Below are 144,179 nucleotides of genomic sequence, written 5' to 3'. Positions count from 1 at the left end.
AGCATTTGTATGTAACATCCCTAAAACACAATACTGTTGCTCAAGGTAGACATGAGTATCATCATGGCCAGAGAACAAACTGAACTGCAAGGGGCTCAGGGTCACTTGGCCAGTCTGAGATCACACAACCTTAGTTATTTCAATGGCACTGTGCTGCCTCTGCTGACATCGGCCCTCACTTAGGCCCAGGGAAATGGGCAAAAACATTAAGACTCAACAAAAATTTACTATCCATGGTCAAACAAGGAAAGAGACACAATCTCAAGTTAAAAACTTCAAAGGTTGGAAAACAAGGGAGACAGACAAAGTGTGGCATCCCTTCACCCCTACAACATAACTGGTGAGTTTACAATGTAAAAAGAAAATCTAGTTAGAGCTCTTGAACTTAAGAGCAGTGGATAGATCAGGTGGTTTTACCTTTCTGAACCTCTGGTGGTGGGGGGCATAAATGGGGCCATTCTCAGAATTTGGGGTCTTTCACTGGACAGAAGGATATATACCCCAGAGGAAGGTAATTCTTATATGAGACATTAAGCAAAATGAACATAGTGTCAGCTGGCTCTTCCTCTAACGTTATCTGTCCTTTGTACATAGGAGTGCATGAACTATAATTTTCACCCCTCTCCAACATAGGAAGATAAGGAAGACAAACAACTCAAACAGAAAAAGGAAAGGGGCCTAGCCAAAGTCATGCCTTGACAAAACACTCTCACCAGGCATATACAAGACAAAAAGAAATGGTACTTATGAGTGGACTACAACAACAGCAACAAAAACAAACTGAAAAGTCAGAAGACATCTGTCACAGCTTGTGTCTAGATGTCCACAAAGCTTCATGCAGTCACAGGTGGGGCTTTTTGAAGGTGGCTGGACCTAGAGTGTCTGATGCTGGGGTTAAGTCTGTGATGCTGGGATCAAGGGTGTGTGGTTGCTAAATCAGTGCACTGATTGTTTTGGCATAGTTCTGGAAGTAGATAATGTGAAGGCCGATCCTAGGTGCAGGTACTACCTGTCCTAAGGGCACATAGCCTGGATAAAATATAAAGGACAGAAAGAGGGCTGCTGGGGTCACTTGTCACTTGTTGCTTGCTGCTTCACTACTTTGTTGCTTTGCTGCCTTCTGCCCACAATGAACTGTCTCTCCTCTGCAAAGCACCTCTGCCTTGTGCTACCCTGCCTTGGAGCCAGCCAAATATGGACTGAAACCTCTACAAACTGAGATAAATAAACCTTTCCTCCTAAACCTTGGTTGTTGGGTATTTTGTCTCACCAATGAGAAGTAACTAAGACAACATCTTAACATGGAAAAACGTAATCTGAGGAATAAAATCAAAGTGCTTATATTTTACACTGTAGAAATATTTAAAATGAATTTAAACTTAAGCTTTTAAAATAACTTAAGGATTAAATGATAAAAAATGAAGTGAGATGTTTGTTGATGTAAGGGAAATTTTTAAGATAGAAATAATATTATCACAGAACAAAATATAAGTGAAAAAGAAACTGAGGGAAAGCACAGTTTTAGTGGAAAATCAAGGTGTCCATATTGAGCAAAGACTCAAGACAATCCCAGCAAACAGAAGAAAAATATAACTTTAGAAAATTAATTGGATTATATTAAGCATGGAGGAAAGACAATTGAACCTATTGCTAATTTACATAATTGATTTCCTTGAAGTAGAAAATTCAACAAAGGGGCTAGAAAAAGTCTGCATAGAGGAAATTTTCTCTGAAATGAAAGATTCATAGTTGGATTGATTTGAAACTTCAAAACCCTGAGAAGGGGTTTTAAATATGGAAAACATCCATCAAAATGGGGCAAAGCTTAGGAGAAGTGGTACAGATGTCAGGAGACAATCATAGCCTGGGCTCAGCCTGCCACCCCGGACTCCTGGAACCGTCTTCCTGTGAGGCTTGATGAAAAGCAGTCCTTGAACATCCAGGCCGGAGTAGGAGACAAAATACAACTTGGATTTGACAATCAGCAGACACACAGAGAAAGAGGGAGACAGTAGTTCCAACTATTAAGGCCTTCCCTACCTGTTTCATGGAATTCATCACTCTTTCAGTTGCTCATGACTGTAAACTCAACCCACAAAGGCGTAAGTAAAAGTATAAATTTATTGACCCACAGGGCCAACTCTGGAAGCGTTTGGGCCTCAGGTCCAGTTGGCTTCAGGTGTTCACACTACATCACTGTCACTCAGGTCCCTTTCCTCTGTGCAGACTCTATTCTCAGGCAGTTTCCCTTCGTGATGGAGAGATGGAGGATTCCTGCTGGTAGTACAGGCTTACAGTGTTGCAATTCTAAGTCTAACACACAGATAAAACCTTTATTCCCACATATAAAACATCTGGAACCAAATCTCTTCAGATCTGATTGGCTCATGTGCCCATCACTGAAAAAACCCCATGGCTGGAGGCTGGGGATTTAACTCAGTGGTTTCACCACCTGCTGCACAAGCTCAAGGACCTGAGTTTGATCCCCAGTACCAAAAAAAAACCATGGCTGGAGGGTTATTCTTCTAGTTAGCTAAGGCCAAATCCTGGTCCTGAAGAGAGCAGGGTCAGCTCTCCATGGGATATAAGAAAGTGAAACTAATGAGTTACCTAAAGAATACTGAAGTGTTAAAAGAAGGGGATAGGGAATTCAGGAAAGCAAAAATAGCATGAGTCTACTACATGGAAAAATTGGACACACTCACACACCCTCATGGGTACTTTCTCACAAAGCAATAGCATGTAAGAAGTGTACATTAATATGATGCAAACCAGCAACCCAAGCCTCAAGGGAAAGACTGAAAAAGGAGCCATCACTCCAGTGGAGAGATTCAGACACCTAAGCTTCCACGTGCCCTGACCACCCCACCACTGCCACTGTCATCATTAACAGAGTGAACAGAATCTTTTGTCACAGGTGTGTTGCAAGAGACACCATGCCAATGGGATGAACTGAAGATAGTTCTTTCCTTTTGAATATTCACCCAATAAAATAGGCATGGCATGGAAGACCTCGCATAAACAGTGGAGGTTAGATATAAAGGAATGGTACTAAAATGAGAATTGGCATCTACAGAGCCCTAAAAATTGATCTGCACACTGCACCTGTAATCATGCCATGCCTAGCAAGTGCTGGGAAGCACTATACATCACAGGGTATACACTGACCTTAGGGAGCGAGACATCAGCTTTGCCAAACCCATCTCTTTCTAAAACTATTTTTATTAATGGACATTAGTGATACATAATAACTATAGTCATCTTGGTCATTTTTACTCTCCTTCCCCCATGCCTCCCTTCCTTCTCCCTCATTCCCTAGATCCCCTCCCTAGACCCACACATTATAGAGAGGAAACTGAACCCCAGAGAGGATAAGTAACATAACCAAGGTCTTGAAACCACTCAGTGGCTAGAAGCAGATGGCTGTCATCCGAGTGTCTACCTTCTGGAGTTGTGGAAAGAAAAAAATACACACAGTTAGAGGTCACAGACCTGGGTTCCAGGCTGTAAGAAGCCCGCCCACCTCCACCCTCAGAGAAGGGAACCAGGTGAGTCATACTGCCTCTGCTGACCTCTGCTCTATGAGCCGAGAGTTCCAGGATGAGTCCCCGACAGGTTACGTGTTATAGCTGCTCTGGGCTCAGTGCCTTGAACACACGCATCACACAATGGAAGGCGGATGCCATCCTGCAATCTATCAGTGGACCACCCCGGCACCCCCACCCCATCTCTCCACCTGCAGGAGCCCCTCCCCTCCAGCTCCTTCCCTCTCGAATCCCACAGATAACCAAACCAACTCCTTGGGAAGTGGCATCCTGTGGGGTTTGTGGCTCCCGATTGGAAGAGTTACCTTGCTGGTCTGTTGCTCACAGACACTTTTCTGCTTTGTGTTAAAAGTAAAAAATGAGCAAGAACGATGATAAAGGGAAGCCAGAGAGAGTGTTCAGGTCTGGGCTAGAAAACCCACTAAGTGGCCATGCGAGGATCACAGCAGACCCTCGGCTCTTGCCTGCAGGAAAATACACCAGACTTAAAGGAGGCCAGCCCTTTCGGTACCCTTTTACCACTCATTATCCATTTACCATGAGGCCATTCAGACTGGGCAAGAGCAAGCTGCCCAGAAGCAGAGGCACATGGTGCCAGGCCAGATGGGTGCCAATCTGCTGAATCCTAACCGCAGCCCTGCAGGATGCTGGGAGGAACTAACAGGATCAGAAAGTTGTTACAGAATGTGTCTTTAGAGGATGTATCCTAGCACCTCAAAAGTATCACATCAACCTTTCTCCCCAAACTTGCTCATTTTTTTTGTCCAGTACACAGGAGCTGGCATTTTTTCCTAGGTCATTCCCAAGACAGAGAGAAATATAGCTCTTGAAGAAGCAGGAAAAGGACATAAAGAGGTTAAACCCCACTCGTGTGTAGGAAGGAAAAAAACTCAACAAAGTCTTAGGGGAAGCAGTGAACATTAGGTGAGCGATAGGAGCTCAAAGGAGATGTGAAGGTCATGGAACCAACAATACTATGCTGACTAAGACTTTCCCAGGCGAGCACATGAGTACCTTGTCCCCCGTGACCCATCCCAACACACTGACATCACAGCAGAGTGGAAGGAGAGAGCTCTGAAATGGAAACTGAGGAAAGAACACTCAACACCCAGCTCTTCTTTTTGCTGTTTATTGTCGGTACATGTTTGCAGTACGTGCATTTTACAATCATCTTGGGGGGTGTATATAACACAGCTACTTTCTTCTTTTTACACCCACCACCCTCCTCCTCTAATTCCCCTATCCTAATTTGCATTCCTGTTGGTATTATTCACCTCGGTTAGATCTGGAAGGTCCTCCAAAGGCTCACGTGCTGAAATCTTGGTCGGCAATACAGTGATATTTGGAGGCTGGACTTTTGGAAGGTGACTTGGCCCTAACTTCATCAGTGGATCAATCTGGGGGTGGCTTCATATTTCGATGGCATTATCGGAAGGTGACAGAAACAGGAGATGAGGCCTAGTGGAAGGGAGTGCGTCATAGGCCTGGAAGCTTCAGGACTGTCTGTATGTTGTTCTCACGCCTTCCCCCCAGACCTCTTTCTCTCTCTCCTGACTGTGAGTAGCTTTCCTCCAACATGTCCTCCTATCATGTTGTTTTCACCTCACCATAGTGTTTCTGCCTTGACACTTACCAAAAGGCAATGCAACCAGGTGACCACTGACTGAACCTTCTGAAACCATGAGACAAAATAAACTTTTCTTCTGTTAAATTGATGTTTTCAGCTCACAGTGATGCACAGTTCATGCATTGGACAACTTCCTTTACTGCCTAGTGTGGTGATTTCTTAGTATAATACCACTTCTTATGGTTAAAATGACAGACGCCAGTGAAGAAAAGCAGCATGGAGTAGCACTGGTTCGGAGCACGTGAAGCAGTCTGGTCTTGGCACACTTGGACAGGCCTTTTGGACTGGGCCAAATATCAGTTTTCTGAAACACGGTTTGTTGGCCTCCACTGACCTTCTGTACAATAGATTCCTTTCCCCAAACTACCCAGAGACTGAGCCCACACTTACTCCCTTTCTCATCAGTCACATTAACTTCTGCTGGCATCAATCACAACTCCCGACTAACAGGTGATATAATTTCCAGCCCCGACTTGCTGTTTAAAACTATAAATACAACTGCCATTTGTAAAACCTCAGAGCATATTGTCAAGACTGTGTGAATCTGCGTTTCTCCAGGTTGCAGTGCTAATTAGCCCCCAAATAAATGTAATCTTATTTGTTCTTGACTAGTTTGATTCTATTCTCGGTCAACATAGATTTGGGAGAATGCTTTATTAATTGCAAGACATTGCCCAAGTTGCAGTTATTTCCTGTCCCTTTCCCGTCTGTTTGCATCCTGTTGGTAGAGCTCCTCCAGGCTGCGCTATCTCTGCTTTTGCTGCAGGCTCTGTGGGGGGAGGGGCTGCATTTACTTTTGCATAATGGATGCCATACAGAATTTTTTAATGAATGTGTGGAAATGCAGGCGCAGGCACTCCCAGATCTCAGTCTTCTCCCTGCCACTCCCAGGAGCACAGTCCTGTGACTGTGTCCGCTCAACCCTGGCTGCTCTGGGCCAATCCTAAGGCACCGATTGGACAGAGCTATGCCAGGCTGGAGTATAGCAGCAAGTCTTTGCTCTGATGCCATCTGTTTGGTGACTGAAGCCAGCACTAAACTTAGCCTTGGTGACTTATGGACACAGGGTCTCACAAGTCACCTCAGCAAGCCACCTGGCTACAGCCCTTTCTCATCCCCTCACCACACCATGCCTGGGGAATACAGCCTGCTCAGGCCTCCCCAAGCTTGCTGGACCAGTCCGTGGCAGGCGTGCAGGGCTGGAGGGAAGAGTTTCAGGCCCGCAGCCCCATGGGGGTAACCCCTTCTGCCAACTCCTGGTCCACTGAGCCACCAGTCAGCACTCCCTTAAGGAGGAACCTCTCCTTAAGGAGTGGAGGTGTTGGCGCAGCCTTGCAGGGCCAGTGGAGGGGCCTCACCTGGACTAGGGTGGAAATGCTAACAAGCAGCATTTGTGTTTGGGCTGGGCTTCAGTTCAGCAGCTGCCTGTCTTCTCCGGGCCGCTCAGTACCTGCAAGGTGTCACAAAGAGGAGCCCTGCATCTTTCAGTCTCCAATCAAAGGTGTCTGCCCATTTCATTCTGTTTTGGTTCCCTGCAGTGGTGTGGAAGTCACTGCTTTATTATCTGGGACCCCTCAGAAAGAGGCGGGAAGAGCAGTCTGTCCAGGTGCAAGCAGTTGGGTGTCATCAGAGGGGAATTCACAATAATGAAACCAAGTAAAAGAGTTTGGCTGATTTTTATTGTACTGGGAGCCAACAGTCCCAAAACCATCAGCGATGAAGTCATCTTTCCCTCTGGGGGAGTGGCTTTTGGTCCCCTGCTCTGCCTTCACGTGCCAAGGAGCCACATTTCCCATCACTTGTGCTTCCGTGACTACATTCATCTGACCAGTTATTAATACAGTGAGCATTTACAGTTTGCAATAGCTAAAGCTTGGAAACAGCCCAAATGCTGGTCAACTGGAGAGTGGATAGAGAAGATGTGGGGTTTTTTTATAAAATGGGGTACTACTCAGCCATAAAGAATGAGACGCTAGAGTCATTTATAGCTAAGTGGATGCACATTGAGGCTATACTCTTAAGTGAAATAAATAGGACACACATGTGTAAATACCAAATAGTTTCTCTGGTGTGAAAAACTAAAAGAGTAAATAAGGTTCAAATGGTATAATTGATAATGTGAAATAGGAAGTAAAGGTCTAAAGGAGTAGGGGAAGCAGGAGGGATAGGGGAAAGGAAAGAAGGGGAAAAATATGAGAAAAGTAAAAACATGGAAACAAAGTCTTTGTAAATAGGGGGTAGAGGTGGTGAGGGGAGAGCAGGGGAATGGGGAAAAAATAAGAACTGAGATACATCATGTAAAGGTACAAGATCCCAACGATGAATGTAACTGTATTGTATACCTAAAATGTACCAATAAACTTAATGAAAAAATACAGTGAGCATTTCTGCAGCATCAACTATGAGAAAGCCACTGTACTGGAAGCCTCAGCTTGGTCTCATGGGCACTGCTAGCCACCACCCTCCCCCTCGCTGCTTTGTAGTAAATTCTGCAAGTCGTCAAACTGGCTGCATGTGTGCTTCTGTGAGGTTGAGGGAGTGAGTGAGAAAATCACAGTAGAGAAAAGGAAAGTGATATTGACAGCAATGGTCACAGCTGCTTGAGCACCTGCCATTCCTTCCTGTCAAGTACCCCGCACCAAGCTGGCAGCCCCCCACAGACAGCGCCTCCTCTCTCCCTCCAGACCCTAGGCCCAGCTGGGCCCCCCAGGAAGCAGGCAACATGGTGATCTCTGTCTCCCTGGACAAGCCCTGATGGTCACTTTACTTTCTTTATCATCATCTTCCCACTCCAGATGCTATGTGAACTTTATCTCTTCAAAAAAATTGAATGTTGTATGAAAGTGTTTAATCTCAACAGAGGCCAAAGTTGCTCATCTGAAGAAAGGAGAAGCAAGCCCTCCCTTTACAGAGTACAGCAGTGTCGTGGCTATGTCCAGATGTCCCCCAAAGCCTCACGTGGTCATAGGTGGGGCTTTTTCAGAGTGGCTGGATCGAGAGTGTGTGATGCTGGGATTGATTCATAGTGCAATTCTAGGCTCAAGGGCACTAGGATGAAGGGTGTGAGAGCTGCCTTCCCTAAGTAGCCTGGATAAGACATAAGGGACAGAAAGAGCTGTGGTCATCCCTTGTTGCTTTGCTACCTTCTGCCCACCATGAACTGTTTCTCCTCTGCAATGCTCCTCTGCAGTGCCACCCAGCTGTGGAGCCAGCCGATTATGGACTGAAACTCTACAAACTGTGAGCCAAATAAACCTTTCCCCCTTTAACTTTGGGTGTCAGAGATTTTGTCTCAGCAATGAGAAAGGTAACTAAGGTGAGCAGATAAGGCTAAGGGTGGTGTACAGCAAGCATTGAAGAAAGGCTGATATTCCTGAGCCTCCCTCTCAACTTCCTGTTGTCTTCTTCCTCCCCAGAAAGCTCTGGGAGGTCTTCTTGGTGGTCTATAAACTCATGTCCAAGAGCTGCCATGTGGTTAAGATCCTTCACATTTTTCCTGTCACTCACCCACCTTCCTTCTGTATCTCATTTTCTTCAGTTCTCCATAAGCACCTTTGCCTTAGGTACTTATCTCTTTCGGAACCAGAGGATACATTTCTCTTTCCAAGTCCTTACACCTGCTGCCCAACCTGCTGCAGAGCAGCTCGCCTCCCTCTACTCCTGTGTCACTTCCTCATGGTTTTGGTGCTGGGGTACTGAGTTTCCTGATCCCTCTACTGAGCACAGGCTTGAGGTGACAAGAGGAAAATGATCTGCATCTGGGACCCTTGGTCTCACTCACTCCTCATGTCTCCCTTCCTATAGCTTGACTCACTTTTCCCAGAATTAACTTGCTCCTAGCAACTCTCTCCCACCCCCTCAGCTTATCCACATCATGGAATAAAACAAAGACAACAGCTTAAAATACAGTCTCCCCCAGAAGAGATTCAGAATCCTAACCCTAAACAGAGAATTTCACACATCACCCAGGGTGGAAATAGGAGGTACAGAGGGGAGACAGAGGCCTGCTCAAATCCCAGGGTGCTCTCCACCTATGCCCACCATGCCATCTGGTTCCTCTGCCTGACTCTGAGACATGGGCACCAGTGGGTCTTGCATCCTGGCTCCTCTTCTCTTTCTCCACCCAGACTCTTCCCTCCATCTTTCTTCTCTTCCTGCTACTTGGTGTTCTAATTGCTCCCTGGGGGATCATTTGTCTTGCTCATCAGTATTCAATTAGAGCAGACCTCAGCAGCCCATCTTCTTTGCTGCTCCCTCCTTCCCCACCAGGAAGCAATATATACCCACCATTCCCAGCCCTGAATCCCCATTAACTTCACAAAGGCAACTGAATAAATAAATCTCTAAAGGGGGAAAGAAAGAGGAGAAAGTGCCCATTCAGAGCTAATGAAGGTCACCTCCCAGCCAGACCACCCACTTCCATTTTTATGAAATGGAGCCCAGCCCTGGGGAAGTAGCTTCCTCCTCTAACAAGAATCCTGTGTATGTCTGATTGTCACTGTGTACGCCCTGGGTCCATGACAGGAACACAGCATATCACATAGCTTTGTTAACTGCTTAGTTTAATTTGGTCTTCATATAGTGCCTCTCTGGAGTTAGACAAGGCCAGTGCTGATGATCTGGAAGATGATGACTCTCCATGTTGGTGTGGAACTGTGAAGTTAGCCTGTCACTCTGAGGGTAGCACATAGTACAGTGTAATAATCACGTCAAAGATGAGGAAATCATTTTGCTGAAGATTGGAGATGAATGGGGAGCTGGCTCTACTCGTTCGGATTGGAATTTTTATTAATTGACAACTCTTCTCAGAAAGGAGGTATATACACTTCTAGAAACGTCTGGTTTTATGTCAAGGAGATACAGGAGCCCATGGTATAGATGAAACATTTTTTCCTAGATGGTCAATTTTATCTTATAAGTAATTTGAGAGCCCCCTGCAGACAAGCAGGTCGGGCCATGCCCTACCGAGGTCCCCAGTCTTACAGAATATGCCGAATCAGCCCACTGCAGACAGGCAGGTCTGTACACACCCTACCGAGGTCCTGAGTTGCACAGCAGATGCCAAATCACCCCACTGCAGACTGGCAGCCACCTGGTTCCACAATACAAAGATGCAGAGGACAACAGATCACCAGACCAAGGTACTGAGTCCCACTGCTCCCGGCCCAGAGGCAGGGGCTTCTGAGCCACCATCCCACTGCACCTGGTCCAGAAGAAGGGCCTTCCCAGTCACCATCCCTCTCGCTACTCCCAGCCCACAGGAAAGGGCTTTTGGGTCACCATCTCTACCACTGCTCCTGGCCCCTGTCCCACCTCACCCAGCTCAGAGGAGGTAATCCGTGCAGGCACTAACAGCCACCTGCCCCAGTCGAAATGAGAAAACACATAAATAAGTCTCAAAACCAGACTTCCAGATCACCTACAGCAACCCCAAAGGGAAATGAGATGGAACACTCTGATACCCAACCACCTGGACCCACTGAACTGGCAACAAAAGGGGATCTGGAAAAAATGAAATCAGAAATAATTTCTCAGATAACAGGAGAAATTGTGCTCCTAGTGCAAGACATGATTAATAAATCTAGAGAGGAGCTAAGGAACATGATGGAATCCCAACATAAGAAACAAATGGAATCCATAAAACAGATGCAAATAGATTTCCAGGACATGAAAAACTCCATTGAAAGTCTACACAGCAGAATGAGCCAATGTGAGGACAGAATTTCAGATATAGAAGATAAGATTGCAATTAGTGACCAGGAAAAGAAAAATTGCTTCAAAATTATAAGGGAACATGAGAAATCAATCCAGCAGCTGCTAGATGATGCAAAGAAGAATAACATAAGATTGATTGGGCTCAATGAAAAACAGGAGAGTGTGGAGATGACATAAAAAATCTCTTCACAGAAATAATGGCAGAAAACTTCCCAAGCAGGGGAAAAGAGCTTGACATACAGATAAGTGAGGCATATAGGACTCCAAATAACCTTAATCAAAAAAAACTACACATAGGCATATAATTGTTAAGATTCCAGAAACTCAACAGAAGAACAAAGTTCTCCAAGCAGTCAGAGAAAAGAAACAAATCACATACAAAGGAAAGCCCATCAGAATCACAGCAGACTTCTCAACACAAACCATCAAGGCAAGAAGAGCTTGGAGTGACATATTCCAAGCCCTAAAAGAAAACAGCCTCCAACCCAGATCGATGTGCTCTGCAAAACTATCTTTCAAAATGGATGGAGAAATAAGATACTTTCATGACAAAAAGCACCTTAGGGACTTCGTGAATACCAAACCAGCACTCCAAAGAATTTTACACAGTATCCTAGGAACAGACATTGAGGATCACAACCCCACGAAGCAAAGCAGAATGAACCCATCTGGCATGACAAGAAATTAAATGTAAAGGGGGAGAACCCAACAAAAAGAAAAAGTCATGGTAATGGCAAGTCAATACGTTTCAGTTATAACCATCAATGTTAATGGTCTCAATTCACCAATCAAAAGAAATAGACTGGCAGAATGGGTCAAGAAGCAAAATCCAACAATATGCTGCATACAAGAAACACACTTAATTCAAAAGGAAACTCATAGACTGAAAGTTAAAGGGTGGAAAACAATACTCCACGTGACAGGAACCCGAAAAAAGCAGGAGTAGCTATCTTCTTGGCAGATCAAATAGATTTCAAACCAACACTGATTAAGAGAGATGAAGAAGGACACTACATCCTTGTAAAGGTAACAATCCAAGAGGAAGAGAGGATAATCATAAATATCTATGCACCAAACACTAGTGCACCCAACTATATAAAGCAAATACTAACGGACTTGAAAAGTCATATATGCACTAATACAATTGTAGTGGGGGACCTCAACACCCCACTGTCACAAATAGATAGATCAACTAGACAAAAAATAAGTAATGAAATACTAGAACTCAATTGAACTCTTGAACAAATGAACTTAACAGATGTTTACAGAGTCTTCCACCCCACAAAATCAGAATACACATTCTTCTCAGCTACACATGGGTCATTCTCCAAAATAGACCACATACTCACACACAGAACATGTTTAAGTAAGTGCAAAGGAATTGAAGTTATCCCCTGTATATTATCAGACCATAGTGCGATGAAATTGGAGATCCATAGCAAAAGAAACTCAAAAAATTTCATAAACACGTGGAAATTGAACAACTCATTTCTGAATAACCAATGGGTCACAGAGGAAATTAAAGAAGAAATCAGACAGTTCCTTCAATTAAATGACAATGGCAATACAACATATTGGAATCTATGGGACACAATGAAAGCAGTCTTACAAGGGAAATTCATAGCAGTGAATACGCATATTAAGAAAACAGAATGAGCCCAATTAAACAACCTGATGGTGAACCTCAAGCATCTAGAAAAAGAAGAGCAGGACAACCCCAAAGCTCATACAAGGGAGGAAATTATAAAGATCAGAGGAGAAATCAATGCAATGGAGACTAAGAGAATGATACAAAAAATCAATGAAGCCAAGAATTGGTTCTTCGAAAGAATCAACAAAATTGACAAACCTTCAGCCAACCTTGTCAGAAAAAGGAAAGAAAAAGCCCAAATCCATGTAATTAGGAATGAAAAGGGTGAAACTACAACAGACACAGCAGAAATCCAGAGGATCATCAATACCTACTTCCAGAACCTATACGCCAATAAGTTGGACAACACAGAAGAAATGGACAGATTCCTAGATACATATGAATTATCAAAGTTGAACGAAGAAGACCAAAAAATTCTGAACAACCCAATATCAACCAATGAAATTGAAAATGTAATTAAAAACCTATCAACTAAGAAAAGCCTGGGCCCTGATGGCTTCACTGCTGAATTCTACAAGATATTTAGAGAGGAACTGCTGCCACTCCTGTTTAAACTCTTCAATGAAATTGAAAGGGAAGCAATACTCCCAAATTCATTCTTGGAAGCAAGCATCACCTTGATCCCCAAAGCAGAGAAAGACCCAACTGAAAAAGAGAACTATAGGCCAAGCTCACTAATGAACATAGATGCAAAAATCCTTAATAAGATAATGGCAAACAGAATGCAGAAGATCATCAAGAAGATCATACACCCTGATCAACTGGGATTCATCCCAGGGATGCAGGGATGGCTCAATATATGCAAATCAATCAATGTAATACACTACAGCAATAGAGCCAAGGACAAAAACCACATGATTATCTCCATAGATGCAGAAAAAGCATTTGACAAAATCCAACATGCATTTATGATAAAAACCCTGCAAAACAATGGAATAGACGGTCTCTACCTCAAACTAATAGAAGCCATCTATGAAAAACCAACAGCCAATATCATACTAAATGGTCCAAAACTGAAATCCTTCACACTCAAATCAGGAACAAGACAAGGATGTCCACTATCACCACTCCTGTTCAATATAGTTCTGGAAATATTAGCCATGGCAATTAGACAAGAGAAAGAAATAAAAGGAATAAAGATAGGAAATGAAGGAGTCAAATTGTCATTATTTGCAGATGACATGATACTCTATATAGAAGACCCCAAGAACTCCACCAAAAGTCTTCTAGACTTAATAACCAAATTCAGTAAAGTAGCTGGCTACAAGGTTAACACACAAAAATCAATAGCTTTCCTCTACACCAATGACAGACTCATTGAGAGAGAAATAGGGCAAATAATTCCTTTCACAATAGTATCCAAAAAACTGAAATACCTAGGAATCAACCTAACGAAAGAAATCAATGACCTCTTCTGTGAAAACTATGGCGCTCTGAAAAGAGAGATTGAAGATGATATCAGAAAATGGACACACTTACCCTGCTCCTGGGTAGGAAGGATTAATAGAGTGAAAATGGCCATACTTCCAAAACTGCTCTATAGATTTAATGCAATTCCAATTGAGATCCCAGCAGCATACTTCATAGACCTTGAGAAAACAATCCAAAAATTCATTTAGAACAAGAAGAGACCCAGAATAGCAAAAGCAATTCTAGGTAACAGAGACATGGCAGGGGGTATCACAATCCCCAACCTGCAACTCTACTACAAAGCTACTGTGATAAAAACAGCATGGTACTGGCAAAGAAACAGACCTGAGGACCAGTGGAACAGATTAGAAGATGCAGAAACAACTCCAGACACCCTCAGCCATCTCATCTTTGATAAAGGAGCCAAACACCCTCACTGGAGGATAGATAGACTTTTTAATAAATGGTGCTGGAAAAATTGGGCTTCAACTTGCAAAAGATTAAAAGTAGACCTATATCTCTCACCATGCACTAAACTAAAATCAAAATGGATTAAAGATCTAAATATTAAAATAGAAACTCTGAACCAGTTGGAACAGAGGTTAGGTAGAACCCTTGAAGACATCGGTGTAGGAAAAGATTTTATGAACAAAACCTCAGTTGCCCATGAACTAGCACAAAAATCAACAAGTGGGATCTCTTCTTATTAAAAGGCTTCTGCGCAGCAAGAGAAATCACCAGCAGTGTGAAGAGATAACCCACAATGTGGGAAAAAATCTTCACCTGCTCTTCCTCAGACAAAGGTCTACTATCTCGAATCTATAAAGAACTTAAAAAGATCAGACCTCCCAAATTTAAAGACCCAATCCAAAAATGGGCATCTGAAATAAACAGACATTTCTCAGACAAAGAAGTAGAAATAGCAAAGAAATACATGAAAAAAATATTCAACATCACTGGTCATTTGAGAGATGCAAATGAAAACAACACTGAGATTCCACTTCACTCCAGAAAGAATGGCTGCTATCATGAAATCAACCAATAACAAATGCTGGCAGGACTGTGGGGAAAGAGGAACACTGCTCCACCACTGGTGGGAGTGTAGACAGGTGCAAGCACTGTGGAAATCAGTATGGAGATACATCAAAGAACTAGGACTGGAAGTCTCATTTGACCCTGCTATTCCACTGCTGGGGATCTTCCCCAAAGAATTAAAAGAATCATACCACAGTGATATATGTGCACCCATGTTCCTAGCAGCACAGTTTGTAATAGCTAAAACTTGGAAACAGCCCAAATGCCCATCAACTGGAGACTGGATAAAGAAAATATGGTTTTTTTAATAAAATGGAGTACTACTCAGCCATAAAAATGAGAAATTAGAGACATTTATAGCTAAGTGGATGCACATTGAGGCGATACTCTTAAGTGAAATATATAAGACACACATGTGTAAACACTGAATAGTTTCTCTGGTGTGAGAAACTGAAAGTGTAAATAAGGACTAAATGTATAATAGGTCATGTGAAATAGGAAGAAAAGGGGCAAAGGGCAAGGAAGTGGGAGGGCTAGGGGAAAGGATAGAAGGGAATGGGATTAATAGGAGAAAATGGAAAAATAGGAACAAAATCTTTGTAAATAGGGAGGAATGGAGGGGTTGAAGGGAGGGCAGGGGAAGGGTGAAAAATAAGAATCAGGAGAGACTATGTAAAGGTGCAAATTTCCAATGATGAATGTCATTATATTGTATACCTAAAATGTACCAATGATTAGAATGAATAATCGAAAATGTAAAATAGGAAGAAATGGTCCAAAGGGGTAGGGCTAGTGGGAGGGGCAGGGGAAAGGAAAGAAGAAAAAGGAAAAATGATGAGAAATGGAAAAAATGGAAATAAAGTCTTTGTAAATAGGGAAGGGTGGAGGGTGTGAAGGGAGGGCTAGGAATGGGGGAAAAATAAGAACCAAGATGCATTATGTAAAGGTACAATTCCCAATGAGAAATGTAATTGTGTTGTATACCTACAATGTACCAATAAAAGAATTTAAGAAAAAAAATAAGTAATTTGAGATAATTTAATATTAATAATATTAACATCATTACATGATAGTTATAGTATATAATATATACATATATATTATGAAATAAAAAACATTCACATTCTCTTTTGTGATGAAATAGAAGACATTAAAGTAATATCTGGCTGTTTTCTCTGCAGCGCTGATCCCCCAGTGCTTCATCCCTGACTGAGGGATGACCCTGGACATCGAGGAGAGGCTCTGCCCAGGCCGTCCCTGGGTTGATCAGCTAGAATTACTCTAAACCCTAAAGCCCCTCATTGATGAATTACCAATGGACATGGGTATCATGCACACTGGATGCTTACTCCAAGCAGCACTAGCCTAATTAGGCTGTTCCTTGGCCAACTGTTGTTCCTTTAATGTCATGGTCATGCAGCCCACCTTCCATATCACCTTGATCCATCACCTGAAGTTGGGCCCTCTCTCTAGACCAAGCCACTCCCTCTTCTTACCTGGACTGCTGCAACAGATACCTAATTTCTCTTCCTGGTTCACCCTTGCTCTCTTCCCTCCACTTTCCATACATTAACAAGAGGGAGCTTGCTAAATGTAAATCAGTGCTTTCGTTCCTAAAAACACCCCGTGCAGGGATTTCAAAAACAATCCAGGCATCTTAATGTAGCCTCCAAGACCCTATGTGACCTGACCTCCCCTTCCAAACTGCCCTACTGACTTTTCCTCCACTCACTAAGCTCCACTTGGGCTCCCTCTGGGGCTCCAAGTACACCAGTGCCTCCTGTTCCAGCCTTTTCAATTCTTCCCTCTCTGCCCTCCTCCTACCCTCTTACCCTCTGGCTGTGCCCGTTGTCACTCCTCTTTCCTGCTTCTGAAGAGTCTTCCCAGGTCACTCAGTCTAAAGTAAGTGCTCCCCACACTGTTTTCTCTCATGGAATTGTCCTAGCAGGACTTACCACAAGTTGTAATTGTGGAGCTATTATAATTAACTGTTGCTGTTGGAGTTGTATAGTGAATGAGCCCTTCTTCTAGTTTACAAGCTCCTTAAGGACAGAGATCATGTCTGTTGTCATGACTTAATTTAATAGTTAATACTATTCTCATCCCTCAGTCAGGGAAGAATGACAGCATAGTCCTGCTCAGCACTGAATAAGCAACCATTAGCCTAGGAATTTCCACTTAGAGGTGCTCAAGGATTTTGCTGTATGAATGAATGAGTGAATGAATGAATGGGTGAATGAGTGAATGAATCAATGAGCGATGAATGAATGGTTGAATGAATGGGTGAATGAGTGAGTGAATGAGTGATTAGTGAGTGAGTGAACGAGTGAATGAATGAATGAACCATCTGTGAGTGACATTTTAGATGGCATGGATATAGCCAGTGAAACATCAGTCCTTATGTTTCACTCATATTAAATATAATTAAGAGTTGAAGAAAGCAATGAATGGATATTTTTCTTATTTAACAGATATTTTGATTGTCTGAATCACCTTGTGAAACAGAAATATTCAGTTTTGAGTTCACATTTTAAGGAAATATCATATAAAAATGAAGATCATGGGCCGGGGATTTAGCCCAGTGGTTTTGCCACATGCTGCGCAAGCGCAAGGGCCCAAGTTCAATCTCCGGTACCAAAAAAATAAATAAAATAAAAATGAAGATCATGAGCTTTGGCGCCAGCCCAATTTGAGGTCCAGCTCTGGCTCTGTCACTGACTAGCCATGTGATCCAAGCATTAACTTCCCTATGCATGAAGTGGGAACAATAATAGTACCTAAGGTATATAGTTATTTTAACCATCAAATAAGATACTATGCATTAACTAATTGGCCACACCTCTGGCCTTTAGAATATAGTCAATAAAGATCCACTATTCTTATTTTTCTTAGTAGTAGAAAGGCTCAGAGCAGTGCCTGGCTTTTCAGCCACTGTGCTAGATACTTCTAACTGCTCCCTCCCTGGTTATCTATTTTCCCTTTTTGATGATAGAAATAACATCATGGCTCTGTTTCTTCCTCACACACCCAAGGTAGCTGAGCACTACCCAGTTATGGACTCTAGTCCTCCAGATTTTGCAGATAGAAGTCAACTCTGACATCAGCTCTTTAAAAGAATGTAAGAAAAAGAGACCTGTGCAGTGTCCATGTCACTGGGTTCAAGGCAACTGCTGCCCCTGCTTCTTTTCTGCAACAAGAACTTGGTCAACATCCAGTCCTTATCACGCAGGCAAGGACAGCTCCTTAGAGAACAGCAGAGCCGAAGCATGAAAGGAATCTAGGTCCCTGCGTGACCTCCAGGGGCAAAGCTGCCCAGCCAGCATGACCTGCTCAATCGCTGCACTGGTAGGGAATAAAGAAAGCTCTTCTATCTTATTTAAGAGATTGTATTTTCAGGCTGTCTTGTTATAGCAAATGGCCTGCTCTATATATGGCTTCTTATTAGGAGAGTTGGAATGGAAGCTGAAAATATCAGTATTGGGATTCACAGTACTTTTGACCTAGTTTTGTCTCACACTGTGGTGCCAAGGAATGTGACGTGGAAGATAGTGATTGTTCTCTTGACGTCAGCCTTAGATGCTAAAGCTATCCATCAACTTCCATACCTCCTCCTGTATCTGTCAACCAGACACCTGCCCCTGATCTGCAGGAGAACCATCCACATCACTCTGATTCCTGAACCTCAATTTCTACATCTTTAGGAATGGGTTATAGTACTCTTGCTGACCTCAGATTCACAGAAACCGGGATGTACCATCACTGAGGAATTCTGGTGACGATTTCCACACCATTCCTCTCCCTGGTCCCGAAGGTCTCACTGTCACTATGGGCCCTGCAGGGCTGGAGATGCCCTTCCAGCCGAAGGAAAGAGCAGACACTTGCCTTCCCATGCCACGGCCACCTGCGCTTTGCACTTTACGCTCTCCCAGCTATGGAAGCTCCTTCTAATGAGGGTGCCACCCAGAGCTCAGAGGGCTGAGCTTTTGAGATGGCTCGTGGAATAATTTTCCAAGTGAGAGACATTTCCCAGAGAAGACATGGAGCAGAAGCAAAAGAGAGCAACAGAAAAAGCTTAAACTCTGGAATCACACAACCTGAAATCTGGCCCCAGCTCTGAAACTGGGCCACTTTCTGATCACTGTCCAGGCCCTTGCTCTCTCCAAACCCCACTCTGAAAAGTTTCTGATAAGATCTGGCCATTGAGAAGTTCCTAGCTCTGTAATTCTGTGAGTCTAGGCACTGTGGAAGAAAAGACAGGAAGTACAGGTAAAGAGAATAGCATGGAACTCCAACAAATGGGGATTCATTCATTCATTAGATCACTTATTCATTCTTCCTTTTCCCTTTTCCCCTTTCTTTAGCAAGACATCACCAAGCTCTACTAAATGGGAGGCACTTGGGGAAGAGAAATAAGGGACTGATCACTTTCCTAGGGACTGCCGAGGGCCAGGGACCACACTCTGCAGGGCATCAATGAAGCCAGTGACTGTCCACTGTGTGATTAATTGAGAACAGTGCAGGAAGCCAGACAACAGCCTGAGAGCTGGACTCACAGGCTGCGTTCACTTCTCCCTGTTTTTCAACATGACGCTGAACCACTGGTAGCAGAAATAAGGGTAATATGGAAAATCTCCAATGTTTACAAACAAATGATGAATACAAACTCAGCACACTGAATTGCAAAGGCCACAGAATTTCCATGGCAGAACCAAAAGAGATAAAACAATAACATGCACGGGATGGGGCTGCACTAGAAATTTGGGCTGTTGCCCGTGATCTGTCACCAACTCCAGTGCAACTCTGACTGAGGCACTTTCCATCTCGGAGCCCCAGTTTCCTGTTCTTTAAAGCCGAGGCTGTAGCGGGTTGTCTCCAAGGACTCTTCTAGGTCTGTTACATGAGTATGGCCTGATATTGTCCCATAAGGTAGTGTTCCTTCTGATAAAATAAAAATTCCCCAAAGCTAAATTTAACACCTCAGTTTCCTTTGCATGGCTGATTAAATTAGTGAAAACCAAGCAGGCCTTCAATGGAAAGTCTGGGAAATTGCTGGATATTTTGAAAGGATCTCTGAGGTTATTGCACAGTTGCCCTTGGCTAGGAGCTCCAATCCTCTAGAGTTTCCTTGGATTGTCCTAAAGCCTGGAGAAATTCAGCTATGTAGATAATAAGCTTGAGCATTTCCTTAACAGAAATACTTCTCAACTAAGGACTATTTTATCACTTGATGGAAAGGAAATGGATTTATTATTTGACTCATTTTTTTATATTTCACAATCACTTTTTTAATTGCATAAGGCTACAGAAGCAAATCTGGAAAAAGTCTTTAAGTTCAGCAATATCTGCTGGTTATTCAAAGTGTTTTGGAGATTTCCTAGGAGAATCTCACAATGCTCTTGGAGAATTCATTCCAGGGTGGTTTGTGTATGTGTGTGTGTGTACAAATGTGTTTGTGCATGTGCATAAACAAAGGAAGTGAGGTGGATCTCTCTTTCTTCGAAATCCTCTGAGATGATGAATGTGCCAAGTGGGCCACAGGACCAGCATTAGAGACCCTCAACATTTTGCCCTAACTCTCCCCTGCCCAGTCCCAGGTTGGTGTGGAAGGAAGAAAGAGTCTCAGAGTTTAAAGGCCAAGCAGGCACGATACAAAGAAGAAGAGGTGAATCTGGGTTAATTCATTCCTCAGGACTGAAACTGGGGCTGCAGAGCTGTTAACAGTTACAGGAAACCTGCCAGGCCCCACATACTGTGATAAGTACCCCATAAATATTTTTTTTTGTTAATCCAAAACACACGTTATACCCATGCACAATTTTTCACTTTTGGTGTACTCACCTCTGTTTCATAAATAAGGAAACCAAAGATTAGATGCATTTGCTCATTTGCTTAACTAGAAAAACTGAAACTGAAACTTTATTGATTCTGCAGCCTGAGCTTCTCCACCAGAACAAAGATTCCCAAATGATCTATTGCACCATGAATGCTTCTGTCACACGTGAGTTTGGTAAAACCATAGAAATCACTGTATGCAGCATACAGAAGTATACAAGAGCTTCCTTGGTCCATGTAAGAAAGAGGCAAGAAATAAAGGTTGGATACAATACCTATTTTTATCACACATGGATGGCCTGCTCTTACCTGGGGGATTTAAAATTGGGAGCATAGATTTTAGTCCTGCTTCTCCAGCCCTATACTTCTGAGAAAAACAGATCCTGACTTCTTTTCAAAAGATATGGCAGACTATCCTTGAGAAAATCAAAACAAGGTGCTTTGTCAGTAAATATACACCGAATAAATGAATTACCATAATCCACTCATCAATTAATGTTGCCTCATTCATCAACAGTATTGTCCAATTTTCTTTACAGGACCAGCTGTCATCAACTCTGGAGAGCTCACGCAGGGTCAAGATAATTATCCCCACATCCTGGAGGAGAAGTAGCAGCACTGTCCTGCTCTCTTGAAGAATTGCACCCTCAGAAACTGGGAACTAGAATCAAAATGAGCTATTGACTAAATAAGAAATGAGTGGATTGACCCATATTTAGATATTGAAATTGAACAGATCTAGAAGAGAATGTTTTCCAAAGTAGAAGTTAAAACGTAAGTCAAATCAGTCTTCTTTCCAAATTTTTCTCAAGGTGGAAATTCTGCAATAGGTTGTCCATGGCCCATTGAGCCAAGCAGAGCCATCTTACAACACAGGAAGCATTTGCTGAATATTCTAAGGAAGCACCTTCCCCTTAAAATAATCTCATCCCCATTGGCCTCTTACAATACTTGGCATGGCACCATTCATTTCTTCAGGCTAGTAATTTTTTTTCTGGAATAAGGGCAGTTGGCATGCCAAGAACTAAAGCAGGGCAGTTCTGATAAGACTGACAAACATTAGCAGGCCAGAATACAAAATGCTGTCTGAGGCTAAATATGACATCACGACACCCTATCAGCCAGGTGAGAGTTTGGCTGCGCAGAGTCCAGTGGACAATCAAGAAAGTGTAGACTGGAGAATTAGGTGTGTGTATATGCATGTTTGCATATGTGTGAGTGTGCACACATACGTGTGTGCATGTGTATGCATGCAGGGAAGGTGCGTCTTTTTTCAGAGAAGTTTCCCAGTCAGGCTGCCCAACCAAGCTTGTAAAAGGGCCAATTATCTTTTGCTATGTTCCTCTCATCTATTTCACCTCATATTTCCTCTTCTCCCAACTGTACACAGAATTTCTTCAAAGCGAATTAGGTAGATCTCAGAATCCCTGGGTAAGGTGGTAAACTGGCCTCAAGTGCAGGCAACCACAAATGACATCTGACCACGCAAAGCCCAGAACAGAACTGGAAGTCAAGAATTTTGTTTCTGTTCCAGCTCTGCCAACAGTAGGTGAATAGGTTTAATTCATCTCCACTTCTGTCGTTGGATGTTTGCTCTCTCCACTCCCTGGGAGCATCTCAGTTCACTGCTTCCCCTAGGACTTGCATGGGACCAAGGCAAAATGCTCTTTAGCCACAGGAAACCAAGGATATGTACAGTGAGCGCGTGTGCGCGCGCACGTGCATGGGTGTGTGTGTGTGTTTCCATGCACCCTTAGGGTGGAAGTAGAGAAGACAAGCTCAATCTCATTCCTTCCTTCACACAGTAGACAAACACTTGTACAGCACCTACTGAGCCTCACGCTAAACTAGACAGTTACACCTTAAAACAACAACTCTGTGAACTTACTAAAAATACAAGCACATAAATTAGAGGGTCTCACAAGGGAATCTGGGGTAAGGACATGGGTAAAGGAATATTACAATAGATGAGGTAAAATGGGAGTGATAATCCCAGAAGACAGTCTGGAAATGTAGTTTGAAGTGGAAGAGAAGGAAAAGGTCACCCCGGGCATAATTTGGCTCCAACATCAATTTTCCCTCCAGGCAAAGTTGGCTAAGCAAAAAGCAGAGCCCTTGCTCTTCCCCTATAAATGGGCTGGGACCTTTCCCCAAAGCACTATTATGCATTCAAACATACTCTTACTATATTTATGTGGGAAAGAAAGAAAATAATTCACAGCCTCCCCAGTTCTTTTTCTTGCTGCTCTCCATTTGTCTTTGCTGCTGGCATATTATTTCACTGGAGAGGAATGTCCTATTTTTAAGGGATGGGAGGCAGTATGTGGGGTGGAGGTTATACTAATACATTTTTACATGGAAAAAAGGAGACCTTCTCTTGTTTCTTCATGGTCAAGCAATATCAAATCACAAACTGAAACTCACTGTCATTGCAGAGTGACGTGAAGACATTTAGGAGGAAAAAAACAAAGACTGTCTTCGGGTTGCGGCTTGACATGTGTCTAGATGGTCAAGTGGACGGCAGAGCCTAGAATGCCCTGTCATTTTATTAATGTCCTCGACTCTGGGAATGTCCCAGATCTCTTCCTGGATCCCTCTTTTCCCCAGAATGGGATCCCTAGGTCCAACCTCTCCCCAGAAAACGTCAGTGCAAGAGTTCCTCTGTCATTTGATATAAACGTATTGATTATATCCTATGTTCCAAGAAGTTCCACATACTAAGAATTTAAAGAATTTCAAAGATGAGTGAGATTTTTTGCCTGCTTCGAGTGTATTAGTTTGCCATGACTACCTAATGAAATAGCACAGGCAGGATAGCTTAGACAATAAAAATTCAATTCTGGAGAGTAGAAAGGGGAGATTCCAGCATCAGCTGGTGGAGCCTCTTCTGAGGCCTCTCTCAGTGGCTTGCGAGAGCCACCTTCTCACTGCGTCCCCACATGGCCTTTCTTCTGTGTGGCCTTCATCCCTGGGGTCTTCTGTGTGTCCAAATTGCCTCTTCTTGTATAGACCCCAGGCAGATTGAATTAGGACCCACTCTAGGGGCCTCATTTTAACTTAACTGTCTCTTTAAAATCTTACAATCCGGACTCCTGGGGGTTAGGACTTTGACATATGAATCGGGAAGGGGCCACACTGCAGCCTATAGCATCAGAGCAGCTTCTGGTAACTCATAAGAAAGCATGCGTCTTAGACAGGAAATGTAGGTTGTGTCCAGAGGGCAAGAGGCTGGGCAGGAGCCCAACAGTGTGTGGTTCCCTCTAGGCTTAGAGAAGGGGGCTATTTGGACTTCATGACCTCTGCTCTTTAAAGCAAATCCCTATAGGAAGAAGTGTGAAAAATGGGCCAGAGTTGGCAGGGACTTAGATAGGGGTCATGAGGGTCCACAAAGGTGGGAGTAGAGGTTGCCCTCACTCAAAGCATGGGGTCTCCTGAAATGACTCTAGGCCAGTGATGGTGAAACTTTTAGAGACTGAGTGCCCAAACAGCAGCCCCAAACCCACTTATTTATCACAAAGTGCCAACACTACAATTAAACTTGAATACTGAGGTTTTAGTTCAGAAAAAACAATTCACACACTAACATCTTTTGTCCTAAAGAAAAACAAATAACACTGTGCCATAGATTTGCCACCACTGCTCTGGGCAATGTTCTTCTGATCTCTCAGAACAGACAAATGCCAATCAGGCCAGAGTTAGGGGAAGCAGACTGGCAAAAGAAGATAAAGCCGTTTTTATATAGGCCTACTGGCACAGTGTCATTAGTTTTCCCTGTACTTGAACTAAAACCATGCAGAAGGAAGAAAGGAATGACGTCTGAGGCCCCTGAAATCTGTGTGGGGAATCTATGCTCATGCTAGGAGTTGGATAATTAGATTACTTCTTGGAAAAGTGAGATGTAGTTCCTCTTTCCCATTACAGTTTTCTTGGGAGATAAATGCTAGCTCTTCAGTGTGTCCAATTCCAAATGTCAAGGCCTCGTCCTGAGAAAGAGTTCAGATGGATCTCAATCTGGTAGATCAGAGTCTGCTATGCCATGAGAATAACAAAACTTGTTTTCTGTGAATGCCAGAGCAGCTAATTTGCCTGTTCTAAGAAGGCCGTAAGATTTGATTTCCTTCTTATAGTCTCTCATTCCTTCACTCGGCATCTGTCAAGTCCAGAGAAGTTCCTGTGGGTTGGTAGGAACCAGGCAGATAGCACAGATGAGATAAAGCGCCACATAACAAACACCCGCATTGGAACCATGAACCAAGGATCTCAGAGGAAGAGCCCAACCTGGGTGAGATCGTGTCCTTGGGCAGAGGACACCACGATATCTATGGAGTGATGATTGACCAAGACACTGAGGCCAAATAAATACTTTGCTGACCTGGTCCAGGCATCTGGAGCTTTAACCCAATCACTAGAGTAATCACCTGATATGAAAAGTCAGAAGCAGCAGGCAGTTCACTAATCACTCAAACACATTCTGTCTATCACATACCATTTATTATAGGGGCCAGATAGACACATACAAAGCAACAAGAAGAGGAAAATGAGAAGAGTACTGGAGGTAGCATCTGCTGATTATTAGACAGTATGTTGGGAATTTGACACACAGGTAAGCGTGATTATCTCTACTGTAGAGGTCAAGGAAATGAAATCATATGAGTTTCTCAAGCTCACAGGGACATGGAGGAGTGAGACATCGCAATTCCAAGGCCACGGCCAATTTGTCTCTCCTTTGTGCTATGGCAGAAGCATGGGGTTATGTTTTGTAAGGAGAGGAAGTAGGGGGGAGAAGTGAAGTGAAGCCATGAAGCAAAGCAGTGCCTTGGGTATCTGAGTGGGAGCACCCTGCCCTGCAGGGCCCACAACCCCACACAGAACTACATCTCCCACCTGCTCCATTTGCACTCTACCTGGGTCAGCATCAAGACTGCTGTAAACACATATATCCAGTACATACCTGTGTTACTACCTTGTAGGCAATGGCACATGCTAGAATTACCAAAGTGATCATCCATTTAAAAGCACAGTTGAGCACCTCTTGTATCATCATGAATGTTCTCAGCAAATAGATATTACGTCAGTTGTTATTGTCTGTAGAGTAGGGTGACATTTGGGGTTTTTGACATCAAAGTAGGATCCTCCCTTTGGAATGTCTTATGACTCAAAGGACTAAAGAAACGGTGTGGCTCCCTGTGGTTAACACCCATCAGATTCATAGCAAGTGCCAGAAAGTGTGGGCAGAACGCTGTCCACTGTCTTCCCTGAGCTACACAGCAGCTCTCAAAGTGGGATCACTGCCAATCAAGTGAGTAGTTCAAGGCTGCTCAGCTGTTTCTCAGCACTTTATTACCTCACTTAGTCCGCATACAAGCCCACAAAGTACACACTGTTATTATCATCACCTTCTGCATTTTCTGGGTGAGAAAATGGAAGCATAGACAAGTCCACAGTCACACAGCTGGGAAGGCCTTGGGTTGGCTCAGCCTGAACCTGGATGTGACCCGCAGAGCCCAGCTCCCAACCTGCCTCCCTGACCTGAGAGGCCTTCCTCTTGCCTTCCTCCTCAGCCGCAGTCTTCCGACTATGTCTTCCTCCCTCCCTCCTGAGTTTGGGGAGAACTCCACCTTGCACCCCACGTATCCTCTGAGTAAGAAAGCATCTTGCTCCCAAAAGCTCTTTTGAGCTGCTGCTAAGATGCCTTGAAAAGGAACTCTTCAATAAATCGGGCAAATTTCAGTGCAGTTTATCATTCTAAGGGGCTGGTGCTCTGGACATAATCACGAACGAGATAAACTATCCAGCAGAGAGAAGAGGAGATTCCTTGTACTCAAAGCCAAAAGACATCAAGATGAAACTCTACACTGGACTCAAGCAGACCCTTTTACTAAGTGCTTGTGAGAGTTGGCCTGGGAATCTCCCACCAAGTCTACCTCCCACACTTCCAACGTCCTACTGCTTCACCTTTCCCTGGGCCTGGCTCCCTTTCAGTGGACTCGGAAGTTCTTCCCATGTAGCTCTGAGCAAGTACCTCCCACCTTGGATCTTCTGGGCTCCCATTCATTCCCCTGGGAACCGCTCCCTGTCAAGCCCGACTACGCCACTCCCAGCCTGGCAGAGCTGCCATGTGAATCTAAACAGACTTGAAGTTTTTGTGTTTTTCTTTCATTTTTAATTTGATATTTCTAGTTGTCACCCAGCATTACAAATCTCGAAATTCTTCTGAATGTTATTTCTATCATTCATTAGATTCACATGGCATAGAGTGGAGTAATTCACGTGTCAGGAAAGCATGAACACTTGCTTGCTTCTAAGTCACTGATGAAACGTGTGCAACGTGGACACAGCTCTCTGTAAATGTCTCTTGGGACCTGACTATAGACCGATGTCAGCCTGCAGCCAGTCTCTGATGGCTATTTCAGCATCAGGGCTCTACTTCCAGAGAAATTTCCTAGACCCCAGAGATGGCCCCTTCCAGACTAAGAGCTTAAAGCCATGAAATTAATCATCTATTCTAGAATAAAGATACGAATTATAATACCTGTATTTTTTCCTCATCATGAATATTCTCAGGATATTTAATAATACTCTGGAATACTTAATAATATTTAATATAGTATTCTACATATTCAATTTAATCTACACTCTCCCAAAGCCAACTTTCTTTCCTGTTTTGAAAATAAAAGCATTTGTTTGTTTGCAGTATCTAATCCATTTTTCATGATATTTCAAAGATTATAAACAATTATCTAAAATCATAAAGCCAGTTCAGTTCACTTAATATGCTGATAGGTGGAGTCAGATGGTTTGAATTTAAAGAGTAGCTGAATGTCCTCATATCCCTTTGCCTCTGGAGGCTTCAAGTAGTCAAATCTGTGATTTATTTATTGCCCCTCAGAGACCCACAGGAGAATCTCCCTCCCTCGTTATTTGTTTATTGAGAAGAACACAAAGCTCCACTTAATCTACTCAGGACCACACAATGAGGATTGGGAGAGACACCTCCCACGGTCACCTGGCACCAGCATCTTGACAACACATGTCCCTAACACACTCATTATGTCTAGATGTCCCCCAAAGGTGCATGAGGTCATGGTCGGGGCTTCTCAGAGGAGGCTGGATTAGGGTGTGTGATGCTGGGATCAAGGGCGATTATTAAATCAGTCCACCGATTGGTTTGGCATAGTTCAGGGTGTGGATTATAGGAAGGCCCTCCCCAGGTGTGAGTGTCCTCGGGGCATGCAGCCTGGATAGAATATAAGGGCCAGAAAGAGGGCAGCTGCCTTTATTTGCTGCTTTGCTACTTCGCTGCTTGCTGCCTTGCTGTCTTCTGGCTTTTGCCTGCCATGAACTGTTTCTCCTCTGCCATGCCACCCTGCCCTGGAGCCAACCAATTGTGAACTGAAACCTCTACAAACTGTGAGCCTAATAAACCTCTCCTCCTTCAGTTTTGGTTGCCAACTATTTGTCTCAGCAATGAGAAAAGTAATTAAGACATCTCAGAACTTGAAACGGATTGACAAATATAAAATGATTGTAAAATGTCAGAACCGGGAGGCAATTACTAGCGCCCCCTCCTCATTTGTCTTAGAGAATCTCACAGAAGGAAGGTGGCTCACTGAGCGTCATGTAGGGGATCCCTGATACAGACAAGTCTATACCTCTCCCTCCTGACCCCTCACCCCCCTTTCCACTACCCTGAATTATCTTTTCTAAGCCCCAAGTGCCCATTTAGAGGAAAGAGTTATCAATGGTGAAACTGATTCTGCCTGAACCATAATAAGACTTTAAATAATTTTCTTTAAGGGTCCTATAAGGAAAGAACTTGAATCAAAGCAAACCCAACTCTTGGAGATTCTGCTTAGAATGCTCCGATCCTCTCCTTCCTGTCACTCCTTCTGTTCATCACCTTCCTCACTGCAGTAATAACTGCAGCTCAGGAAGCATTTCGCATTGCAGTTTCTAAGCTAGTGTTGTATTTCAACATTTGAGCGCCAGTGCTATTCACACTGCTCTTACAAGACAGGCCTTATTGTTGCTATTGTCATTTCTACTGTCTAGATGTGGAATGCGAGGCTCAGAAAAGTTCAGTAATTGTTTTAAACACTGAGACTAGTACCCAAAAGACACTATGGAGAATTTACATTCTTAACACTTAGGCAAAACTCTCATCCTGTTCCCATGTGGTTTCTAAGGGTGGATCAGCCATACTTGTCTCCAGCGTCATCCTCTTAACACAGGTCTTCTGGAGACATCTTTGCATTAGCTGAACAATGCTTCCAGGTCCCACGAGGAACACACTACAAAGGTCCTCTGGAGGCCTAATTTCCTTCTTCCCCTCACAGGATGGGGCCACCTGCCCAGGGTGTGCTGCACAGCAACTGTGTGTGCTGGAGACACCGCACCTGAGATGGCTTCTTCCCTCTTTCAACCCCTACTGAAGCGACTGCACCCTAGGACCAGGCAGAGCCCATGACGGGATGGTGCCTGTGTTCCAGGCACAGTGCCTAAGGCTGCACACTTGTGACTCATCAACTATTTATCACAGCAATCCATTTCACGGGGGAAACAGTGCAGAGAAGTTACGTGTCATTAATTAAATATCTTGCCCAAGTTATCCAGCTAGAGAGTAGCTAAAAAAAAGTTGAGATTCAAAGAAGTTTGTTTGCTTTTACAACCCTTGTTTCTCTCCCTCTTTCCACCTCCTCCTCTCTGTACCTGTGCTCTCTTCTTTTTACCTCATCTCACCTCTCCTCTCCTCTCTCCTCTCCTCTCCACCTCCTCTTCTCTCTCTTTCCTTTTTAAATCATCCTATGTTCTCTCACATCTATGATCTCACTTTAGAATAAAGGTCATTCAAGAGCAGTTGCTAAAGATCTCAGGATATATTGCACCTAGCTTTCCTGGAGTGAATAAAGACTAGATTTTGAAACTCGAGACATGTTACATTTTGTAAATCCTCCCCTTTTGCTTCCTAGCTTTGTAAAGTTAGAGGAATAGAGGGAATTTGGGAGAAACAAGAACTTTTTCTAAAAATTTGTACACTTCGTGTAAATTTTCAAATATTTTGATATCATTTTGTTCACAATGTCTTTCTAAATATCTTTCTTCAATTTCTTTAGAATCTAGGATTTCCTTTTTAATTCCTAATATTGTTAATTTGTGCCTTTTATATTTTCATTTATTAGCTTTTCCAAGACCAATTATGTTTGATGTCAGTTATATTAGTCATTTATAAAGTCATTTAAAAGAAGCAACTTTAAAGTTTGCTAATTCTTCTCTAGTTTCTTTTTTCTTTCATTAATTTCTGTTATACTTTATTACTTCTATATACTTTGCATTCAATTGATTCTTCATTTTATAACTTCTTCACATGGTGTTTGGTTAACTGATTTATAACTTTTATTCTTTTATAATATATCCACTGAACTCGATATATTTTCCTTTCATTGTGGCTTTAGTTGTGCTTCTTTTGTTGTGTTATATCTCATTACCATTCAGCTAAAATATTTCATTTACTTTGTAGTTCTATAAATTATGAGTTATATAAAATATACAAACACACAGAAGTTATCTTATTGTTTTAGATTTCCTAACTTGACTGTAGTAAAAAGAAAATATTTTCTCCCTTTAAGTCAACATTAAATTACAGGACTTTCAGGTATAAAGAAAAGTTTAAAGTATGTTACAAGGAACAGTCATATCCCCATAGACCAGATGCTATAAATTTTGTCATAATTGATCATTTATCTCTCCATCTATCCCTCTGTTCACCCATCAGTTTTTCTTATTTTCAGTGCATTTCAAAATATGTTGAGGACATCAGGACACTTTTCAATATTTAAGCAAGTATTTGATTAACTAGAGCTCAGTAACATGTTTTTAATAGACACAAAATCTACTTATTAATTGAACAAGCTTCAGATGTGTACAGACTGCCTTGACAAGTGTGAGCGCTATGCACCACAGAACTCTGCCACTCGGGGAAGTTTCCTACTTCCTCTTTCCAGGATCTCTCATTCCTTCCACTGCAGAGGTCACAGCTATAAGAAGCTTTTTCCCAGTAAGTCAGCTTTGCCTATATCAAACTGTTAGAATGGAGTCACCTAAAATATGTGATTTTGCTTGAGGCTTCTTGAACTCAACATAATATTTTTGAAACTCTTTCACATTATGATACATACTCTTACTTTTCTCCTTTTAATTGCCAGCATGTAATGCATTATGAAAATATACCACAGCCTGTTTACTCATTGTCCTTTTGAAGGATACCTAAGGTACTTTTAATCCTTTGATTTGTTCCTGATCGTAAGGAGAATGCATGATATTTTGCCAGTAAACAAAATATCAATTTTAGATTCCTTTAACAGACTGTGGAAGGTCCTCTTGGTTCTTAGTTTGTTCTGTGTGTATTGCATTTGTTATCAGTAACTATTGAATATTGTCATTTTTATCAGAATCTATTGAAAAGATACTACAATTTTCTTCTTTATCCCATCAAAAAGATGAACTGCATTGATGGATTTTCAAATGTTAACCAACCATGCATTGCTGGAATAAACCCTATTCAATCATAAAATATGCTATTTTTATATATTGCTCGATTCTATTCCTTACTATTTTGTCAAGAATTTTGGGATGTCTATTAGTAAAAGATATTGGTCTGTTATTTTCTTTCTTTTCCTCTTCCTTTTATTCATTCTTTATTTTGGAAGAAGTAATGTCTTTGTCAGGATTTGGCATTGGGATGATACACATACAGGAGCATGAGAAGTGTATGGAACTGATGCTGTTTCTTCCTTAAACTTTGATAGAATTTATCAGTGAAACTATGTCTTTCTATTGTTTTGTTGATAAAAATGTTTTGAAAAATAATTTTTGTAATAGATAAAGGCTGTTGGATTTTCGTTATGGTCATATGTTTGCTTTGATGAGTTGCCTTTGTCATATAATTGATCCATTTCATCTCAATTGTGAAATTCCCCATGTAAAGTGGTTTGTGAGTGTCTACTTCTCCTTTAACATCTGTAGGACCTCAGTGATAATCCTCCTTTTGTCCTTGAGTTTCTTCTTTTTCATTTTTCTAAATACATCTCAACTAGAAAGTTACCAATTTTGTTCATCTTTCCAAAGAACACACTTTGTATCTGTTACTTTCTATTTACTTGATTTTTTTCTTTATTTCATGGTTTCTGCTTGCTTTGGAGTTATTTTGCTTCCTGCTTTCTAAATTTCTAAAGTGGGACCTCAGATTAGTGATCTTTTGAGGTCTTTCTTTTTTTGCATACACACACGGACGCTGTAGCTTTCCTGCGAAGCAGTTTCAGCGCCAGCCCCAGGATCGGCACCCCTCACAGTCTATTCTGAGTCAGAACTATTTCTCGTGTTATTTCCTGTTTGAAGTAGTCTCAAAGTGTGTTGTTTAATATCTAATTGCTTTGCAATTTCTAGATATCTTATTTTTATTGATTTCTGGTTTAACTATTATTCTAGTCAGAGAATATATTCGGTGATTTCATTCTTTAAACTGATTACAGTTTGCTTTATGACCCACCACCTGGGCTATCTTGATAAACATGTGTCTTTGATAAGAATGTGTACTCTGCATTTATTGAGCATCGTGTTCTTCAATCAGCAATTAAATTGAGGTGGTCCATAAGGGTCATCTTTGACTTTACTGGCATTTAGATTATTTTTTTCTACGAATTTTCTAAAAAGAAGTATTAAAATCTAAAATTTGACTGGGAATTGTCTATTTCTCTGTTGAAAAGTTTTTTCTGGCCCACATGATGTCTGCTGTGGTATGCTCCCAAGCTAAAAAATAAAATATGGGAAACTCACCCCCAGTGTCCTTTTTTCTGCAGAATCTGCCTGCTTTTGTTCTGTATCTCATCTGACACCAGTACATAGCTTTGATCTGAAGGAAAGTTGGTCTGGAAGAGTGTGTAGTAAGTGGAAATTTCAGATGATTCCAAAAAAATATTTTCCCTAGCTTTCCCAGGTAGTCTTGATGGAAGAACTGGAATATTACAAATTAGCCTTATAGCCAACAGTAAACCCCTGCCCCACCCTGTGCCACCTTTTTGGGTACTGTCATAGAATCCAGAGCCTTCTCACTGAGCCACATCCCCAGCCCTTTTTCTTTCTTTTATTTTGAGACAGGTCTCACAGAGTTGCTAAGTTACCCAGGCTCAGCCTCCCAAGTAGCTAGGATTACAGACATGTACCACCTTCCCAAGCTAATAAATGTATTTTTACCAGAAGTTCTGTATTGTCATAAATAGAATCAATACATTAAAACAAATATAATATAATTATTACAATTTTAAATGTTTATCCATACACCACCAAAAATAATTGTACATAATATCAATGATACAGACATTACATTTTGAGAAAGTATATTCTTGCTGAAGTGACTAGATCATGGATATGTGATATCTCATGTTGGGAAGGCATCTGGACTAATGAACCACCCAGCCTATGCTGAAACACTCACACAGCACTATGGCAAGGTGGCATTTTGTGCAAGTTCATCCAGCAATGGAGTAAATGGATGTGGAGGTAAATGATTCTATTATTGGAAATTGTGTTTTGGAAACATCATCCTTGTCTTGATTGAAAACCTGCATCCCTTAGACACCCCCCCCCATCACTGCTAGTTCTACCCCTTGCAGTCTTGCAGATCAGCTACATTTTTATGTATATCATGACCCTGTAGATACCTGGGTCTTTTCTGCTCTCCGTCTTGGATGCTTTTAGACTGAGATCCATACTGCTAATGACAGAGATTGGTATTAGTTCCTCTATGAAGAAGGAATAACAAGGTAGATAGAAAGGCTAAGAACCTGACTCCAGGTTTTACTGATACTTTATTATGGGGAAGAAATTTAAAAAGGAATTAATTATGGAGAAGAAATTAAATGTTCTGTCAAAGAAATATTTCTTTAGCAAAAATGGATCTCTCTACCATCTTTAATATGAAGAAAAGAAGTAGAATGAACAAGAAAGACATAAGAGAAGACTTATTCAGGTAGAAACCTTCCAAGATCATCTGTTACTGAAAAACAAATTGAGATCATCTCATTACAGGAAGCCCCCTTTACCCAAGGGTTTGCCTTCCTCAGTTGTAGTTAACCTTGGTCAACTACAAGTGGAAAGTCTTACATGGAAAATTCTGGAAATAAACAACTCACAAGTTTTAAATAGCTTTTATTAGAGTATTTTTCTATAATTGCTCACTTATATTAGTTATTGTTGACCTCTTACTGTAACCAATTTAAAGTTAAGGTTTATTATAAGTATATATGTATAGGTAAAACTGTAAATACATAGGACTTGTTACTATCTGTGGTTTCAGGCATCTATTGGGGATCTTAGAATGTATCCCTGAGAATAAAGAGGGACTACGGTGACTCTCTGTCTTCAGAAACCACCAATAATCCTATGTCATCGGAAATAGCATGGTAGGCATTGCCCTTTTAAAGATGTCTTTTAACCTCCCCTGAGTTTAAAACTCTTCTAATTCCTACTCAGACCTTGCCACCTTCATGATAAGTTAATTTCCTCATTTAACCAGTAGTTCAAAATGAGAACAAAATGAAGGAATAAGTGAAACACGTAAAGAGAAAGGGGAAAGAAGAAATGATCGGGAAAGAATGCAGCCACACTCGCAGAAGGATGTGTGTCTCGAGTTGGTACGGACAGGGAGGATGAGGAGCATACTCCTGGGAATCAGGAGCGTGACTACCACCCTCTCCTCGGCGAGTCTGATTTCCAGTGCACTCCCTCAGGTCTCTTCTCTTTCCAGAGTCATAAAGGCTTCCTCTGTAGAATGAGGGACTTGCTCAGGGGAATCCCAGGTATCTCTCAACTCTGAAAGAACTGAAGTCACTCACTGGCCCTGCAAGGCAGCCAGTCTCCGTTTTCCAGTCCAGGATATGGGATGGGCATGGTGTTTTGTCCTGTGATTCCCGATATGACTCCATTCTCATCTAACCACAGACTGCTAACGCTGGGCAAAATCCATTGCTTTTGGTTTATTAATCCGTATGTGTTGTATACTCCTTTTATTTGCTTTATTTTTAAGGTGCCCATAGAGATAATCCTTGAAATGATTTGCAAAGTTATTCCTTTCTATTCATTCTATAAGAGCTGATTTCTAACTTTAGAACTTGTGGTTGGAAACTTTTGGTGAAAGACAGTTTCAATAGTGGAAAAAGAACCAGTGGATTCTTTTGTCCTTTTGGGGAGGCAGCGGAGTGGGTGCAGTGAAAACCCTGTGCCCCATGGTTCCTCTCTGGGCAGCAGCTCTAGATCTTAAAGCCCATTCACAGGTTGTAAATGCTGCCTTCCCACCAGGTCTGAGGGCCAAGCAAAATGCAGGTTCAAGCCTGTGCTGCAAGAGGGACAGACATTTGGATGAGTGGCCTCGTGGAATTCAAATGAAGCACATGGAACATTACACCAAGTGCTGCCCACCATGTTCTCATCTAACATTCTGTGTTTTGAGTGGCCATTAGAGTTATTACTTATTAGCCTCAAGAGTCAACGTTTTTCCTGTGTATCTTGATTCTGAAAATTACTAGTCATTTTTAATTTAAAGGCCTTTTTAACCTCTGGTGCAAAGCCAATGACCTGCTCCCTTAGACAGAATTTCTAGTACCCTGACACCTGGTGACTTTGTCTGGCCAGCTTGTGGGAGCTCTTACACCCCGGGCTGTCAGGAGTGTGATGCACTCTATCCCCTGCATACAAACCAGCTGAGAGGTGAGAGGTGTTGAAGCCAATTCCTCTTCCATGTACCACCTCAGTGTCCTGGTGTGAGCTATATCCACCTACATTCATTGCACCTAATATCACAAAGAGGAGAAGAAAATGAACTGCTGAGAGCTGTGTGTGTACCTGTAGAGATAAAGATACAGGTATAAGTCTAGTTATAGGTGAATGTATAAATATACATATAGATATGTACATATGCTGGTACATGTCTATGTGTGCTAGTTTATATACTTATGGTTAAACTAGGTATACATATGTACCTATAAAAAGTACTTAAAGCAGTCCTTAGAGTGTAACACCAAGATTATTAAGTACATGACACCCAGTAAGTACTCAATCACTCTTACTTATTATTATTATTTATCACCTATAAAGAGAATTTCCACCTGCCAACATTCCTTCCCGCACTGAAGCTTATGGCTTTGCAGAGCTCCAGGACTGGTACTTGGTCACTTGAGCATTATTTGCATTCTGACCAGGCCTGAGGACAGCCTGCTCTCAGAGAGGGACAGAAGCAGGGCCCTCAGTGAATGGACTGGTAAATATAGCCAAACAGCAGGTGAGCCGGCTGCATGGGGCGTGTCTGTGTTACGTGTTTGTGTGCACTGGGGATAGTACTGGCATGTGGGCTTATTTTAACTTGAACTTGGTTTGCCTCACCCCCTAGAACTAATACTGCTTTACTCAGGATACAGGAGCCTTAAAGTGAAAGACGCAGGGACCAATACTCCTTCCTTGGTTTTTGTGAACCTCTGGATTGGAGAGAATATACTCAAGGAGACATGGAGAACAGATGAAATGCCCTTGCTACCCACCCCACCCCAGCCACTTTGGCTGCCCTGTCAGTGAATGAGGAGGACTGGTCTTGGGGGTAAGAAGGCAGATGAAGAGACCTTTGAGGGATCCCCGGCCTCGGATTCCAAGAAGACGTGTTCAGGAGTGGAGTGCTCGGAGGGAGTTTCCGAATGTGTTACTCCCATGCTTGGCTCCACTGGGAGAGCCCGGGAGAGGAGTGCGGAGGCCTAGGGTCCCAACCTGCACCTTGAAGCTGCTATAACCCTCTTCCCAGACACCCCCTGCCTCTTACTCCTGTAAGAGGGAGCAGCTTTAAAACCACCCAAAGTGAGCCCTGAAAGGACCACGGCGCCCAGTGGAAGGAGTTGTGTGATGGGAAGCAGCTTCCCCTTCATGGACATATTGTGTTCTTAAGACAGGCTTCACTCCACACTGACTGCCCCAGTGGTGATGGAGATCAGCTTGGGAACCAGCAGGGAGACCTGTTGAGCTTTATCCGTAGAAGACTGGGGGCCAAAGTCCCAAGAGACAACTTCAAATGCCATAAACCTGAATGTTGACAGCCCCAAGATCAAAATCTGAACTATGTCTTTTGGAAACATAATTAGCTCCACACCAAAGTCGCTTGGCTGTGTCTTATAACCAGTGGGAGATCTCACTCAGAGATGTCCTTTGGGGATACTGCAGGTGGAGGGGAGCAGATAATACAAACCTTCCCGTTATTACTGGGATGCTTCATTATCTATATTCCTTATTACAAAACAGAATGATGCTAAGTGTCTTCACACACTGTTAAAACCAAGGGACTGGGAAGTTCCACTCTCTCCCCTACCTCATAAAGCAGGGACAAACTGGCTCTCCTACCTGTCTCCCAGCCTCTCACCCAGAGATAATTCTCTGGATTGTATTGTTCTCAAGAATTACTGCTCTCGAAGCATGACTTTAAGCCTTAAACTCCACTTAACCTTCCTTTTTCCTCCTAAGCATTTAAGCTCCCCTTTAGCATTTAGCCAGTAAAGAAAGCCACAGTGCAAAGACCACCACCAAGGGTTTTGGAAAACTGCCCTTGATTCTCAATTCCACCTCAAAAGGCTACCAGATCGGCTCCGCAGTTCAGAGAGTTTACGTGATCAAAAAGCATTTGTATGTTTTGAAGTATCCAGGTTGATCCCGCGTTTTCTTTTCATCTTGACACTCGGTGATGTCTAAACACAACTTCGAGGGCCTGAGCTCAGCTGGCTGGCAAGTGGACACAGCTTTGCCGATGACCGGAAGGGCTGGCTCCTCTCAGCCTTTCTGAAAGCAAATGTGTACCATGACTGCTGCTCTGGTGAGGAGGATTGCCTAAGAGTACTTTACTGCCCAAAGATGGAATTAACGGCAACGCCGTATCTATGTCAAACGCACATAATAAAACTTTATGGTTCCTTCCCATGAAATATTTTGTTTATGTCACATGGGTCTAATGCACTGGGTTTTTTCTTTTTCTTACTTCTCCTCCCCCACCTCTTTCTCCCTTCTTTGTCTCCTGAGGCCTATTCCCTTTGGAAATGCATTAGTTACCTAGGAAACCTTAATGTCATTTTTTTTATGAGTAGAATTTGGTGCAACATAGAGTTAATTTATAGGATGGTTAGAAATTCATGTCCTGACTGGTGAAACAGGACACTTTATTATGACTTCTATATCCACCTGTGTGGTAAGAACACGTACCTTCACTCTGTCATTACCAGTAATTTCTTGAAACATAATTATGAATATGCATTCTACTTCACAAAATGAGTCGACTCATTGTTGCTTAACGCAATTCATTATATTGTTCAATGTAAGCCCTAGAACATAATTAGCAGTAACAACAAACTATAATATACCAAGCACTCTGTTAGCAGCGGTAGGATATGGTGAAATTTCCTTTTAAATGATGAAGTGACTCTGCCCAAGAAGCCGGGAACAAATAAGATGAAATGCTCAAATCCTTCAACTATGTCTTTCATGTTTTTGAGGTCCACATTAGGAAATTAAATAAATTCTAAATACACCCACTACTTCATTCTGTCAGTTTCTTGCAGTCTGTCCAGAAGGGAGAATTTATACCTGTGAAATTACAGCCCTAAAATGACACCATGCAGATGCATGGGCTAGAGCAGAGTCAAGCTTCCATCCAAAGACAGAGGTCACCACCATGGGGGTGGCAGTGACTTTGGTGTAAGGACTATCGGGCTGGGAGCTCAGGCTTCCACCAGGCACCACCTAATGCTGAAAGATGGAGCTAATTAGTTTATTTAGACTTCGTAGTACTCCTAGAAGACTAGCATTCTCACATGTCCCAGATGGGTTCTGACCAGTTAAGGAACCCATCCAAAGATGCACAGCTACTAGGTGGAGAGGCAGCATGGAACTAGGTTTTGTGTGACTCTTCCAGGGAATTGCAGCGTCTGATCTGCTACTGTAGTTTGTTTTGTTTCCTATTACCCAGAGAACAGTCATGAAAAGGCTGGGGGCCCTGTTTCTTCAATTATTAAATGCAGGGTGGAGACACAGGGGTTGATAGAATTTCACCTTTAACATCCCTGCCCTGTTTGCAGCAATCAAGGATGGTCCTTGGAAAACTGTGCTCTTTTCTTAGCATGAAAACAAAAATAGAAAAGAAGTGAGCTTGCTGAATAAACAACTCACTCCATTTCCATGGACAACTGCTCCCACCTTTGGAAAGGGAGAGAATGCCTTACACCTGGTTGCAGGGCATTTGGGAGGAGTTGCCAGTTGGCACAATGGCCTGGTCAGTAGTTTGGTAGTTGCTATTATTAGTAATGGACAGGCATGTATTTTCCGGGGTTGTGAAGCCAAGGTAGCATGAAGCAGCCTTCTCTAACCCTTAAGGTCCTCTCCCTCCCTTCCTCACTTTCTCAATTCATTCCTTCTTCTTCTTTTTTTTTTTTTTTTTTTTTCGTGGTACTGGGGATTGAACCCAGGGCCTTTGCACTGAGCTACATCCCCAGCCCTTTTTTATTTTTGATTATGAGATAAAGTCTTGCTAAAATATCCAGGATGGGCTCAAACTTGTGCCACCATTTCCGGCTAAGTTCCCATTTCCAGAGCAAACCTTTTGCATCCACTTTAACTGTTTCAGAAACACAGACTTTCTGCCTCCATCCGCTCCTGCAGGTGTCGGAGTAAGTGGGATGGGACAGCTGGGGTAAGGCAAAAAAGAGAAAGAAAGGCACCATAACTGGAAGCCATTCTGCCCAGGGGCTCCACTGCACCGTCCACAGCCTCAGATGCAACATGCAAAATTTTAGGAGCCGCTAAGGTGTGGAATCTAAGCAATGTGAAAGGAGAGGGGGAAAAGCGATGAAAGAGGACAGGCGTTCAGGACCAGCTACATGCTCACGGGGGAAATACTCAACCTTAGCTTTGCCGTGTACAGTCAGAGGAAAAGGTCCTTGGAGGCCATTTGGTCCAATTGTCGCATTTCCTAGGTCAATATGTCACAACAAATTAGCTACACACCCCTCTCCTGCCTTACGTGGAGCCCACCCCAGTCCACACATGCATACCGTTCGCTGAACTGAAACAGAGCAGGGAGGTGTGGATGTGCGCAAGGTAAAGCCATCCTGCATTCCAACATTTCCACTCTGTTTCTGTTCAGTGTTTCAACCACAGAGTGGCGCTATTGCAAAACGTAAGGGTGGGCAGAACGAGAGCTGCAGAAAGCGGCGGCAGGAGAGCTTTAAAAGGGGCTTTCAAAAATTTGATCTGGTTCCTGCTCTCACAAACTGCTGACAGGAGTCAGGGCCATCGACTCTGATACAGCAGGGAGAAAAAGAAAGTGCAGAGACCTAAAAATACAGCCAACAGATGGGCAGACAAGACCATGACTACAGTCCCCATGGAGACAATCACCTGGCTAATCAAAGGGGACCTGCTCTTCCTGGACTTCCGCACCGCACCCCGGGGTATCTGTGGGGCCCCAGCTCCCCAGCTTTCTTTACCTTTCTGCTCTTTGCTTCAGGGATCTTTCCATAAAGAAGAGCCTCTGTTTAGAAACACGGATTGCTTAGAAGCCACTATGTCCTGCTTCCCAAGTGATTCTGAATTACATTCAGTCATTGTTTATTCTATCTTCAGCAAATGCAGGGTCCTACTCCTTTTCCACCCACCTTCTTCACCCATCACCTTGCTAAGCTCCTGTAAATCAGGAAGGAAGACCCCTGCGCCTCATTTGCCTTCTGTGGAGGGAAGAAGAGGTCACCTCTGGCTCCAAAGTAGGAGACTAGACGGGACAGGAAGGTGCAGGTTGCCCACTCAAGGAAGGTTGTCCGAGGGGTCTTCCAAAAGCAAAGGGCCATGCTCTCCTTTCCAGAATCCTTTGGGAGAAAAGAGGATCTTTCTCGCTCTGCTCCCTCCTGGGTCTTTTCTCTTCTTCCCCAGCCCCTCCCTCCCTCCCCCTCAGATACCGCTGTATCTGGCTAGATTAGGGTGTCACCTCTCCTATTACAAGGCCTGGGGACTGCAGGCAGAGACAGACCAGCCTGCTCCCTGGAGCTGGAAACAATGCAAATCCTTCCTGCCATGGCCCAGGTCCTGGCAGAGGGAGCTGGCCAGCCAGGGCGAGGCATAGAAGTCTTCAACTCTCACTGCCTTTCCTTCCTATTCTTTTCCTCTCCGTTTTCCTTTTTGAGCTTGGCCCTGTTCCCCTCCTCCCTCCAGACTGCTAGTGACCCAGGCGCTGCCAGGGATCAGCAGGCACGTGCATTTAACCCGTTCCTTGCTGCACCTCCTTCCTTTCAATCTGCAGATTTCCTAAGGACCTGGACTTTGGGCAAAGAGCCCTAGAACTCCACCCTGGGAGCTGAAACTGGGTCCTGGATCCTTTTGCAAGTCATGTAGCAAGTGTACATGGAAATAACAAGGACCATTTTTGGAAGAGATGAGGGAGGAGGTCCTGGTCACCCCCAGGTGACTGATGCCTGTCTAGATATCGATCATAATATATCGGTTATCCCTGGGGAGGCAAGGGGCTGGTCATTCCGTCTTTATCCGGAGGCCTGGCCTCCAGCCACAGTTGTGATGTCCTCACCCTCTGCTCTGGCTCCCTGGAGGGCCCAGCCCTGTCTGACTGCCTAGAATATTCCTACCTAACTAAGCTGTCTATCATAGTTGGATCAGGCAGGAGGGCAGGAGGGGGCTCGCGCGCTGGCAGTGGGGGAGGGCAGGGAGGCGGGTCGGAGGAGTGGAGAAAACCAGAATTCCGCAGAGCAAGCCCAGCCCTAAGCGCTGCGCTGCGATGTGCCGATCGGTGGGGAGGATAACTCCACAGCCTGACCGGGCCTGCAGGAAGACCTGAGCCCCTGAAGGAGGACCCTACTCTTCGGGACTGTCTGGGCTTTGGGGCGTGTTTCCAGCCTGGATAATGATGAGGCAGGTACAATCTCTCTGGTACGAAGCCCTGTCCTGTCCCAGCCTTTCCACACCACCCCCCTCCCCGCAGCTTCTCTCTGCCTCTCCGCCCATGGGCACTGTTCTGGCTTTTGGGGTATTTGACCAAACTCAGACAATTACAAGGAATGTGGTGTTTTTTGAACCTGGACCTTTGGTGAAATACAGAGCCAGAGCTGGCTGCTTGTAAGACTCCTGGAGCAGAGAGGCTGGGAGGAGAGGACAGCAGCTACCCCCCCCAAGGAGGGGTCCAAGGGTCCCCAGAGGCACCTTGGCGACTGGCAGAGGTAGCAGGGAGGAAGCAGTTGGGTGCTCTGAGACAGGCCGGCATGGCACAGATCTGAGGAGGGGAAGGACTGGAACCTCTCCCTCCTGGGCTCTTTGAACCCCTAATTCTCTCTGGGGGCCCATAGGAAAAACCAAGATGTCAATGTGGCGAATTCAGAAGGAGCTCAGAACAGGCTGACATGGTCTCCAGCTGAGGTTGTGTCCCTTCCCTTGTCTTTTGCAGGAGTGAATCTCTAGGTGGGGAAGTGAGTCACTTTTGGGGAGTCAGGAAGAGGTTGGTTGCCATCAGCTGCCCCGTCCTGCTTTAGAAGGAAGGGGCTTAGGAGAAGGTGGAGGCTGGGTGAAGTGGGAGGCTGATCTGTCCTCTGCTTTGCTCTCCTGCTTGCACGCGTACAGGCGCGCGCACGCACGCACACACACACACACACACAGAGCAGCCCTCCCTCGGTGGCCCTGACTCTTCCTAGGGCCTCCAGCACTGTGCCCCCTGTACTGCTCCCCAGGAGCAGTGAGTTTGTGGGGAGCCACGGTCCTTGGGGGGTGACAGGTGGGCTTGCTGGGGAGTCCAGAGCTTGGTTTCTATGGTACAAATTCAACCCGCCTGAGCTAGGGGCAAGGAAGGCCCTTCTGCCTTGTAAAGAAAATCTTAAATGAAAAGATCAGAAAAGAAAATTGTCAAGAAAAAGAACACATAAGACAGGCTGAAGACATTAACGTGTAAAATACCGTGATAAATTGAATGTTTCCTTTCTTTTTCCCGGGTCTCCACAAGGGAAATCAAGGGTACAGAAGGAAACTGCCCATTTGGAAGTTCCTCTCCTCCCTCCCCTCTGCCCTCTCCTCTCCTCTTCCTCTCTTCCCTTGTTTGTGTTTCCCCCTGGTCCTGGCGCGCACCGCTGGCGCGGCCCGGCGCGGCACACAAGGGGTTAAGCGCTGAGCGCCGAGCCATCTGGCCGGGCTGGCTGCTTATAACCGTGCAGATTATATTCTCGGGACTCAGAGCAAGGCTCCTCTCCTCACCGAGCAGCTCCGCGCACCGCCCCAGCCGGGCCGCCGCAACTTTCTCGGTCCGCCTTCCCTCCCTCGCCGGCCCTCTCCTTGCCCCGCTGGAGTGGCTGCGCGGGTGGGGAGAGTGAATGACGGAGCTCGCGCCCACCTTTCTCTTCATGTCGACGCCCCTGCAAACAGTCACACGGATGCCATGGTTACCTCTGCCACGGTAAGGGCGGCGGGGCTCTGCCGCGGCCGGAGTGCAGGGGCCCAGGCGGGGGATCCAGGATCGGCCGAGGTCCGAGGCCTCACTCCCCCCGCCCCCCCACGGCGCCGGGCGCTGCTCACTCCCGGCTGCTGCTTCCCGAAGTTCGGTCGGGCCCGCCCGGGCGGAGGCGCACACTCGCGCACACACCACACACGCGCGCGCGTTCTTGGACCCTTCCCGCCTCCTCCCTCTCTGCCCTCGGCTGCCCGAGAAGCCGCCCTCAGTGTGGGACAGTGGTCAGGTTCCAGGGACCCTGACTGGGACGGGAGGCGGAGGCGAGGGCAAATGGGGACGACGCCGGGCCGGAGAGGGGTCAGCAGGGCGCCCCACTCCCTCCGCCGCCGTGGGAGGCTCCCTGCGTAACGAAAGGGGCGGCAGGCAGCCCCAGCAGGAGCTGGAGAGGCGCGGCCCGGGGGGCGCAGAGCCGGGACAGGTCGCCCCGAGACTCCGTCCGTCCGCGCGGTGCCCGCAGTCCCGCACGCCCCTGGGCTCGCACCCCACCCCTTCTTTGCGCAGATGTCGGGGTTCTCGCTCCGTCGGCACAAGTGGGACCCAGCCCGGGAGCTGCGGGCACCGCGGCCTGGCGTCCTGGGGACCCTGGCAGCTCCAGAAGCCGCATCTAGGACCCCAGCTGCTGTGGAGAGGCTGGGGGTTCTGGGGGGCCGAGAGGCTGCCGGAGCTCCATCGGGCGGGCGGCCCTGAGGGCGGCCGGCTGGGGATGGGGTGCCGGAGGGCGGGGCGGGGCGGGGCCCTGCTCGGCCTTGGGGGCGTCGGGGCCGCCTGGGAGGCGCTGCTGCCTGGCGGAAATTCGGCTCCGCAGTCCCATCCGCGGTCCCCTGCGCGGTCCTGCGAGCCTCGGGCTAGGAAAGGTCCTCTTCGGAATGGAGGCGCGGGTGGGAATCAAGGGGGGATCCACCCGCCGTAACCCGGGGTGGCGCGGGGAACCGACCGGAGCGGAGCCTGGGCTGGGGCTGCAGAGGTGGGGGCGGGAGGAGCCGAGAGGGCCGGGGGTGCTGCTCCCCAGTCTCCCCAGTTTGCTGTTCTCTCTGCCCACTCCGGAGTGAGCTGGGGAACCTGCCCTTGTCAGAGAGATGCTCCTTTCTAAGCGTCAGAAGTAGAGGGCTGTAACCTAGAGGGAACTTTTCCATCGGTTTTGTTTTTGCAACTCCCCGAAATTCTCCCGCACGCTCATCCTGCCCCCTTCCCTTCCGGCGTCTGCAGCTCTCTCCCAGCGCTGCTGCACTAAGAAAGTTGAGACGCAGAATTAAGTCGGGGCGGGGGGGGGGGTGAAACCCAACTGCCTCTGCGCTGGGCTCCACACGCAGAGCTGGAAGCAAGCTGGGGGCCAGGGCAAGACAGCAGGCGTCTGGGACAATAGGAAGGGGAGGAGACGTCCGTCGCGGCCTTTGCCAGGAGAGGGTGCAAGGTTTGGAGCTGGTGAGGACTGGGCTGGGCTGGACTCTCGAGCTTTGGTTCTGAACGAAGTCTGCGTTCCTACCGAGGGAGACGGAACCTGAGTGGCCAGGGAGGAAGGGGAGACTTCCTGGCCTCCGAGAGGCTCCACCAGCTCTGTGGCCTGGCTGGGTCTGCGGGGACCCGGTGGGGAGCGTAGGTGTAGGGGTGAGAAGTCCCGGGTGCTGGCGACAGAAGGCTCCGCCTGCGCAGAATGGGTGGTCGGGAAGGCGGTGCCCCTCGAATGAAAGGTGGGCGCCCGCCGGGGGGCGGCGGGGGGGGGGGCTTCAGGAGCGCACGCTGGCGTCTGGGCGATTCGGCAGGGAGGACTGGCCGGCCGGACACAGAAGTGTGGGTTCTGGCGCTTTTCAGGGAGAGGCTGGGCATTTCCGGAAAGGATGCTGGCTGGGTTCCCCATTCCCTCCTCCCCATCCGCATCAGAGAGGAGGGAACTGGAGAAGCTAGAGTGAGAGATGTACCTGTAAGGAAAGCGCTTTGGTGGCACTGGCTGGAGGAGAGGCAGGCTGTGCACAGAGGGAAGCGAGTGGAGCAGGCTGGCACACCCCGCGGCAGGGTGCCTGTTGTGTGAGTTATGTTTAGCAGGGGGATTCACTGGCACCAGTTAGTACTGATCATCAGTTAAATTAATGGGGGGCTTGCTGGATGCTCAGCCCTTTGCTGGGCACTGGGGCGTGGCACACTGCCCTAGAAAAATTCCTTCTGGGCTCAGCTGACCTCTGCAGATTTGCCAGGAATGGAGAGGGCCGAGCTTGCTGAGCCTTCTTCAGGGTCTATAACTCAGTTTCCAGAGATGTTGATGGGTGTTGGGGGCAAAGGGGAGCTGAAACATGTCTGTGGCCTTGTAAAGGGGCAAAGATAGGGGTGGTGTATACTTTTGTGGGCTGGAAGGGAGTTGGAGGATGTCACCATTTCTTGTAGAGAGGATGGGCTGGGAATGGGAAGAAGCTGCCTTCCAGGTTAGAAATGCAAGATTGGAGGACGGAGTTTCTAGAGTGTGTGGGGCCTGCATGCCAGCAGGAAGGAGTCTTGGCACGTGGAGACAGAAGAGAATGGAGTGGTGCTCTGGAGAGGTGTGGGCTGAGTGTTATCTTGGATGTGTTCTGGGCTATGGGTTTGACACTAACCTGAGTGTGTGCACGTGTGCATGCACATGCATGCATGTGTGTGTACATGTGCACATTCTGGCTTTTGTGGGCATGTGCAGTGTGTGTTCTTGCAGGAGTTCTGTATGTCTAGGGAAGGATGAAAAGCCCCTCGGATGCCCAAGTGTGAGCTCGAGGGAAAAAGGTACAGATAAACAAATGCAACTCGATAGGTTTGGGAATTGAGAGACCAGGAGAGGGTCTCTAGGTCTCAGCAGAGAGACTGCTACGTGTGGGTCGTCCAGGCAGCAGGGAACCCTTCTTTGACTGGATTCTGATCATGTGAGGTACCTGTGTGTATGGGGAATTTGGGCTTCAGGAAATCGCAGCCCTGCTGCACTTCTGTCCTGTTTTGTTAGGGGCAATTTGCTTCTGCAAGGGACAGTCCGTGCAGGGCTTGGCCACTGGCTGCATGACCGGCTGCAGGTATTTCCGAAGACAGCATAGTGACGTGGGAGGCTCTTGATCAGGAATCTCTTGATTTTCATCTAGTTCTGACACTTTGGAACAACGTGAATTTGAAAAAAATAATTCTCACGCATCTGACTCTGTTTCTCTTCTTACAAAATGGCAATGTTGATAATGACTCACGGTGAAGGCAAGTTTACTCCTCTTTTCCCCATCAGAACTCGGTGTACTCAGTTACGCAGAGCTGCCTAGATGCCTAATTGGACCCAGGTGCAGACATGTCCGTAAGTCGCCGTGGAAGTGGAATCTTTGACTCTTCCTCTTACAGAGCAAGTTGGTAGTCTTGGTGGTGTGCGAACAAAGCTTCCTACGACTGCCTCAGTGTAGCCATCCAGAAGCAGGAGGCGGCCAGGCCTAGGTTTCAGTTGATGGAGCCTGTACAGTCTCAGAGCTGTTCAGGAGAAAGGGAATCCAAAACTCAGTTATTAATTATCAGAGACATTTTTCCATTTTTTAACATCAGCTCTGCAGATAACAATGCCAAAACAAATGTGGCTTTGAGAACAGAAAAAATAGTAATTGTCCTTGGCATCACTGATATTTGAATAAAAGAGAAGCAAAGTCCAGCTCTCCTGTGTTGCTATCAAGCCTGTTTTTCTCTGGTCCTAGTGGGCAAGAGCCTGCCTGGAAAGAAGAAGGCCTGGGCTGTAGATTGGCAGCTTCTGTGTGCCCAGTGGAGCAAGTCAGGTGCAGCCACTTCCCTGGAGATGAAGTGGAGACACGGAGGCTCTGAAATCTCCCAGTCCTCCCAGAAATTGGCGAATGCTGTCTGCTGCTGGCGTGGACTCAAGGCTCCCGTCCTGGAGTTCAGTGGCCATAAATAGTCAGGAGCTCAGCTATTTCCACGAGGCATTAAACCAATTCTGTTGCTTTTCTTGGCAAGATTGGGCCAATTAAGCTGATTGCAAGAGGTCACTGCTGATGGGCCTCACATTCCCCAAGTGGGACAGGCCAGAGGAGTTTAATTACATAACATTTCCCATCTCTGCACTTCCACTCCCAGATGTATCAGATGTTCAGGCCTTTCCTCTTCCCCGGCATTCAGGACGCCTAATTGAGCAGGCAGCTTCTGCTACAAGCTTCCCCAGACCTTTCTGAACAGTGCCAGGTTCCCACCCAAATGGAGTGATCTAAATCTGTGTGCAGGCTGGAAGTGAGAGGGGATTGGAGCTGCCGTGGAAGACCCTCGAACACACCACCCTGCCTAGGCTTTGTCATCGCCTGCTGTTTTACTCTTGAATGAGGCAGGCAGCTTCTGACATTGGGGATATTGAACTAATGATGCTTGTTTGAGTTTGGGATTTAGTTTTATTTAAAATTGACTTTGTCAGAGAAGGACTGAGTCTTCTACTGAAGACCAGCTTAAGCCCTGTGTGGTGCTGCTGATAAAGTGTGTGAATGTAGTTCCTATACAGACAAGTGTGTGCAGAGGGAGAAGTGACCACAGTGTGTGTGTGCATGTGTGCGTGCATGCCCTGGCTGGGCAGGAGGCATTCATAGGGCTTCTATTACAGGTGACTGGCATGTGGGTACCTGGCTCAGAATGGGTCGTTCTTGTGTTGCTTCTTGTAGGTGGATCAGTTCTTAGAAAAAAACTAGCTGCAGCATCTTTCAGGTCACTTGTGTAGAATGATTCTGTGCTTTTTAGTATTAAGCCAGCATCTCTACTACCTCATTCTTGTCTGGGCAAATTTCTATTAAGATCAGGGCTGGACAAACAAAACAAACAAAAAAGCACCCTTTAGAGGATTCAATTTCACACCTGTGAGAGTACGTATTGATGGCCCAAGAGCTTTGTTCTTTATCATTGACAGTTTTCCACACAGTTTTCCAGCTTTTCTTTCTGCCTAGAAATACCAACGGGCTGGAGACCTCACCCACCCTGGGTGGTCATCACGTCTTTGCTGTCTGCATCCTTATTTGTGCAGCAGTGTTGATTGGGAACCTGTGAGGACTGGCTGGAGCTCGGGGCATTCTCACAGGACAGATCTCTGACTGTGACGGTGGTTTGGCTGGAGAACATATTTTCAAAGGGAAATTTGCTGTGGCTTGTTGTGATTGCTTATTATCTAGTAAGCTCTCCGAGGATGTTTGTCAAGCCCGAACCATTAGGATTTGTTCAGTCAGGGATATTTGAAAACAGCAAGGTTATTTGACAAGGCCTAAACTGTTGGAGTAAATAACTGCTTATTGATGTCAAAAGACCTCAGAACAAGGTGATTCCAAGCAGCATGAGGCAGCAATTGGCCTGCTGATGTGGAGGTAGGAAACCAGGCTGCAGACTGAGTTCAGTTAGTAAGTGACCTGGACACTCTCTGCAGGCTGTGATTTCCCCATCTATAAATGAGGAGGTTGAATTAGAAGAGCTCAGAGTCCCATTCCAGCTCCAGCAACTGAGGATTCTATAGTAGCCCCATCTGCCTATTTAATCTGTACTAATACACCTCACTTGGAATGTGCCTTGGCACATCCTTAATGAGCTGTTTTTATGTTTAGGGAATAGGTGAGTCAAAGGTACCCAAAGAATTTGCTGGAGTGTTTTGTTTTGGCCAAGAATCCTCCAGACGTTGGCTTAGCATTCTTCTAAAAAAAGAATGGGTTTGGCCTTCTGGTAGACCTGGTGCTAATCATTTGGCTTCCGCTCAAGTATCTTTCAATGTCAGTGTTTCTAAGACAAACCCCTCCCTTTAAGATGATTGATGATGATAATGGTGATGATGGTCAATATCTGAGCACTACTGGTATTATTACAGATATTATGTCAATGCCACAAATAATCCCATTTAGAGGTGGGGATCCTGCAGTGACATGAGGGTAAGGGACATGCCTGTAGCCACAAGTACATGTTAATATGCTGGCTGTCCTTCCTGAATAAGCCATCCCGAGCCCACCGCTTGCCATTCAGATTCTGTTTTCAGTGTTAGTGATGCTATCCAGATAGAAGCTAGTTCCATAGCCTTCTGCAAAGTTTGCTGTACCACAGGGCAACCTGCTCCACTGGAAGGTTCCTTTTCATGTGCAAGACAAATGTTTAAGTTTTCTAGCCACCTGCTGGCAAGCATGTGTCCGATTTGTCTTAGCTTCCACAGGCCCTCCCCCTTTCCTTCCCATTTTGTTGACAAGGGAATTTGCCCTTCCAGATTTCGGGTATTGATTTAAGCCACAATTGCCTCCTTGTTAACTCTACAAGATGGGAGCTGGACATCTGGTTTTGATCTGCATGCCCACAAGAGGTGGTAGGTCCCCGCAGTCTTCTGGGATAAGAATCAAACAGAATCTAAGTACAAGGGACTATGAATAGAGGCCATGTGGCCCCCACCCAGGATTCAGAAGGTGGCTTTCCTTAATAAGCTAGGGAACGCGCACCATTTAGACCGGGGCCGAAGTGAGGGTGGATTTTTTGTAAGGACTGGGGTTTGTCTGTGCAGCCAACCAAGTGATGTTTGATGCTGGTCAGAACAGCTGTGGAGCCCTCCGGCCCTGGCCTTGGCCTCCTCATGCCATTCTCTGGGCAGAGCAGCAGAAGTGGAAAAGCCACAGGGGCTCTTGGGATGACTGTTGTCCTATCAAGGGTGTGACTGAAGGCTCCTCTTCTTTCCAGATATGCTTTCCCACTAGCACTAGCACACATACACACACACATACACACACACACTTTCAAGCCAGCTAACTAGATCTGACTTTGAGCTGTTGCATAAAGGTATCTGTATTGTGAAAATACGTGCAGTGTACTAACCAAATACTGTTGGATTGTTAGAGTGCTGATACTCAAAAATATTTATTTGCTGTGTTTAAAACTTTCCACATGTAGGGTGATACATTTCTTCTTTACATAGAGAATACAGACTTACTTTTCTACCGCAGCCAGGCCCTTGCAATTTGCTGCCCTCTCCTTCTGTTGCTAGGTCTAAGCCTCCGTATTTTTTTTCAGTTGTTAAAAGATTTATTTGACAAGTTTCACTTAGTGCAATACACCTAAAAGGAAACCACAATGCAATGAAAGATTTAAATCAAGGCCTCAGAATTTCATACAAACAGCAAGAGAATAATCTTCAAGTACTGGTAGTATGTCTCAAAATTTCCTCATTAACTTTTGAAAAAGCTTAAACTTACATGCCTTACAGGTTATTAAATGAAACTGGAATTAACAAACGGGTCAAATGTTTCACTTCTAATTGTAGACAAAGCTCCTATATTGAATTGTACAAAGCAGCATGTCCTCAACCTACATGCAGTGTTCCATGTAACATGGCATAAGAGCAACATTTAACGTAATTCAACATGAGTCCGAGTATTTAAAAATATCCTTCTCCACTGGGTCCAAGCTACTCCTCGGGGATTATGTTTGAAAACCTCAGTCTGAGAGACTTGTGTTCTGGGCCTTGAAGGCTTGTTCTGAGCATTCATAAGGTATTTCCTCTGAGCTCAAAGAGGAGGTGCAGCTCTGGAAACAACTTGATTTTCCAACAGGTGTGTCTGATGGTTGGGGAGGGGCCAGCCCTCCTGACACCCAGCTGGTTCCCTTGTCACCTTTCTACCTGCAAAGGGCTTGGATGAGCTGTGTGGCCCTAGGCAGATCTCTCTCCCTTCATGAGCCACTGTTTCCTTTCCGGGTAAGGAGGGAATTGGACTGACCGGTGGGTCAGGCGGGCCCTGACAGTTGTGAGGCAGTGACCGTTGAGATGTCCCCTACTTCTGCTGCTGCCTCTGCCTCACCATAGCTCACGATGCCTGGGGTTTCCAGGTAGCCCTGCCTGCCTGGAGGACTTTTGTGCAGAAGTGTGGAGGGGGTAGAGGAGGAAATTAAGTTATGTGATGCCAGATAAGTTATTGAGCATATGGATGAGTGCATGTTTATAAAGTGCTAAAGAAGCAAGCCTGCCAGATTTGTGGCGGATCTTGGATTGGGAGTGGGAGCTTAGGGAGAGGTTTATGTGGGATGGAGTTGTCTGTGAGTAGCTGAATTCAGTAACCTAAATCACAAGGATCTCAAACCATGAACAGAGAGACCAGATTCCATCTCGAACTCTGCCAGAAACTAACTGTAATTTTAGAATAGTCCAAGCCATACCAGGTCTCATTTTCCTTCTTTCTTAGATGAGAGAGTCAAAGGCTACAGGCTTAGATGAGTGCTGAAATCTCATTAACTTGTGAGAACTCGAGGCTAGTAGAAAAATCTAGGTGGATGGATGAAGATGGGGAGAGCTTTAATGGGAAGGGAAAGTCTTGATTGGGAAATGATACATGGGGTCAAAATAGGTGTCTCTTCTTGTATTCAAGATAGCATTGGAAGATACACTGCATGTGCATTTTGTATTTTGAATGTTCATCCTCCCATCTTTACCTGTGATGCTAAAATCATACCTTCCATCTTTGTTTAACTTTTCCTTCTCTGGGAAGCCTGCTCCACCCCCTGAGACCCTGGCACTCCGTTCCCATCCTCCCTATGTTATACCACTTAGCAGGATGTGTTCTATTTGCAGTCCTATTGTCTCACTAGAATCTGAGCTCCACAAAGGAAGGGATCTGTTCTTTTCATCTTTGTGTCCCCAGCCTGGACTATCGTCCAACATAGAAGTGCATGGAGTGAATGAATATGTGACAGGACACCGGTGCATTCAAGTGTACAGCACTAATAGGACGGCCCAGGAACAGCTCTCAGGGTGGCAGTACACCTTGCCAAGGGCTTGACACTGCGTTCTCTGGGGCTCCCGTTTAGTCTCTCCAGGGCTGAGACTGTGAATGCTCATACTCACTGCCCTCTCCGGGAAAGGCTGTCCTGGCTCTTTTGAGAGCCCACTCCCCTATGGCTAAGCCTGCTGGGTTCTTCTGCAGACTTGGTCTTTTGGTCCTGGGGAATGGGGTACTACTGCACGTGAATTAAGTGCAGCTTAAAACACATGTGTCTGTATCCTGTTGGTGGCCCTGTGCTAGACATTGGAGAAGTGAGATGAATGGGGTCCTGGCCTCAGGTCTAGAAGCTGGTAAGAGACAAGCAGTTTATGGTTGTGCTCCAGGGAAAGAAAGGTGATGTGGAAGATGGAAGGCAAGGTGCCCACTTCACCTGCTGCTTTCTCATGTGAACAGCGATGGAGCAGGCTGGAGAGTTCATGAAGGGATCTCACTTCTGATGATACTGATGTTGATCCTGGACTCCAGTGCCAGGCCAGGGTCAGGGTGGCGCATACACAGAGCCCATTGCCTTGTGAGCCCTGGCTGTTCATGGGGAGGCTCTGGGGGAAGATGGGTGACATGCAGGTGCCAGATCTGGGGGTATCTAAGGGTGTGAGCTCACAGGGTGCTCTCTGGAAGTATCCCTGCTCATGCAGGTACTGAGCTTTGGGACAAGAGGGGGTCGGCCTTGCGCGCTCTTTTCTGCCTCCTGCTCCATGTGGTGTGTGTGCTGTTTCTGTGGCCTCTTCTGACACAGGGACAGACTGCCATCTACTGTCCACTTCTGTCCTCTGAGTCTCTCCTGCTCGGGGAACTCTGTCATTCTTTGCTCCTTCTCCACATCCTGTTTTTAATGGATCCAGATGCCAAGGAGAAACAGATCCCATGTCCTCAACAGTTTCTTTAGAATTTAAAAGGGAGCCCTTAGAAAGCACAGCACATCTGTGAGATGATTTTCCTATCTGTCCCTAAGTGTTGTTTCAGGGACAGCCTGGCCAGTCCTGAGTCTTCCTAACCTCGGTGCTAGGTGCCACATGGAATGCCGAGAGGTGGAAGATAAGGCCTGGCCTTCAGCCCCTTGCAGTCTCCTTGGCATATAGAGAAACACAGCAGGATGTGACAGTGTTTAACTGACAAGGATGGCTGAGTGGCGGGGACTGGAGTGGCTTTGGGAGACTGGAGGTCCTGGCAGACCGGGGGGCCTGGGAAGGACCAGCTCGGTCAGCTTGACTCAGGTCTACTTTCAGTAACTTCAGTGAACACCAGTGAAGTGGTTAATCCAAAGCTCCCGAGAGCTCTGGATGTCCTGGCACAGGCCAGAAGTAGGAGTTGGGGGGACATGAAGGGCCCAATGTCTAGAGCCTTGGAGGAACCTCATCTCCAAAGTTAGGCTGTTGGTTTTCTTGATGTCTAAGACCCTCTGACCCCTGACACTGTCACATACCACACACCCACATTTGTGGATCCCAGGCAGGACGGGCCCCGGATGCCCAGATCCCAGGTGGATGGCCCTGTACCCTGTGGGAGGGAGAGGGTTTCCCAGGGGAATTCTGGGTGCTGCTCAAATTTGAGGAAGTGAAAAGCTTTGTGTGGCCCCTGCATGCTCTTGTCACCATGTCTGGCCTCGAATTTCCTTCCCAAAGTGCATCTGTGTGGTAGTGGGGTCAAGAAAGCCCCACCCCCAAAAGAAAATGCATCAGGCCCTGCCCTGGTCATGGGCACAGCCAAACTCCTTCACATTAGCACTTCTCCTGCCACTACTTTTTTAAGCATCTGAGACATTTCATGGTTATGGGAAAAAGATTGCTTTCCAACAATTCTTTCTCACATTTTCTCTTCCTCTTTCTCAGACTTTAAAGTACCACCAAGGAAATTTCCAGTGTGCCTATTTCACATGGATGTTCACATGCTGTGTGTGTGTGTGTGTGTGTGTGTGTGTGTGTGTGAGAGAGAGAGAGAGAGAGAGAGAGAGAGAGAGAGAGAGAACACAAAGGAAAGATGCTTTAAATCGTGGTTTGTTAACAAGCCTAGGAAATGCAGTGGGTTGCTGGTTGAGAGACCTTGGCTCATCACTGCACTCCTCTGACATTTCCCTTTTCCTTTTGGCTCCTGTCCAAATCACAACTGCATCTTCCCAGTCACCCCTTCAGGCTCACATTTTCTTCGGGGCTACTGTATAAAGTCACCGTCTGTGTGCAGATCTCCTGAGCTCTCTGGGGACTCCCCTAATGAGACACGGTGAAAGACAGAGCCTTGGAGAAGGCCAGATTTTTGACTAAGAGGCTGGAGAAGGACTTTTGGTGTTCATGGCAGGCTTTCCTGTGGCTTGATGATGTTTTTGACTGTTGTCCAAACAGAGACAGTGGGCAGCCACTGGAATAGAGATAAAAGGGAAATTCTCCCTGCTCAACCAATGTGGAGAGAGATAATCAGCTCCCAGCAATACACAGGGAGCCAGCAACTCCAGGAAACCACTGGGAAACTTTCTGACGGCCGGTGATTCCGTTTGTAATCACTGGAGAAAGCAGGAGGAAATGGAGGAGATGAGCATTCCAAGTAGAAGCCACCTCAGGGGAAGAGGTCCCAGGTGGGCAGAAACAGGGCTTGGCAAACTAAGAGAAGTCTGGGAGGTGACACTCAGCCAGAGAGGACCAGGGAACGGGTGCAGAGGTGGGCAGGAGCCCACCAGGAACTCGCTCTGTTCCCGAGGGCAGTGGGAGCTTGGCAGTCTTGGAGTCGCGTGGTGCAGGCGCAGTCACACTTCCTCTTTGCGACAGGATCCTGCAGGCTATGAAGTGGAAGACAGCTCTTACTAAAGAGCTGTTCCATGAAAGAAAAAAGGACCAGTAGTTGGGTGGACAGAAGAAAGAATGAATCAACAGGCAAATAAATGAAATCAGAGAGAGAGAAAGAGAGCAACAAGCTTAATTTGATCTCTAGTCACCTGATCACCCTGCCCAGTGCTGGCCCCAGGGGAAATCAGGGCAGGCTGGGTCTAAGAGTCAGTGTGGGACAGCACTGGCTGTGTGGCATCTGGGGATGAAGATGGCAGTTCTTAGTGTTGAGAGTTCAGGGTGGGTTGGTAGTGGGGAAATCTCCCAACCATTTTCTTCCTAATTTGATTTCTTTCAAGATCATGAATAAGATGGATTTTGGAGATACACCCTTGGAAAATTGCAAACCATGGTGATTACTTACTCCATAGGAGGCTGCCTGTGTTGGGGGCCTCTTCCTAGGTTCACAATGGAATACAGACAGACACTGACATTTCTGGGAACTGAATGGCTCCCAGATTTCTGGACAACAGATTCATCTGTAAATTATTCCCAAAGGTTAAAGATTCGGTGTGTGTTTAAAGTATCATGGTCTCCTGAAAACTACGAAATCCACAGAGCCTCTTTTTCCAGTAGTATATCTGTGTGGAAAATGTGTGCCGGGCCACAGTGCCTGGTGTCTGTAGGAAGAGTGTGTGTGACAATGGCAAAGATACCAAGCATGCCATCAGCTAGTTGGGAAGTGAGGCTGCGAGAACTGTTCTTGGAAGACCCAAAGGGAGACAAGATGTATCTCAGAATCTCGTGTCATCCTAAAGATCTTTGCTCAACAGAGACACTCTGTGTTCTGATGTTCCATTCTCGCCCTGCACCTGCACTTAGTTTTGCAGAATATTGTTCAGGCCAGTTAAATTTAAATTCCCCCAGGCTGGGATAGAGATGTGCAGTTAAAGCTCGTGGAGATGAGTCCACTGTGAAGCCCAGGTTGAAGCCCACGAACTTGTGGTACCAGCCTGCTGGGCCCCTCCCTGCTCTGCCTCTCTGCAGCTCTGTGGAGGCACAGGCCCCACTGGCAGCCTTGGTGTAACTGTGAAGACTCGCACTCAGTTTAGGGTGCTTAGCTGATTTGGGCTGAGTGTCCACTCCCTAGGGAGTGTCCACTGCTCCCTGTTCAGCATCGGTGTCAGAAGGTAGAGACCAGGAGGACAGGTGCTGAGCAGATTCTGAAATGCCCACCATTCTCCACCTCCTGGAGGGAGCATTGAGGGTAAGTGGAGGATAGAGCGGAGAGAGAGCTGCGTAGCCCAGCATTCCCAGGGCATTAGTAGTGGAGCAGGCTTTTATGTCATCTCAGTTTTCCTGATAACCTTCAGAGGCAGGTATTCCATCTGGCTGGAGTGCAGAGCTTGCATGATGCCGTCATCGTGGAAGTGGTCTGTGATCCCACATGGCTAGCTGTCCTACCCAGTTCTCCCGGGGAATTTACAGACCAGCCAGGGCCCTCCTCTGGGGGTAGCTGTGGGTCAGGGCTCAATGGGAGCAAAAGCATCTGCACGCTCTCTGTACTCTGAGATTGAGCCCCAGGCTCCAGTCTTGGGCTGGTCCTTCCGAGAGGCCCACTGGAGCACATGTCCCAACCAGAAGGCCTCTGCATGGAGAAAGCAGCTGCTCCCTGTATTTGCATTTCCGAGGCTTGGGGAGTCATGGTTTAGGGGAAAAACCTCAAAACCAAAGTCTGAAAAAAGTTGTTTTCAACCATATATCCCCTGATTTTTAAAGTGGACTATATGGAATCATTGCAATCCCCGGGTATCACATTTACAACTCTTACAAAAAATACTTTTGTGAAGCCAGGCATGGGGGCACACGTCTGTGATCCCAGCACTCTGGGAGGCTGAGGCAGGAGGATCACAAGTCTGAGCCCAGCCTGGGAAACTTAACAACTTACTGAGACCCTGTCTCAAAATAAAAAAGGGCTGGGGATGTCTCTTGTTGCAAAGGCCTGGGTTAAATCCCCAGCATCACATGCACACACACAAACAGATGACAGATAGATATAGATAGACAGATAGCTAGATAGCTAGATAGATGATAGATAGATGCTGCTATGGGCACTGCCAGGTATGCTGGGCCTAGGTGAGTGGCTCCCATTGCCAAGCGTGGGCTCCAGTGAGCTTTGGGCTTGGGATTCTCCAGACCCTAGTGCAGTGGGCTGAGGGCAAGCTGCCCAGATGCACGGTGGTCCAAGAGAGCAGGTGGATGGAGGTGCAGCTGTGAGCTGCAGGGCGGGCAGGGAGATGCCTGGGGAGACTGCAGACAAAGAAGCACAGTGCTGGGCCTGTGCAGGCGGAGCTGAGGTTGGTCCTGGCTGTGTGCACCTGACACCTGCTCCGCTCCACACACACACGGCCACACCCTCAACAGTGGGCTTTCTGTAAATCAAGGGGTTCAGTTTCTAGGAGGGAGTGAGGGGTGAGCAGAAACACTCATCCTGGACTCCAGGGACCTAGACACAGTTCAGGGCCTGTTGACAAGGGGCATGAGCCAAATGGCAGATGGACTTTAGGGTTAAGGAATATTAGACAAGGGCCTGGGGAGTTAGCTCAGTGGTTCCACCATCTGCCTCTCAAACAGGCCCAAGTTCGACCCCCGGTACCAAAAAAAGAAAAAGATGCAACAGACAGAATAACTGCAAGAAAAGTTGAATGGTTTTCTAGTAATCTTCCTATAGGATTATGCACAGGAACTGAAAATAATGTTTGGGCTATTTCTGCCTTTGAGCTAATGGTGAAGGAGGCTAAACCTCATCACAGTGAAATACACTGAGAACTGATGTTAATGCAAAAGAGTTGAGGCTCTCTCCACTTCTGCTGGTCACTAATGGTCACAACCTCTTAGAGCCTCAGTTTCCTCTTTTGTAAAGTGGGATAACAAACCCTAACTACATGACATACTTAGTTTCAGATGAGATCGTGCCTAGGGAAGTGCTTTGCCAGCTGTTAGCTACAAATGCATGTAACAGTTTAAAAATGATACTTTCTTGTTTCTTTTCTTTCTGGTTATGCTATCTTATTTTATTATTTTTGTGGTACTAGGGATTGAACCCAGGGCCTTCACACTGACCTACATCCTGGTCCTTATTTATTTATTTTTAATTTTGGAACATGGTCTCATTAAGTCATGAGTTTGCCCAGGCTGGGCTCAATCTTCAGTTCTTCCTTCCTCAGCCTCCCAAAGTGCAGAGTCTGTAGCCATGCGCTGCTACGACCCTGGTGTAACCTGACCTTTTCTTGCTAATAGCACACTGCTCTTTTCCCCTCGGGCCTGGCCGACAGACCCCACAGTACCTCGGGTGCTTGGCACATCATGCGTTCCAGGGAAACTTTGGGTGGCACCGTAAGGAACAGAAAGGAATCTGATGGCTGTGGCTTTCAAGAACAGCAAGGTTTTGTTCAGCTCTTCGTGGTGGTGTCGCCAGAGCTAAGACTTGGGGTACCACCCTGGTGACGGCTGCTCGAAGACCAGAATGTCAGGGCAGGGGCCTTGCTGCCCGGGAAGTCTGAGTCTATTCTAGTGTGGGTTGTGCAATGCTTCCGCAAGGTGGGTCCCTGGCTGGTCTCCGGCTGTGCTTGCTCCATGCTTAGCACGCAAGGGTCACATCTGTGCTTGCTCCTCTGGCATTGTGGTGGACTTGGTGACCAGGCTAATACACGCACTCCACCCCCAACTACAATAGCCCCTCCTCTTTTTATTTATTTCCTTGCATTATGAAAATCCCTCCTCCCTTGAAATATTCATCTTCTTCTCATTTTGTGGGTGTGGGACACAGAACCCAAGTCTTTTAGATCATCAAAGGATGGCTTCATTGGGTCTGAGGGTTTTGAGTAGCAGAGTTTGCAGTTTCTTTTGATGGCGCTGGCCCTCCTGGCAAGGGTGGCTGTGTATCCTGATGGTCAGCTGATCTCCTGTGTACCTTTCGCATGGCTTCTGTGCTCAGCTTCAGCTTTTCAGATTGCCAGTGGCTTCCTGAATTTTTACCTTTATTTCAGGATTCCTCATAGTCTTAGCCAATGAAAGTCCCCCTCATTGGTTTTGAGCCAAGGCAGCAATCCGTTTATTTTAGTGTACTTTCTATTGCAAATATAGGTGTGTTACAGGACGGGCAAATTGCAGCGGCTCCTCAGTCTGCTGTCTTGAAGCAGGAATCCCTTCAAAGGTCTTTAGCATGCTCCTGCCAGAGGAAGTGACAAAGCCATCTGCCATTGTGGTGGTAATGGTGAGAAGACTTGAGCCCTCTGCGCGGTGCCTGCCCCACCGCAGCGCTGGCCCTAGAGACAGAACTCGTTTCTTAGCTGTGCATGGTGAAATTCAATGCAGAGGCTCCACAGAGCTCCAGCTTGGCTTTCAAGGCCACCTTGAAGTCTTCTTGGCTCTGGGGCCTGGACAACACCTGCAGGGTCTGCTGGGCTTGCTTGAGAGCTGAGGCCCTGGCGTTGTGGTCCTCATCACCATCCATGGTAGAGGTTCAGGGAATGCCAGCTATCACTTTCCTGAGATTCTTGGTTTGAATAGCATTAATTAGCCCAAGGGGAAAATAAAAGATCCAGTGTCATTTTAGGGAATCCAAGGGCAGAAAGTCCAAATAGACTTATAAGAGACTAAATTGGGAATAAAACCACCCTTCGTGTGCACAATCATCTGAGCTCCGGTCTCCATGCATCTACCTGTCTCTCTGTCTAGCTCTGGGTCCCCACTTACTGCCCCAGGGCTCCCAACCCCAAATCCCTTAGGAAAAGAATCTGATTGGCCCACCTGGGTCAGAGGTCCATGTAGCCCACTGATGTGTGGGCCAGGGCACAGCTGGAAAATGCAGTCAAATCAGCTTCAAGAGCTTCAGGGGCCCAGGTTTCAACCAACGTGTGCCGTCTCCAGCATCTGTTGGTGGGCTGAGCATGCACTCCTAACTGATGTGTTAAGACGATCCCTAAGTAGCCATAACTCAACATGCAGGGGGCACTGGGGACTCCAGCTGCACTTGGATGGCTTAGTCGCAGGGGGACAGTCTCCTTCTGGGTTGCACAGGGTCCCCATGCTGAAGCGAAGGATAGAGACTGCTGCTGAGGAGCTCCTGCCCCAGGGAGGAGGAGAGACAGTCAGACAGGGGAACGCAGCACAGGCAGGGGAGAAGAAGGGAACGTACTCCTGCAGGAGTCTAGGGCCTTCCGCTGAGTCCAGGACCATCCCTGGTCTTCTGTAACAGTTTAATCTGGACCTTTACCGAAGGAGACAAGCGTGAGGTGAGCCATGCAGAGTGGCTGAGGCAGGCCTGGCTGCCCAGAGGTTTGGCAGGGTGGGCCCCTCTCCCCCTACTTGTAGAGTGAAAGCTGTCAGAGCCAAGCCCCCACTGTATTTCCCCAAGTGTGGATCTGAGACTCTCATCTAAGGAGCTCCTCTGAGCTCCTTTTTTCCTTTTAGTACTGAGGACTGAGCCCAGGACTCAGAGAATTGACATCCCCTTTGAGGCAGGGTCTTGCTAAATTGCTGAGCTGCCCAGGCTGGGCTCAGACTTGCTACTCTCCTGCCTCAGCCTCCCAGAGTGCTGGGATCACAGGTGTGCAGCACCATGATCAGCCAGGGCTCTTCCTCTTAAGTTCAAAAAATGCTGTCTTCCCTGTATACATACAATTCCCAATGTGAATAAAGTTTATCCTTTTAATTTCCTGCATTTTCCAAGCCAGGCACAAGCTTGGACAGTAAAGCCTGAGGGATATTTCAAACAGCAAAGATTCAAACCCTTAAACGCTAGGTAGTTAGATAACCAGTTTCTGATCTAGTGTGACGGTTTCTAATGTGATAATTTTAAAAATCTGTTCAAGATTTGTTGGATTACTTATTTGCATATGGGACTGTGAGCCTGGGTATTGCACTGTACCAGGTTGAAGATTCCAGTTCCCATAGCAATTCTACAAGATAGATGTAATTTCTCCCATTTTTCAGATGGGAAACCGAGGCTCAGAGAGCTCTCCAAACTTCACATGCCACCCACATGCCATGGATCACCTCTTATGTTCAGGAGCTTTGTCCAAGTTCCTTTATCCTTCTATTAAGCCATATGACTTTCTATAAGAAACACACAGTTCCACTAGTAAAATTCTTAGTGTGGCCTATTATCTAACTGCTAGATTAATTTTTTAGTTGACAGCAAGCTATTTTCTTGCCTTTCCCCCCTCTTCTATTTGCTTCCTACATCAGCTGGGACTTTTGTTGATGAACAAACACCCTGTTGCTTATGGAAAAGAAAGAGTGAACGCATCCAATCCATGGAATATGAATAATTCAAACAGATGAGGTGTGGTAGAAGATACCCCACAAGGCACAGAGAGCTGTTGGGACAGGACCCACGCACCCCCACGTGACTCATTTATGCTGGAGTTTCTACCTCTCGGAAGGCCACGCTGCAGTGCGTGTTATTCTCAGGGCCCCTTCCCTGCTGAGGGGTCCCGGAGCCACGCTCATCAGGAAGCCTTCCCTGAAATACAGCATGCATCTCCGGCTTTATCATTGTCCACATATGCTGTGTGTCTGTCTCCCTGTGGATCTGTACTCCCTTCATGAGTAAGAGCCCTATTCGAGTCACCTTTATATCCACCAGGAACTAAAACAGCATTCAGGAAATGTTGATTACCCTGGACTGAACCCCAGGCAGACCTGCAACACTATGAGGGGTCCCAGAATTTGGCAAGAGTCTTTGGCTTCAATGGATCTCTTATGTGTATCTTTGAGGAAAGGTTTGGGGTCATCTTTTTTCCATGGGAAATTTTTGCTAGATAACTTTAAAGAGAAGCTGATTGGTTATTGGTCAAGGCTACAAAGTCTTGGCCTTAAATTTCTGACCTCTTAAAATTTTATTTTGACATTGATACTGACATCAAAGAGAGCCCAATGGCAGGTGACTCTTACATCAGTATCCAGAAAGGTTCTTTCTTCTACCTTGAAATATTTAGTAAGCTCTGGCCATGTGCTGGGCATTCTTCTGGGTGAAACAGAGCAACAAACAAAAAAGATACATCCTGTTCCCTCACAGAGCTTCTGTTCCAGTGGAGATCATTCATAAGCACAAGGTGGTAAGCATATAGATAGACAATAAACAAAATTTCCCTGTGCAAATTACAGCCACAATGGAAAAATAGAACAAAGTGTCTTGATAGGCAATACAGAGGTATTTGGGTTTGGTACAGTAATGTTTTATTCTTTGTGTTTCCCTGGAGATGGGAGTGGAAGCAGGATACGAGTGCAGTGGACATGAGAGAGTGGCAGACTGGACTCAGGGGTCAGGCAGGAGGGGTTCAGAAGCTGGAGGATTCCAGGTGTGTTGAAAAGTAGGAATTGCTAATGGATGAGTGGAGTGTGGGAGAAAGACGTGATGTCAGGAGCAATCAGAGCAGCAGAAAGGAGATGCACCTGTGTCTTTTTGAGCTCCTAACGCCACCAAAAAGAGCTTTAAGAACGGTTACATGCCACCCCTACACTTCATCCTACAAGAGAAAGAGTCGGAATGTTCAGTATGCTTCCTTTATCTAATCTGAAAAGCGAGCCCTGCCCATTGCTCTAATGGACATAAACTCTGATTCCAAAAATGAGGCTCCTTCAGCGACTCGAGTCCAAGCGCCTGATATGGTAAGGTATTGTGCACTGTGCTGGTGAGGAATACAAAGTCCACGGTGCCTCCTCCAGGTGGGGAAGGAAGGACGTCCAGATGAGCGAGGCTCAAGACTGAAGTGTTTCAGGCCACGAGAATGTACACAGCCACAGGAGTGGGCGTTGCAGAGACTTCTGGAGGGGATTGAGGAGACTCTTGGTCAGCTGGGACCATGGCAGAGCTCGGAGGTGAGAAGAGGAGGTGTTCGGAGCCTGAGTCTGGGCGGAAAGAGGGAGGGAGCGTGAGCGTGGTGTCTTGCTGTGACTCAGAGCCGCCTCCCCGCCCCTCCGGGCACTGCACTTCTGGAGTAAAGGGCCCCGTGTAGCCCCAGGGCTGTTGTCCCCTTTTCCTGTGTGTGCTTTGCATTGCTTCCCCCTCACAGTGTTCCCTGCCTGTTTTAGGAACTCCCCTCAGAGGCTTCTCCTTTGTTCCTGGTTTCACTCCGTGCTCCGCCTCTTGGGGGTGGGCTATGCTCTGGAGATTTAAGCAGTGGGACGTCCACTTTACTGACATTTTCCTCTGAATCCCGCCTGTGTGGGGTCCGTGCACCGTTGCTAGCTGCCACCCCAGTCCCAGGAGAGGAAGGACTTACCTGGCCTGCAGCAGGGCTTCAGGGCAAACCCCAGCGTTTCTGACATGCAAGCTTCTAGAGCTCTGCGGAACGTGGCCTTTCAAACTGTCCTCTCGGCGTCGAGTGCCAACAGACCTGTCGGCCCCTCTGAAGTCCACCAACCCCACCTACTAGTTTGTGAAAGCCCAGAATCATCCATCTGATGTAAGCCCTGCGTTTAGTTGGTTAACACGTTCTCACACATGTGTGTGCTGGCACGTGCACTTATGAATACACGGATACCCTTTCTGCCCTCTCCTAGCCTCTGATGTCTTCCCTTCCAGGGGACTGGTATTCAAGGCTTCTAACAAGAAGCCTTTACAGGAGCTGTCCCTCCTCCCCACGCACTCATTTCTGTGCATTGGCCCGGTGCTGCTGGGCTGAGCAGAGAACTCAAATTCCATGGGTGCAGCCTCAGGCCTGGGTTGAAATCTGCACAGTGGTTAGCTGCCTGGCCCCGCTAGGCTTTAGGAGAGGCTGAGTGAATCTCAGTGGCCCCAGCAGTGGGTGGCCTCAGAAGTGCCACACTCCTTTCCCCAGAGCCCCTACAAGAGCCCAGTTTGATATCCAGCCATCCTTAGACATGGCACAGGAAGCCCAGGTGGACCGGGGTTATTGCACATGACCCTGATACCTTCTGTTAAACTCCAGCCTGGGTGGGAGACACCAAAAAAAGTTAGGTAAATCTCAACGTTTATAAAAAGGACCTGTGCTGTCAGTTTTAGCCATTAGAGAACTCAAGCCCCAGCTAAGCCCAGTGGTAAGTGCCTGGCATCTCAGCAACCCTAAAGGCTGAGGCAGGAGGACTGCAGTTTCAAGACCAACATGGGGAACTTAGCAAGATTCTTTAAAGGGGGGCGGCTGGGGATGTAGTGCATCGGTCGAGCACTTGCCGAACATGTACAAGGACCTAGGTTCCGCCCCAGGACTGAAAGTTAAAAACATAAAGCTCAAGGCCATGCTGCATTGTTTTTGGTTTAATTTTCCTTGCCACTTTGTTTCTGCATTTTCTGAACAGTTGCAGCCATTTCTTATTATTTCCCATGTCATCACACATTAAAGAAGAATAAATTGAGCTTTGTCGAAGCACGGAAATGGTCAATTATTCTAACTGTCCTCAGTGTGCTAGATGTGATTTCTGAATCCTCACAATGCACCGTGAAATATCAATTCTCTTATCGCATCCTGCTTTCAGGCAGGGCAGCTGGGGTGTCCACAAACTACTCTTCCACGTATCTCAGATCTTCTGAGAAACTGGATAAGTTACTTATTTTTCTACTGCATGGTCTGTTCTCCTCACTATGCCCAAAGCCCAGGAGGGCAGGGCTTTTTGTGTGTCTTTGCTTCACTGCTACCCCTCAGCAGGTAGAATACTCCCTGCTGTGCAGAAGGTACTCCACAAATATTTGGGGAATGGCCAGGCAACACAGCCAAGGTTAAACAGCTGGAAAGTGGTGGTGCCCCATGTGGAACTGCACTTTTCTGGCCCCAGAATCCAGGTGGCCATAAACACAGCCTCGTGCTGTCTTCTTGTGTATTTATAATTTCCCTCCCGCTCTTCTCCCCCTCTCCAGCACCTTTGACCCTTCATCCTGTCACTTAGGAGGTCCAGCAAGCTACAATCCCTCTTCAGGTTAACCTCACCTTCTCAGCCTCCCTAACATACATGGTCCTTAAGTTAGCAGGTAGCATTAACATGTTTAGTTCTTTAATTGGGAAAACAAAACATTTGCCTCCTTAATTCAAGAGTTTTGGCTTTTCCTAGATTAAGATTGAAGTCAAAGAAGTACCATTGAGCTGACTAGGGCCTTGAGAATTTCCTTCCTTCTCAAACTCAGTCTGTGGGAAATGGAAAAGATGACCCCTAAAACTTTGGAGATCCTTCTAGAGGTACCAGAGGTGATTAAAAAATAGAGAGAATATTTAAATTTAAAAGTTGCTTACAGTAAATACACACAGAAATTAATCCTCCTCAAAATACCCCTCCTTGCTTCAAACACAGTTATCTCATTCTTCCTGACATTTTCAGAAGCAGTTCTGGAAGTAGTCTTTCATAAGTGTCTTTATAAGATGTGATTAAAAAATATGAATCTTGCTGTTGAGTGCCATCCGATGGAGAAGTAGGCTCTCAAAAAACATTAAGATGTGTCCTCATCCACTTTATTCACTAGATCTGGTACCATGTGACTTCTGACTCTTCCCCAAAGTCAAAATGACCATGGAAGGTAAATGTTTTGCAATGATTCAGGCAGCCACGGCAGTGCAACTAAAGACACTCATGAGAGAAGACTTCCAGAAGTGCTTCAGAAAGCCTCAAGATTGATGAGCTAAGTTTATGTGAAGGAGGAGGAATATTTTCAGGGCATTCATGGCACTGTGTCTTTTACTGTCGTACATTTAAAAGTTTTAAACATACTGCATTTTCCAATCACATTTCAGAGTTAAAGCATACAACGTTGTTTTCTGTTTCAAAAAATGTTCAGTATAGAGAATTAGGAAAATGTTAGGAGGAATAAGAAACAAGATAGTTACCAGGAATCTCATCAGCATTTAGTCTGTATACTTTGCAGTTCTTTCTCTCTGTGTGTTTCCATGTGTATTTTTCTGTGTCAGTATTTTTCTCTTTTTTATATATAAAAGAGAGTCACCATACTCTAAACAATTCTCACCAGGCATTTTCCATTTAATATTGCATTTTGTGGGTTCCACGAGTCTTTCAGCCTTCCTCCATACAGGGAGGGTCACTGAGCGACATTCCCTCATGTCCCACAATTAGCCATTTCATCAGCATGACACACTTCTATTTTGGTCTGTTTTTATACTGCACTTACCATCGTTTTACCTAATTTTGGAGGTTTCTCCTCCTGTCTTCTCTCCCTGTTCATCCCAAACCTTCAGCCAAGTGTAAGCCTTACATGGTCCAGTGGAAATGAACTTGTGAGCAGGTGCTGTCCCACCTTGGCTTTGAATCCACTCCATTATTGAAAGCAGGATGGTGCTAAGCAAGATACTTATACAGCTGCCATCCTCAGTTTCCTCATCTGTAAAATGGGAATACTCATGTGTCTACCTTATAGGATTGTGTGAGATTCAGAGGATAAAACATACGTAGAATGCTAAGAATAGGACATGGCACATAAGCAGCATTTAATAAATGATGGTTTATTAAATAAATTTGAAAGATAATAAATTAGCAATATTCCTATTGTTCTGACCTCCAGAGCCTGTTGCAAGTGTGTTTAGCACCAGAGTGTGTGTTACTTCCTGACAGGACTCCTTCCAGTCCTGATGCTGGCTCCGTCTTCCTTCAGGGTGATTTCCTGTCCTCTCTCTGGTCCCGAGTCCCCTGCTTTAGAGAGTGGGGTTTTCCCTGACTTCTGGGCTGCCCACATATGGACACGTCTCTCCCCATCCCTCTTGGACTTTCGCTTCTTAACACTTTATTTGTTCCTTTTCAAAGGAACTGGCGCCTGGCCAGCAGCTTTTCCAGTTGGCTTTGTCTGTGTGCCTTGTTGTAGGACTTTTCTCCTGGCCCTTAGAGGTTTCTTTGACCAGGTTTAGCTGTCTGTCCTCCCAGCGGGTGTTTTGGGACGGTGGAGGATTCCTTCCCCTCCTTCCTGGCCCTGTGCCCTGCAAGCTGCCCTCTTGCTTGGGAGCTCTCCCCGGCTGACCCCAGCCTAGGGCTTGTGTCCTGAAGGCCTCCTGGGACCCAGCGCACCAGGAGCAGCCAAGCAGGCAGTCTCCGAAGCCCTCACCTACAGGGCACAGACTGGCTTTTCTATACACATTCCAGGCGCTCTTTGATCGCAGGTAGACATGCTGTAGCTTGTACTCTGTGGCATGTTAACAAAAACAGCCATACAGGGTCTACTGAGGGAGGCCCTAGGGAAAGGAGGAAGCCCAGGAGACGGTGGAGTCCAGGGAAGTGCACGAGTTTCCTGGGCTGCATGACAGGGTACCCCACAGCAGGTGGTTCAAGGCCACAGGAATTTATTGTCTTGCAGTTCTGGAAGGCAGAAGTCCAAAATCAAAATGTGGGCAGGACTGGCCCCATCAGAAGGCACTCGGGAAGCAGCTGCTCCAAGCCTCTTTCCTGGGCCGGGGGGCCTCAGGCATGTCTGGCCCTGGAATCCCCTCCTTCACATGGCCATCTCCGTGTTCTGCACAGCTCCCTCCCTTTGCATCCGTGCGCCCTGTTTGTGAGGATGCCAGGAATATTGGATTGGGCTTCACCCTAAACGCGTCACCTCAACCTGACTCCTCGTTAAGACTTTATTTGAACGTTCAGTTGCATTCTGAGGTACTCAGGTTAGGACTCCAGCATAGTTACTTTGAGGAACACAATTCAAGCCATAACAGGAAGGAACAGGGTGGGCAATGGAGGGTCTTAGGAAGCCGAGGATGGAGGTGAGTTTGGAAGCGGTGGAGGAGAGCCGAATCGTGTGGTGAGCCTGGTGGCAGACTGGAGGCGGGTGCAGAGGTTCTCCACAGCTGGGCATCCTCGCTCCCAGCGGGCTGCGTGCCCCAACCAAGCCGTCCCTGCCCAAGCCTTGCTTCCCCATGGGTGAGTCTGGGAAGTGAACGGGTGTCCAGGGATCCTTCCTGGCCAGAGCCAGAGTCTCAGATGGAGGCCAAGGGAGCTCATGGAGTACATGGGAGCCTCGGCCCAGCCCCTGCACAAGTGCAGCGCTCTTCCTGTGGGGAGCATCTCCATGCTGGAGCTTGGCTGCCCTGCCCACAGGGTAATGGTCACGCGGCTCAAATCTGGCGCCTGCCTGCCCTTCTCGAAACTGCCCCCATTCGCTCCCTCCCCAGCTCCTGTCTCCCTCTGCACAGAAGCCTGCTCCTCCTTTGCGTGATTCCCATTACCCTGACAGTACACATCTGTCTCCGATCCTTGTCAGCTCTGGGAGGCTCTGCCAAGCTTCCTGAGCTCAGCTCATGGGTCCTGGGCTGTATGCTGGCGTCAGCCTCGAGGTGAGAGGGAGGAGCCCATGAGTCAGGACTGGGGTGAGAAGGGCTGTGCTTGGGCCTCCACCCGGATTCCAGACAAAGTCTGCCCTGGGGGCAGACAGGTCAGTGCACCGCGGTCACCTGTCCACCCACTGCAGGGCCCTGCACAGACACCCAAAGGTGCCCACGCATGTGCGTGCATGCGGGTGCCTCACACACACACACACACACACACACACACACCCCTTACTGGAATGACCCTTGAGTCCTGGTCCCAGTATCCTGTTTCGCCTGCCTGGACTCTGGGCGATGAGACGCCATGCTCGTGGCTGGCGGGGAGGGTCGGTGTGGTCCCTGGAAGCCCCCATCTTACCCAGAGCTCAGCAGCCCACCTGGACTGGAGCTGCTGACCCCGAGATGCTGACTTCCAGGAAGCGGGCTCTGCCCTCCTCTGACTGAGGTGGAATGAGGGCAGGAAGGGTGTCAGTAGTTCGGATCTAGAGCTGGAAGAGCAGGCCCAACTCAGGCACGCTGGGGACAATGGCCCCAGACCTCCTGGCTGGGGTTAGGAGGGGAAGGAGGGCTGCGGTCCGTCAGCAGGGGAGGCAAGCTCTCCTGTGGGGATGACTTCTGCCTGGGGACTGTACCGCCAACAGTGGGCGGCGGCCATCACCTGGAGCAGGGATACTGGGTCATCTGGGGTGGGCAGTCCTCAGTGACGCAGGATGGCCGCCCCACCAGTGCCCTTCGGCCACCATGACCTCAGAAACACCCACACACATCTCCAGACGCCTCTCAGTGGGGCAGTCCCGTCGGCCCAGGATCCCATGGATCAGTGTTGATTGATCAGTGAAAAGGCATCAATGGTAGCCTGTTCATGTGATTTTGCAGTGCCTGTTAGCTTCCTCTGCTCACCCTCAATTCCCCGAGTCTTCTTCCACCCCAGGTGGAACCTGGCCTGTGAGATTTCATCCGCTCAGCACCTGAGCTGGGCTGGAGCTGGCTCCTGGGGGCAGGCGGGTGGCTGCAGTTGGTTCGCATCCCTGGCGTGAGCTCCAGGGCCACACCCACCTCCTGCTCCCCTTGGCATGGTTTCTAGGGGTCAGAGTCCTGGCATGGATCTGCTGAGGATAGAGCAGTTGGAGGGAGATTTGTGTAAGAGTCCCTTCCTGCTGCTCCGTGTTCATGGCTGATGAGGACCAGATACAACATCCCAGCTGCAACATTTGCCAAGACTTTTACCAGGCTTCCTGGAAGAGACAGGGAAACCGGGTGACTGGGGCCTGACGTGACCCCTCATCCCTATGTGACTGCTGAGTCAGCAGAGTGGTGAGTCCAGGAGAGCAGAGTGATGAGTCCAGGAGAGAAGAGAGGACGGAGGAGGAGGGGCCGCCCCTCTCCATGCCCTATCTCCAGCCCCACAGGGCCAGAGCAGCAGTGCCTGGGTCTTCCCACAGCAAGAGGGACTAAAGGGTCTGCTCATTCTTTTGCCACACAGGTCCAATGGGAATGAAGAGGGAACTTCTGAAGTGTTTCAAATGTTAGAATGAACAGAAGCACTAATTCCCGGCAGATTAGGAGCTGAGGCATGTGAGGCCGTCACTGCTAGGAGGAGCCCAGGCCCTGTGCCCGACTCCACTCGAGTTCCCGTTTCTCTCTGCTCTGGGCTTCCCTCCAGCCCACCTCATACAGGCAGCTCTTCCTCCTCATACCCAGGCTCGTCCACGAGACTCACTTCTGCATTTCCCTCTCCGTGCTGAACCCATTGCAGCCTGGATCCTCCACCAGCGCAGCACTGACACTACTCTGGATTCACCCCCTGGCCTTTCAGCATGGCTCTTCCGGAACTTCGTCTTTCTTGAACTGCTCTCCGCTTCGTGTGCTGCTGTTGTGCTGGTTTCTGTCCCGGCTCTGTGCCATTTCTTCCCACTTTTCCCAGATGGCCTCTCCTTGACCTGACCTGGGCTCGCCTTGCTCATTTACCGTCCACAGCAATTCCAAGTGTTCCAGCAGCCTCAGGCTGACTCCACACACACAAGTGCTTGCCCTCAAGTTACACACCTGGGTCCAGCCACCCCATAGCTCCTCCCCCCAAAACTCGGCGCCCCTCAAACTGAACAGGGACTTCCTCAGTGCCCCCACTTTTCCATCTCCAGTGAATCTTCTCCACCATTTGGCACCCTAGTAAGTGGAACCACCTGCCCCTGCATGTTGTCAGGTCAGAATCCTGGAGCCATCCCCAGTGGCTCTTACTCTCACTGCCTGTACCAGGCAGTTCCCAAATCTTCACCATCTCATCTGACTCTCCAGATAGCTCTCGGGCTTTCCTAGTGCTCATTCTCTCCATCACCATGCCGCTAGCCAAATCAAAGCCACCTTCATCTCTTGCCATTCTGCACATTGTGCAAAGCTGATTGGGTCACTTCTCTACTTGAAATCATATGAAGCTATTCCTGTACCCCTGCATCCTTAACACCTTAACATGAGTTTCAAGACTTCATATTCTCTCTCTCTCTCTTTCTCTCTCTCCTCTGTTGAGCGTAATTGTCAACTTAATTGGCCAGAAGCCAACAGGCAGATTAGTGACAGAGACTCTCTGAGGCTGTCTGGGTGAGTCAAGGAGCTGTGACACCAGATCTTGTCCCCAGCCCCTTCCTCTCTGGTGCCATTCCCTGGCTGACTTCCTGGCTGCCACAAGTTGAACAGCTTTCCTTCCCCAGGCCCTTCCATGATGCTGTTTCAGCCCTGAAGCCAGAAAAAAATTATAGACTAAGCCCTCTGAAACCATAAACCTCTCTTCCTTTAAGTTGTAGGTATTGGGATTTTTTTAAAGCTTTTTAAAAAAAATTTAATATTAGTGCATGTTTTCAGTACACAATGATTACATCATCATGGGGAATTGGTACGTGTACATAATACACCTTAAATTTGTTTACTTCCCCTTCTCATTCCCCTCAGGTAATTTGTCCTAGTGATAGGAATGTGACTAATCTCCCTCTATCCCTTGCCCTGCCCCTTCAGGCATACTAGATTTTGTCATTTCATTTCCCAGAATACACACTGCACCTTCATGCCTCTGAGCCTGAGCACCTAGGTATTTGTTTCTACACCTGGGATACTCTCTGACCCCATGCCTGTTTTCCCTAACTCCTATCACCTTCCAGGTGGCAGCGTGGACAGCACTCTCTTTGGGAAACTATCCCTAATCCCATTTTATTCAAAGGCTCCCTGCCACATGCAGTCATATCATGTTGCCAATTCCCTGACAGCTAATGTTTCCGATTATAACTTGGAGCTCCACACCTTCCTCCTTCAACACTAGACTCCTCAAGGGCAGGAACACCCCTAATTTCCCAGCAGCCTTCCTAGCAGCACCTAATATAGTGCCCAGCTTAGCACAAATAGTCAATACGTACTTCTGAATGAATGGATGAGTGAATGGAAGGTGTTTTTCTAGCAGAAACCTGGAATAAGGTAAAAGACCAGAGCTAGGATTAAGGAAAACTCTTCCTCAGGGTGACAGTTGTGAATTCCCAGAACAGGTGACTCACCCTCATTCTTACTGACAAACATTTATTGCATGTTACTAGCCAGGCAAAAAGTTCAATGAGGATTAATTCCTTCCCTCAAGAAGCTTATTCCTCCTTTGAAAGTTCCTCAAGCAAGTTCTCAAATGGTTTTGGCAGGTAAAGAAATTCATTCTGTTCCTTTGTGACCAGTGATGTAGAAAAAGGGAGCACACACGCATACACAACATGCACACCTTGACACACTTCCGTGTTCACACAGGTGGGTGTGCCCCAGCCATCCCTGTACTTTCTGAGATGCCAATATGTGCTTCTGCCCTACTCGCAGCGTGCCATGGGAATCCCATTAGCCCAAGAAGGCAAATTTGGCCCTGACAAGGAAGTTTGTTTGCTTTGTTAGTTCACTCTTCTCTTTCCAGATTGGATTTCCTTTTATGCTCCAGTTCCTTACTTGGTAAGCACCAATCTAACGCTCTCCTTCCTCCCAAAGCTGCGCCTCCCCAGAAAGACCACTTTCTGGGCTCGGAGCTCATATTCACGTCCTTGGCTGAATCCTCCCATGGGATGAGCTCAGAGGGTGGAGGCTGCCCACACCCTTCCTCCTTGACCCTTTTGACAGTATCTCAGAAACCCCTTGCCCAGGGCAGCCAGTTGTATGTTTGTTTTTGGTGAAGGAGCATTGAGAAGAGATCTCAAGAAGTTCAGGCTCAGGGCCTGTCCCCAAGGCCCGACACGTGTCCTTCGCCCTCATCGATGTTGCTCCCTTGCTGGGAAGACACACTGCCTTACCTCCTTCCCTCCACATTCAGTAAGAAGCCATTTCCTGCAGATCTTAAGCGATTCCATCCTCTTCTAGGCTGTTTCTGTGTTTCAGTTATCCTCAGGGAGGAACATGCATATTGGATCACTGCCTGGCTGTGAAATTTTATTTCCATTTCTTTACACCTGCAGTTGCAATAACAGAGAGAGAAATGGAGTCTGTGAATGCCCCAGATCCAGGTTATCAAGGTGCTGAGCCTGCTGTCTCCCAGGAGGGGCCATTTTCCTACAGCAGATTGCAGGCACAGGGACTTTGAAGTGCTGCATTTCCTCAGCTGCCTTCTCTTTCAGGTCTCTGGCCTTCATTTCTTTCTTCTTCTCTCTCTTCTTGTGTTGTACAGATCTAGTACAAGGGCTGTGTGCATGGTGCATGCCTCCAAGTCTGATGGGAAACGCTTTGATTCCATTCCAGATGTGCATCCTAATTTGCAATATGCCCTAAAGGGCAGCTTATCCCCTTTAGATTTCCTTTTTCCTGACCCCACCTCATCACCAGTCTGCCCCTGAGACCTTAAGAGACAGAGCTGGTCTGTACTTCATGCTTTAATCCCCACCGGGCCAGCCGCTAGGGGATCCCTCCATCTCCATATGCCCCTTTCCAGCTCTGCAGCCAGCATCACTTGGCATACAGTAGACATGCATTTAATTGTCCTTCCCTTCCACAGCCTGGGTAATGACAGAAAAAGCTGGGTCACTAGCAGTCTCTAGCCCAGATTTAACTTCCAGCTTCCTTCCTTCCAAAACACACTGGATCGGAACCAGCAGCTCCATAGGAGTACATTTCGTTGCCTGTTCAATACCAGGCCCCAGAGAGCATTTGATTCCTTGGCAGAAAGGTATAGGCTTAATTAATTTTTCTCTTTTCTCCTTTGAAACTCTTGTAGCTCACATATGTACTCGGATTTATGCACAATTGGGTTACGAGAATTCTGATGGCAGGTGGTGTTAGCAGTTTTTCTTTCTTCCTGATGCAGGCCAGGGTTTTCCATCTGGACTTTTCAGCAGGACCTAGGCTTATTGACTTTCTAACCACTCGGATTTGAGTGGAGTGAGAGAATAGGAATGGGGGAGAAGGTTCAAGGGGGAAATGTGCTTATGTATAAATCACATGTGGAGGGAGTTTTGAAGTCAGTGTTACTTCAGGATGTGTGAGCTGTAATTATTTCTTAAGGTCTTGATCTGCCCAAGGAGCATTTCCCGGGTTGCTGTTCCAAGCATGACGTCTTTGCAATCAGGGGTCCAGCCTGGTCTGATCCACGTTTAATGACTTTAAAGGGGGCCCAGGGCAGGATCTGGTTTCTCATGCTCTCAGCTGTGGTCAGCCCTGCATGCAGTATGACATCCAAATGACTTCAGTGATTAAGACAGTGGCGTTAAAATGAGGAGGAGACACTTCCCCCTCTCTTTCCCCTTATTATGAATTCCTGGATGGTTGGCTGCACCAGGCAATAAATCATATTCTGGCCGAGTGGGCTATCGGTCATTAAACTTGTACTTTGCTCTCTTTAGCTCCCTGCTCAAAACCGCCAGGGCTGTTTTACCTAAATCCTCGAGGGCAACTTCTGAGCTGACCTTCTTTCTGCCTCTTGACCCCCTGTCTCGGCCAACCTCCCTCTGTGTCCTCAGCCAGCCTCGACTCCATTCTTTGCACTCCATCAGCTGCACTGTCTGTCAGTAAGGCTTGTTCCCGGGAACAATTTGCAAGGGTCACATAAGGCAAGCCCCCTCTGTGTTTGGGGATATTTTTCAACCACAAAGGGCCTTTCTGGATAATGAGGGAGGTCACACTGGGGCAGTCTACTAGGAAGAAACCATTAGAAGGGAAATCTGTGGCCATAAGCCATGCATATTTGGGACTTATTTTGGGGGCTATTTAAAGAGAAACTGTGAAGAACTTGGAAGACTTAGGAAGTGCAAGTTGAGAGAATGTTGAAAATATTTGAAAGGTGTGTGTATGCGGAGATGTTTAAAAGACATAGTGGAAAATTGGATTTGTGTGTTTTCTTTTATTCCCATCCATTTGACTGTAGCAGATATCACGAATCAATCACAGTATTCTTTCCCACTGTCACACTTTTGCCCATAGCAGACATTGCTAATCAATCACAGCACTGTCCCATTGATCTTCTCCCAAAGGTCTTTCAATCCTCAGCACAGGTCTTTAGGGAGCCATATACCAATGAATCTGATTTGGAACTTGGATCAAAACCCATTTTCCACCTCTGGTGTAATGGAAGAAACACTAAGTTTAGAGTCAGAAACTTGAATTTAAGTCACTAATATTAACAGTGACTCTAGCTTCTGCTTTGGCCTATATCGTAGCACAGTAATGCATAACCCAGAGACCTGAGATTAGAATTGAATACGATAATGCATAACATACAAGAAAACATATGTGGTATGCTCAGAACAGTGCCTGGCACATTGTGAGCACTCAGCAAACGGTAGCCATGCATGAATATGAAGTGGCACAAGCACATTATGCCAGCACCTCCACACCCTCCATGTGTAGAAAAATAGATATTTCGCCTTTCACCCTTTCCTCTTTTGGTGTCCATGGTGAAGGCAGATGGAGAACAGCTGGGCCTCTAATTCTCCCTCACTTCAACTTCACATTCTTAACACTCCTATTAAATCTCTCTTTCCTAAACTAATACAATGCTCCCTTGTTACCCTGAAGGGCAGTGTTAACGCCCACATGTTGTAGTACGGTGGCTGTCCTCTAATTGTATGTGTTCATGAGTAGCCATGTGCATTAGCATGCCAGCAACCCAAAGCATCTTTCTGTGACATAAAATAACTACTTGTTATTTGTACAACTCATTTTCATAATGGTTCCACTGGTGGAAACAACAGAAAACTCTATGGGTGGTAGGGGAGGCTTCTGTGGAAGAGGTTTCACTGCAGTTCACCTCAGTCCAAGGTCAGAAGAGTGGAGAGTGGACTGGGGAGAAACTCCAGAGACGCCTTCTCCAGGATGCTATTGGCTGGCCTTGGATCCTCCTCCTATCTGAGAAGGGGTCACTTGCAGAGGTGCAACCCGAGGGAAAACTTCTTGAGCAAATCAGCCTCCTCGATCATAAATCCACACATCCTGAGATACCAGTGACTTCAAAATCTCTTTCTTGAGTTAAATATATAGTACCTTTCACCCTATGAGTCAGCTGTCTTCATTCTGTACTATGATCTACACTGCAAGGGCCAAGCTGAGCAGAACTCTTCTATGCGGCTCCGAATCTCTCTGAAGATTCCTTCCATTCTGATGTGGACACTCCTTAGGAGGGGTAATCCAGGGACACCACCTCCTTCCTTCTGCACCTGGACAATTCCATCAGTTCAGGTTCAGTTTCATTAAACAGGTGCATTTTGATGACCTAAGTGTGGGCTCGGTGCCATGGAGATGTTGATAGATGTGAACATAGCCCCTACCCTTGCCAAACTTTGAAGCTGTCATGAGGAATAAAGGACATACAAAGGACAGGTGAGAGAGAAACAGTATGGCAGGAGAGATTACCACAATGTCCTGTGAATTAGGAAGCAGATAGCCCAAGACTTTGGGAGGAGACAGAGTTGGCTGCCTCAGAGATAGGTCGTGGCCCAGGGCTGATGTCTGGGACAGGCAGAGGGAGTGACAGGCAGAAAGAATCACTAATGGAGAAGGAGAGCCCTGCTGGGTGTCCTTTGTGTTGAGGGTGGATTCACATAATGGACATGGCCCAAGGGAAAGGACTCCTTTTTTTTCCTTTGGTAACAGGGATTGAACTCAGGACCTTGCACTTGCAAGGCAGGTGCTGGCACCACTGAGCTAAATCCATGGCCCTATGGACTCTTCTTACCCTGAGGATGGGTTTTAAAGGCAGAAGTCTTGGTGCTTGGAGTTACTGAAGAGTCCATGTGGTATCCTGGCAGCTCTGCAGAGTGCTCGGATACCTGCCTAGGTGCCTCAGTCCTGTTCCCACTATGGAGAGGCCAACTTGCTGTGTGACTTATTCAAGTACTTTCCTCTCTCTGCATCTCACTTTTCATGTCTCTAAAGTTAGGAGGCAGAATTAGCCCCCTCTAAGCCCATGATTTTGTCATAATAATGAAAAGCACTGGAGCATCATGTTTTAAAATATTTAGTTGCCTGCTCCTTTGGAGAATAGAGCAGTAGCTGCTTCCGCATGTAGAAGTCAGAGGGCTTATTCGGGCATGGCCTCAGCCCTGCTTTATCTGTTTTTCTGCCATGGCCCAGTATCCTCTTCACAGTGTGACTCCCTGCAGAGGGGCGCTGATGAGCAGCACAACTGCTGCTTCTCATCTGGGAGCCCCCGAGAGCCCTAACTTGGAATCCTAGTGCAGCAGGCCCTGTTCCACCAGCTGTGCTGGGCATCTTTTGGGGTCTCCCTAAGTGGCCCAGGCTTGGTTTGAACTTGCCATGCTCCTGTCTCAGCCTAGCAGAGTGCTAGGACCGCAGTAATTGCCTCCCCAGCCCTTGTTGATGTTGGAGCTAGTAAGCCTGGGGTCCTTGAGAATCTGTAAAATTCACCACTGCAGAAGGCTGTGGTCCAGGACCAGGTAAGGAAAATTCTCTGTCATCACTGCTAAGAGTGTCCACGTTCCAGCTCACTTGCATTTTTATAAATTTAGATGAATGTATTATCATACAAATAAATTATTATGACATGAATTTGCTGAGTCTCCTTTGCACTCCATGTAGGTGTCTGTATCCCAGGGTGGGAGGCGAGATGGGAGCATAAGCAGGTGCCTGGCAAGGGAGGTCCTCCCTTGTGAGCACGTCCGACCTCAGTAGGAAGGCAGGTCACCCAGTGTGAACACAGTCGTCATCACTGTCCTCATCTCGCCATGCTCCACAGCCACTCAAGACTCTCCTGCTGTCACTGGAGATGGCAAAGAGCCTCTGAGGTGTACAGCTCAGGAGTATCCCTTCCTTCAGGTCTGAAGATGTGCTCAGAGCAAAGCATCTGAGCCCTGGGTTCAGGGCTGCTCCCCACTTCACCCCAAGGGGAAAGTGTCCCCTTCCACCACCACAAGGAGAGGCCAGCATGGGTGGGGCTCTTGGGACGGCTTTGCGGAGAGCCAGATTCTAAGAGGTAGAGAGCTCTGGCTGCAGCCCATAGCCAGGAATGGGGCCAGGGACACGGCTCTGAACCGGGCAGCTTCTTGATCTGCGTCCCCAGGTAGCAACACTCTGACCACGAGCTTGTGTTATTTCATCTGCCTCCACCACCTGCACCAGAGAGAGGGGAGCTCACTCCCAGAAGTGTGCCAGGCAGAAGTGGAAGCTGGGACTTGTCCTACAGGAGTGGAGTTACTAACTATCCAGTGCCCATTGTGTGGCAGACAGTGGGGGCAATAACCCTGTGCTGGGAGACACCTCGCTTATCCCTCATAGGTGGCCTGAGCTGGGAGCACCGAGGTGCACAGGAAAGATGCCACTGCCTCCCGGTCAATTTAGCAGTTCCTCTGACTTCCCAGCTGTCGCATGCTGCTTAGTTCACCGAGTGGAACTGATCTGAGTCCCAGGCAGGCGGCCCCACCAAGCTCCCGCATTCAGGGGGCTCCAGCACCCAGAGCTCCAGCCAAGACCTGGCACGGATCTCCCAGCAGCATCCATGTTTATCTAATAGGAACCATGCAAAAGCTGTTTAAGAAACATCCCTGCAAGAAACTTCTCTTTTTAGCCCCCTGCCAAGGCTCAGCTCACGAGAGGAGCTTAAATCATCCAACTTGGAGGTGGTGGAGCCGGGGCTCAAAGGCAGGGCCTTGAGTCTCAGGCATCTTCATGCCATGCATGCCTCAGCCCCTCCATAGAACCTCCGGACCATGGGGTCCTTGAAGGGATCTGGGTGCCAGCCGGCCCAGGCTACAGTCTCCAGGCTGAGCTGCCTCTGGCCTGCTGCAGGCACAGGTGGGCACCAGAGCTTTCCGGAGCCCTTTGAAGATAAGCTCTGGTTCTTCTCAGTGGCATGTGGAGACGGTTCATCCTGCTGGGCTGCCTTGCTCTGAATGGTGGCCTCAGAGGGAGAGGAGGGCTGCACCATGGCATGGGGAAGCCACTGCAGCATTCTGGGTGTCTAGTTCGGTCTGCAAAGCAGAAGGGGTACCGGGGCCTGGCCTGTTTCTGCTCTGTTGAGCCTACAGCCAGCCTACGGGATAATGCTGGAAGAATGTCCTGCCAGCCCAGGGTGTCTTTACCACACATTCTTTTTCTCTCATAATTCTTCTGACAAATTCCACTTTTGATCCTGACTTTCCTAGGCATCAATTCGCTCCTCAAGCAGCACATGTGTGCACACATACCTGTGCTTAGGGGAGACAGGCAGAGGGTGAAATGGGACTCTCCATGCGAGTGAATGTGGCAGAGAAATACATCCAGAAAGTACTGCCTACTCACCAAAATGCTGTTTGCTTTTTTTTCTTCTTCTTCTTCTTCTTCTTCTTCTTCTTCTTTCCTGGGAAGTTTCCTGTTCAAACTTGAAAACGAAAATTCCTCTCCTTCAAATTGAACAGGCAAGAAATGCTGCAGGCTGTGTTTTGGGTTTCCCAGGGACTGACAGCTGTCTGCCCTGCAATTCACCATGGAACCTGAGCTCTCTGTACCTGTGGTTGTGTCTTATTGATGGGAGGAGTTGGGGAAGGGAGGGAGCCCCAGAAACCTGCCTGCCACAGAAATTTCCTCCACCTCCAAGCTTGGAGGGGAGAGGCCTGCCACGCTTCCTTTTTGGATCATTAGGGAGGAGATTTAAGAGGTAAGTCTAAAGATTTGGTTTCTGTCACCTATAACAATCTTTTCCTCAGTCCTTCTCGCCTTTCAGGGGTGGGAGTGATGGCATTGCATTGAAAGAGAAATGACCCCCAGTGTAGACATCTCAGTGCCTGGGAAGAAAGAATCCTCAGCTCGCTGGGTGCTTTCTGCATTTGGCATACTTGGTCTTGGACTTTCTCCCTGGGTGTCTTCTATTATTAATCAATCCATTGAGGTGACACAGTTCTTGAAATAAAATGACACAGAATTTGAAAGGAAAAAGATAGGTAAAAACTGTTAGGGACACAAAACCCAGTTCTGACTCAATCACTGACTTGCTGGTACCTTTGGCCAAGTCACCACAGCCCTTGGGCCCCTGTTTCTTCGGCTTTTAAATGAAGGTGCAGGAGGTTTGGATGATGCCCACAGCTGAAATCTCACTCTTCAGCAATAACTGGGTTCTCAGTGCCACTGCATCTCAAAGCAAGAGTAGGAGACCTACAAGGTGAGCTTGCCTCCTGCTCTGCTGGAGTTCGGGCCCCGGGTCAGGCGGTGTTCACCACAGCTGTGAGTGGCTTAGAAGGGAGGAATTCTGAGTGTGTTGTTTCCTTCTCCAAGGCATTGGCCGGGCGCCAGGCCCCTCCTCAAATGGTTGTGTCTAGAGAGATTCTTTTGATGCCCCCTGCTAGAGCTGCCCATTAATCTTGCTCCTTTCAAGCCTACATGTGACGAACATTCATTCTTGAATTCCGGCAGTTAAAGATGAGGTGTATTTCACTATTCAGTCCCCAGTCTCCCTGTGTGGAGCAACAGGGAGATGGGCGGGACAGTCCTCCTTCGGGCCTTTCAGGGTGCCTTCCTCCTCCCTCCCTCAATGTCTCTGTCCCACTGGATTCGCCAGCCGGGTCTTCTTGAGATACCCTTGAATGTGAAGAAAGACTCACCGGACCCCTTGGTCAGAGTGCTGTCACAACGCTATCCTGCTGAGCCATGCCAGCCTCCTGCCATGCCCACCCTCGGGCCCAGGCCTTTCCTTGGGCATCTGGTCCTGTTCTCGGTTCCTTCTTTAAATCTGGTTTCCGTCCACACACTCACAGCGTGTTTAGTGATGTCAGCTCTGCCTTGATGTGGTTGTGTACCTCACACCACATCCTCCATGAGCAGCTTTTGTCCATAAGTATCTAGATGCCTGTATTGTGTGTGCATGACAGCGTACATGTGTGTTATATGGTGAAAAGAGAGACACTTTCTGTCATGCCTGGAACTGCTTTTTATCTCTCTCCACATTAGTATCTTAATGAACACCACCTAAGCTGGATTCCCTTTGAAAAGCCTAAGGGTGCTTTTCACTTCGTAAGAACACTTCTAATTCAGAGTCAAAAAATTAGTTATAAACCAGGGACAGATTTCTGAGCCCCATTACAAAGCTCACCCAAGGAATGGAGTTGTGACAAACAGTGGCTGGCGTCTCCATTCCACATTTCCCACCAGTGCCCACAGAGCTTCTCTTTGTTCTTTGCACTGTCCTAATAAGTCTTCCCCTTGCCTGGAAGAGAAGGCAGCGGCGGCCTGGGAAGCTCAGGTCTGTGGAGCCACTGCAGACGATGTGGACACAGGCTCGGAGGAGGTGACACAGTGGCGGGTCTGTGTCCACTCACGCACACTGGATTCCACTAGGGGGGTGACTGTGTTGCCCCAGCGATGCACTATTCCGGGTCCAGACGTCCCCAGGCCCCCACCCAGTGAGTTATTAACACGCATTGGCACTGAGGGCACGGTGGGTGCCATGAAGAACAAAGAAGTCGCCTGAATCACTGGACCCATTTTGTAGGTCTGTAGTGGACAGTTCTGGAAAGCTGCAGCTTTGAACTGCCGGAGCTGGTTACTTAAGAGAGGGGTGCTTGTGCGTGCGTGTGCGTGCGTGTGTGTGCATGAATTCTAGAAAATTAACTTCACTTCTGAAAAGCTGAAATGTGGAAGAGGCAGAGCAACATGCAGAAGAACAATTTTCCGGAAGAGCAAGCTGGAAGGGGAGGCGGGGAGTGATGGTGCCCAGGTCAGACTCGCTCTGCGGCCGGAGACTGGCATCCTGTGGGCCCCAGGCGGTGCGCACTGCACTCCGGCCAGACGCAGTGGGCAGGCGTCTTCATGGAACTGCAGGCTGGGTGCCTGAGTATGACTTCATAACTCATCCAAAACTAACCTGACCAATAAGGCAAAAACAGACAGACACTGGAAATCTCACTGCTCCCAGCCCCATTGGCTCCCTCCCTCATCCGTCCCCAGAGGACAGCTCCCTAAAGGGTGGCCACTGAGGAGACACTGTGACACAGAGCGACCCCGAGGCTGAGGCCTCTGTCGGGAGACCATCTCCCCTCAGGACCAACTCCTTGCCCTGTGCTTCTCCAGCAGTCGGCCCCGGATCTTCTGGCCACATCCGTCCTTGTCATTCTAGGCAGGCACGTGATGTGGACGTGACCGTGTTTTCATGCATTAACGTGCTTTATACATTCCTGTGTAGTACCACATCGTGTGTCCCAAGCTCACCGAGGGCTCTTCTGTGGCAGATGAGGAAACTGAGGCCCAAGGGGAAAGTGACACATCCCAGGGCACTCGCTGACTGATGGCCCAGGGGAAACATGACCCCAGAGCTCCTGACCCTTATGGCTGCTGATTTGCAAGGCTGTCTGTTGCCCATTAATAGCCCGTGAAAGAGTCTATAAAAGCCAGAGGAATTTCTAGCGCTAGAAGAGGCCCAAAAGCCAGCGAGCCCATGTGTCTCAACACAAATTTGACAGTGGCCAAAGAAACTATTTACAATGTTTGTTGCAAGGTCTCATAGGAGAGAGGAGAGGAGGCCAGCGATGGAAGGACATAGAGGGAAACTTGTCTTGCCAACAGGAAGGTTGGGAAGGGAAGAATCGGGGCAGGTGCTGGCAGCATGCGTGGCTTCAGTGAGTACCCGAGGCTGAGAGTCCTCCCTTTTATATTCCAAGATAACAGTCTCCTCAGAAATCACTGGGCACAGACTGCCCTAAGCGGCAGCAGACTGCAGGGAGCCCTCCGGGCAGGGGGCACCGGCTCGGACTCCCAGGAGAGGGAGGCGCCCTGAGCGCAGCCGCCTGGGGTGCAGGTGCAAGAGGCGGAGGGGACGGAGCCCAGCGCCATGTCGTGGTGGCAGGGGCAGCCTGGCCCGGGCACGGGGAGTGAAGAGCAGGGCCTGGCCTGCCCTGGGCTGCGCACAGAGGAGGTGGCCAGGCAGGTCTCTGTAGGGTTGGGGGCCAGTCCCCCAAGGGGAAGCCTCTGCATCCTGGGGAGAGTGAAAGCAGCCTTGGGGTGTCCTGGGGGTTCTGTCCTGGTGGGAGCTAGGAGAGGCGAGAATCCAGTCCCCAGTGCAGCGCGGCCCCTCAGTCTGAGGGAGAGCTGCTCTCTGGAGGAGACCAGGAGACCTGGGCCGGGAGCCCTCTGCTGTGGACTGCCAGTTCCTGCCTGGGGTCCTCCCCACAGCGGTGGCCGCTGAGGCCCCTGGGAAAGCACGGCCTGCAAGTAGACTTGGCTAAGGGGAAGGATGTTCTCTGCACATCATCAGCCTCCTAAAATCGTGTGTTTTTACCCTTTTACTAATGGTGGTAATGTGACATTGCTGTGCACTAACTGATCCATGTGGAATGGGCGAGAGTCCCAGGACTCGCTGGGTGAGGATGGCTGGGCTTGGGGAGGTGGAGGGAGAGTGTGGACAGGCGCCCCGCAGGAGGGACCACAAGGGCAGGGGGTAGCAGATGGAGCCTAGGCTCCATCACTGGCCACATCCATGTCACTGGATTTTATTTAGCTCCCGCCAGAGCCAATTTTCTGAAATTTAAGATGAAGAAGCTATCTCCCCTCACCTTTCACTAGGCTACTGTAATGATCAACTGGAAAATACCGTGTACAAAATTGCTCGTATGACATTTGGGGCACCAAATGCCACTATCCAGCCTTTCCCTCAGGGCTTACGGACTCACTTACTCTCTAGATCAGCTCCTCTGCGCTGCAGTCCGGCCAGTGCAGGGCGCTCACCCCCGTTACACTGCGTGAGGAGGCTCCCAAGGCCGGCTTGGCCATGACCGCTGGCTTCTCTTCTGGTTTGCATCTGTCCTTTCCGCTGCGGGTCAGTGTCCCTGAGAAGGACACCAAGCCATGACATGGAGGGGGACAAGGCCCAAGACCATGCCTGCCAGGAGGCAGCCTCAGAGCTGGCCTCTTTGTGTTCTAGTCTAGAGAAAGTGTGACCACGGGCTTCTGTTGAGGCCGGGATTCACTTCTCCCAGAGCTGTTATGCAGTGAATTTCATGAGGGGGAAAAACAAACTTCTCCAAGCTTTTTTCCTGAGGGGAGGCTGGAGAGGCCTTTCTGCTTTGCACGTAAGCTATACATATTCTAAGGAGTCCTGACAGCAGAGCACCTGTGCATTTTTATTTAATTCAAAAACAGCTCCTAGCAGGTGTGGTGCACACACCTGTAATTCTGGCACTTAGGAGGCTGAGGCAGGATCGCAAGTTTGAATCTCCCCTGGGCCACTTTGCAAGACCCTGCCTCAAAATAAAGAAGTAAATTAAAGGACTAGGGATATGACTCAGTGATGGAGTACCCCTGGATTCAGTCCTTAATACCACAAAAAAGTAAAAATAAAGACAGCTCCTTCCCCTTCTGGAGGTCTTACCACCCCCAGCTCTGACCCTAAATTCCAGTCCTCTGTCCTTGCCTCTGTTGCAGTGAGGAAGTTGAGCAGCTTTTGCCACTAACTTTTGCCTGCCCAGCACCAAGGGAGTTAGTTCTCTTCTGTCCACATGAGTGTGTGTGTGTGCGTGTGTGTGTGTGCACACGCACATGCTAGGCGAGCTGTAACCCCTGGACTGCAGAGAGGTGAGACCCAGGCCCTGCCCTCAGCCTTGGAAATCCAGAAGTTGTGTAAGGTGCCTGCACCCCCTGACCTGGTAGGAGCTTCCAGCCCCAGCCAGGACTTCGTCTTCCCAGCCATGGCCCAGCAGTGTGTGGTCCCAGCCCGAGCTGTCACACACACCCTTGTGATGAAGTTCAGCTCTTGTCTGTACCCAGAGGCCTGTGCATGGACTGCTTGGTATCCAGAATGGCTGCAGGAGCCTTTAAGAGGGGGAGGTTTTAGGTCACTGGGGTGTCTCCAGGATGGGGACTGCAGGGCGCCTGCCTCCTGCTCTGTGTGTGCTTTCCACTGCCATGAGGTGATTGGCTTCCTCTACCACACACTTCCACTGTGACATACTGCCTCAACACGGGCATTAAAGCTATGGAGCAAACAACCTTGCACTGAAATTTCCAAGATTGAGCACCCAAGCTTTTTCTCTTTTTAAGTTGATGACTTCAGGTGTTTTGTTACAGTAATGGAAAGCTGACTAGTACAACCTGGATGTTGAATTCTACTTGCTTGTATTTGCTCCTCTTGGGATCTTGTGCCTTCTCTCATATTCCTGGGCATTTCACATGTCATCCTGGTCTCATGCCATAACAAGGTCTGGAGGCCTTGTTAGAGGAATCATGGTCTGGCAGGCAGAGTGTGAGAGAGGAGACTAAGGCCCCAAAGGGCTTCTGTTTAGGTCCCCTTCTGCCTTAGTGTGGGTACCCCTTTGTAGGCACAGGAAAGCTCTCTTTCTCCTTGCTTCTCCTTCCCAAAGAAAAGCAGCCACACTGGCCTGGGCAGTAGACTGGAGCTGCTGGAAAGAAATTTTAGTTTTGTCCTGGGCATCTAAGCCACAGCTGCTGGCATGCAGTTCTGCAGGAGAGGTTTCCCATGCTGTGCCATCTCCTAAAACATGCAGACTTCCCACCTGGCCCTCACAACACAACCCTCAAATCTGTCCCTTTCTGACTCCCCCTGGCCACTTCCTCACTCTGGACTCTAAATCAGTAGGGTGAGTGTCCCATAGCGGGGCCTCCGGAGCAGGATACAAGATGTCATGATTCTAGTGGGACATCCGAGAGAGAGAGAGAGAGAGAGCTGACCGTAATTGTGCCAGGACACAAGCATCCAGGTCAGGCTCCTCCACAGCCTCACCCTCTGGTCCAGTTGTTTTCCAGATCCTCTTACTGAGTGCTGTGGGCTGGCGTCATTGTAGGTGTGGAGGTTATTGAAACTCACGGGAGAGAACCCAGTTCTGTGGGGGAGACAGACCTGAATGGATGGTTGTAAGGGGCAGGAAGTGCTGAGAAGCCTGGCAGCCAGGCAATGTGTGAGCAGGGTCCCCTGGAAAAAGAGAAAGCAGGAGGGAGGGCGGGTGGGCCGGCAGAAGAGTGCTGCTGGTGTGGGGGAGCCAGGGGACAGACATGTCATGGGGTGAGCGCTCGGGTGTTCAGAGGTCAAAGTCCCTCACCATGGCATCGATGATGCTGAGGACGGAGGTGTGGAGGAAGCTGTTTGTCTTAAGGTTGTGGAGAAGAACATACAGTGACCCAGTTTAGTTCAGCAGTGGAAGGTCCCTCCATTGCAGTGTGCAAAAGAAATGGCAGGGAGGCTGGGAGAGGGCAAGGCCTGGGAAGCCAGGACAAGGCTGAGGATGTGACCCCGGTGAGAGACAGCAGCACGGGCTGCAGAGGAGAGACCAGAGCTTTCAGAGCCAGGCAGAGGCAGAACCACTGGAATTAAAGATTAATTTGATGTGAGGAGTAGGGAGGAGAGAGGGCACAAACATGACCTCAGGTGCAGTGCTGTGCTGTCCTTTCCCAAGAAAAAACTGCAGGCGACCAGGGAGGGAGCAGGGTCTGGGGAGGGTGGTGACTTCGGCTTTGGACGCACCACCCAGGAGCGGCCTCCCAAGCTCCCAGTGGCAGCCAGTGGTTCCCCAGGGTTGGAGTGCGGGGTGAAGGCCGGTGCTGAGACTGTGGTAGGCAGGGAGAGAGAGACTGTGCCTTCCTAGGCATGGGGGAGACAGCAGGGCTTGAGGGCTAAGGAGGGGCAGGCACGGGGGAAACTGAGGGGCGCTGTCTCCGCAGCTGGAGGAAGAGGTAACTGCGGCCTGTGGTCAGAGGTCACGGAGGGGAAGGAGGACAGGGTGCAGCGCTTCTGTCTGGTGTTATGTGAGGCATTCAGAGGCTTCCAGGAAGGCTCTCCTGAGGGACCTGGGCTGGTGGTGAGGCTGGAGGAGAGGATGCTGCCTGCTTGCTAGTGGAGGTGGGGAATGAGGTGCCCTTCACTGCTCAGGGGCTGGGACCATGTGGCAGTAGTTAGAGGACAACTATTTCCTTTCCTTTTCTAAGATCAACAGCACCAGGACATTGTGTGCTAAGAAAGGAAATCCGCAGAGAGAGACAGGTTGAAGATATGGCTGGGATGGGGCCGAGGAGGAGGAGGAGGAGGAGGAGGAGGAGGAGGCAGCTTGTGAGGAAGTAGGAGGAATTGTCGCAGTGGGTGACTAAGACGACTGCTGCTCAGAGAAAGCTGGGGCTCTGTTCAGGCGGATCCCACGTGATGGGTGACCTGGGGCCCTCCTGCTGCGGTGTAGCTGCTACCCCGACAAAATTATTAATAGTGCCCAGCAAGGGCTGCCTGACAAGTGTGCACAGCAGCTGATACTGTGGCCCCTGGTTTCTTCAGATAGACCCTATGAAGGCCAACTCACAAGGAGATAGGAGCTCAAGTCTGTGCCTCCCTCCATGGTTGGCAGTGAGGGAATTTAAGTGGCCCAGGGTGAAGGGGAGCAGAGGGCCCCTGGGCTGTACCGGGAAGCTTCGGCAGAATAGTCTACATATGGTGCACGGGTCCACAAGGACCCTGCAACACGTTCCGACCAGAGAAGTCTGGGTCACTTCCTTGCCCTGTTACCCTGCCCTTCCTTCAGCTGTTGATTGGGTTACCTCTTACCCAGGTCCACGAGCTCCTGTGTCGGTTCTTCTGGTTCTGCTCACCAGAAACAGTTGGTACCACCAGGCTCTCCAAATCAGCTTGGGTGACATCCCAGAGTTCTGTGTCTGCATCTGGAAAACACAGCGTGCACAAAAGGTTTTAGGACCTGGAGGTTGCTGTTTTGTGGCTCAGCTTCACTCTTTCGAAAGCACACTGGTTTGAATAATCAGGTTTCTGGTCATCTTAACGGTACACATTTAAGCCAATTTGTACATGGAATAGAAAGTTGAGAGAATTCTCACCTGAGGAACTCTTGTATTATTTTTTTCCATGCAATATGAAGCAAGATTTTCTGTATTCTAGTGGGGTTGAGCAGACAGGAATTGTTCTGAGGAACAGAAGAAAGATTTGACGTGGAGAGAAGAAAAGTAACAAGTTGCCCTGCAGCGAGGGCCAAGCTGATGCTGAGAACAATCGGTACATGTGAGATGTGATCCGAACACAGCATGAGGTGAAAGTTTAAATCTTCAAAATTATAACAGGGCCCAGGGATTTAGCTCAGTGGTTCTGTCCCTGGCCTTGCAAGCGCAAGGTCCCGAGTTCAATCCCTGGTACAAAAAAACAATTATAACAGATAAAGACCTGTTGCCATGAATCCCCCTCAGCACATTCCCCCTCTCTTCAAACACACTTCTTCCATCATTCCTGCACTTCAGAGGCAGCTCTGGAAATTCTCTTTCATGGGTGTCTTTATGAGGTATGATTTAAAAAATAGAGTGAATGCTGCTGCTCTGAGGCATCTTCTGGAAAAGCAGGGTTGTGAAAACATTTTGCTGTGTCCTCATCTACCTGGTCACCACATCTGGCTCCGAGTGACTTCTGGCTCTTGTCCAAGGTCGAAATGACCATGAAAGGTCAATGTGTCACATGGATTCAGGGCACTGAGGCAGTCATGACAGTGCAACTGAAGACACTCACAAAGGAGGACTTCCAGAGCTGCTTCAGACAGCAGCCAGAACAATGGGATAAGTGCCTTCAAAGTGAGGGGAAGTATTTGGAGGGACATTCACGCCAACATGTCTTTTATTGTAATACATTTTAAACATTCACCGTATAGTCTGATCGCAGCTCATACATGGTTTCCCCGCTCTGTGCAAGGTGAGTGTCAGTGGGGAGATCAGATGTTGTAGCTGACCTGAACATGGGGTTTTTTTGGGCAGATGTGCCCAGAGCACAAGGGAGTGGCTGAGGTGATGGGCTGTAGGACAACTGCATAGCAGGCTTTGTACAGGAAGATATTTATCCCAGCATTACTTATGAGAGTGGAGAGTTGGAACTAGTCAATGTCCAACAAGGGGGGTATTGTCCAGTAAATTATGGAAACTAGATGTCATAGAATATTATGTAGCCATCAACATTTTGTTTAGGTACCAATTTAATATGATGGCAGACTGCTTAGGGTATAATATTAAATGAAGTAAGAAAGCTACAAAATGATGCATATTAAACAATCTCAACTTTGTAATGCATAGAAAAGCTTTGCGTGTGATTTTTCAAAAGCGGGATGCAAATATTCCATGATATTACTTGTAGGAGCTGGTGGAATCCTTTATATTTTTATATAATATTTCTTTAATATGTTGAGATTACTTTTATTATAAGGAACAATGGTCTCTCTAGGAAAATGTATTCACAGGGAAAGTTCTTTAAGCATAGGAGAGAGCTTATGCAGATTCAGTTTAATTGGGCCTCTTCAGAAAACCACTGTAAGGGGTTCCCAGCATCTGAGTCCCGGGATGTGGCCTACACCCATGGCCTGGTACTCCAGCTCACGTCTGCCTTTGGTACCGGACATGCTTGTGTTCGAATCTCCACTCTGCTTCTTCTGAGAGCTGCAGTCAGCCCTGGGGAGACCCCAGGCAGAATCTCTTCCTGGGGCTTTGTTTCTTCACCAATGCAATAGGAAAATATGCACCCTCGGTCTCTTCTTTACAAAGGTGAAACAGAAAGCTCTGAAAAGTCAGTCATTTCCTAGGGTTACAGAAAATTCATTTTGCTGCAACATATGATCTGAATTGACATAATCTTCATTACACTAAAATTAATATTTAAATTTTTACAGCATAAATATTAATGCATTTAATCATAAGATGCTGTCCCAGACTCCTAGGAGGGGATTAGGGAATATACATGGCTTCCGGTAAGGGAATGAGACCTGTAGCAGCTGCCTCATAAGCCTCTCTATTGCGGAGTAAATCAATCTGGGACTGCGGAATTCATAGCACAGGTTCTGGCACTCACTGATTGTCACCAGTGATCGTCATTATTGATGCTGTAATTATTCTTGAGCCTTCACTCACCTTGAGTGATTGCTGCTTGTCCTCTCTCCTTTCTGCTCCTTCTGGGAATGTTTGAGAAGAAAACTCAAGTATCCAGCCTCTTTTCTCCTACCAGATTTCTTGCCTTCTGGGTAATTAGTCACAAGGAATAATGCAAGTTAACAGGGCACCTAGCTGTTGGAAAAGTTAATTGAATGATATGTTTTATTTCCTTGGTGAAGCCTTTCATCTCAAAGCATATGTGTTCAGGATGGAAGTGTAATGTATTTACAGCATAGCTGCTCTACATTTACAGGTGGGCTTTTAAGACCAAACTAAATCAGTATATAATTTTTTTTTAATGGAGAGTGATTTGGTACTGCTTTTAGTAGAAATTTTTATTACAAACTACATCTTTAAAATAGAATTAAATTCACAAACTGATTTGCATTCAACTTCTTCAGAGGCATAAGTAGGGTACAAACTGCAAGGCTGTCGTGATTCCTTCTTCCCTTTCTTGGAGGAGTCCACACACCATAAATTCTGCTGGCATGGCACCAACCAACTGCATCATGAACATCACTGAGGGAATTAAAGTGTATCTTGTTAAAGAATCACAAGTTCTACATTATGAGTCAATGCCAATAAGAAAAGAAATTCCCAGACTCTGGTTTGACCACAGACAGCAGCAATCCCGGCCCCACCACCTCTCCAGGTGGAGAGTTCAGAGGCACAGCTCTCGGGTCCGGAAGGAACCGTGGGGCAGTTTCCATCACCAATCCACTTAACCTGGCCACTCCAACAGGACACCTGGACACTCACTATAATCCTTTGCCGTAAGCTAAAGCAGGTCTCCCTGACAGCGATGGTGCTAACATTGCACCGTAGCCATTGGCAGAAGAACTAGTCTGAGGGCCAGAAATGCTTGCCTGATAAGAGGGCTCTAGGCCCCCTCTGCTTCAGTTCAGCAGGTACATGTTGGCCCATCCGGTGTCTGGGCAGATGCCTGCACATCGCTGGCTTCTAGTCCACCTGCATTAGCATCAAATCACAGGAGTCCTTATCAAGCCCTTCAGCTTCTGAAGTCAGGTCCCCAAATACATTAGTTCACGCATCTCATTACCCCCATGCATTGTCCAAACCCACCATCAAATGTGTTTTCTGTCATCCTTGTTGCCATTTTCTTAATGCAGGTATTGTTAAGTGGGAGCGTTTTCAATACTCGCCTTTGCTTAACTTGTTTGATCTCCACAATACAGTAAATCCTCAGACTAAACAGAGCCAAGATTGGGAGCAGAGGAGGGAAAGTAGCAGGTGAGGCTAGGAGGCTTCTCTGTGGTTAGAATTAGAGGGAAATAGGCACAGAATGTGAGCAATGGTGAGCCCTGTCCACTGCCCTGGGCAGGAAACATATTCTTGCAGCCAGCAGTGGTCCAGCTTGGGAAATAATTTTTTGGTGTAAAGTGGCGCACCTCGTGCCCTAAGCACAGAGGAAGTACGGGCTGTGGTTGGTAGATGTGGGCGTCCCTTTCTTTGGGGATTGCAGGCGTGTGTCTTGCCCTGAGTGATAGGACTTTGACAGTAGAGCTCAGTGTCTCCTAGGAAAGGTGAGGCTCAAGAGCCAGGAAGCAGCAGCTCTGGCTGTAGCTGGACCTCTACCTGCGACAGCTGTCAGCCCCTCACCCACCCACACTACACCCTGGATTTCTCAGCTTTACAATAGCAGCGTCCTCTCTCTTTGTAGTTTTCTTAATCTGCTCTCTCTTCAAAAGCCAGGTATAGTGGGAAGTAGTTTTGAACTATAGTCCTTAGCTTGCAGTAGGTGCTCAAGGTCCTTTCTTCCTTCAGGAAAGCTGATTGCTCTGCCGTGTGTGTCCCAGGCGTGTCGCTGTCACATACCTAGACATGTGTCTTCCTGGAGACCTCGGAGCTGTCAGGCTGGTATCTGGGTCCTCAGGTTTGCTCCACCTGCTCTGGTCTCCTGCTCGGTCCTCAGAGCACCTCTGGGAGTCTGAACCCCTTAAGGCCTCGATGCTTCCATGGCAGAGGAACCGCGAGGAGTCCCCAGGCTCCCTGGGCCACTTTGAGGTTGTCTTCAGCCCTTGCACACTGTCTCCCCAAAGCTATTGAGGCCCCCTTTCTTCTGACTTTTGGGAACACACAGAACCAGGTGAGGATGTATTCAGCACTGCTGTGAAGCCAACAAGCTCAATCACAAAAAAAGTAGCAGAAGGGATGGGGGGTCTCTCTGCACCACAAGGGAGCATTGGAAGTTGGTTTATTTACCACATGGGTAGACACTGGAGGAGGGCGGGGGAGGCCTGGTGGGAAGGGAAGACAATAGAATGCTGCTGTTGCCTGGCTAGAGAAGCATATGCTCTAAGCAAATCATGTCAAGGCACTGCTCAATTAGCCCCAGTGCTTAAGGAGGGTCTCCTTGCAGCTGTTGGTGGCAGGCAGGCAGCAGCCAGGTGGGAGCAGAGGCAGCAGCTCTAGGGTTCAGAGGCAACCCTGCAGGAATCCGAGAGGGAGCCACCAGGAGAAAAACAGAGCACCCCCCTCCCTGATGCCACCTCTGCTTCCTGGACAGGGGAGCTGGGAGAAATTGGGGAGTTGTTCTGGGAAGAGGTGACCTGGGAAGTGAGCGTGCACAGCTCATGCAGTGACCACATATGGAATGTGTTATCCGGAAGGGCTACAGGCTGAGCAGCTCTTGGGTTTTCGGGGGAGAGTGGGGGAGGGGAGCCTTCTGAAACTCAAGGAGCTTTCTAAACAAAAGGAATTTGAGAAGGGCTGGAGAAATAATGAGAAATGCAAACTTGACCCAGAGTTTCTTTCTATCTTTGGGGCTCCTCCACTGCTGCCTGTCCTCACAAGTTTCCTGCTCTGGGACCCAGCAAGGCCACTACTGCCGAGGGCTATGTCAGCAGGGGCAGCACTGGCGGCCTGGGGGATGAGAGGGACCCAAGAATCAGCTCCTGTGCTAGGGGGACCCCAGCCTGGCTTTAGACTGAGACAGGCCAACCACTGCAAGGGGAAGGGACTCAGGGTGGTTCCCTCTGACTTCTGCTGTATGTGTGGGAAGAAAGTGGTACCTGCCCGGGATTGGGAGATTTGGCCGGGCGGCTCTGTGGGTGCAGGAGAGCCTACTGCCCAGCACTCCTCTCCACTTCTCAGTGTCCCTCCCAATGCACCAGAGACACATAGACCCACACAGACACAAACACACACATGCACACCCGGACATACACACACATGCCGCCAAGTGACAGACACAGCATCACAAGACATATGTTTTTAGACACAGACAACACACCCACACACAGACTTCCACGCACACAGACATCATGCACACATGCTGACATACACACTGCAAACACACATAGACACACACCACACGCTCACACACAAACGATCCCTATTTCCCAGCACCACATGACTGCTGTGAGCGTCCTCCTCTTTCCAGCCTGGGGTGACAGTGCCCCGGGTGTGACTCCCACACACTCTTGGGACAAGGACAAAGGTGATGTGGGACCAGGACCTGTTTCGTGCACACTGTAGCACTGCCGGGAAGCTCTTTGAAAATGACTGCCCACGTTTCATGCTTCCCCGCGACGCCCGGCCCATGGCCCCTCCATGTCCGGAGCACCGCCCTGCCCACTTCCTTGACGGGAGGGGAGAGGGGAGCTAGTGCAGGCTTCAACATGCTTGGAGAGATGGTGGTGGGAGAGGCACTCCTAACTTGAATCTCCCTCTGGAGCTGCAGGGGCAGAGGCTCAGGGGCAGCACTCTCTCCTCTCCTACCCTCCTTTTTCTTCCCGTGGGTTTGTGGCTCAGCTGAAATTACCTCTTTGTATAAGGCCCCTGCTTGTGCCCCTCTCTCTTCTCCCCCTTTCTTTGTCTGCCTCCCTGTCCTCTGTCTCTCTGTCTCTGTCTGTGTCTGTCTGTCTCTCTCTCTCTCTCTCTCTCACGCGCGAGCACATGAGCGTGCACACACACACACACACATATTCTGGAGTCTCGGTGAGCAAAGGGTGACTCCCACCTCTACTCTGTCTCTTTTCATTCAGGACCACAAGTTGCAGAACCTGAGCTGGAGGCCACCTTCAGGCAGTTGACAGCAAGGGACTTCCATGTCCTTTGCGGGTCTGGCTCCAAGTCCTTGTTCGTGCACCAGGAATGACCCTAGGAGCTCATGTTAGATCCATCCTCCGGGAATTTCATTTGGGCTGACTGAGCAAATATAATGAAATGTAGTCATTGCCACTGAAAGACAAAGGACACCTCTAGGCCTCGGTAGTTTTTCCGGTTGTTCGTATTTGGTTATTTTTTGCTGTGTAACAAATCATCCCAAAACGTAGTATCTTAGAGCCACAACTATTTTATCATTTCTCTCAATTGTGTGGGTCAGGAATTAGAGTAGACCTGAGCTGGGGAAATCTTCTGAGCCGTTGGCCCTGACAGAGGTCACCAGGTAGAATTTGGCTGGCAGTCAGGCCGATTTGTGTCATCCAGGTCAACTTCACTTGCTGAATTAGGTCTATGTCAGAGAAGGATGGAAGGCTGGACTGGGCTGATCTGCTCAGGGGCCCCTTTCCAACATGGTGGCCTCTGGCCCCTTAGACTTCCCACACAGCAGCTCAGTGCTCCAAGAACAAGGCCAGAGCCACATGGCCTTTTATGACCTAGCCTTGGAAATTTCATAAAGATGCTTCTGCTGTTGTTGATCAAACCAGGCACAAGCCCACTCCCATGTGAAGAAATAAGACATACATACCTGTGCTACATGGAAGGATTATCTGAAATTAGCAGCCATACTTCAAACTAGCAAACATGCATGCACACAGCATCAGGTCCAAATGTATTTTTGGGCTAGACTTTATGAAGAATTTACCCAAGCTGGGCATGCTGATGCATCCCTTTAATCCAGCACTCTGGGAGGCCAAGGCAGAAAGATTGCAAGTTTAAGCCTAGCCTGGACAATTTAGCAACTTAGTGAGATGCTTTCTCAAGGGAAAAAAAAGGCTGAGGATGTTGCTCAGTGTGAAGGTCCTGGGTTCAAGCCCCAGTACTGGAAATAATAGTAAGTTACCCACTTCTTGCTGTTTGATATATTAAGAGGATCCCTTATGCTTAAGCCTCCTCTGCCCACCTCTGGGGAGTCTCCTGAGGCCAGCATCATGCGACTGCCCCGAGTGACCTCCTCCTGTGTCTGACCAGCCACTGTGGGTCCAGGGCGTGCCTGGGTCATCACAGCAGCTGGCTGGAAAAGAAAGAAACCTTTGGGAAATTGGCATTTTCTAACATCACAAAGGATGGTCCTGGGGGTTTTGAGGAGCAGGAGGTCATGTGGACAGAAGGCCGTCAGGCAGAAGGGGGTCATGTGGAACGATGGCAGGCAGGAAGGAAAACGCACCCCCCCCCCGACATCTCTGCAGACACTTGCGAAAGGAGGAAGGGGCTGCCAGGCCCAGCCAACCCTCTCGGTGCAGCCCTGAACACCAGGGATGTCACATGGCTCCTGTGCCTCCTCCACCCTGGGCAGGTTTCCTTCCGGAGTTTGTACATGTACTGCCTGGTGTGTGGCTCTGGATAAACAGCACAGGATGCTGGAGAGCCGGGTTCTAGTTCTCCCTCTTCTACTAATTCCTCACATTCCTTCCATACTCTTCCCATTATCCAAGAATCTCAGTAGATGACTATGCTAGTTTCTGGCTCCAGAGTTTCCGAGAGACACAGAGAAATAGGGAAGCCTGGAAAATAAGCCTGGTAACCGGGAGCATTTGTTCTGAGGAGGACAGGACTCCGGATTTGCATACAGCAAATGAAGCACTGGATATTCCAGCTAGAGAGAAACTTTGAGATTCTTCAGCTCAAGAATTCTAAACCTAGGATCTGTGGGCTGCTGGCTGGGGCTTTAGAAAGTCTTCAAAGCACTGTGAATTTTTTTTTTTGGCAAAATTTCCCTTTATGTCCACATGTATGTTTTTAGCAGAAAAGTCTTTAGCTTTGATCACATTCTGAAGTGGGTGTGTGATCCAAAAAAAATTAAGGCCGCCCACAGGATGGCATGTAATCCTCAGCCAGGAGTGATAAGTTCTTCCCAGGTGGTATTTAGAAAAGAGAGGGTCGTTTTTACTTTGTTTGTCACCACGAGGAGGGGTGGGGCATGCTGGAGAGTCAGTAGGTAAGGACCTGAGTTGTGTGTATGGGGAACACAACTCAATCATGAAAAATGTGTGGCCACAAATACCAGTAGCACCCTGTTGTAATTGAGTCCTCAAAATAAGCAGTGATTTTCCCACAGCCACAAACTAGTACATGGCAGAGCTGACTTCATTAATAAATTAAAACAGGTGGTGTACACAGAGTCTACATTATTTTGGTTCTCTTCATCAACTACAAATACACTATAATCTATAAAGACCAAGGAATCAGAAATCAATCTTACCTTCAAAACTTTCCCACTTTTGTAAAAAGAATCCCTAGGTTCTTGGTCTTTTTTACCATCAAAAAAGAAAGGAGGAAAAGAATATTTTAAACTAAATATGAGCCTGCTCGCGCATGCTGAATAGTTATGTTTTCCAGCCGCCATAAATCACTGATGCCAGGATTAGGCTGTGAGATGTTCACTTTATATTTCAGCGAGTCTGTCTTCAATCTCTTTCTCTGAAAAAAGGGAAAGAAAGCAATGATCCCAGCATGGGGCTTGCTGCCTGGATTGCTGCAGCAAAGGGACAGGTGCCTTGGACTTGGAATGGATTGGGAGGTATTAAGCAATAGTGGCTCAAAGTTAGGCCCTGGGTGTCACCCAGACAGGGGTTTGAATCCTGACTCTGCCTCTCCACGGATGAGTCATCCTGGGAAAAATGACTTAATCCCTCTGAACCTCAGTTTCCTCAGATGCAAAGTGAGGATAATAATCGTATCTATGAGGATTAATTGAGGTAATCCATGTAAAATATTCTGCAAAGCCTAGCATATGCTGAGGCTCAGTGAATGTTAGCAGTTATTACAAGCGATTATTATGACTTGTGTCTGTGATTAAAGACAGCTTTGGGTTCAGAGGGTTTGTGCCAAAATTGCTTTCAGAGGACAAGCTCTGGGTTGGTTTGAAGTCTTGCCCTGTTGCCCAGAAAAATCACTAGACTGTTTGGGGTTTTAGTCATAATGTTTATTAAGTGCCTGCTGCACACTCCAGTTGGGAGGGGAGATTGATTGCTTTCTGTGTGCACCTCCTGGTACCATTATGTGAGTGGGTGAGAACAGGCTCAGACAGTCACCACATGACAACTCTCGTGCCTCAGTTTCCCTGTCTGTAAAAGTGCTGGGGTGAGCAGAAGGAGCGGAGTGAGACACCTGTGGCCCCGCCATCCTCAGGCAGTGAGGGGTCCAGGAGACGCAAGGCACCCGGACCAGAGCCAGCCACAGACAGAGCCTCCACAGGCTACGGCCTCACCCTGGAGATGGAGAGTGGAACCCAGCCCCAGAGGAGGGGCTGCCGCTGGCCATGCTCCCTGCAGCCAAGTCCTCTGGGGCCAAACCAGGGTGGTCTGTTGATCCCAGCCTTGCTGTTACCACCAGGGTAAATCCACAGAGAGGTCTGGGCATTGTCAGGCCAGCTGTGGTCTTGGTTGTGAAGAAGCACTCAGGGTGTGAACCAAGAGGAAGTCATGCTTTGGGGTTTCCCTATGCTTCCAACTCCAACAAAGCCAGCTTCTTTATTCTGTCCTTTTGAGCTTCATTCTTGGCTGGGTAGACAAGACAGATATCTTTACCATCATCCTCCTTCTTATCTTTGCTTATTATAATTTTTATATTTATTCTAATTATCAAAATCAGGAGCCCCTACCCTGGAATAGTGCAGCTTCCTGCTATGTAGCATTCTGCAGGCAAAGTGCTTGATGCATAAGCCCGGCTCCAACACAAGACACAGGTTTAAAACAAAAGGGTTGATTGAAGAAGTTATTCTCTGAAGCTGAGGTCATTCTTTAGTGCCCCTTGTTTCTCCAGCTGCCTGTACCTGAAGCAATCTTCCTTTGTGTTTGCAAAATGGAGTTACCATAGATGCAGATAGTAATCCCCAAATGAAAATGTTTCACTGTAATCCACCCATCTGCATCACTGTGGTTACCAGGTGTATGTGTGTGTGTGTGTGCTCACTTGTGTGCAAAGTAGCATATAAGTGTGAATGCCTCGAACACCTAAAACTGAGTTCGCTGAATCAGTGCCATCCCAGCCAGTCACTGGCCTGACTCACTCTCTCCGCACTGCTTCCTCATGCACCTCTGGCCACAACATGGGAGTCAGTGGTAGGCTCAGGATAAAGTAAACTTGCATTTCCTGGGACTCGTGTCAGCAAACCGAGCTCCTTTCTGATCCCTCTGCCAAGATGGGGTGAAGCCAAAGGGCTCCTTGGCCTGGGAGTCAGCATCCCACCTGCCTCGGGAGCCGTGGTGCACATTGTTTTGACATGCGCCATACCTTCCATGTCTCACTGCCTTGGGGCCGCAGGAGGGTGTGCTCTGAACAATGTGAAACTCCTCTCCCTGCAGCTGTGCAGAGCCGCCTCCCAGCTCTCTGCCTCCATCAAGGGGCATTCAGCCTTCCTAGAGGATATAGGCCCCCATGTGCTGGGCTCCCTAGTCATTTCATGGCCCCGAGAAAGGCCAGCTCAGTACTTTCTGAGTGAGCTGACCCAGCCCTCTGAGGCTGTTTTATTGTGTGGCATCCTGGAAAGTCAGCATCTCGTGACCCTGGAGGACCTCGCCCTGTCCCAGATCTTGGGGCCAGGGCTCACAGCATCAGTCTGAACCTGAACCCAGTGTTTAAGAGTTAGGTTTTAACAAAAGGAGGCAGTGTAGACTTAGGAGATTTTAAAGAACAGAATAGGAAGCCACTTCCCTGGCTTTCCTCTTATCTGTTGATGCAGACCTGCCCAGAGCTCAGGGGCCAGCAGGTGAGTTCTCCCTAAACACAGGCAGAGATGTGGCTCTTCCTTGTTTGCATCATGCATTTCTTGGGGTTCTTTGTGAATTCAGGGCATGTTCATCTGCATTTTTGGCAACAGTTGCCAGCCTGCTGTCTGATTGTGGCTCTGCACCTCACCCTCTTGATTTACGTCCTGCTTCATAAGATGAGGAGCGTCAGCTGGGCGTGGTGGCACACACCTATAGTTACAGAACCCTGGGCTGCTAAGGAGGGAGAATTGTAAGTTCAAGCCCAACTGGGCAATTTAGAGAGACTCTGTCTCAAATTTAAAAAATAAAATAAAAACTGTTTGGGGACATAGCTCAGTGCAAAGGCCCTGGGTTCAATTCCTAGTTCCACACACAAAAGAAGGAGGAGGAGGGGAAGGGGAAAGACGAGGGGAAGAGGAAGAAGAAGAAGAGGGCGGAGGAGAAGCATATCAGAGTTCCTCCCTGCCCCAGAGGAGCCCTAATAGGCCATTGCAGGGCCAGAGGGGGAAGGCAAAAGGCGCATGGCAGCCCGCAGCCCCATCATGTGTCATGTGCACTCACTTCTCAGCTGCGATTCCCAGCTGCTCCCTCCCGCCTTCCTTTTCTGAGTCTTCCCTCCCTTGCTGGTTTTGGATTCATCTCGCCCCCAGTGGGTTGACCTGTGTGTTTCCAGTTTGAATCAAATCCAGGTTGCCAACTCCCACGGGGGCTGTGGCCTAATTGGTCTGTTCTCACTGGGGTCCATACCACCTTCCCTTCGGGTGTCATGCGTGTGTTTTAATTAATCTGCCATTTCCCCCCTCCTGCTTCGGGGTCATTAATAAAGAGATTAGCCGAAACCAGACCAAGCGCCCGTGGAGATTCAGCTGGATCCCTCTCTCCCGCCTCCCAGCCTTTCATGGCTCTGCACATCTTCATGTGGCCCCACTGACTAATTCTGAGGCTTCGGGATCTGTGACCTGAACAAAGCCAGTGTGAATTAATTTTGCAATTTCAATTTGGGGAACAAGCTCAGCTGGTCTTTTATATGGCCTTTCTTTAATATTTCCCACATTCCTTTCCCTTTTGTCATTCTACTTTAAATCTCTCACTTTCCCACCTCTCTCCCTTTCCACTCCCTAAGCAAGATATTAGGGTTACCGGGCAGGATGGAGTTGTTGGAGCCCTGGCATTAGTCAGAGACCGTGTCAGCCACAGAACATCTCCAGAGACTTAGCTGGACAATGTCCTCTCCAGCCCCAGCCGGAGCGCATTTGCCTTCAGACCATTGAGCCTGCACAAGGGATAATGAAGTCTCTTGAATTTGCCTGTTAAACATTTGACAAATTAAAAAGTGTTTTCACATTTGATTTCCTGACTCCTTTCTGAGGAAAGCTAGAACAGAGCCTTTCTGCTTCCTTTAAAAGTTTCCAGGGCTGGCTGCCCACCCAGATGCGTCCAGTGCACTGTCCCTGCAGCTTGCGCCCTCTGCAGGCAAGGGTGACCTCCGAGGGCATCAGGCCCAGGGGCACAGGAATGGTACCAGGGATCAAACTCGGGGTGAGAACCTTGCGCTTTTGAGGCAGGTGGCGGCACCACTGAGCTAAATCCCTGGCCTGGTTTATTTTCATGAGCTCTTTCCTAGGAGTCTGGGGAGGAGAAACCAGAAGGTGTGGAGACCCTTCGAGGTCCATAGCTTCGTGGGGAGGTGCTGAGGGCAGTCATCCTGGCTCCAGGCTTGGAACTCAAGCTTCCCCTGGAAATAAACTCTCGGGAGAGCAGGAAAGAGAGAGAGAGGTGGCAGAGTATGATCATTAAGAGCGTGGGCCCTGGCACCAGACTGTACTCAAATCCTGGTTCTGCTTATTAGGCGGCTATTTAAGCTGTGAAAATACCTTCCTCGGTGAGGTTGTCATCAGCATCAAAGCTTTCACGTACGTCAGTATACAGACTCCAGCATTTTTGTTCATGATGCCCTCCCTATAACAGGCTAACAGAATCTGCTACACCAAGAAGCAGGAGGCGTCCGGAGGGGCATGATCAGGAGTAGCCCACCGGGTACAGGGAAACGGTCTTGGGAGGCAACCTGGAGCCCAAAGGATGCAGCCGCGTCTCCGTGCATGACAGGACAGACGCAGGTTGCTGTGGACTCAGCTCCTGTACCAGCTCGCTTTTCCATCTCAGCCGCTTTCTTGGATAACCAAAAAGCCCTCTGTGTGTATTGTAAACTGAGCCAAAAAGAGGACTCAGAAACTGCTCTCTTTTGAGTATTTTGAGGGATGGTGAAACCTTGTAGGAATGTTGCTCCAGGGACTGAGAAAACACCATATGTGGGAAAGCATTTCTAAGTGGGGAAAATAGCATGTGCATATTGGTCGGAATCTGGGCAAATGCCGAGCTGGGAAGCGGGCACCGGGGAGATGTAGGAAGGGGTTTTACTGAGGTCTTTAACAGGTCTTTTTCTAATTATAGCCAAGAAGAGCCTGGGGACCATGGCCTGCTTTAGACCCAGGGCCTGTATTTTCTTTGGGAAAAGAAGGCAGAGTTGATTGACTTTCAAAAGCAGGCTTGGCAGAATCCCAGGCAGCTCTCTCGAGCCAGTGAGCGGTGCCTCGGGTGGGCCTTGGTTGTCACGGTGCCCTCTCAATGAGCAGACATTGAAACTCTGCCACCTGTCTGGCCTGTGTGGGGCACCAGGGGATGCAGCCGAACAGGACTCGGTCCCCACCATTGAGGAGGAGACATGTGGGTGATAAGAACAGTACTTGTTTATACCAGGGCCCTACAAAGGGCTGTGAGCTCTAGCACAGAAAGCCACTGCCTCACCTGGCCTGGGACCCACTGACTCAGCCTCCCTGCATCTGTCTCCCACCGCGGGGAAATTTCCTGGGAAGTTCCACCCGAGGAGAGAGGTAGGAAATGAAGCTCACTGAGGAGCACCACCCTGCAGTTCCCCACACTTGCCTTCTTCATGCTCCCTTCTCTGTGCTTCCAACCCCAGCCCTCTGATACTCTTTTCTTCTCCCATCGCCAGTGTGGCCAGTCTGAGGTCCAAGCTCTTGTGAGCGTTTGGGAGGAAGCCTGTGGCCCGGATGCTGGTGCAGGCTGCTGTGAGCCAGATGGAGAGGAGGGAATTCTCCAGATGCAGGGTCCTTGTGCGTGTGCATGCGCAGGTGCAGGCGCGCTGCCCCTCGGGCAGCCACAGAAACTTTAGGTTCACGTTCATCTCACGCCCTTGTAGCACCGCTGCTGTTTGCAGAGCTGACCGTGCATAGGCCACACAGCATCTGCTGAACCTGAGGCACAAGTGTCTCCTGTCACTCGCTGCCATTAATTAGCAACCTGACTTCTCCACCACTCCAAATCTCTATTTCCTGATCTGTGAGATGAAGAGGTTGCCCCAGCTTCAAACTTGTGTGTTTTGGGGAGTTCACTTAGCAACATTTTGGGGTTTGCTTTCTGTGGAAAAAGCTAGATGCTCACCGGAAGCCTGCTGGGCTTCAAAGCAGGCTTGTGTGTGGCTCACTCCCACGGCCAACTGCAGACCATCATGGCAAGCTGTTTGGTTTGATGGTAGAAAGAGCATGGATGCAGAAATGGGCCAGGCCCACACTGGACTGCACCGCGTGGGGAGAGATGCGATATGTGCTGCATAGCCATTTGGAGGGCAGCCTGGGGGCAGGCGAAGGAGGTGCAGGTCTTGGGGCGCTTCACAGGGAAGTCAGCTTGGGCCCCTGGCACTGAAGATGGGACACCTTCAACACGCAAGGTCGCAGAAGTGGGCGAGTGGAAGGCACAGCACGTGCATGGGCTGCTGTAAGCTAACTCAGGTAAATGGGGGTGGACCATGGGGTGCGTGAACACAGCCACTACTGCACCAGTGGGAGGCTAAGGCCAAGCGTGAAGAAGGCCTCTTGCTTCCCTGTGTGGCTCCCTGTATGCAGAAGTTTGGGTTCCTCCTCTATGAGACACTGTACTGGGGTCTGGAAGTTCCCAGACACAGGAGTTAAAGGGCTTTGTCCCCAGCGTGGAGCCACTGGCAGCTCACAGGATCTGCCCAGGTGGGGCCTCGGGAGGCATCTTCAGGGCACCGGGCTGCCTTGGAAAGGGCTTGTGGGACCCGGGTCTCTCCTTTCTTCTCTTTTCCCTCCACTGTGTGTTTCCACTGTGATGTGCCGCCATAGCGCCAAAGCAACAAGATCAAGAGTCATACTCTGAAACCTCTAAGACCATGATCCAAAATAACCCTTTTCTTTTTGTAAGGCAAGTCTCTCGGTATTTGTTATAGTATCAGAAAGCTGACTGACACAAAAAGGAAGGCATCAGATTGTATATGGCTTTTCTACTCATAACCTTTGGGCCCATACTCAGACCACTGCCTACAAAGACTCGTCCTTTTTCATGCTGTGCCCTCCAGCATGGCCCAGCATTCCCCCTCTCAGCTCATCGTTGTGAGTACCTTGCTGACTGATGTGCCACATCCACTCTTACTCTGCTAGGAGGCCCCTGACAAACCGTCCTTGGCTTGTTTCCCTGTGATCAGCTGTGCTGTGTATCCTTACCTTACAGTGGTTGGGCTTAGGGGAGATTTTATAAATTGTTTTGGATAGACCGCTAGACCCTTATTTTATTTTAGCTGTATTGTTTTGGGGGGATGCTTTTCGCTCCCTGAGGCTTTACTTTTTAAGTTCAAGTTTCATTTTGCCAGGCCTGCAACATGGAAGAAAATGCCACTTCTGTGCAGAGTGTGGAAGGGGGAGGCTGATCACCTTGTGGGAACCACTTTCTGGGGATAATGCAGTTCCTCGAGCAATCTCTAGGGGTGGGGAGCCGTACCAGATGCTTTGGCTTTGACCTTGAAGGAGTCAGTTGTCCGGAGAGAGGTTCCCAAGGAAGAGGACAGTCCCCTTAGCACAGAGCCAGGCCAGGAGCCAGGAAGGGGAAGTCCTGGCACAGTCCCTGCACGACTATTGGAGACAAAAGAGCCTGCAGAACTACAGATGAGACAAGGAAAGAGGCTCTGTCTGTGAGTCTGCAGAGCAGGCTGATTTGGTACCGGGAAACAGGGCTGCTTTTCTATTTCTCATGACAGCTTTGTTTATTTCCTATCTGTTTTCCCTCTGGATTTAGTAAAGTCTTTCTGGAAATACCAAAGGTGAGCCAAGGGAAGCATTTTTATTTTCCATGTTTAGGCAGAACTTGAAAGAGGAAATGATGGGCCCCTGGGAGCCAGTGAGGTGGCAGTGATGATAATTAAGAATGAATAACTCAAGGGGACTGCTATGAACCAGGCTTCGGCTTAGGATCACAGGCTTAGCCACCCCTCTCAGCTGCAGTGTCTCCGTCCTGTGCTAACCCTCAGAAAATCTGGGCTCTGCTCCAGTGCAGGGGACCAGCAGAGAAGGTGTCTGGAGATCAGCTCTGTAATCCCACAAGGACTCAACAGGAGCCCTGTGTTGAGGTTCTACTATGGCAACAGGAGCAGAGTGCTGATGGATTCGAGTGCCACTTAAGCAAGGAGATAGTAGGATTAGAAATAGAATCACTAAAAGAAGCATTTTGTAATGGAAACTTTAAAAAATCCAGAGGGGGGTGGATGGACCCACAGTGCTCTTGCTATTGTAACCTGTTAAGTTGAGCTGGGTTTGTTGCCTGTCCATCGCCTGCAGGTAGTGACCATCTCTGCAAGGCTGCCATTAGGAGAACAGGGTCTCTGGGGGTGATCAGATCAGTGGGGCGGCCTGGTGGTGATGTCTATCTATCTGAGAGCTTGGCACGGCACCCTGAGAGGCAGGCTGCCTCAAAGCGTGGGAAGTGGCCCTGCATGTTCATTTACAACAGCAGGAGAACAGACTCTGCCAGGCTTGCTACCAAAGCATAGGGACAGCTGATGCAGATCCCAGCCTCGGTGTGTTCTTCAGAAGACTCAGGGCTGGGGCTGGGGCTGGGGCTGGGGGGCAATAGAATTATTTTTCTTGAGACAGACTGAATGCTGTTCTGCTGCTAAAGGAATGTAACTACGCACTTATATTCCTCAGGCTGAGGCTTCATAGTTGGCCAAGATAGAGTGGATTCGTCTTTCTGGCCTCCAGAAGTGGTTAAAGTGTCGGGACATCATCCACACACCCTCAAAGGCTGCTGGGTAAGGCAGACAGCGAATCCGAGTGCAGCTGGTCCTGTCTGTCCATGGAAGATAGCAGATTCACAGACCTGGGTGTGTCCCAGCATGGGTGTGGCCCAAGGCTGGGGGCTGTAAATAGCCCCTTCTGAATGTGCAGAGAGGAACCTGTGCCCTACCTGGCATGGTGGCACCCTCTCTCTTTAGCCACCTCAGGGATTCTGACCAGGAATGCAGGGTCTCAGCTGCCACAGCCTGCTGTTAACGCCTGTGTTTCCTTTTCAGATCTTACAGGTGAACAAGGTGATGTCCATCTTGTTTTATGTGATATTTCTCGCTTATCTCCGTGGCATCCAAGGTAACAACATGGATCAAAGGAGTTTGCCGGAAGACTCACTGAATTCCCTGATTATTAAGCTGATTCAGGCAGATATTTTGAAAAACAAGCTCTCCAAGCAGATGGTGGACATTAAGGAAAATTACCAGAGCACCCTGCTGAAAGCAGAGGCCCCCGGCGGGCCAGAGCAGGGGGAGCCCGCCAGGTCCGAATTCCAGCCCATGATTGCAACGGACACAGAACTGCTGAGGCGCCAGAGACGCTACAACTCCCCTCGGGTCCTGCTGAGCCCCAGCACCCCCTTGGAGCCCCCACCCTTGTATCTCATGGAGGACTATGTGGGCAACCCCTCGGTGGCCAACAGAACGTCTCGGCGGAAACGGTATGCGGAGCATAAGAGCCACCGAGGGGAGTACTCGGTGTGTGACAGTGAGAGTCTGTGGGTGACAGACAAGTCATCTGCCATCGACATTCGGGGACACCAAGTCACGGTGCTGGGGGAGATCAAAACCGGCAACTCTCCCGTCAAACAATATTTTTACGAAACAAGATGTAAAGAAGCCAGGCCAGTCAAAAACGGTTGCAGGGGCATTGATGACAAACACTGGAACTCTCAGTGCAAAACGTCCCAGACCTACGTCCGGGCACTGACTTCAGAAAACAACAAACTCGTAGGCTGGCGCTGGATCCGCATAGACACTTCCTGTGTGTGTGCCTTGTCGAGGAAAATCGGAAGAACATGAATCGGCGTCTCTCCCCGCATATAAATTATTACTTTAAATTATATGATATGCATGTAGCATATAAATGTTTATATTGTTTTTATATATTATAAGTTGACCTTTATTTATTAAACTTCAGCAACCCTACAGTATATAAGCTTTTTTCTCAATAAAATCAGTGTGCTTGCCTCCCCTCAGGCCTCTGCCGTCTGTTAACCTTGTTTTGTGATCCGGCTCTCAGGAGCCAACCTGTAAAATCTGTGTACACCAGTATTTTGCATTCAGTATTGTCAAGGACATGGCTGTCATTTCAGTAAACTTGTTAAAATCAGATGATGTCAGAGTTGTGTATAAACACAGTTATATCCGCTTTCCTGTGTATTCCGTATTAGCTTAGCCAATTATGTTATGGCATCCACCAAAAATCATTCCCCGTAGCTTGGAGCTGAACATTTAATCCTGGCCAGCAAGTGCACAATCAGGTCCTCGTTTGACCTTCTCTGCTCTTGATCATGCCAATTAGAGTTAGGATTTACTCCAGTGAAAGCAAGCCTGGGCATCTTACTTTAGGAAGTTTCTTTTCAGCACATTTGTTGTTTGGGCATTAAGTGTCGGATCTGTCTATCTCTCTCTTCCCCCTTTGGTTTTGTTCTGCTTTTGATAAGTAGTTTTCATCCTTTTAGAAACACAGGGAAAATTATCCAAGTGTTCATTGCAATACTTTCTTTTTTTGTTGTTTTATTTTGTGGAGCAAGGAATCTTGCTGTAGCAGAATAGTTGTGTGGCTACCTGGAATCAAACTGAAATGGCTCATGAATAATCTATACACAGAACATAAATTTAGTCCCTCCCAGCCCACAGTTCAAAGTCAGACATGGTTTCAAATTCCCACTCCTTCTCTGGGACCTTGTCCAGGCTGTGAAGGCTCTGGGAGCCTGGGTTTCTGATGGAACCACCAGCGTGAATCTTCCGGCACAGAGCAGGCATCCGAGGGCTCCTTGCCCCTTCTTCCCCTTCCTCTGGTCCTTTCCCAGGTATTGTGCCCCATCTTGGTGCCAATGTTGGTTAATTCTTTAGCCTGAGATGTAGAAGATCCTAGTGGAAGGGACCTTTCCAGTGCCCACCATGTCCCGTGAGGTCCACACTGCCAAGGGGTCACTGTGGTGATATGGTAGCCTCTCCTGTCCAGGAAGGATGAAGGGGACAGAAGTGGTGTCTCCCAAGGTGCCAGGAAGCAGTTCATCCTTTGGTGCTGGAGAAGGAGAACTCCCACCTCCCACCTGTCAAAGATGCATGCCGTCCACTCACCCACCATGGGAGCTGCTGTCACTCCCCTGAAGCCTTCCCCGGCCTGATGTGGATTGCCCTGCCTTTATTTAAGGCCCATGTGTGCTTTCTCTCCCCTGAACCTCCCATACCCAATACAGAACATGGGTGGGTTCTTTACATGACATGAGCAATTGAAACAGACACAGCAAAAAGTCGTGGCTTCGGTGCTTTGGTGACAAGCACAGTACTCTGAACTCCATTCTGCTTGCCTGGTATGCAGGAGCAGGAAATGAGGGGCCACCACGTCCAGGCTAGGGATGGTGATTTCAAACTTTGCCACCATTATTTGTTGCAAATTCTCTGATGGAGGCACTTGTCAGCAAAACCAAAGCCAAACTAAAGTTTACAAGTGAGGAAACTTGAGGCTTGTGGGTTTAACTTAGCTGTGGTCATTTAGCAAAGAATGGACAGAGTGGAGATTTAGATCCAGGTTAGGTGACAACATGGTCTCCATCGTTTGTCACTCCTCTCTCTCCCTTCCGCTTGGCAGCCTTCCATCTAGAGGGAACCTTGCAGTCCTAGAGGAATGAAAAGTGTTGTTCTCTGCATGGCTTTCTAGCTACTGTGTGGCTAGGCTGACAGCAAGGACAGCTGGTTGGACAGTGAGAGTCTGAGGACCAGCCAAGACCAGTTCTCAGGAACTCATCACTGGAAAGTGGCCAAGAAACCTCTCCCTGGACTTCCAGGGACAATAGCACCCCGCGGCTGAAGGACTGAGGGCACCCATGAAGCCAGCGCTGCACGGGCACGAGTAGTCTCTGGGTACAAAGACCTGGAGTCCTGGTGAACACCGATTCCAGGAGGCTGGGGTGAGCCACTGGAGAACTGCTCGCCAAAGGCCTTTCCTTCTGCCCTCAGGGCCTGGTGTTGAGAGGCTGTGGGTCCTCTTCTGGACCTTTGATGCTCATGGCTTGTCCAGAGGGTCTGGGGGGACCAGGAGTTGGGCTGGGGTGACAGAAGCCCCAGATCTCAGCCTTGAAAGATAAAGACCTTTGGCAGCAGGGGGATCCTAGGCCTGCCTTCAACATGAGGAGTCTCCCAGCAAGTCCAGAGCAAGCCTAGAGCCATCTGCTTTGGGCAAGTGCAGCTCAGGGCAGACAGTGACCTGGGGATGAGACAAAAATATTCCAGAAGGAGATCTGAGCTGCAAGCTGCCCGACAGCTCGGCCTCTTCCATTTGGGGTGGTATGACAACAGAGAAGCCCCATGTCAATGTCTGTACTGGCTTGAAACAGCTCAAGTGCTGCCAGAGCCAACACGACAGGCTCCTCGAGGTGCAGCAGAGGTATCTCTCCGTCCAGGGCATGCTGTTGCCATTGTAATAGGCTGACGAATAAACCCATCCCTTGACAGCAGGGCCTTGGAGAGCCAATGTCTGGATCCTGAGAAAGGCGATGCTCTGCTGTACATATCCTTATACCCCACGTATCCCCCAGAGGTGTTAGAGTGTGAGGAACTTGACTGGATAGGAGAAAACGGGGCGTGGGCCAGCCGTGTTGCCATAGCTGTGTGACCTCAGCTGCCTCCCTTACCCTCCCGGGACATCCTGAGATTCTGGATGAAAGGGGAGCATCTGGACCCTAATAGATGCTGAGGAGAAAAGCCCCGCTGGCCACTGGTGTGGCTTCTTTCTGCTTTGTTATCGCTGAGATCCCAATGCCCCTTTCCAACTGTGAACTTGAACAAGTGACTCGTTGTGCCTTTGTTTACTTGTCCATAAGGGGGTGATGCCTTGTCCACAAGACAGTTTTGAGATGCAATGACAGCATCTATTTCTTGGAACATAGGAGGTAATACTCCCTTGAGTCTTACTGCTGGTGATGGTGGTGATTAGCTTTCAGTGGGGTTTGCATGAGTCTCATTCTGAAATTCTAGTAGAAATCGCCAAGCTCTGTGGTAGAGGATTTTTCCTAATTGAAGTATAACTATCACCTAGCCTGTGGAAGTTGTATCTTAAAGGCCATTTCCTTCCCACAGGATTCTGACCAAACCACTGGCCCAGTCCTGCTAACAGGCCTGTAATGCTTCTCTATTGACTTGCCAGGAAACGTAGTTCTAAATCCTTCCATACAGTGAAACTTAATATTTTGCTAGCAATTCTGCATATATGTTCTTCTGAAGTATGTGTGTGTGTTTTCTTTTTATAACAATATTGTTCTCTCTCTCTCTCTCTCTCTCTCTCTCTCTCTCTCTCTCTGAGTTACTATTTTAGGGCTTGGCGTTTTTGAAGATTTTTCCACGTCCCCTTTCCTCCATGTACAAGTACATGTGTGTTTGTGTGTGCTTTATGGTTCATTGAGTCCATGTAAAATCCTCCACTGAGGCTCAGAGAGACTATCTGCATTTATTTTATCCCCTCTGAACATGTGCTCAAGAATGAATTCTGTGCAGTCAGTTTATGGCTACCTGGAGAACCTGCCTCGCTTCACCAGGAAGATGCATCCCCGGCCTTCAGACTCTGATGGGCCTGGGTGTGCAAAACCTATGCTAGGTCTGCAGTCAGGCCTAGCTTTGCCCCACCAGCTGAAGCTCTGTCCAGCCAAGTCGTGGGCCCTGCCTCTGAAGCCTGGGAACAGCCAGCAGCCCGTCTACCCCTCTGTCTGCAGCCCTGTGCTGTGTTCCACAGACCCAAGATCAGCCAGTCCCTGGAGTCAACTGGAACCTTCTCCAGTAGAAGACTCTCCCTCAGGATCCTGCCCTGAACCTAGGGAGACCCAGACACCTCAGCATGCCCTTCTCAGGCTGCAGTGGGCAAGTGGGCTGCTGAACAGGGACATGGGGTTCACACATTGGAATGAAAATGCCACTGAGTTGGCCTGAACCCCTGAGTTTTCATTTGGTTCTGGTTGAAAGTTTTGTCTGTTTTAGAAGAGTAGAGCTGCAGAGCAGGTCAGAAGCCTCTGAGGGACTGTGGGATTGTTTCCTCCATCCTTGGTCTCCCTGGTCGCAGGGTGTGAGGGCTGACGAATCCTGCACAGATGAGCCTGTGGTGGGGCCTGTGGTGGGAGGAGCAAGCAGGCAGAGAAGAGAAGGGCCCAAAGTTATGAGAAGCCTTTTCTTAGACTGGCTACCACTGATGAGTCTGGCTGGGTTGAATTGTAGATCTCTGCAGGGACATTGCCAGTTAGATTATAGAAGCATCTGTGGCAAGAAAACATTGAAGTTTATTGGGACTTGTGAGCCACAGCCTAGTGGATTAGATGGCTCTTTATGGGGGTGGGGGTGAGGGGGTTGCTTTGATATCCTACCCATTGATGTACTGCATTTTTTAAAGGAAAGGTAATGCTTGAAAAAGAATGCTCCTGAACACAAGCTTAACCTTTAGGAGACTGAACTGGTAGCCAGCTGGGGAGCATATGGAAAATGAACATTCTTGAGGCTAGAAAACAGGCGGTTCAGGGTGGAAAATTAACAAACAGAAAAGACATCAGGCCAAGTTCACCAGCCAAAACAGAAGTTGCTGGAGCTGTGGGCCTTCCAGCTCGGTAAGAAAGTGTTACCAACTGGTGCCGGGGCTTGAGGGTTGAAGACAATGTGGAACCAAAGAATTATTAATAATGATAACAGTGATGATTTACTGGTTTCTTCTTTCATGTTAGGCCCTGTGTATGCATCTGGTTGGATTGCCAAGCCAACCTGGGTAATTCTAACCCTTTTGTGAGGTACAGACGTTGCTGGAAAGAAGTAACCACCCCAAAGCACACAGCGGGGAAGGGAAGGGCCCAGCTGGAGGCCTGGCTTGGAAGCATGTGCTGGACAGTCATGGAGTGGATGCCAAGTGCTTCCGCGCCCCTGAACACTGAATTTCAATGGAATAGGGAGTAGGGAGGGTGGTGTGCATCAGAGCTAATACAGTAGGGAGTTGAGAGTTGTTTTACCCAAGGGAAATGGCAGAGCCGGTAGCAGCACCTCAATGCTACAAGGCTTTTCAGTTAAGGTGGAAGAGGCCTGGGCCTCCCATGTCATTGCTTCTGCCCTCTGCCTAACAACATAAGCATCACTGGACCAGGGAGAAGGGGGCTGTTGCTTCTGCATGGAGCGTAAGTATTGGCACTTTCCCTGTAGTATCTTTGCCAAGAGATAGAAAGACAGGAATTTCAAATTTGGACATGTACTTTGAGATCCAATAATCCATCTTGCCTTATAAAGCAGAATTCTATTTTTACTCATTCTGTATTTTCAAAAAATCACTGAATGCCTGCTAGGTGTTGGGCCCTCTGTCCAGCTCGGTGGACTGAGTACAGGAGGTGTCATCCTCCTGCAAGAGCAGGGAATGCACAGGATGGCCTCAGGGTGTGGCAGCCAGGCCTATCCTCGGCCATTTCCACACCTCGTGCTGGCACCTCCTCTGGGAACAACCTTAGCTCCGGCCGAAGCCAAATCTACAGATAAAAGGAGTTGCTACTAGGTTGTCCAAAGGGGTCCATGAACCCAGAAAATGAGGAACGAAATGCTGCCCGGGACAGTCAGGGAAGCTTCATTGAGGAGGTGGCCTGTAAGCTGGCCTCAACAGATGAGTTAGAGTCAAAAGGAGAGGAGGACAAGAATGGCCTATAAAACTGCAGATCAAGACGGGATCTAACATAGCGAAAGCACAGGGTCTATTAAAAGAACCTTAGCACCGTGGAAAGCTGGAGAGAGAAGTCAAGATTGACTAATTCACACCAGGGCGGAGGGGGCACTGTGAGGCTTGGAGTTGATTGTGTGGGTGCTCCTAGCTTCAGCTTCTATCAGGATCACCCAGAGGACTTGTTATGACTGATTACTGGGCTGTCCTGTGTTTCTGATTCATTAGTTCTGGGGTGGGGTGGGAGGATTTGCATTTCTACATTCTCGGGTGATGCTGCTATGCAAGACAAGAATCATTAAGCAATGAGAATTCCACAAGGACTTTTCCACATTTTGGTTGTTTATCTCATGGAGATAATTCAGTGGCTGCACAGACGATGGACCGACCAGAGACAGAGTCCTGGCCTGACCAGTACTATGTGATGCAGGTGAAGGCCAGACAGAGGGGAAGGCGGTCAGTGTAGGGGGCATTCCAGAGGAGACAAGAATTTCTGAGATGCAGTCAACAAGATTTGGCAAACAATTGGATGTGGAAGTTGAACGAGGAAAGCAGCAGGAGGACCACAGCATTGCCGGTGTGTAACAGTTCTAAGTCAAATTCACAAAGACAAAGGATCCGTCCCTTATCGGGTTGAGGTGCCCATGGGAAATCAAGGTAAGGGTAAGGTGGGGCCTCTGCCAAGAAATGAAGAACAGATGAGCTCCTGAGATGGGGCCCCCACCATGGCATTAGTGGCTTTATAAGAAAAGGAAGAGACATGAGCTCTGTCCCACCACGTTACAACTCAAGGTGATCTCTCCAGAGGTCGGGGCCATGCTCCTGGGATGCTTAGCCTCTAAATGGCCTTGGGTGCTTTGTTATAACAGCAGAAAGCAGACAAAAACAAAAACTGACATCTAAAGATCCTGGTCCAAGAAGTTACCATGACTATTTTCTGGGTTAGGGTTTTCCCAGTGGTTGATCAATTAGGGAAATAAGATTCCTCCCTCTCCCTCAGGAAAACCCTGGAAGAGACAAACACCTTTCTGCTGTGGAATTTGGAGGCAGGTGCCCCACGCCCTGACTCTCCCTTTCTCCTTGGCTCCCTTCAGCTGATTTAAGCCTACTCTGCTTTCAGGTCTCAATTTTAAAATTCCTTTTCCTCAGGGGACCTCTCCTGACATCTCTTCTTGAGTTACTTATCAAACCCTGCTTCCTCTCCATTTTATACCCTCATGGGATGCAGGGGTTTATTCCACACAACACAGCCAGAGTTACAGATGCGTGGCTCTCTGTGTGATTCTCCTTTACTGTGTCGCCCCATTTGGCCATGGTCAGCAGACGGCAGTGAGTCACGCCAGCTGAGTCAGGGCTTCTTTCACACCATGTACGCAGCACCTGCACTATCAGGAGGCACTCAATCGATATCCACTACACAAACAAAGCAGTAGATCCCCTGCATAAACCAGGATTACAGCAGGAAGAGGACCCAGGGCAAAGCTCAAGGAGAATGGATTAGGAAGGAAGAGTGCGTTCCTGTTACTTAGACATCTGTGATGAGTTGGGGATAGCAACAGGCTCAACAGTATAGAATCCTAATGTCCTGTGTGGTCCAGAGATTTGAGACTTTATTATTCCATGGGCAAAATGTTGAACTGGAAGACAACAACTTTTAAATACAGTTAAGGGGAAAAAACACCACAAGGCTGTAAACCAGGCTCTTCTTACACTTCTGAGAGAAAGGATCTTATGTGTTGATTTAGCAATCGCTCAGCCACTCAGCGACGCGTCCACTCCACAGTTGAGGACTCAGCCCTAGACTCTCTCCTAGGTGTAGAGCAATGGCGAACACGGGCAGATGAGGCTTACACCTTTATGGAGTGTACTGTTGAGAGGCTGTGCGGGAAAAATACATAAACATGTGACTCGTAGATTAGGTACGGATGGAAGAAATACAGCACAGTAAAGGGAGAGAGCAGCGAGCAGTTGGGAGGTGACGGGTGTTATGCAAAATTGTGTTTTCATGGTCCAAATGCTTGCTGCTGTGAAATTCAAGGCATGAAACGTCAGGGTGCCTCAGGGAAGTCATACATTTTTATACACTGAGCAATTAATGATCCTAATTAAGGGATAGGATCTTTGACAAAAATCAAAATGTGAGCTTTGGCAGTAGAAGTACAAACAGGGCCTAATTCATGAGTCACCTCTTCATTCTTCAGCTCAGGGTGAAGCTTTATTCAGACCCTAGACACCTCATTCTGCCCAGAGTGGAGGCAGCGTTATGGGTGGCGTTGCTGTCCTCTGGGACCAGTTACCCCGTCAAACTTGTTCTGTTCCCGGAAACTCAGTACAGCCCTCGCTAGCCTGCAGGGTGGCCCTGTGGGGCCCCAAGACAGGCAGTGGGCAGGCCATTCCCCCCAAATCCCTGCGCCTTGGGCTCCTACTGGCAGCTCCCCAGCTTGAGAGGTGGGGCAGTTTGCCCATCCAGGGCTGGGTTTCTGCCTGGCCACCCTGAGGGAACTTTCTTTTCTTCTAAAGCATGCCTCCCAAAAACTACTTGAGACCGTGGTTGAGTCATTTGTCCTTCACACCCCTCAGTTTTCCTTCCTGAAAAAGTGGACCTCCAGATTTCTGATTCACTTATCTTGGGGTAACCCAGACTCCTTTAGGAATGGATGAGAGGCATGAGAGCTTTGAGATTGTGCAGAAAGGACAGTCAAGCTAACAGACTCCGAGACGCACAGAAAGGCCCCTGGCACTGTGTTCAGTCCCATCCTAGCAAGCCAGAGAAATCAGGCAGCCCAGCCAACACCACAGCTGACACAGGGCAGAGCTGGGTGAAACCCAGAGCCTCTGCCATCCAGTCCAAAACTCTCTCCACCAGCCCACTCTGCCTGCCTCCAGAGGGCCAGCATCGAGCTCTGCAGGCCCCACCAGACCTCACCCCGCAAGCACTTCTGCATCCCCAAGACTTCTCCACGGTCTGTCCCTGGCTCCACACCCTCCAGAAGGCGTCCCCAAAGTTGGAAATGTGGTGCACTGGCCAGAGTCACGCAGGATCCAGCCCATGCCCCATGGCTCCTAATCCCGCCACTTGGAACAACTTCCCAGTGTCAAGTCTCCTGTGAAACAGGGATGACACCACCTCCGGGGTGATGGCGAAAGTGTTTGTAACCACAACAGACAGCATGGACACCCGTGGACATCTGTAGGATGCATGTGTCCTCTGGGGCCTCTTCTGGATCTTTCTTGAGTTTTGCATTATAGGGAATTTCTGAGGCTCTAAGGGAAGGCCCAGGACAGCCAGAGAAGTTGGAGGCCACCACTGGTCAGCGGTCATTGGGGATTTTAATTGTTGTTCCCGCTGGACCAACTCCTTCCCGCCTGTACCTTCCCGCCTGCACCAACCCTCCTGACCCACAGGGACCCCATCAGGATGCATGGACTGGGCTCTCGCCCCTCGCTCGGCATCCAGGAGCTCCTAGTGACATCAATCCCACTGTAGGGATGGGACACAGCAGCCGCATCCAGAGGCCGGACCTACACAGGGTCCTGCTGCCCTCTGTCACCTTCACTGCCAGGGAAGAGCTTTCTCTTACCTAAATCCCCACACTGCAGACCAAGCCATTTCTCCTGCAGCTTTGGATTTTTAAGTCCAGGTTAAATCTGTCTGTTTTCTTGAACTCTTGGAAAAATACACTCTGTTCCTAAAGCACAACACCAAATGGAGTGGGGTGGGGAGCAGAGGACCCCTGATTCCTACGGGTTTGGTTTCTTTGGCAACATCTGCCTCCATCCCCCTTGGATTCAGGCTGTCCCTGCTGCTGAGGCCTGGGAATATGGGGTGCAGGGAGGGAACCACTGCTGTTCTGTTCCTTTCAGTTCAGCTTCGAAGTGCCAGATTCACCAAGGAGCCCATTCTGTGCAGCCCCTGCTTAAAACTGGGCCAGCTGTTGCCACTGAAGTCTTGTCATTTGATGGCCACCCTCAGACCTTGTCTTATCCTTGTCACTGCTGCAGGACAGCAGGGCTGGGAGAGATGCGATATAGACAAGTAAGCGCCTGCTGTGTCCAGCCACAGCAACAACAGTGAGTCATAGAACCCCCGGTCCCACTGCAGGATCTCAGCTGAGTCGACAGCCTCAGGCCATGTCAGTCTCACTCACCCCCTAGACACCTGCTCTGTGTCAGACCCTTTGTCCGCCCCCTGGGAATACAGATTACACAGTCTCCTAGAAGGACAGACATGGGGGATCAATGCTTCCATTGCTCCGTGCTTGGGCACCACGGCTTGCTATTAGAGCAATAAGGAGTTCTTTGCCTCACTTGAGTAGGAGATGGGAGGGGAAGCCTTCCTGGGCAGATGATGTCTTCAGGGAAGCAGGACAGTGTATCCCAAGAGGTTTGTGTTGTTGGAGGGCAAGGAACAGAGGAGGTCACCCCTGTGCCACTCTAGCCAGTGTGGATGTGGCCCACAGGAAGGGGCATCCCGGAATGGTCATTAATGGATGGGTCACCTAGGCCCAGGGCTCCCCTGTCAGGAAGGGCTCTGAGTGTCCTCTCCCTACCCAGGATGCTCTGGAAGTGGCCAAGCAGAGCCAGCCCTGCCTGGAGACAGATGAGCAGAAGTGGCCAGCCTTATGGCGGCTCCAGCCTGGATCCAGGAATGCGCTGCTACTCAGCCTCTGCAGAACAGACACTGAAGGGGGAGACCTGAACATGCATACCCACAGGTTAAAACCAGGTTGGGAGATGGTCAGCGCAAGTAGTGGTGGTGGCAGTGGTTTCGTTGCTAAACCTCCTCATTGGGGTTCGACCCATCACTCAGCACCACCCTGACTATTCACTGCCTCTCCTGCCCTGGCGGGAGGGCCAGCTCCTGTCCCTGCCCCTTCTAGTCTCTTGCAGCTGGAAATCCAGATGCTGGGTCCTGGTCCCAGGATAGCAGAATCCACACTGCTTCCTCTCCCTCTTATCCTGTCATGTTTCCTCCTGAACTTTTGACACAGATCCTGCTTCATGTCAGCATGACTCTCGGGGCAGGTCTTACAGTCTCTCTTGGCCTCTGGGAGCCACAAGCTGCCCCGTAGCCCGCTTCTCACCAGGCAGATGAGCAAGGCTGTAATTCCTAAGGATGAAGGAAGACAGCCAGCATGGGCCTGGGGCTCCAGGAGCACAAGGCTTCTTGCTGCTCCTGCCATTGCTCTGCCTCGAGATGCTGCTGACAAGTAGGGCAGGACTCACCCCAACCTGCAGGATGCAGGAGGCCCACAGTGGAGCTCGCTTTCCTTTCTCCCCATCTGGCCTTGGAAAGGAGCTGACAGAGAACCTCCCCCAGGTAGGAATTCTCCCCAGCTGTCACTTTCATCAGGCCCGGCCCAGTGGTTTCCAGAGCTCCCTACTGCCCACAGTCCAAGACTCTTGGCTGGCGCTGGGGCCACTGATAGTGCAGCACCAGACCCTCTCCGGGCTGTTTCTGTGTCACTGACACCAAACATAGTCTCACTGATTTTCTCACTAATCTCAGGTGATTTCTCACACCTGATTTGTACATGCATGCCACCAAGATTTGATGTGGACAGATTTCCACCTCTGTGGGTCTCTTCCTGACTTTTTCCTTCATGTATGTGTACAATGGCCTGTCCTCGCTCTGGCTCCCAATGATGCCAGAAACACATGGAAAACTGGCTCCCGAGATTGCAACTCCCTTTGACAGACAGGATGCTGAACTCTGCAGACAGGCACTGACTGCCCACAGTCACAGCTGGCAACAAGAGTTGGTCCTTTGACACCTGTGCCTGACCTCCGAGCTCAGGGCTCAGGCATCTGCTGTGACTCTTCCTTCACTTCTGGGAGGGAAAGAATTCCAGCCCACACATCATTCGGACCTGGCTCTGACGAAGTGTCCTGGCACATGCTGATCCTCCTTCCAGGGCGCTTTTCTTCCACTACGTCTAAGGGAGAATTTTCTGAGCTCAGTTGCCCTGCAATCAAGCTGGGTCAACTCCACTCCTCAAGACCAGCTCCCATGTAAAATCCAAACATGGGCCCCTTGCTCATAAAGGATAAAGAAACTAAAAGTGGCCTGACAACAAAACATTAAGCCCCGAGCATGTGTGAAAAGGTTATAAACTTCAGCATAGGTAATTTCAAGAACAAAAGTCATACTCCTATTTAGATCCAGATTTTCCAGTTCTTAAAAAATTTTTTTAAATTTATAATTCCTCTCCAAACAAATAAATGATTGAATACTATCATGCCTTGTATCCTCCCAGATTCATAAGTTGAATCCCTAGCCCCAGTATCTCAGAAAATGACTGTATTTGGAGACAGGGCCTTTCAGGGGATAACTGAGTGAAAATGAAGCCTTTAGTTGATTTGGGCCCTCATAAGAAAGAAGAGGTAAGGAGGGAGAGAGAGAGAGAGGCCTTGCAGAGACTCTGGGAGAAGACAGTCACCTTCAACACCTTCAAGCCAAGGATAGCTGGACCTGATCTTCACCCTTAGGAGACACCGAGGTCCCAACTTCCACCCCTCAGAACCACGAAACAACAAATTCCTGTTTTGAGCCATCCAGCCTACAGTGCTTGGTGAGGCTGCCCCAGCAAATGAGTAAAAATACTTTCAGGGAAAAACATCAGTTACAGCAAATTACAAACTTTAAGAGCTGATGGTACCAGAAAAAATTAGAAATACAGAAAAATAACATAATATACATCCTTTCATGAACTACATGGCCACACGTCTGTATCACTTTATTTCCTATATCTCTTTGGCTGTGTATTCCTCATACATGATAATAGTTTTAGAATATTATCTTCTGTTGGGCAAAGAGAAAGATAATCCAGCTTGTCTCTTAACATGCTTGATCAAGTGTTTTATTTTTTTGATCCTGAGCGGTTTGTGGTTAACAACTTATCATGCACATTTTTAGAATTGTTACAAAATTTAGGAAAACCTCCATCAAGGCTCTTCCACATCGAAGCTCAAAAATGTGGAACTGTGTCCATTGTTTAATGTAGTGATTTAATTTAGGTGCTCCAGGAACTGCTGCTCCTCCTTACCAGTTGCCCGTCATGTTCTCAGCACAAAGTTCTGTTGTCTTTGTTGATGTGAGTGCTTAATGTTGTCAGTCTTCCCAATGTGAACAATATAATCCAGTCCTCTTTTTAAATGATCTAATAATTCAAGCATCTAGACAGTCCTTCTATGAGACCTGTCATTTCTATAGGAAATTTGTCTCATCCTCTTAATGAACTAATTCTTTCTGCGTGATCCGAAATTTCTTGGCTGCAATTTCCTTCTTGAGGTCAGAATAATTTTAATCTCATTTTCACAATGTAGAAGAAAGGAGCTGAAAGAGCTGGAGCCTGAGACTGAAGCTTCATTAGCATTGTGTGTGCCAGCCCTGGCCCCAGCTGGAGGCTGGGTCTTGAAGAACTGAACCCACAGAGCTCAAAGCTGTGCGCCTCCTTTTCCCCAGCACGCAGCATCCACTCTTCACACCCAGGTCACAGCAAAATCCCATGAGCGCAGAACGCAGCAGTGCACATTTTCTGTGATTGTGTGCAGAGAAGGAGAAACAGTTCCCTGAACCAAAGTGAAATAGGTGCTGGGCCACTGTCGATTCGTCAGGCTTCCAAATCCACTGATTCTGAGCAGGAGGGTCATTCAGCCTCTTGCCCGGCAAATTAGCCTTGAAGGGCCGTTTCTCCACCGTCTGTTCCCTGAGGAACCCCTGAACTCCCCTGGGTAGGAGCAGTGTTGTTAGTGGTGGCACCAAGGACTTCCCTTGCCCCGGTGGCTGTGTGTGGGCCCTGGAGCCACAGCGAGGATGCGACACTGCCCTGCCCATAGGAGCTGAGTGCCGAGGGAACTCCCAGCTCTTTCCTTCCTTCATCTGTCACGTGGAGGGCCAGCGCCTCAGCACTCAGGGCAGCTGGGACCTTCAAGGAGCTGCCACAGACACCGCGCTGAGTAAAGAGCCTCGCCTGCGGCTTCGTACGCGCCCACTGCAGAACCACGGCTGTGTCTATCAAGGGTCTCATCAAGGCCACCAGGGGGGTCAGTGGGTGGGTGTGCGTGGAAGGCTCTGTCCTCCTGCCTGTGTCCCCCAAGTCCTTCCCTCGGGGCTTCGAAGGGAGCTCCTGCTAATCCTCTCTCCTGGGGACACCACAAGCCTCTCCCGTGTCCCCTCACAGAGGGCTTCTCACCTGCAACTTAAGCTCCCTCCTGGCGGAATGCATTCGGGGCTTTACCAGCCTCCACAGCAGGCTTAGCAGACACCTGTTGAGTTCTCCTTCCAGACAGTCGAGGCAGTAGTTCCCAGGCTGTCCCTGATTGGCAAAGGCCTGATGCAAACCTGGGCCAGGACCACAGAAGGCAGAGCCCCCACCAGCATCTTCCAAGACCTCACGCTCTGAGGCCTCCCGCACCCTGTATCTCCTCTCACCTGTGGCTCATGCAAAATCTGTTCTCTACCATCAGGTACAAGGGGTTTTAAAATCATGTCCCCAAATCAAATACTCGAAGGTGTATTCAGTGGCATAGGGCTGCATTTTCCCAGGGCTCTAAAAGAAATCATAAAATTCTAATTATACCCATGTTTATGCACCAACTTTATGTATCGTACCATAATTTGAGCATGTATGTTTATTTCCTAGATAGAAAGCACCAGTCTAGGTGTCTGTCATGCAACATACAGGCCAGCGAGGGGGGAAGTGGCAGAAAAAAGGCCACGTGAAGAGTGAGGAGGGGTCAGGCCGGGTAGACCGTGAGGGCTACGGCGAGGGCAGTCTGGAGAGTGGAAAAGCAAGAGTCCAGCACCCAGCACCCAGGATGTGGGTGCAGGGTGACAGGCAGGCTGCAGTTGCAAACAGGAGGATCAGGCAGAGCCTAGCTGGCAGGGGGAGAGCGGAGAGCGAGCAGAGACTTGGAAAAGAGATGCTGGGGTGAGCCACGGGGTCCCAGGGGCGACCGCGGGTGGAAAGCACTGCGCACCAGAGGCCTGGGCGTCTCTGCTCTCGCTGGGGTGTGCTGGAGACTCCCGGTCTCTGCCTGTCCATGCCTTCTCCCCCAGCTTTCCACGGGAGATTACACGGACCAAATCAAGTAAAATGTGCAAAGTAACAGCATAAACCCTGTGCTGGAGGCAGAGGGGCCGCTGAGTGCAGGCCAAGGGCAGCCAGGTGCTGGGCGGAGCCGGGCAGTGGGCGGCGGAAGCGCTGATGCTGAGCCAGGCCCGTGCTGCACGGAGAGGTTTCAGCTTGGCTCTGGACCGGGGCGGGGGTCTGGCGCTGCTGGGGTCCTCCCGGGTCCTGGGCCCCGCACTGCGGCTCCCAGGTCTTCAGGACGGCGGTGTCTGGTTGTTCGTTGAAAGCTGATCCCCAGTGCAGCTGCTGCGCCCCTGAATCCCAGGGCCAGGCCCAGGCGGTGGGGCGCAGGCAGCCCCGCTGGCCGGGCTGTGAGATCTTGTTACCCGGTCTGGGGAGATCGGACACGGCTCCGGGTTCAAGTCTCTCCTGCCCCCTCCCGCCCCCTCGCCCCAGGACGCTGGCTCCTCCAAAGGCCTCGAGGTCGGTCGCGAGGGCCCGGGCATTTATTTCCCACAGCCGCAGAAACAGCTTCTGAGCCGACTCAGAGTGTTTTCCAAATGGAAAAAAAAAAATGTTTTTTAAAACAGACTTTGTTTGGAGAGCAGAACCTGCAATGCGATGCGATGCGTTGGAAGTGACAGGTTGGACCCCCGCCCCGGCTGGCCTTGGGCAACCCCTGGCACCAGCTGGTCGGCTGTCCAGCTCTCTGCCAGGTGGCGACCACAGAGGCCACCTCCTGAGGGTGCCTTCCTGACAACAGCATGGAGTGGCGACCAGGCCCTGTCCTGGGCCCCCTGACCTCTGTCTTGCTTTATCTTGTCCCGGGACTCACTGGGACTGATTTCCACGCATGGCTACCGGACCTAGAAGAGTTCCCAGCACAGTCAGCAATGCATTTTATTACCTTGCATAAATATCTCAGCTATTTGGGAGGCTGAGGCAGGAGGATCACAATTTCAAGGCCAAGCCTGGCCAAATTAGCTAGACCCTGTCCCAAAATAAAAAATAAAAATGGCTGGGGATGTAGTTCAGTGGTAGAGCACTTGCCTAACATAAGTAAGTCCCCCCCAGGGTTAGCCCCCAGGGATACACACACACACACTCTCAAGAACTGACTTGTGCTTTTTTATTTCTTTGACGAAGAAATAGAGAAAATACAATGTTGTGGAGCAAAGAAGTTGAAGAGAGGAATCTGAATCAGTGGAGAAATATAATGCCAGCATTTGTTTCCCTCAGGGATAACTTGTCTATAGACAGCTGATCAAATCTCATTGTGAGCCGGATGTGGTGACATGTGCCTCTGGTCCCAGCTGCTAAGGAGCCAGAGGGGGATGATTGCTGAGCCTACAAATCCAAGAGCAACCTGGGCCATGTGGGGAGACCCAGCCCCAAGGCGAGGGGAAACCCATTGTTTCTGCTGGGCAGCTTGGACATACTGAAGGGGTCTCCAGCATCTTGGCCCTCAGCTTTTTACTCATTTGTAAATTACATCCCTACCCATCCACTCCTAAAATCCCTTCCTCATCTAAAATGATTTCCTACAACCTAATAAATTTGACTTTCTCTTCTCCTTTGGAAAGGGTTGTCATTTTACATTTTAGAAGTGGAAAAGAAAACTCTTCCTGTCTCTTCCAAGAGCTCTCAAGTCTCCTGTAGCTGAGTTTAACTGTGTGACCTTGAATCATGTCTCTTATTTGGGCTTTGGTTTCCTGTAAAGGGTGGAAGCGATGCTGAGTGGATCCAGGTCTATACCAGTTCTGGGCCCTGAGTCTCGGATGCCACTCCAGGAGGAAACTCAACTCTAAAAGTGCAGTATACATTCAAAAATCATTCAGGTGAGCCACATCCCACCTCCTGTCCCGGCCACAGAAACCAAGCAGGCAGAGCCCTATGCCATGGCCACACGTGTAGAGTTTCGCTGGGGTTAACCTGTTTCCTTGCGCAAGCCTCCCATGTCCTCTAATAAACTAGCATTTACCAGAAGTCTGTTTTCATCCACCAGGCACCGGGCCATGCATGATGATGATGATAAAGACAAGGAGGAGAGCCTGCCCTTAGGGAGCTCACTATTCCATGGTCCCAAGGGTTCAGAAAGCCACCAGGAGCATGAACCATTCCATGTAGATTCAGTGATTTCTTCTAAAAGCCTGGAGATGAAGCCACACTTATCAATGGTCAACAATTAAAATATCTTTCTATTATGAGTTTATAATCATTACTCAAATTACATTTCTCTTTGCAAATACTAGTAATATTCCAAGCTAAACTCTTGATTCCCAGCCCTCTCCCCAGTCCCATTCTCTCACAGCTTTACTCACTTCTACAAACGATACCACCTGCTGTCGTTTGGGCTCGAAATGTCCCCCAAGAGCCCACGTACTGAGTAAAGGCATGGTCCCAGCTTGTGGTGCTGTGGGGAGGTGGTGAGACATTGAAGAGGCTGGGAAGTTAGGTCATTGTGACATTCCCTCAAAGGGGATATGAAATACCCTTTCCTCCCTTTCATTGCTCCCTAGCCACCAGGAGGTGAGCAGGCCTCTTCCACCACATGCGTCCCACCATAATATACTGAGTGGGCCATCATGGGCCGAAGGCAACAAGACCAAGTGACCATGGACTGAAACCTCCGAAGCCATGAGCCAAAATAAGGCTTTCTTCTTTTTAATTTGATTATCTCAGGTAATTTGTCACAGCGCTAGGAAACTAATTAGCACACCTCTATTCACCATATCTTACACATTACTGCAAATCCAGTAACCCTGCCCTCATAATAGGTGCAGCTCACCACCTCTACCACTGCTATCCAAGTGCAAGCCCTTAACCCTCTGACCTGCACTCTTCCAAACCTGCTGCGACTGATCTTCCTTCTTCTCTTCTTTCTTCTCTCCCACATTCAGTTCCAAGCAGTGGGCAGAAAGATCCTGGTCAGACATCCATCAGATCATATTAATCCTGGACTCAAAACCCTCCAGTGGCTTTGTGTCACATTTAAAATAAAGTTCACGCTTCTCACCAGGCCCTGCCAGGCGCTAGATGACTTGGCCCTGTCCACCCCTCACCCTGCTCGAGTCCTGCCGGTGGTATCCCTTTGCCTGGAATCCAACACACACGCTTGCTGCAGGGATTCTGCACCTCTTCTGCGCTGCACTGTTCATTGCCTCACAACTTCCCTCCAGTGAGTTCAGCCCCATGCGTCAAGGTGCATAGATTACTGTCTACGTAAGTCAGTCTCCTGTTCAGGTGCAAGGACTAAAATCACGTCTTGTGGACATAGCCCCTGCCTGTGCCCCCGGCTCAGGTCTTCTCATGGAACATCTTATGACCACCCAGGCTCTGCTCAAAGTCCACCTCTTCAGGAGGAACGCCCTGACCTCCCATCCATCACCACTGCCTCATCTTCGTCCTCTCCCCACGGTGTCTTCCACTCACTGCCGCTTTACCTGCTCTACTTTTCTCCATGGTGCTCACCACTTGGTCATGTGCTTATTCGTTGCAGGTTACGAACTGCCAACATGCGGAGGTCTTGGCTGTTTTGTGGGTTCCACACACCACGAACTTTAAACAGCACCTTCCTTCGAGCATCTGTGTAATAAATATTTCTGGCCTGGATGGCTAAGTGTCCACATTAATTCTCCTAATGTTTAAAAATATGTTACTTTGTAAACTAATCATTAGGTAATATAGCACAGCTCAAACATTACTCCCAGGGTTCAGAAAATGTAAATTAAATTCCCTTGCATGCTTAATAACAATAAAACGATTTGACTTTGAAAAGTTCACCTATCTTCTTTGAACATTTTTTCCCCTTCGTCAAAGTGGGTAGGACCATTTCTTCTCCCCTCTCTATCTAAAAGCTAGGTCCTATAATTCTTTTCATTTTTCCAATATGGAAATTGAGGGCTGGGAAAGGTAAGTCAGCCCATGCTGTCTTTTTGAGTGTTAGTCTCAGTCCGTCAATTCTACCCAAGAATTACAGCTGAACAAAGTCTGGTGATGACTTTTGAAGCCAAAGGCCTGTATTTGGTGTCTTTAGCTCCTGTAAGGTGGGAGAGGCCCCTGCCCAGGGCCCTGCCCTGTTTGGCTGCTCCGGGAAGGCAGGGTGGGCCTTGTTTGTGCTGAGAACAGACTGACATACGGTCTCTGGCTTCCAGCCTCGCACGCTCCGTGGCCTTCTTGTCAGGCACAAATGAGCAGTTGTTTCTGTCTTGCTGGACTTGAGTGCTTGAGGTCACCACAACAAGGACCTCGGCTGGGGAGTGGACACCAGAGGCCTCCAGGCCAACAGCTGTTGTGGAGCCCTTTGCAATTAGAAGATGACTCGTAAAGAAAGAAAGCCAAATCCAACATCAAAGCCCATCTTGAAGACTGCTTGCCTGAAACCCAGGACTCCCATGAGGAGTCAGGTCACTCTTCTGCTTGCACAGAGAGCAGCCACCCTGTGCCCAGCTAGGGGCACACGTAGGATCCGACCTGGGCCACCTCGTGAAGGATGGAGAGGAAAGCGCAGGTGCTGGAGCTGCTGTCAGACAGGCTCACAGCAGGCCCTGTTCCAAGGACCCCTGCTGCACACCAGGCTCCGGACACCAGCCTCCCGGCCTGGCGCGGCCATGGGCAAGCCTTGGTTCTGTATTAGGACTCCAGCCAAAAAAAGAGGGCGCTCGGATTAGGTGCGTTGAGAGTGTATTCAGGTACACTTACCTGTGAAGGTACAGTCCAAGACTCTCCCAGCACGTAACTGAGATGGTGACTAGGACCTAATCCCATCCTGGGCACATATACCTATGATAAAATGTAATTTATTAATTAGGTGCCACATAAGAGATGTGCAATAACTAATAATAAAATAGAACCATTTTAATAATATACGGTAATCAAAGTTACTTAAAACTTGTAAATTATTCCTGGAATTTTCCATTTATTATTTTTGGACCATGGTTGACCACAGATAGCTGAGACTGCAGAAAGCAAGCTACGGATAAAGGGGGGACTATGGTGATACTTACAGAGTGGGGACCAGAGGCAGTGCTGCACCCCAGGAATAGAGCACCAGGGCCCATATCCAAGGCCAGGGCCTGGGGGGACGAGTGGATGCAGAATTTAAGGGAACAGCAACTCAATGATCAGATGAATAAGACTTTAATGCAATATTTTTCAAATTAAAATTTGTGTAAAAAATCCATGCTGTACAACATATCAAAATCTTAAATAAAAGCAGGAGCTAAAAAAACGCCATGCCAAACCATACTGGATCCTGAAGCAAAAGCAAAAACATGTCTGTATGTATTTGTGCATTTTTAATAGTCAATTTTCCCTCGGAACATTAAAACAGCTTTAGAAGCATTAAACAATGAGCCTATAAAACTTACAACATTATTTTACATTTAAATAGCCTAGTTATATCCAAGCCAGAATGTATTATATTTTACTTTCCTGGATTAAAAGGGAAGCAAACTCATTAAGGCTATTTTCAGGATCCACTTATTCAAGTCATATTCAGTTGAAAGAATTGCTATGTTTGACAATTCCTCCTGACCAAGAGCCTATCTTGAATAATTGTTAATTGACTTCAACTTGCCAGTTTCTTTGGCAGACATTGTAACTGGCTCTGTTACTAAAAGAATTCTCAAGGCCACTTCCAAATTTGGATAAGAGTAAACAAAATTCATGAATCGCCTCCCACCCTTTTCCTTGAGATAGGGTCTCTCCATGTAGCTCAGGTTGGCCTTGAACTCACTAAGTAGCCCAGGCTGGCCTTGAACTCGTGCTGGGGTTATAGGCATCCATCACCATGCCTGGCTCATGAACACATTTTAGATGATCCAAATACATACAATATTGATTTTTTAAATATTGATCTTGCATGCTAGTTAAAACTGTTTCAGATAAAATTGCAACAGGACCTAAATATTAGATATTTAAAAAGACAAATCAGTAACTACTTTTTGTAAATCAGATATATTCATGGAAACTTTTCTATAGTCAAAATTTTAAATCTGAACATTATTTATTTAATTTTTTATCTCTATTTCAGATATGACATTAAAACATTTAAAGTCCTAATTTCTATTCCATATGTGCTGTTCTCATTGTAACTGAAACCCTTGGCCTTGATTTTTATATTCCCAGCTACCATAATTTTTCTTTCACTTATTTCCCAATTAAGAAAGCATATCTATATCTCTTGTTAAAGCTATACTGTCATCAAACATATCTTTAAAGTTAGGTCCTCTCGTTTATTGTAACTGAAAACTTCAGTAGTACCTCAGTTCACGAACTTGATTCTTTTCACGATTCTGGTTGCAAACCGAGTTGGACGAAAACCTAATCAAATTCAGTGGTTAGGTTCAATGTTGACTTTATGGGAAATTTGATTCGCTTCTCCTCCAGTTCAGTTTGGGACCAGAATCACGGTGGGAATTGAGTTCATGAACCGAAGTGCCACTGTAGTTGAAAAAAAGTTGAAGAAGTAGATATTCCCAGTACTGCTGGTGGTTTGTTTCCATGAAAGTGAAAAATGTTATAATACATTCAGTTCGAGGTATAATGAAGTATCGACACCTAAAGTGATGCAACTTTTGCTGTGCCTACTTCCAGATCTACAGCGTCTTTTCAGCTACTGCTCTGACCCTCCCAGCCCTCCTAGAAACATGGGTTGTAGGAGCACTGGGCATTTTTGTTGCCATGGACTCCAGGATAGCCAGGCAAGATGATGTGATTCTCACCCTTGGGCTCAAAATGGCAGGAAGCAGGTGCAGACAGAGGGGTAGGGAGAGGCTGATGCAGGCAGGTGTGCACCCCTCTAGAAGGGAAGGGGAGGCGCTGGAACTTGGCTGACCCTCTACATCCCTTGCATTTCCTGCTCTGTTCGCAGGGAGACCCCAGTGCTGCGCCTGCAGGCATATATCCTGGTCCTTTGGGGTGGGTGGGTCAGCCTAGAGCAGGTGAAGTGTAAATCTGAGAAGCTAACGGAAGCTGTACAGGTTACTCTTGATCACAGTGTATTTCCTGAAACTGGAAGACGGTAACTACATTTTACAGTCTTCACATGGGGGAAATGTGCGCTGCCCGAAATAGTCAGGCATCTGCAAAACTGGAGCACATCGCAGCTGAGGGGGAAGGAAGTCACTGTCCTGGTGGGGATGGAAAGCAAAGGGCTTCTGATTAGAGAAGGGGCAGGGATGAAACAGAATTGGTGACCACCTGGGACCACCTGGGCAAGAGTGCCTGCAGAGGAACAGAGGGGTGGGATGAAAGGAATTTAACTCCCTGACCCTCAGTTTCCTCATCTTCAGAAAGGGTGACAGTGACAGAACATCACCATGCAGCAAGGCCGTGAGGGCTATGAACGATAAAGCATGTGAAAGTATTTTGTAGACCACAAAACATGTTAATTGTGTACTTGGGGTAGGAGGGCTGGTGCTTTTTCATCCTCAAAACAGAAAACCACATAAAAGCTATGGGGACATATTGTCTTTTTTACTATGAATTCAGATGCAGAAAATATTTCCCTTACGTTAGGATGCCATGTGGATTGTCCTTGTTTAACAGAATATCAAACTTTCAGAAGAAGTAAGGAATTAAGAGGTCCTAATACCAGCTCTAACCCTGTTCCCACTGAGATACTTCCCTTTGTCCCTCAACTTCTCAGGATTCAAAATAAGGACTGCAATATGCCTTCGGTCTCGGAAAAGATGGGGAAAAAAATCATCTTGGAAATTCAAGGTTTTGTCACCCCAAGTGACCTGTCCCAGGAGAAGCATGAATCCAATGGCAGAGTCATTCAGAAATACAGAAGAATCCAAACACATCTAAAACATTTCAAAAATTGGAATGGCACATGGAATTATTTTCCAGAGCTTGTCCTCCTTGGAGTAAAATTAGTTGGAAAGATCCCGTACTCAGAGTTCATTGGCAGAGCCCAGCACCAGGCCCCCTGGGTAGAACCAGAGCGAAGCAGACACTGTGGCCACCCACAGTCTCTACATGAAAGGTGGACTTGCAGCTGCTGTGAGCCTCGAAGCCCCACCACCAATGGCCACAGCACGCCTGTGTCTGTAACGGGCCAGCACGCTGCATGGAGAGACAGGCACACAGGCAGCCAGGAGCGGTGGAGGAAGGAGACCTGCCTGGGTCTGTTCCGTCCCCTGAGCTCAGATCTGACCCTGAACCAGTCTCTGCACCCTTGGCCTCCACAACTCGCCTGGACGATGAGGATTGGGCAAGGGTAGACCCGAGACCCAAGACCCGGTGTTCAAGAGAATGACCTGGGCCTTGCTAAAGACATTCAGCTTCCTGGGCTCCTTTTTACAGAGATTCAGAGTCAGTGGACTTAGAGAAAACCTGGGGATCTGCATTTTTACAAGTATCTGTAATGATTTTGAGGAACAGCAGAGCTTGAACCCACAGCTGAAGTAGTCTCTAAGGCCCTGCCGGGCCTGGCACTGCAGCAGTTTGCTCCATGGGTTGGGGGCCTTTAGTTACAGAAGGTGGAGGCAGAAGCTCAGTGGCAGGGCAGCAGGGAGACCGAGTTCTCTGGCACAGACAATGCAGTTGCAGTAGGTGCAAAAGCTAGATTTTGTTCATTTGATCCATTTAGCCTCTTCTCTGAGTCCTGTGGGTTTGATTGCTGATTCTCTGCCAGGCTCCTTACACTGTCTTCACTCTTCCTGAGCTCCAGGTAGCATCAGTTCTCACCTGCCCCAGTAAAACCCAACCTTCGATGATCTAAGTAGGTGGCAATCAGGTCCACACTCAAAATCTTGTATGCGCCCCTGGGCGTGCCAGGAATTCTGCTGGGGTCTGAAAGCAACTTGCAAGGTCCTTGTGTCAAGCTCTCTAGGTTCCTTCACGGTCAAGCAGGGGTCCCTGCAGACTACAGCTCACATGGGGAGTGTTCCCCAACCAAGGGAAACAGTGAGACAGCTGGCAGGGTTGGGAGAGGACGAGAGTGGTGAAGCAGAGACAGGGAAGTGACAACAGAGTGGGGGGCTGCAGAGACCAGGGCAGATCCAGGAGCTGACAGTGTGACTTGGCCCTGGAAGACGAGGGTGGAGCAAGGCTGCAGGCAGATGCCCTGCAGTAGCCTGGGGACGTGTTAAACATGAGGACATGATTGCAGGCTCCTGGATCCAGGATGGGGTCAGGGCCTTCAGGGCTCAGGGCCATTGCCCCGGGCCTTGACTGCCTGCGCGGTCGGGGAGCAGGATGGGTGCATCTCAGGCTCTGGGAAGGAGGGTGGGTAGGAAGCTAGCACGAGGTGTTCACGTATGCTCACCACTGTGCCATGCCATTTACCCTGTATAGCAATACCCTGAAGCAACCTGGTCCCCATTTGATGGTGGAAGAAACTGAGGTCAGAAAGACCCAAGAATGGCAGAGCTGGTATCTGAATCCAAGTCTGTGTGACTCCAAACCCTGCACTCTGCCAAGAGGCTGATCAGAGACCAGCAGATGGGGCTTGCCTGGGCTGGGTCCTGGCCTAGCCCCCGGAGACTCAGGCTCCTGGTAGGCAGTGAGGACTCCCTGGCACTCACAGATTTCCTGTGCCTTGAGCACCTTGGGCACTGCTGGACACGGAAGTCTGGGTACTGGGTGGGGCGGGAGCTCACGCCAGCTCCCTGCTCGCCATCCCAGGGCATGCTCAGTGTCCTGGGCTTGGCAGGGAGTCTGACAAGGCTGGACGCTGTTGTGACAGCGGAAAGATGCCTCTGACCTCCCCGGGGACAGACAAGAAGACTAGACCCGTGGAGCTGCAGGCTCACCCAGCCTCAGGGAACAGCAACCCAGCGTCGCCGGGAGATTTCACAGGGAAGACCAGTGCAGTCTGGTAGGAAGCAAGGAAGGAGCCTGCTGGAAAAGGATGATGGTTTTTGCTGGGCTAGTGAAGCTGGTGAGAGCTGATCAAGGTTGGAAAGGTGGAGAAGGACGTGTCTGGCAGAGAAGGAGGGGGGTGTTTTGGGCCAGGGCAAGAAAGGCAAGTGGGATAGCTGGGGACAGAGGCAGGAGAGGCCTGGGCCGGCATCTGCCAGCTCAGCTCCACAGCCTGGCTGCTCCTCAGGGGGCTGGGTGGCTCCGGACCCACTCAGGATCTGCCTGAGGCTCTGTTTCTGTCCTGCATAGACCGCTCTGGCTGTGTAGGCCACGTGTGGGAAGCCCGTGGCATGTCAGTGCGCTCTGGGGATCCAGAAACAGCTACTGAATAATCGCTGCTGGCACTACAATGCCCAGTAGTCAAGGAGAAAAGAGGCGCAGGGATGCTGAGGGAGAGTTGGCAGGAGGTCGCCTCATAGGCCAGGGGGACCATGACAGTGTCACAAAGGAAGGGGCTGCCACACAAGGACAAGAGGGGGCCCAGCACAGGGCTCACAGCCAGCTTGCAGAGGTGGGCTGTGCGCATGAGGGCACAGGGCCGACAGCGCGGCCTGGGGCTGTGGTTCCTCCATGCCATGCCAGGGCCAGGGTATCCACCTGCCTGGGCTCCTTGGACAGTCTCCAGAATGCCAGGCAGCTGGACATGAGCTCACGTAGTTACTGTAGGAAGCCGAGCAGCTGGGGGGGCGGGGAGGCAGGGACTCAGCTCGCCTACCCTAAAGCAGTCCAGAGGGACTCGATGGGAGGCTCCAAAGGAAAGTGTCCTGCTCCTTCCACTGCACCGTCTCCTTCCTCCTCCCTGGCCTTGGTGGGGGAACCCCCTGAATAAAGCTCCCTCACCAGACCCAGCCCGCAGGGCCGAGAGGAGAGCAGGACCAGGGATCAGCTGCCCCAGAAGACTGAGTGTAAGATGAGGTAAACAAAGTCACAGTTGGTGACTGTGAAGGCCTTCAGAAGCCATTTAACCAGGAGTCTCCTGTCACAAATGGGGAAACTGAGGACCAGAGAAAAGTAAATTTCTCAAAGGACAGGAGAAGTCAGTGGCATAGAAGGCTATTAAACGGTCCCCCAAAGACATCCAGATCCTAGTTCCCAGAACCTGCAGTGTTACCCAATTGCTTGTGTTGGTGGGGGCTTTGCAGATGCAAACTAATAAAGGACCTGGAGAGGGGGAGATGATCCAAGAAGCTGCTGAATGCAATCCAACATGGCCCACCAAAGGCAGTATCACGGAGAGAAGGATGTGAAGGCGAAGAGAGAAGCCAGCCTTGCAGACTGGAATGGATGTGGCCACCAACCACCAACACACAGAAAGAGGGAGCCGTCGCCCCTCCCGAGGGAAAGCAGCTCTGCCAGCACCCTGCCTGTGCCCCAGTGAGACTTCTGGACCCCAGCACCGAGAGAGAAGACACCCCTGGTTTTTCAGGCTAGCAAGGTTGTAGTGATTTCCTACAGCAGCCAGGGGAAGCAGATGTAGGGTCCTTGAAGGCCCAGGCCCCGCCTGGAGCCGGGACTTTTCCATCATTACCCTCTGGGCTGCTAAGAGGGGGCTGTGGGCCCTGGAAGGCAGGACCCCATTTGTTGGCATGGGCTCTAGAGACAGCATCTGGGGGAACTGGAGCGGCCCATGAGGGAGAAGCCACAGGAAACCAATAGGAAGCTTGTGTCCACTCTGTCCTGGGTGGGAGAGAGGCCGGGACGGAGGTAGAGCCCAAAGCCCACTTCCCACTCCTCACTGCCCTAACTGTTGTCTACCACATCTTGGGGTTCTCACAGCTGGCGGCCCTGCCGTGGGATGAGTAGCATTTGGGGCGTCGCATCCAATGAGGATGAAAGCATGTGGGGAAGGGGGTGCTCCTGTGCCTTTGCTTTGCTCCCTCCTTGCCAGGAGTGTCAGGGCAGCTGGCTTCTGTGCAGCTGGGCGGATCAAGGAGGCCTGGGCCAGAGATCTGCTGAGCCCCCGGTGGTCAGGGGAGCTCACACGCTCCACACAGGAGTCCTCGGTCCGCCTGGCCACAGCTGAAGGGCCGTGGGAGGGTCCCAAGGAATGGGGGGTGGGCAGCACGGCCTCCGGAAAGCCATCCCTCTAGCAAGGGACATAGCCGTGTACACAGGGAATGACCTTATTGGACAGCAACACCCTCAGAAGTGCCAGGTGACACAGGCCAGGCAGGGCAGGGGATCCAGGCCGAACACCTGGAGAGCAGGCACAGGCGCATTCTCCGCAGCAGGATGCTCCAGACACCCTGACTGCAGAGCCTGCGCGTGCTGTGTGCGGGCCAGGGCTGGGGCCAGGGCGGTGTCCGAGAGATGCCACTCATCCTGCTAAGTGCAAAGAGCAGGGCAGGCATCTTCAGGTGGCCCCGAGCAGAGGGTCCAGCTGTAGCGGGCCGGTCGCATCACTGAGAGGCCCACTGAGAGGCCCACTGAGCTCAGCACCGGCAGGCGGGCGCAGGACGTGGGCCTTGGTGAGGTGGAGCTCATCTCTGAGCTCCACCGAGGGCCACCACGCTCCTCATCCCCGCGCCCACTGTAGAGTCAGGGCCCAGGCTAAGGACGGGCCTTGGCCATGACCAGGACCCAAGCAGCAAAGGGAAGCCCAGCCTCGCAGCGGGAGCGGCACTGCAGGGCTGGCACGGCCTTTCTGCCGTGGGGGCTCGGGTGTGAGGTGTGGAGTTATAGTTAACCATGTTCCTCAGATCCTGGCAAGCGGGCCACAGTGAAGCTCAAGGGATTTATTTTGTTAATCTGTCTACTGTATCCTTGACCCAAGTTCTCTCATCCCCTCCTAACATGTTTGGTATAAATCTTTCAACAGGAAGGTATTTTCTAAAATACTCCAGGAGGACGTGTGTGCATGTGTATGCGTGTGTAGGTGGTGTGTGCATATTTAATCTATATAAATGGCGTGCTATAGGATGTTTCTCTTCATCCTCTCCTTCCCTTCTCCCTTCTTCCTCCTTTCTTCCTCTTCCTGTTCCTCCTTCCCCCTCTTCTCTTTCTCCTATTTGGAATTGTTTGTATCCCCTGCCCATGATATTGTATCTTTATAAGCCTAGTTTGGGCGGCCGCTGCCTATTGTTGCATGGGCCGTTTGTCCCTTGTTGCCAATGCCCCTGGGATGCACATCTAGTCTGTACCCAGCTCCTGCTCCCTGCCGACCAGGCTGTGTGATAGCTTCAAACACAATATCGCAGCATTCGCAGACACCTCAAGAACATCTGCACCCGCCCACATCCCTGCCAGCTCCTTTCTTCGTAAGCATCCTGCTCAGATACTTGGTTATAGTGACAAAAAGCTGACTAATACGTATTGTGGGTTTGCAGAGTTTTCACATTTTCCTACTCAGTCTTTCTTTTTAAAATATATTTAGCTGCATATGGAGCTATGTGCTTTGATACACACTTCACAATATGTTTGTTATGTTTCTCAAAGAAATCCTTACAAGCTCTAACTTGTTTCTGTAAAGAATCTATAGATTATATGGCCGGGGATTTAGCTCTGTGGTGCTGCCGCCTGCTTTGCAAGCACAAGGTCCCAAGTTCAATCCCTGGTACCAAAAAAAAAGAATCTATAGATTACTCTGGAGAGAACTGACATCTTTATAATATAGGGTTATCCACTCATGAATAAGATACACATTTTTTGTTTATTTTAATTCTTTTTTTAAAATTAAATTCTTTTATTGGTACATTGTAGGTATACAACACAATTACATTTCTCATTGGGAATTGTACCTTTACATAATGCATCTTGGTTCTTATTTTTTCCTCATTCCTAGCCCTCCCTTCACCCCCTCCACCCTTCCCTATTTACAAAGACTTTCTTTCCATTTTTTCCATTTCTCAGCATTTTTTCCTTTCCCTTCTTTCCTTTCCCCTGCCCCTCCCACTACCTCTACCCCTTTGGACCTTTTCTTCCTATTTTACATTATTGATTATTCATTCTAATCATTGGTACATTTTAGGTATACAATATAATGACATTCATCATTGGAAATTTGCACCTTTACATAGTCTCTCTTGGTTATTTTTCACCCTTGCCCAGCCCTCCCTTCAACCCCTCCAGTCCTCCCTATTTACAAAGATTTTGTTCCTATTTTTCCATTTTCTCATATTAATCCCATTCCCTTCTATCCTTTCCCCTAGCCCTCCCACTTCCTTCCCCTTTGCCCCTTTTCTTCCTATTTCACATTACCTATTATACATTTAGTCCTTATTTACACTTTCAGTTTCTTTCTTATTTTGAATTTTTAACAGAAGACCTTACATATCTTTTTTAAAAAGCTAATGCAAAAAAAAATAAAAAATAAAAAGCTAATGCTATTTTTCTTGCTATTTGAATAGTGTCATGTTTGTGTTTATATTTTTCTAATTGGGCTTTTGCAAAAATAATGTTGTGGAGATTTTTATAAGTTGAGCTCTCATACATGTGCTGGTGAACTCTCCTGTAGTTCTGGTAGTCTGGCTGCTGGTTCTCTTAGTTTCTCTATGTGGACGATTCTGCCTCCTACAATAACATAGTTTTTGTCTCTTCTCTTTGTATTGTTATTTTCATACTTTTTTTTTCTTGCCTTATTGCACTGACCAGTAATTCTGGTACAAGATGAGCATCCTAATGCTAAAATCTGAAATATGAAAAGCTCCCAAGTCATAAACTTTGTGAGTGCCAACAGATTTGGGATGGTTCAATATACACAAACTTTGTTTCATGCAAAAAAATATTTAAAATATTGTAGATTACCTTTACACTATGTATAAGGCATATATGAAACATGAATAAATGTTGTGTCTACACTTAGGCCCATCCCCAAGTTATCTCATTATCCATATGCAAATATTCCAAAACCTGAAACACTTCTGGTCTTACAGATTTTTTTAAATGAACCACAGCCAATTTTATTCAAATTCTCCAAAATTTACACTGAACATTATTTGCTTTTTAAATGTATATTACCCATTATATAATGGTTTTATTCTTTCATATTTTTTCGATGTTTTCTTTATGGTTCCTCAGTAGAAGCCAGAATCCTGGGTTGCCCAGTTAGGAGCCTCTGATTTACTATTCTGATTAAGTATCTTTTCAATATTCATGGCCAACATCTGCTTCTAAAAGAGAGGCTTTTAGTCTTTTCAATCACTTGCTGATAGGGTGAGACTGCATTGTTACCCATGACCACCTGACCTAATTTAGAATCAATCTTGGCATCCAGCCTCGCATTTCTAATCAATTCACAATCCATCTTTTTGCTTCTTCTGGAGTCACATTCTGTTTATCTGCCAGCATACTGATGCTGATGCACTGGGGGTACGGCAGAAAGCCTCAAATATGAAGAGATGAGTGTTATCAATGAAGTCCCCCACCCAGGCAAGCCACAGAAAGACATCATTCTCAAGCACTGATTCACATTCCCTCAGCTTCTTCTGAGCCCCATCAAAGTCAAAGTTAACATGTAAGCATTCAACAAATTCTGTAATTGGGTCCTTATATATGTAAGACTCCTGTTGAATAACTTTTACTAGATCTTTTAGCACCTGCCGGCGCTTTCGAACATCTTTATTTGTTATGACTGCAGTGGTCAGGTAGTGGAGAATATGTGGACACATTGTCTGAGTTGCATTAAGGTACTGTGGCTGGTAAAGGAAGAGATCAGTAATATTATCTCGACCTTTGGGGTGGTTGAAGAAAACAAAGAGAGACCAGTGGATGAGCCATGTTTGCTGCTGAAGAGACTGGAGTGGAGAACTCACAGAATTGTTATCTATGGTCTCTTTGAAGCGGGTAAGGTCTTCTATGGCTGCATCCCAATTCTGCATTCAGGTTTCAGAGGCCAGTTTTCCCCAGAGGGGGCTTAAGGCATTTCTATCAGTTGCTGGAACCAATACTCTAAAAAAGTAAAGGTATTCTGCTGCTCCTGAGTAATTTCCACATTCAAACTGGAATTTTGCATACCTGTAGAGTGTATCTAAATATTTTTGTCTAAACCCATGCTTATCTGCCAGGTAGTCAAATAGCATCCAACCATCCCTGGTTGATTGCATTTGCCTAGTCTTTTCTGGATCTTTAAACATTTTCAAAATTGGTTCTGTTTCTGCCTAAAGTTGTTTCAGTTGTGCAACACCTGTGGTTCTTTTTTCTGTCAAAGTATGGGGAATGTCTTCAGAATAAGGGTTTTTGTACACATCCATCACAAAGTCAACCATGTTGGTATCACTGAGAAGGTCCAACTTCCCTTGTAATAATTCTTTCTCATTATATATCTTCTTCACAGAGAGAAACTCCAGGAGAGGGAAGACCAGGTGCCGGTCCAAGAAATGCATGATGCACATGGTCAGATCTAGTCCTCCATCTTGCCAGAGCCAGAAGAGAGGGAGTCCGTGTTCACTAAAACTTTATTGGTAGCACAACAGTCGGGCAGCGAGCTACTTCACATGTGCACAGATCACTCTCGCTGTGCCGGTGGTGGCCTTCCTGGTCTTATGGATTTTAAATAAGAGGTACTTAGCCTATACAGACATTCCTCATTTAATGACCTACCTGTTTTAACAACTATTTAGACTTACTACATGCATTTGGACTTACGATGCAGGAATATGAGCAGCACTGAGGCCTTATGATGCTTTCTTCTGTAGTACAGTACTGTAATTTTTGCTATAGTACAGTACTGTAGTTTTATATTCTGTTATACATCCCAGTACTGCATGTAAGTTATGCAAATAAAAGCAAAGTCATCAAGTTGGAGTTTCTTTTGACCATTTCTTTGTTCTGAAAACTGTATATACTGTATATGTCTTAGTTACTTTTCTTGTTGCTGAGAAAAAATACCTGACACCCAAAGTTAAAAAAGGAAAGATTTATTTTGACTCACAATTTACAGAGGTTTCAGTCCACAGTCAGCTGTCTCTAAGGCAGGGTGGCATGGCAGAGGGATATCACAGAGAAAAAACAGTCCATAGTATGGCAGGCAGGAGGCAGCAAGCATATTCCATTCAGGCTAAAGCCTATTTATCAGTGCCACCCACTCCCAGGTTGGGCCTTCCATTATCTACACCCGCCCTTAATCCCCAGCATCACACACTCTACTCCAGCATCACACAGCCTAGATCCAGCCACCTCCCCAAAATCCCACCTATGAGCATATGAGGATTTTGTGGGGGCATCTAGACACAAACCATAACAATATACAACTCCTTATTTAGTGACCAATTCATTTAACGACCTAGTTGCAGGAATAGAACTCGGTCATTAAAAGGAACATCTGTACTGTGTTAAAGCATAGTGTGAATAGTGAGTATGCATTTACTGAGCCTCAGTTTAAACAGAGGATATCTAAAGTTCTTCTTGAAAATAATGTTTGCTGTGGGATTTTGGTAGATATTCTTAACCAAATAAAGAGATATCTATCCTTAGTTTTGTGGAAACCATTACTACTTCCAAAAGTTGTTGAGACTGACTAAATCCCTTGTCTGTATTTATCAAGATAATTCTCCTTTGGTCCATAAATTTAATGAAGCACTTTCAAAGAATTTTTATGTTAGTCTTTCTGAAAAATAGTCACTCTGACAATGTACTTTTTGTTTGTCTGCTTGCTTGGTTGTTTATTTATGCTGGAGATTGAATTTAGGACTTCATGCATGCTACCACAGGGATACAGCTCAGTTGCAATGTGTTTTTTAAATACACAGTCAGGTTCCATTAACAGATATTTTCCATGGGGAGTGGGAGTAGGGATAATCATATATATGTTCAGAAATGAAAGGAGTGCTCTGAGCTATCATTGGCTCATTTTTGAATCAAGGTTATATATAGTAGCTTCATAAAAAGTGTGGCAATTTTCTTTCTGTTCTTTTTTGGGGGAACAATTTCCACAAGATCAATTATGTATATATTGTTTGAAGCTTAATAGTGCTCTCCTATAATTTTTTTGTTTTGTGCTTTGTTGGGATATGTGGATTTGGGAAAGAATTAATATTTTAATTTTTGAAATAATGATTGTTCAATTTTTCTTCTAATAGTCTTGATTTATTTGTCAGAATCTTTTTAATCATGCACTAATTTTCAAATATTTTCCTATACTAGTTCATGATAGTAATTTTATTGTTTTAAGAGCTCTATTTTGTCTCTGTTTTTCACTGATTGTACTTTTTTTCCATTTATATCTCTTCTCCTTTCCTTAAAATTTGGAGATCTTGCCATTGATTTATAAGATATAAAAACTTTTAGTTTTGCCATTTTTCCACATTTTATTTCTTTTTTGTTGTTGTTGCTTTTCCTCTCCTTTCAATTTTATCTTTTCTTCTTAGTTCTCTGAGTTTATTCAACTGTAACTGCTCCTTTGTTAACTTTCTAAGGTCAGGCTTAGCTCATTTGTTTTTGTTCTTTCTTGCTTTTTGATAAATGTATTTAAAGCAATAAATCTCTCTCAGAGAAGTCAGTTATGTCCCACAAATTTTGATTTATGGTGCTTTCATTTTGTTCATTTCTATGTATTTCACACTTTTCCCTATGATTTCCTCTTTAACCAAAGGGTCATTCATTAGCATTCTTTTTAGTTTCCAGGCATATGGGACTTTTGAAAGCTATCCTTTTGTTGTCAACTCCTAATTTTATAGCATTGTGGTCAGAAAGTATATTCTGCGTGGTGATGTTGGTTCCTTGGAATTTAGTGAAGCTTCTTGTGTCACCCAAGTTCACTGCTGATTTTTGTGAATGTTCCATGTGTTCTTTAAAAGAATATGCTTTCTATATTTATTAGGTGTGAAATATGTGTGTTCAGGCTTATTAATTGTGTAATTTAAATCTACCATGTCTTTCCTTTTCTCTTTTGTTGCTTTAGTTGATTAGTTTCATAGAGAAGTGTGTTAAAATCACCAGCTACACAAAGTGATTTATCTACTTATTCCAAGACTTGTGTTTCAATTTTTTAATTTATACATTTCCAGTCTTTATTTTTGGGTGCATATATATTAGTAAACATTGTACTGTCTGGCTAGTGCTCATTTCACTAGTGTATAGTATCTCTCTTTTTTCCTTTTGATAAAGTTCATCTTAAAATTCATTTCTCTGGTCTTCATCTCCCACCCTTGCTACTATGTTTTTTCATATGTATTTTCTTGGTGCATATTTTTCTAAATGTTTATTTTTGTACACTGAATATGTTCAAGGATATCTATGACATAATGAAAAAGATGTAAAAAGTCGATGCAGTATACTCAAAAAACCTCCATCCAGCTAGGACAGTAGGACCTCAGCACCCTGGGTGTTTCTCCCTGGGCCATGACCTCCTCGGGCCCCAAAGGTCACCTGAATTGTTTTACCTTTTACTCACTTTTGCTTACATTTCTTAGATAGTCATATATTCCTAAACAGTCAATAATTCAGTCTTTCATGCTTTTGCTATCATGCATATCTTTCTGTGACTTGCTGTTTTTATGTTGTTCAAAATCATTTTAATGACTCATTTTCATGGACAATAGTACTTCATTAATTAATTTTCACCTCTAGCCATTTTTCCACAACATAATATGATTCATGTATACTATACACATATTTGGTTTGTATGACCTAAGAAGATTATCACTACTATACTCTCTTATACTGTTCCCTTTTCATTTGTTGATGTTTCACCTTCCCTTGCAGTGATGAAGGAGACATCATTCTGCTTATTATTCACGCTGAGAGCCAAGGATGGTGTGTGCTCACTACATGTCTTGGTCCTCACCACTTTAGTCGGGCTATCTACACAGGAGCAGAGGACGTAGCTTCCTGGCCTTCACTCATTCCACTTTAGTTCCACATTGGTCAACTCTGAAATCTTACATGGCCATCTTTGCATTTTCTCTCAGGTGACCTGACCTTGTGGATTAAAATGAACAAACAGCAGATATATCTTCTTGAGTGATTTCGGACTGAAGAGTTCTGCCAATGCGGCCAGAGAAGTAAGACAGACAACTCAGAGATAGATATCAGCCAAGCCTCCTGGGGTTTTCTGAAGCACCAGCCTCTGCATAAGGAGACTTGAGTTTACTGATTGTCATATGAGGGGCTGTACTGTGGCTTTGCAAGAGGAGTGAAGTTTTGGAGCTGAAGAGAACCTCAGACCTTCTGTGAGTAACAGATGGGGAAAGAGGAGAAAGCTCAGGAGGAGATGCATCATGACCAGCTGGGGAAACAAGCCCAAGAAGAAAGTCTGTGTTGGCCCAGCCAGGCCCCAGGTGAGGAGTGGAAGCACCTTGTGGTGGAAGCACGAGGGCGCTATAAGTAGCACAGCCAGGCTCCTCCAGGTGCGCTGACTCCAGCCCAGCTGGTCTTGTGGCATGAAGAAAGGGTTTGAGTTTGACCTTGGAAGAGTTTTTCTGAACTTACAGTGATCGTGTTTCTGGGGCTGGAACACAAATACGTGTGTGTGTGCATGTCTGTGTGTTTGTGCACACACACATACATATCATGGCATACATTTGTCTTTTTAGGATACTTTAAAGAAAAGTTTTTAGCCATAGGTCACTCTGACCATACACTAAAGCACATAGACCCTTCTCAAAATATCAATTTTAAAATCCGCAGAGGACAGGGGATACAGCTCGGTGGAGGAGCACTTGCCTAAAGTGTGCAAGCTCTGAGTTCAATCTCCAGCATCACGAAAACAAACACATTAATTAACCTAAAAGAAATAAATAAAATATTTATAATAAAAATATAATATAATAACACAGGAGTAAAATGAAAACAATATTAAAGCTAAATTATTAAACATGATAGGGGCAACCCACTTTCCAGTCCCCCTTCTGTCTCTTAGACCAAAGCTTTCTTTCTCCCAATAAATTTTTCCTACTCTTCAAAAAAAAATGACAAAATTTCTTTAGTAAAGCATTAGATTCCATGATACTGCATTGATTCTAAAACTGGCCATTATTTTAAAGTAAGAATGATTATGCATGATGTTTAGAGATATCCACAGTGACTGGGCTGTGATAAGATAAACCGTCTGTGAGTTCTAGTGACAACAAAGTCACAAGAGCCGCTAATCATAATGTGATTGGCTGCTTCTACCCAAAATGGAAGGACATGCTACAGTTCAGTTAGATGCTAATAAAAATAAAGACTTTTCTCCCCTATTTGCATTCTTGAACCCACTGGATTCTACCCTAAGAAGTATAGGGATTCATCAATTTCTAGATAAAGACTCTGGGGTTAGACATAATTCACCTACACTCAAAGGAACATCCATGTATCTTTGTGAGGTAGCGGCCTTCCCCGTCAGTCCAGACCAAGAGAACCCGTTGCTCAGAGCTTGGCTCAAAGAGACAGGCTGTTACCTTCGTTGTTCTGGCCGTTTTGCCAAGGCCCAGACCGGGCTCTGCATATCCGTGATCTGGGGTAGTACTTACTGGTCACTGCTCCCAGAGCACTGCAGAAGGCCTGAGGGCACAGATGGGCCTGCTCCATGCCCTCCCACTGTAGCCCCGGGAGCCATCCCAGCAGAGAAGCGGCATGGATCCCCATCCCCAGCCCTCTCCTGCCAGTGCCTGGCTCTATGTCTCTGCCTTGAGTCCTTGGTGCCCTGTGTCCCTCCAGGACCGCCAGACCTCTGCAGGGGAGAGAAGGTGCAGAGAGAGAGCCCACACAGAAGCTCCATGGTGGCCCTGCGCAGAGCTTGGGTGGCTCCAGGGACTGCTGACCACTCTGGTGGAGGTGCAGGATGCCAGGAAGGGACTGAAGCACAGGAGCCAGCAGGCTGCTGCGCTAAGGCTGCAGAGAAGCTGAGGCTCAGGGCCGGTGGGGCTGGTGAGGAGTGACAAGGTTCTGGATCCAGTTTGAAAGTAGAGCTGAGGGTGTTTGCTGATGGCACAAATGTGGGGCAAAGAGAAAAATAAAAAGGAAAGAGGATGCCCAAGTCTTTGATCTGAGCAGCAGGAAGGAGGGGCTTTCCAGCAGCACAGGTGTGGAAAGCTGTGAGGGCTTTCAGTCTGGCTGGGTGGGATAAGGCACTAGAAGGTCAAGACAATAAAAGATCATTCACCTAAGCAAGTGTAAAACAGAGGTGCTGTCCACTGTGGTGAGAGTCCAGCAGGAGGAATCTGGCTTGGAGCACATTAAATTTGAGATAAAGTTAGATATTTATAGAATGTCCAGTAGGAAGTTAGACATTTAAGTCTGGAATTTGTGTTTAGAATCCTGAGGCTGGGGCTGGGGAGTTAGCTCAGTGGTTCCATCGCTTGCCTTGCAAGCACAAGGTCCCGAATTTGATCTTTCGTACCAATAAATGAAAGAAAGAAGGAAAGAAAGAAAAGGAAGGGAGGGAGGGAGGGAAAGAGAGAGAGAGAGAGAGAGAGAGAGAGAGAGAGAGAGAGAGAGAGAGAGAGAGAGAGAGAGAGAGAGAAAGAAAGAAAGAAAGAAAGAAAGAAAGAAAGAAAGAAAGAAAGAAAGAAAGAAAGAAAGAAAGAAAGAAAGAAAGGATCCTGAGACTGGATAAGAAGTAATAGAGTGAAAGTAGGGAGAGAAGAAAAACAATCTGAGGAATAAGATCTGGGGCAGAAGTAGCAGAGACTAGGGGAGGAAATAAAGCAGCAGCTGTCAGCGAGTCAGGAGGAGAATCTGGAGAGGGGCTCCTGTTGGCCAGATGGAGAAGGCCCGGCAGGAAGAGCGGGTGCAGCCGACCTGCCCACACGCTGCTGGCGTCCACCTTAGAGGAAGGCAGAGCGGCCTTCACACGGAGCGACACAGAGCCCTGGCTACCTTGCCCAGAGCTGTGGAGGTGAAGCCCAGCGGGTGAGAGCCCACGAGAGAGCTCAGAAGAAAATTCTTCCCAGCGCAGCACTGTAGAAAATAAATATTAAAACTCTGGTGGAACTTTAAAGAAGAACAAACAAACAGTGCAATGCTTGAGGAGAGGAGGTTTCTGTAAGTGCGTGTTAAAGTGAGCTCGTCTTCCTGCTTGTTCGTGTGCTTGTGGGACGGACCCAGGGAGAAGACACCGGTGATGCAGGAGAAGAGGGGCGGGGTCTTACCTGAGAAGCTGCAGCAGGGTCCCTAGGGTGCAGGGGAGTGGCCCAGATTCGGAAGCGGAAACCCCACCGGCTCAGGGGCCAGCTGCAGAGGGTGGGGGACCAACAGAGGGAGAGAGGGTCCTGAGAAGGCATGTGGAGGAGGGGCGGGGGAGGCAGTGAACTACTGCCCAGGACCAGGACAGGAAGAGCCACAGGATGGGCTGCATCCCACCACCGGCAGGGCCGCCTCCGCAGAGCCAGGCCCTCCAAGCTGTCCCCGTTTCTGGGGAGCAGGAACTCTAATCCCTCCCTTCCGAGATGCCGGTCTGTTCCCATCCCGGAGGAATGGAGGCACAGCAGAGAGCGAGCAACACACGTGGGTGTGAGCCGGGACATTCATCCTGCTTCAGCCTCAAAGTGCTCCCGATTCTCCGAGCTTCAGTACAGGGCCGCCCTGTGCTGCTTTGGGCCTTTCTGTGCTCTTCGGTTTGCAGTCAGAGGCTGTGGGACACCTTGCCGTCCACAACCATACAGGCCAACTGATCAGAATAAGTCACCTTCTGTGTGTCTAAGGTGTCCCCAACTCACGCAGAAGCATTCGCATGGCCACTGGGCCCAGGCTCTACTCAGGGGCAGGAGCTGGATCTCCCAGGCCTCCTCACCCACTCCTGGGGTCCCCAAGCACTCTGCAGGGTCTGTGGGATCTGACTGGAGAGGGGAGAGGGGAGAGGGAAGCTCCCCGCCTGGTTTCCAGGCTCCACAGCAGCTACTGATGGAGGGGGTCAGCTCCAGAAACCCAGGAAAGGCA

General features: G+C 47.9%; 1 protein-coding gene and 1 pseudogene across 1 annotated transcript; one reads left to right on the top strand and one right to left on the bottom strand.

The window, feature by feature from the left end:
• Positions 1-43,081: 43,081 nt before the first annotated feature.
• Positions 43,082-105,872, top strand: Ntf3 (neurotrophin 3). Its single transcript, XM_021248138.2, has 2 exons — positions 43,082-43,328; positions 104,769-105,872. Exons 1-2 carry the CDS (start codon positions 43,311-43,313, stop codon positions 105,561-105,563), a joined length of 813 nt encoding a protein of 270 aa, XP_021103797.1. The 5' UTR covers positions 43,082-43,310; the 3' UTR covers positions 105,564-105,872.
• A 29,525-nt stretch (positions 105,873-135,397) lies between these two features.
• On the bottom strand, positions 135,398-143,975 carry LOC101715808 (eukaryotic translation initiation factor 3 subunit E-like; annotated as a pseudogene).
• Between the last annotated feature and the right edge of the window lie 204 nt (positions 143,976-144,179).

Source organism: Heterocephalus glaber, unplaced genomic scaffold (genome assembly GCF_053883595.1).
Source record: "Heterocephalus glaber isolate CG9 unplaced genomic scaffold, H.glaber_assembly_v1.0 deba00001444, whole genome shotgun sequence".
Taxonomy (NCBI): Eukaryota; Metazoa; Chordata; class Mammalia; order Rodentia; family Bathyergidae; genus Heterocephalus; species Heterocephalus glaber.
This window is presented reverse-complemented; position numbering and strand designations above follow the sequence as displayed.